Here is a 112,625-nt window from a genome sequence, read left to right on the forward strand (position 1 = left end):
AGGTCCCTTCTTTTGGGGGGGCGGTGCCGCCCCCTAATAATTGCCGCCCTAGGCAAATGCCTTGTTTGCCTTGAATACACTGCTGTCCACAAGGTAGATATGTGCTCTTACAGGGAGCCAAAGATACCATCCTAAGCTATTATGCCCCTAATATCAACAACCTACCCTTCCTTTTCTACCTTTTGAAATTACTTACCTTTCATAATAAAGGAACAATTTAAGGAGATTCTAACCCGGATGTTCTGGCTTCCTCCCAAGTGGTCAGTTTCTCATAGCAACCGGGACTGAACCCGCGATACAGAGACCCCAGCTGAGCCGCATGGTTACAGGAGAGAGTGGGAAGTATTGAAGAGCATGCATGAGGTCTGCGCAGGTGCTCGACATGACCCAGTTCTGTCACTGGGAGTGAGGTGGGAGAGATACGCTGGACCTGGAGATGGCTCGGAAGATGGATCAGAAGTGTTATTCCTAAATGCAACAGTTACAGCAAGGTGTGCAGTGTCATGGGCCACAGCATTTCACAGAGGAACTCTGTAAATTGCATTACTACACATAGTGTACACCTCATCTCTAAGTAGGGGGTTGATTTCACCTGAACACAGCCTCTGCCAAGTCCCAGGCATTGGTGAGTGTGTACACACACAGATGGTACCCAATGTGCAGGGCGAGTGACACCACCCACTGCCTGGCATTGCCCAAGAACCCCATGGGTTTACAACTAGTGAAACCAGCCCCAGCCCACATGTATAAAAAGTAGCATTGTCCCCCAAGGACAGGGCAACAGAACATTTCACACTTTCCTCTTCTCCATAATATAGGGTGCTGTTTAGTAGTCCAAAGAGAGCTGGGTGCATTTCCAACTAATAAAAGTTCAGCAAAGATAGAAAGCACAGGAACTTAGCTCACAAAGTTCCTGACAAGATCAAGGGGTATATCCAGGGCTGCTAATAGAAACTACATGGTCCCATACAGCCAACCTGACAGCCCCCCCTTAAAAAACACAGTTTACTATGCTTTATTTATGAATGAGCACAGTGAGTGATCAGTACCAATCACCTATTGTGTTTATTCAGGAAACAAAAGGAGCTGGTAAATGTGACATATTTACTGTGCCCTTCCTACACTCTCTATCCTTAAGGATCCTCTTGTGCGCTTGCAGCTGCAGTGGAAAGTAGAGGAGGGAAGGTGGTAGCACTGTGGGGGTGGAGGCACACAGGGGGGCCTGGGCAGCAGGGGGAAACGTATGGTGCACAGGGAGGGTGATGGGTGTGGAACAATTACTGGAACAGATCCCCTGTAGGGCTCTCTCTGCAGCAGCTGCCAGCAAGAGGGAGAGGAGAAGAAGCCAGTTTTCAGCTGCTGCAGAAGAGAGCCATACAGGGGATCGGTTCCAGTAATTGCCACCCCACCATGTCAATCACCCTCCCTGCCCACACCAGATTCACCCTGCTGCCTGGGCCCCCCTGCTAGTCTGGACCCCGTACAGGAGGACTGGTGGTACCCGCTTATCCACGGCCCTGGGTATATCTGGTTGCCTTGTAACTGCCTGAGGCAGTTCTCCTTTTAGATGTTTATTGTTAAGTGCAGTCATAATAGACGTGATAACTTAACCTATAGAACCACTACCTTAAAAGATGTCTGTAGACTGTAGTTCACCACTACTTGTTTGAAATTTCTGTGGAGGTCTTATGGAGATGCTCAAGGAAAAGCATGGTTATGTCTTTTCTATTTTTTATCATTTTCTTGCATTAATTAACATAATGATAAAGATAAAAGGGCCCAGCCACATGATTCTTTGGATGGCTGTTTTAATAAAACATTAAAAAAAATTAATTACAGCATGGATCCAGTTTTCATGTTAATTCAGCTTTGTAGTAAATATTCTTCGACAGTAATAAGTATTCTACAAAATGCATAATAATACATAAATTTAAATTTTCAACTGATTGGCATTATGCAGAATGACTTTAATGAATACTGTAGCTGACTTTCATTCTATATTCAGTGGATTCTTAACTTTCAGGTTGCCTTTAGAAAAATGGTACAGTTCCATTCCAGTTAATAGCTGCTCCTTCCCATTTGGTTCTGACAGTCATCTCCAGAGAGGGAAATCTTTTCTCTTGGTCACCCTCTTCTGCTTTATAGCGACCTTCCCATGGGTGTGAGTGGGTGTCTAAAAAAAAAAAGTGAGTAATTAAAAAAGGCCAAACATTTAAACATACAATTCCTTGAAAAAGTATTCATACCCCGTGAAATGTTTCACATTTTGTCATATTACAACCAAAAAAGTAAATGTATTTTATTGGGATTTGATGTGATAGACCAACACAAAGTGGCACATAATTGTGAAGTGGAAGGAAAATTATAAAAGGTTTTTACATTTTTTACAAATAAATATCTGAAAAGTGTGGCGTGCATTTGTATTCAGCCCCCTTGAGTCAGTACTTTGTAGAACCACCTTTTACTGCAATTACAGTGGCAAGTCTTTTTGGGGACGTCTCTACCAGCTTTCCACAACTAGAGAGTGACATTTTTTGCTCATTCTTCTTTGCAAAATAGCTCAAACTCTGTTAGATTGGATGGAGAGCGTCTGTTAACAGCAATTTTCGAGTCTTGCCACAGATTTTCAATTGGATTTAGGTCTGGACTTTGACTGGGCCATTCTAGCACATGAATATGCTTTGATCTAAAATATTCCATTGTAGCTCTGGCTGTATGTTTAGGGTCGTTGTCCTGCTGGAAGGTGAACCTCTGCCCCAGTCTCAAGTCTTTTGCAGACTCTAACAGCTTTTCTTCTAAGATTGCCTTGTATTTGGCTCCATCCATCTTTCTATCAACTCTGACCAGCTTCCCTGTCCCTGCTGAAGAAAAGCATCCCCACAACACAATGCTGTCACCACCATGTTTCATGGTGGGGATGATATGTTCAGGGTGATGTACAGTGTTAGCTTTCCACCACACATATGGGTTTCTTTACTAAAGCTGGTTCACTCAGAATCTTGTGCACCAGTGCATGGTAGCCAATCAGCTTCTAACCGCAGCTTGTTCAATTAAGCTTCAGCAATAACACCTGTAAGCTGATTGGTTTCTATGCAGAAGTGCACAAGATTCTGAGTGAACCAGATTTAGTAATTAAACCCCATAGTGTTTTGCTTTTCAGCCAAAGTTCAATTTTGGTCTCATCTGACCTGAATACCTTCTTCCACATGTTTGCTGTGTCCCTCACATGACTTATGGCTTTCTTTCAACAATGGCTTTCTTCTTGCCACTCTTCCATAAAGGCCAGATTTGTCGAGTGCATGCCTAGTAGTTGTCCTGTGGACAGAGTCTCCCACCTGAGCTGTGGATATCTGCAGCTCCTCCAGAGTTCCCATGGGCCTCTTGGCTGCTTCTCTGATTAATGCTCCCCTTGCCCGGCCTGTCAGTTTGGGAGGACAGCCATGTCTTGGTAGGTTTGCAGTGGTGCTATACTCTTTCCATTTTTGGATGATGGAGTGAATGGTGCTCCGTGAGATGTTCAAAGCTTGGGATATTTTTTATAACCTAACACTGCTTTAACCACTTCCAGTCCGGACACTTTTACCCCCTTCCTGACCAGGGCAATTTTCAGCTTTCAGCGCTATCACACTTTGAATGACAATTGCGCGGTCATGCAACACTGTACCCATATGAATTTTTTACCATTTTTTTGAGACAGATAAAACTTTATTTTGGTGGTATTTATTCACCGCTGGGATTTTAATTTTTTTTGCTATGTAAATAAAAATGTCCAAAAATTTTGAAAAAAAGTGTTTTTCTTATAAAATTTTGCAAATAAATAATATTTCATCATAAATCTTGGCCACAATTTATTCCGTTATCTTTTTAGTAAATAAAAAAATAAGCCAAATTAGTTTATAACCAACAATTATAATTTTTAAACTTCTTTTTTTTTACATTTTTATTTTTTTTATATTATTATTTTTATTTTTATTTTTTTTTACATACTGTCAACCTAGCAGTACAGTGTCACCATGGTTTTTTTTTTACACTGATTGCTTTTACACCCATATAGGATGTAAAAGCAATCATTTCTCTTTCTCTCTGTCTGCATTCTTGAAGCCATTGATAACTACTGAGTGAGCTGTGATTGGTCACAGCTTGTCACATGGTACAAGGCTGTTGTGAATAGCCTTGTACCATGTGACCTCTGTGATCATTCACAGATTTTACACGTAGTAAGCAATGATGTCACAAGTGACAATTTCAAGGGGTATGAATTCCTTTTCAAGGCACTGTAAAATTTCTCCATTATAGGCACAAGGTGCTGAGGTAAAAAAATTCCTCTGTAGAACTCTGATATTAACATTCATCTTGGCCAAAAGCTATGAAACCCAGCAAAGATGGCAGCATCAACAGGAATGCATAGTCTAACATATGGAAAAATCTTTGTGCACACAATCCTTAACCACTTTGCATCCAGCCACTGCACATAAACACTTGGGTGGGACACGCGCTGTTCTGGGAAGATAAGCCTACATGTGCTCCAGCTCTGTGGCTGTGCAACTGCATGCTCTTATGGTGCCTGTGTCCCCTAGACACAGCACATAGCTGAGCAGAAGATGGGCCCTCTGATTGGCGCTTCTGATCACATGATGGCTGTGTCCAATCACAGCCATCACGTAATGTAAACAAATCAGACTGTCAGTTGATTGTCTCTGCTTCTACTCACACAGAGACTGCAAGGAAGGAAAAGGAGAGCAGATTTGTGCCTAGCAGCTGGGATCAGTGAGTTTTACGCCATTTTACAGTGCATCAGTCCCTGACTGGGCCAAAAAATAGGCCTGGGCAATTGTACTGAGCAGCCCAAAGCCCAGGGACCCTTTCCTCTGAGCCCGGTGGTGGTGCCCAGGGCCAGGTCACAAAAGCAACCTTTGCAACCCTGATAGCTCTGCCACTAGTGTCAGTAGGTTTTTATTTAATTTTTTACAATTTTATGTTTTATTATTTTTTTTTACATTTTATTGTAGGAAGGAAAGAAGGGAAAGAAAGAAGAAGGGGGGAGAGAAGACATAAGGCTGGTTGGGAGTGTGGGCGGGGCAGACACAGGGGGAGAGGAAGAGGAGGAGGGGCAGCTTTCTCTCTCTTCTCCCATCTGTGGAGGGGGGGGACTGTCAGTACTGGGGACAGCATATGCTGACAGATCCCCGCAGTGCTCTGGGGGATGAGGGGGGGCCGCTGTGGGAAGAGCATACAGGAGCTCAGGTCATGCAGCCTACAGGAGATGGATAGGAGAGGCAGCCAGGTGGAACATAGAGGAACAGAGAAATGCATGGTCTTCTATGTGCCACCTTCCGCCTCTCCTATTTAGGTGGCCCCGGTGTGCCCTACGGCCTGTTCGGGCCTGCACTGCATACACACACTGATCACCCAGCCAGTGCACTATCTGTTCCCAGTACACATCAACATCTGTCACAATGTACTAGTGTGCATCAACATCTGTCACAATGTACTAGTGTGCATCAACATCTGTCACAATGTACTAGTGTGCATCAACATCTGTCACAATGTACTAGTGTGCATCAACATCTGTTGCAGTGTCACCAGTGCAGCATCAACATCTGTCATAGTATCAGCAGTGCAGCATCAACATCTGAACGCCATGTCTAAAAAATACTCCAGGCATTCCAGATACTGAGTATGACGGATAAGAGTAGCAGGGAACTCTCACTGTCGGACTCAGATTTTAAATATAAGCCAGTTGAAAGGAGTGGGTCAGTGACGGATTCTGAAGAGAAGGTCCCAACAAAGAGATTCAAGCGATTTGAGGAGGAGCAGGCAACCATCAGTAGCACTATAAATCCTAGTGAAGTGGCAAGCACAAGCAGTGCAGTACTTCCAGATGATAGGCCAGGTACTAGGAGCAGGGTGTCACATCCACTGCAAAGAAGTAGGGCCCATACTGGCCTCCCAGACGTTCTTTTAAATCCTGTATGGCTACCCTCTAATTTGGCAGAACCTACAATCCTCCCTTTTACAGTGCAGCCAGGCCCTCAGATAATTTTATTGTGAACCAGTGCAATCTTTATGCCAGACAATTTGTTGCCAGCAATCCAACTTTATCCTATGCTTGTCCACTTATGTGGAAACCTGTAACGGTGCAAGAATTTAAAGTTTTTCTTGGACTTGCATTGAATATGGGACTGACATAAAAAAATTAAGTTCATGCCTACTGATCCACTCACCCCATACATCACATGCCAGTCTACTCTTCTAATATGCCCAGATCATGCGATGAGATGACCATGAGATTTTTACACTTCAATGATAATTCCCTGTGCCCTCCTTGAAATCATCCTGCTTGTGACAAGCTGTTCAAAATTCGGCCACTCATCAATTTGTTTTTCCAAATAATTTTTCAGAATTGTTTACTACTGACAGAAATATTTGTGTCGATGTGTCCCTCGTGCATTTCACTGGAAGGCTGGGCACTAAACAGTACATCCCCAGTAAACAGGCCAAATATGGGGTGTAATGCACTCCAGGTTAGCCAGATAGCAGTTTGTTCCAGGCAGAGGCTGAGTAGCAGCCTGGAAGTGAGGTAGAGAGGTTACCTCAGGACAGGCTAGGGAGGTTCTGAAGGTCAGAGCTTCTGGAGCCCTCCCACCTCTCCAGGAACCTGAGAGCTTTCTGGAGGAGGGATAGAAGAGGGGAGGAAGCCCAAATCTGCATACTTGAGCCTGGTAATCAACCAGCAATTGTTTGTTTGATTTTCCATATGGAAGATGTTTAACGCTTGTTTTTAATGTAACAATTTTTATACTCATTAAAAACTACACTATACATCAGTGGTTCTCAACCTTTCTAACGCCGCGACCCCTTAATACAGTTCCTCATGTTGTGGTGACCCCCAAACCATAAAATTATTTTCGTTGCTACTTCAGAACTGTAATTTTGCAGTGGGAGGAATAGTGCCCCATCATTGGTATCAGTGGGAGGACTAGCACCCCATCATTGGTATCAGTGGGAGGAATAGTGTCCCATCGTTGGTATCAGTGGGAGGAATAGTGTCCCGCCATTGGTGTCAGTGGGAGGAATAGTGCCCCATCATTGGTATCAGTGGGAGGAATAGTGCCCCATCATTGGTATCAGTGGGAGGACTAGCGCCCCATCACTGATGTCAGTGGGAGGAATAGTGTCCCATCGTTGGTATCAGTGGGAGGAATAGTGCCCCATCGTTGGTGTCAGTGGGAGGAATAGTGCCCCATCATTGGTATCAGTGGGAGGAATAGTGCCCCATCATTGGTGTCAGTGGGAGGAATAGTGCCCCATCATTGGTGTCAGTGGGGGGAATAGTGCTCCATCATTGGTGTCAGTGGGAGGAATAGTGTCCCATCATTGGTGTCAGTGGGAGGAATAGTGTCCCATCATTGGTGTCAGTGGGAGGAATAGTGTCCCATCATTGGTGTCAGTGGGAGGAATAGTGCCCCATCATTGGTGTCAGTGGGAGGAATAGTGCCCCATCATTGGTGTCAGTGGGAGGAATAGTGCCCCATCATTGGTGTCAGTGGGAGGAATAGTGCCCCATCATTGGTATCAGTGGGAGGAATAGTGCCCCATCATTGGTGTCAGTGGGAGGAATAGTGCCCCATCATTGGTATCAGTGGAAGGAATAGTGCCTCATCATTGGTATCAGTGGGAGGAATAGTGCCCCATCATTGGTGTCAGTGGGAGGAATAGTGCCTATCATTGGGGTCAGTGGGGGGAGGAATAGTGCCCCATCGTTGGTGTCAGTGGGGGGAGGAATAGTGCCTATCATTGGTGTCAGTGGGGGGAGGAATAGTGCCCCATTGTTGGTGTCAGTGGGGGGAGGAATAGTGCCCCATCGTTGGTGTCAGTGGGGGGAGGAATAGTGCCCCATCGTTGGTGTCAGTGGGGGGAGGAATAGTGCCCCATCGTTGGTGTCAGTGGGGGGAGGAATAGTGCCCCATCGTTGGTGTCAGTGGGGAGAGGAATAGTGCCCCATCGTTGGTGTCAGTGGGGGGAGGAATAGTGCCCCATTGTTGGTGTCAGTGGGGGGAGGAATAGTGCCCCATCGTTGGTGTCAGTGAGGGGAGGAATAGTGCCTATCGTTGGTGTCAGTGGGGGGAGGAATAGTGCCTATCGTTGGTGTCAGTGGGGGGAGGAATAGTGCCTATCGTTGGTGTCAGTGGGGGGAGGAATAGTGCCCATCGTTGGTGTCAGTGGGGGGAGGAATAGTGCCTATCGTTGGTGTCAGTGGGGGGAGGAATAGTGCCCCATCGTTGGTGTCAGTGGGGGGAGGAATAGTGCCTATCATTGGTGTCAGTGGGGGGAGGAATAGTGCCCCATCGTTGGTGTCAGTGGGGGGAGGAATAGTGCCCCATCGTTGGTGTCAGTGGGGGGAGGAATAGTGCCCCATCGTTGGTGTCAGTGGGGGGAGGAATAGTGCCCCATCGTTGGTATTAGTGACACAAATGATGGGGCACTATTCCTCCCACTGACACCAATGATACTTACCTTGCTGACCCCTGCTCCAGCCTGGGCTCGCTCTCTCCCTCTCCCATCTACAGCCTGCAGAAGCAAAATTTGCACTTACCTGTCAGCTGTCTTCCTTCTCTGGCCTCTCTCCTCTTCACTCGGTCCTGCAGCTCCCTCGATCTTCTTCGATCTGCGCGCTCTGCCGCTCGGCTCCTCCTCTCCAAGCTCCACCTCCTCGCCGGTGATTGGCCGCCTGTGTGCCTCTCCTGAGCTACAGTTCCGGTGGCCAATCAGCGGCGAGGAGGCGGAGCTGTTGAGTGATCCAGGAGGTGTGGCCAGGTTACAGGGGCAGCATATCATCCCGCCCACAGATCGCGAGACAGAGCAGCGGTGTCTCGGTTCCTAAGACCATCGGAAATATGTTTTCCGATGGTCTTAGGCGACCCCTGGGAAATGGTCGTTCGACCCCCAAAGGGGTCGCGACCCCCAGGTTGAGAACCGCTGCTATACATGATCCTTTGGGCTCCGTGTGGTGAGCACTTCTCTTTAGGCTCCTGGTTGTATTATCAGCATTATGGAGGAGTGAGAGACAGAGGTTCCCTATTTGTTGTACTACAGGCTATTGATCAGCAGGCCTTCTGGTGAATGTCTGGTGGTGGAGGACCCTTTTGTATTAGCACTGTTTGGAATGATTTCACCATTATTTTTATTGGACTGTCACTAGAAGGACTTTTTGTTTTATCACTGCACGTGGTACTTTAATGAGCACAATTTGTATACTAATATTGATTTATAATATTTTATTTATTTATTGATTTGACATTTTTATGTATATTGTGGTTATATGTTTCATATGCTGCACTGTTTTGATTTACTTCTTCTACTTACTAGTACAAGCAGCTTCACTTCTCTAGCGCTCACCATTTATTTCTGATATCTTGTTAATCAACCATGTTTTTTTGCGTGCTGCCTGAGCTGATCTTTTGCCTTGCAACTGTAGTAATGGATAACATGGGGTCTCCAGAGTAGTTTTTCTGAGTGGAGAAGAGTGTTTTTTTTATTTTCTCCAGGTTTTGTAATTCCCGGATCAGGGTCTGGAGACCATGGAAGAGATTTGGGTGGGAAGAAGCCTCTACCCATTTGTCCAGGTCTAACCAGGCCCCAAGCCTGATGTTTCTGCCTGCTGCCATCTGACCCTGGCCTGTTAATCAACCATGCCTCTGCCTGCCAACTGAACTGACCACACCTCTGTACTGACACTGGCCTGTTTATGGACCATGTTCCTGCCTGCTGCCTGGAACAACACTTTGGCTGTGCTGACCATGTATCTGCCTGCTGCCTGTACTGACCCTGGACTGTTTATGGACCATGTTCCTGCCTGCTGCCTTGACCAATCCTTTGGATGTACTGACCATGCAAAACATCTGTTCCACTCATCCTCTGCTAACAACTACACTACTAAAACCACAGGTGGGTTTTTGCTTTCCAAAATGTGGTCATTTTGTGGGTGTTTCCATTGTCCTAGTGCTCCAGGGTCTTCAAAAATGTGATAGGTGGTCAGGAAATTAGATGTGTAATCTATGCCCTTAGAACGCCTTAAGGTGCTTCTTGGATGTTGGGCGTCTCTATATGGCTAAGCTGTGAAAAAGTCTCACATGTGGTATCCCCATACTCAAGAGGAGTAGTAGAATGTGTTTTGGGGTGTAATTGCAAGTATGCCTATGCCGTGTGGGAGAAAAACTTGTTAATATGACAATTTTGTAAAAAAATTGTTTAATTTTTTCATTTTCCATAGAATTGTGGGGAAAAATTACAACTTCAAATAACTCACCATACCTCTTTCTAAATACCTTTTACTTTCCTAAAATGAGTCATTTAGGGGTATGTGTACTGTCCTGGCATTTTAAGGCCTCAAGAAATGAGATAGGCAGTCAGTACATCAGGATTGATCAATTTTCAATGATATGTATCATAGCTTGTAGACTATACACCTTTTTACACAGACTAAATAATATAAACTGATTTGGGTTATTTTACCACCCAAAATGAAACAGGATAAATTTTGGCCAAAATGTATGAAGAAAAATTACTTATTTGCAAAATTTTACAATAGAAATTAAAGAAAACACAAGGTTTTTTTTTTCAAAATTTTCTGTCTTTTGTTTATTTAGCAAAAAATAAAAACCCGGTGGTGATTAAATACTACCAAAAAAAAGCGCTGTCTCAAAAATGGTAAAAAATGAATTTGGGTACAGTGTTGCATTACTGAGTAATTGGCATTCAAAGTGTGACAGCGCTGAAAGCTGAAAACTGGCCTGGGCAGGAAGTGGGGGTGAAAGTGTCCAGTATTGAGGTGGTTAAACTGTCTGTTCAGAGCAAAGTGACAGCATCTTTACAAAGCACATCCCCATGACCCAGGGATACTCACCTTGCCACCTCTCCCCTCTACTGCTCATGCCTCTCTTGTGTTGGCTGGTGTCAAATGCTGGGGATAGATGTGACAGTGCCTGGGCCTAGCAATTGGCTACTCGAACCCAGTGTTGTCAGATGGGAAGAGATCACTTCCTTCTATTTGCTCAGTGGGTATTTTTATCAGCTTGGGCAGTAGAAGTAGCAGCAAAGCTGTTGGCAAGTTGAATATTTGTGAGTTGCCATGATTGGGCAAGGTGACAGTAGGGGCGAGCTGACAACTCATGGGGCCATCGAGCAATAGGGGATCATGGGGCCCCTGTGTCTTTACCCAAACTCAAAAAAGCCTATGAAAAAAGGTACCAGGGGCATCTGATGGGGCCCCCTACTGACCCCGAGCCCTTGGGCAGTGCCCAAGTTTCCAAATGGTCAGTCCGCCCCTGTTGACAGTGTCTCTTTATTGTATCTTATTTGCATACATGCACCAAAAAATAATGCTTCTGCAGGCCCATTTACACTAATGCGACATCATAGTGCTCATAACTTTCATTACTGCCATTAATTGTGGTGCCATTATATTTAAACAGCACCCCAACTCAATAAGTCTATGTACCACAATGCATGGTATACGGTTTGCCAGATCAGTTAAAATTGAACAGAATGAAGCCTAGCTTTTTGAAAACAATTCACTCCCTATGTGACCAATATCTTACCAGAACAGTTGTACGCAAGACAGATAATTTCAGAGAAGCGCTGAGCTTCCATCTAGATGCAAATCTACAATTCTTACCACCATTAAAACCTATTTAAAAATGAGCTTGTAAACACGTCAAAGTCAGAGAAAAGTTACATTAAGGGTAAACACTGCAATGTTACCTAGTAAGTGCATGCCCCAAGATATATTTTCTGTTTCATTTCAATAAATGCTAGACTGTGAGGTTGATTTACTAAAAGAGGAGAGTGCAAAATCTGGTGCAACTCTGCATTGAAACCAAAACAGCTTCCAGTGTTTTCTGAAGCTGACTGGCTACCATGCACAATTTGCACCAGATTTTGCACTCTCCAGTTTTAGTAAATCAACCCCTGTATTTTGAATAGATTACGTTCTCACTTTTGCCACTTGTGTGTAGAATCCGACAAGGTGACACAGCTACTAAAACATCAGGACTGTCACAGGCTCATCTAAGGAAAACAAGGTTTTGGCTTGTTTATGCAGTGGAGCTTCCCCCATATCAAGGGTTAAATGCCTGTTTTTGGCCTAAAGTACAAGTAACAATTTTACTTATTGTAAGCAGGGGATAAGTAGCAGGTATAATGCTCCCTGGAGGGAGCAACCTTTCTAGACACAAATACCAGTACAATAATTGCGTTTAATTAAAAAAAAATCTACAATTTTTGTCCTTGGGGTTACCATCATCATTCACACTTGCAACTTTTGTCAGCTGTGATAAACTGTTGCTTTCCAATAACTTTAGATCATTTTTATTTCACTCTCTCCCAATAATCTCTAATCCTGCAAAGGTCTAATCATTAGTCCCTCTACATAATACTTTTTCACCTTGCCCTGTTTGTTTTTATCATTATCCCTCTTTTTTCATTACATTCCCTCTGTTTTCTCTCCCCCATGCCCATACACCTCATCCAGAAGTCTGCACAACCTGCCTGTCAATTTTATTCAAAACTTAACAAAATAGCTTTTTTTGGAATACACATATGTCCCCAATTCTCCCCTGTTGGTCCGCTGCCAAGATGAAATCTTTTACATAGAGTCTTGCTGAGCCCTTCAGTTCTCCCAGCCTATATAAAACCACCCCGTCCAAGGAGCCTTCACATTGGTTTGAAAAATAGGCTGACCTGCCTGTAAATATGTAACCACACCCACACACGACATCTACACTGTCGGCCATCTTGTGGTCTCCCAGTGCTCTTCAGATCTCCCACCCATATGCTCCAGTGACAGCTGAACCCCACTTGGTTCTCCTACATCTGGATGATTAATGGACGTCAGACCCACATGAGGCGAAAGACCTACGTTATACCTTTACCTCTGTGAGTTGCTATTTACATAGATTTATAAAGCGGATCCTCCTACGCTTAAATGGAGTCCTATCCCTAAAGCTGCTGACACTAACCTTATACCCAATAAGTGTATATAACAATGAATACCACAGTGTAGCGCTAGCACAATAAACTAAATGTGATGACACAATCAAAAAATATATATAAATAAATAGTAATTAAATTATAATTATGTGCACAACAATCAATCCCCCTAAAATCCCCACTAGAGGGATCCAAAATACATAAATAAATAAATATGTGCAACATGTGAATTCCCTCTCTTTGGGAACATAAACAGTGCAAATGGTGTTAGGTGTCATCCACACACACAAATAGGTGAAATGACACTAATAGGTGTATACCCTGCAAACATATATTAAATTAAAGTCCAAGAACAGCAACACATATGGTAGTGCTCCAACTTCACTCTCATGCAAATGGTGATGTGTGGGTGATCAGTAGGTGATAATCCTTCAGTGGCTAAAATGCCCCCTCACCTCCTTACATAGACCCCAAAGGGTCAGCTCGCTTTGGGGATCAACCGATCCTACAAGGACAGACTCCTCCCAGGCTTCCCCTCAGTGATGATATACGTCTCAAGCCTCCTCCCATAGTTCCCTATTGCTTCCAGGGGCAATTTCTCAATATCAGCAGAAGATATTGACACCTTTAATCTAGATCCTAGGACCCCTATAAGAATAAAAACATATGCTCAAGGAGCATCTGATTCACTTGTCCTTTAAAGAAATATGTGTGTTTGGGCCTGCTCTTGAGACTTTAATTCCTAATGCCACTTGTGGATTGAATATACACCTGCAGGTGATCTGTGGATGTGGTGGAGGGACCCCCAACTTTACTCTACTACTGTAGTGGTACTTTATAGGTGACCACAGTCTGTCACTCAAGCTGCAGATTTCCAATTTGTAGGTCCTCTATCCCCTCTGCTCAGCTGTCTGCATGAAGGTGCCCCCCCAACTTTTGAAAGTGTGTGTTTGTGTGTGTGTGTGTGGGGGGGTCTTTGTTCATCCTGCTTTGGTAGTTTACCTCCTTGCAGTTTGGATGCTCAGACTCTGGACCATTTGGAAACTTGGGCACTGCTCGAGGGCCCGGGGTCAGTAGGGGGCCCCATGAGATGCCCCTGGTACCTTTTTCATAGGCTTTTTTGAGTTTGGGCAAGGACACAGGGGCCCCATGATCCCCTATTGCCTGGGGGCCCCATGAGTTGTCAGTCCGCCCCTGCTCTGTACCTGTTCCTCCACATAAATCTGAATAGTCAGTGAGTGAAGATGTAAGCAGCCAACATTTTGGTTGGTTTTAGTTATGTTAGTGTTAGTAAGTTAGGTGGACAATGGTAGTATCTGCATGTGGAAAATACGTACAGCATTAATATTTCTCAATTAATAAGTGTACAATATTGATTTAAAACAAAGGTGAGGTTGTCATTAATGGTATACCTCTTGTTGCCATGGCAACCAATTAGGACCTAATAAACAAGACCACATCTTCTAAGATTTTTTTTTTGACAATAATAAGCACTGATACAACTTAAAAATTAGATTAACACTCACCAACTGTCAAATGCACAGTTTTGGTCTGAGAAAGCTGCCCATTGTAGAAATAAAGGTCAAATATGTGTTCCATTTTCCAGTCACATAAGAGAGATGCATTTGTCCCAAACAGGACACTGTATGTTCCATTTATATTACACAGCCAAATAGGATATTTTGGAGTCTTCAGCATGCTTCCCACCTGAAAGTAAATGATAGAAAAAGGCCACTGTGACTTGGCACCATGTTCTTGTTGCACAACGTAATTAAATACAAAATTCAGCCCTCATATACTGTACTCCATCTAAAACAGTGATGTGTTTGCTTAAATCAGCTGTCCATTTTCCCTTTTATACACTCTACCAACCTCAATTTGCACAATTTAATATGAGGGAACATGTAATTTATAAACTACTCAATTTGGCTGCCATATTCTCCTAGGTCTTTCTATCATGTCTTGATCTCTGCCTCATGTAAAGCTATTAACAGCCTAGCAGGCCTGTTGTAGTTTGTATAAGCTGTAAGTGCCCAATGCTACTATTGTTTTCAAACTAAATAAAAAAAAAAGAAGCTAACTTGTGTAAAGTGTATCTAAGCCAGAGGTCTCCAAACTTTTTAAACAAAGGGACAGTTTACGGTCTTTTAGACTCTCTGGTGGCTGGAATTTGGCTAGTGTGCTAGAAAATGCTTTGGCATCAATGGGAGTATACAATGCTTCATGATTGGCATTAGTGGGAGGAATAGTGCCAATTGTTGATATCAGGGGAAGGAATAGTACCCTAACATTGGTGTCAGTGGGTGGAATGGTGCTCCATTGTTGGTGTCAGTCTCAGGAATAGTCCCTTTATTAGGTGGCGGCATAGTACCAATTGTTTGGATCAGGGGAAGGAATCGAGTGATTTTCTTTCCTGCAACGCGTGGTTGCAGAAATAAAAATTGCATCACCTATGGCCTGCCTAACAGTGTGCACCCAGCTTTAAGGTGGCAATTCACGAAATTGGTGAAGGTATAGATAAGTAATTGAAGACTGTTTAAGCACATTTTGAACTAGGCACGTTATTTTGTGGGACACGATTTTGGAAGATGGCCTTTTTCAGCCAGGGTGCCATTTGTGTCCTTTGGGGGTACCTTGGTGAAATGCCTACAAATTGCCCCAAATTGCTCAGAATATATTAAAAATCAGTGGCTAGATCAAGCTTGCTTTATTTAGTTAAACAAAGCCACAGTTTTTTGTTGTTGTGCAGCAACAAAACCTTGGGCACCATGCAACCAGCTGTTGATGTACTAACAACTGATGACATTGGTCGATAAGGAGGATGTCAGCCACCTGCACAACACCTTGTTTTCCCCTGCTGCTACCCCTCTCCACCAGCACTAGGGTAACATTAGCTGAGTCAGAAAGAGAACCCTGGAAAGGGCCAGTATACACAGTATTTTGTATACTGACACCTGTATTTGCTTTGTAAGAATAAAGCATCTCTAATGTTGGGTGTTTTAAGTGTATGGATGCTGCTGCAACAAAAAAACTATTAATTGAATTAGTTAATTATTTTACATTTACATTACAGCTGCAATGACACTACCCATCTATGGTTTGCCTTTTATGCGCACCCCCTTCTATGACTCCCTTCAGAGCTTTTTTTCCACTGGGGAGCTTCCACTCTGCATGTCGCTATCTTGAATTTCTTTGATAGCCCTATTACTATTTAGGTGTTCTCTCATCACTCTACTCCTGAGGAAGTAATAACACGAAACATGTTGAGTGAAACCGGATTTACCAAGTGACCAGCTTCCATGCTTGTTTGTTCTATGCACACTGATTTTTAGATATAATTGTTATGAAAATGTTTGTACTCTGGCCCTTGGTATAGCCTCTTTAGGGGAGAAATTAACCTTGATATTTGGGATTATTTTAACCATGCATTAAAGATTTTATTTATTTATATGCATCAATAAAAGAAGATGGGTTTAATATTGCTTTTTTTATTGCTTGTCTGATTCACTGAGGGGTCACACCTTAAAAGCCTTGATTTTTCATATAGAATATTTATTCTCATGATATGACTTGTTAATCTCCAGTCTCCAGTATGACTTTTTTTTCCTTAACTTGGAAATATTTTTCTTTATCTAATCAAATTGTAATTGTTCAGGTATGCTCATATGACCATAATATGGCTGAACCCATGTTCCTTAATAAAAAAATGTCAAGGCAATATTGTGAAGAACAAAATGATTAGAGATGAGCGAATCGAAGTATCCGAAGTGGAATTCGAGTCGAATATTGGAAAAATTTCGATTCGTGCCGAATCCGAAAAACAGCCTAATTCGGACGCGCGAATCGAAATTTTTCCGAAAATGGCGGCTGACATGTGCGGCGACGGAGCGGGGATGTCGGGGAAGGCGCGCAGACAAGGCGCGCTGCCTCATAATGCATTCCTCAACGACATGTGATCGCATCAGCCAATCAGCAGCCAGCCAGCCAGCACTGTGTAATGGTCGAGGTATATATAGCGGCCATTTTGGAAATCTTAATTTGCCTGCAGTCATTGAACAGAGGCAGACCGCTCTGTACTAGGGACAGGGACAGAGTTAGGGCCACAGAAACGAAAATTGGGGACAGAGAGAAGTTACTTAGGGACAGAGAACCATTACTCAGGGACACAGACTTGTTAATGAGGGCCACAGAATCGTTATTTAGGGACAAAGAAACGCTAGTTAGGGCCACAGAATTCATACTCAGGGACAGACAGAATTTTCACTCAGTGCCAGAGAATTGTTACTTAGGGCCACAGAAACGTTATTAGGGCCACAGAATTTTTACTCAGGGACAGACAGAATTGTTACTGAGTGCCAGAGAATTGTTACTCAGGGACAGACAGAATTGTTACTGAGTGCCAGAGAATTCTTACTCAGGGCCACAGAATTCATACTCAGGGACAGACAGAATTGTTACTCAGGGACAGACAGAATTGTTACTGAGTGCCAGAGAATTGTTACTCAGGGACAGACAGAATTGTTACTGAGTGCCAGAGAATTGTTACTCAGGGACAGACAGAATTGTTACTGAGTGCCAGAGAATTGTTACTCAGGGACAGACAGAATTGTTACTGAGTGCCAGAGAATTGTTACTCGCACAGACACAAAATTGTTACTTGCACAGACACAGAATTGTTACTCGCACAGACAGAATTGTTACTCAGGGCCACAGAATTCATACTCAGGGACAGACAGAATTGTTACTGAGTGCCAGAGAATTGTTACTCAGGGACAGACAGAATTGTTACTGAGTGCCAGAGAATTGTTACTCAGGGACAGACAGAATTGTTACTGAGTGCCAGAGAATTGTTACTCAGGGACAGACAGAATTGTTACTGAGTGCCAGAGAATTGTTACTCGCACAGACACAAAATTGTTACTTGCACAGACACAGAATTGTTACTCGCACAGACACAGAATTGTTACTCAGGGCCACAGAATTCATACTCAGGGACAGACAGAATTGTTACTGAGTGCCAGAGAATTGTTACTCAGGGACAGACAGAATTGTTACTGAGTGCCAGAGAATTGTTACTCAGGGACAGACAGAATTGTTACTGAGTGCCAGAGAATTGTTACTCGCACAGACACAAAATTGTTACTTGCACAGACACAGAATTGTTACTCGCACAGACACAGAATTGTTACTCAGGGCCACAGAATTCATACTCAGGGACAGACAGAATTGTTACTGAGTGCCAGAGAATTGTTACTCAGGGACAGACAGAATTGTTACTGAGTGCCAGAGAATTGTTACTCAGGGACAGACAGAATTGTTACTGAGTGCCAGAGAATTGTTACTCGCACAGACACAAAATTGTTACTTGCACAGACACAGAATTGTTACTCGCACAGACACAGAATTGTTACTGAGTGCCAGAGAATTGTTACTCAGGGACAGACAGAATTGTTACTGAGTGCCAGAGAATTGTTACTCAGGGACAGACAGAATTGTTACTGAGTGCCAGAGAATTGTTACTCGCACAGACACAAAATTGTTACTTGCACAGACACAGAATTGTTACTCGCACAGACACAGAATTGTTACTCAGGGCCACAGAATTCATACTCAGGGACAGACAGAATTGTTACTGAGTGCCAGAGAATTGTTACTCAGGGACAGACAGAATTGTTACTGAGTGCCAGAGAATTGTTACTCAGGGACAGACAGAATTGTTACTGAGTGCCAGAGAATTGTTACTCGCACAGACACAAAATTGTTACTTGCACAGACACAGAATTGTTACTCGCACAGACACAGAATTGTTACTCAGGGCCACAGAATTCATACTCAGGGACAGACAGAATTGTTACTGAGTGCCAGAGAATTGTTACTTAGGGACAGACAGAATTGTTACTGAGTGCCAGAGAATTGTTACTCAGGGACAGACAGAATTGTTACTGAGTGCCAGAGAATTGTTACTCGCACAGACACAAAATTGTTACTTGCACAGACACAGAATTGTTACTCGCACAGACACAGAATTGTTACTCAGGGCCACAGAATTCATACTCAGGGACAGACAGAATTGTTACTGAGTGCCAGAGAATTGTTACTCAGGGACAGACAGAATTGTTACTGAGTGCCAGAGAATTGTTACTCAGGGACAGACAGAATTGTTACTGAGTGCCAGAGAATTGTTACTCGCACAGACACAAAATTGTTACTTGCACAGACACAGAATTGTTACTCGCACAGACACAGAATTGTTACTCAGGGCCACAGAATTCATACTCAGGGACAGACAGAATTGTTACTGAGTGCCAGAGAATTGTTACTCAGGGACAGACAGAATTGTTACTGAGTGCCAGAGAATTGTTACTCAGGGACAGACAGAATTGTTACTGAGTGCCAGAGAATTGTTACTCAGGGACAGACAGAATTGTTACTGAGTGCCAGAGAATTGTTACTCAGGGACAGACAGAATTGTTACTGAGTGCCAGAGAATTGTTACTCGCACAGACACAAAATTGTTACTTGCACAGACACAGAATTGTTACTCGCACAGACACAGAATTGTTACTCAGGGCCACAGAATTCATACTCAGGGACAGACAGAATTGTTACTGAGTGCCAGAGAATTGTTACTCAGGGACAGACAGAATTGTTACTGAGTGCCAGAGAATTGTTACTCGCACAGACACAAAATTGTTACTTGCACAGACACAGAATTGTTACTCGCACAGACACAGAATTGTTACTCAGGGCCACAGAATTCATACTCAGGGACAGACAGAATTGTTACTGAGTGCCAGAGAATTGTTACTCAGGGACAGACAGAATTGTTACTGAGTGCCAGAGAATTGTTACTCAGGGACAGACAGAATTGTTACTGAGTGCCAGAGAATTGTTACTCGCACAGACACAAAATTGTTACTTGCACAGACACAGAATTGTTACTCGCACAGACACAGAATTGTTACTCGCACAGACACAGAATTGTTACTCAGGGCCACAGAATTCATACTCAGGGACAGACAGAATTGTTACTGAGTGCCAGAGAATTGTTACTCAGGGACACCTAATCGTTGAATTAAATAGTATGTCAGACAACATGCAGAGGAGTGGCAGAGGAGGCAATGTTTTAGGAGCGAGCAGACGTGGCAGCAGAGGAAGGGGTCGAGGCAGCAGTATTCGCAGCCAGAGGCCAGTGCTCCCAGTGTCATCCAGCGGTCGTGTCTCCACCGACAACCCTGCCGTCATTGATTGGTTGGCTCGGTCGTCTTCCTCTTCCCAGGTCACCTCTGACACCTACAGCCAACGGTCGGTGGGTACGTCAGACACAACCGTTAGTTGGCATGGCCCGGGAGCAAGCCCACTGAAATCACGTGTCCTCTACCTGCCCCTGTCCTTTGCTGTTCCCTCACCAAGCGAAGTATCGCATGCTGTGGGCTCAGCCCCACTGTACAGTGAGGAAGAGCTAACAGAGGGCGGTCAGGAACGGGGGGAGACATCGGCCTTTTCAGCAGCCAAGCGAACAAGTACTGGCGAGGAGAGTGGCTCGGTAGCCGGTCTAGAGACAGGTCTGTCTCCTGACCCAGACGCAGCCGAGGGGGCTAGTAGTGAGGAAGAGACCCTACTTGATGATGAGGAGGTTGATCGCACTTGGCAGCCTCGTCGTCATCAGGCAATTTCTTCCGCATCATCAGGAGAAGAGGGTGGCAGCTTGGCAGCGAGCAAAACAGTCGGTGGGTTGCCCAGGAGACAGCAGCAGGGTCGCATCAGTGTCAGTGGAGCCAAACGTCCACGGAGTAGAGCACCAGCTCCACTGCAGCCTACCACCACGGCCAGTAGTGGTGCCGGTGCGCACGGAGGAAGTAGCAGTCAGCCAGTGAAGAGTAGCGGGGGCAAAGTTTCCTACTCGGTGGTGTGGCAATTTTTCCTCAAGCCGCCCGAGGAAGTAAACGTAGCCGTATGTCGACTATGTGGCCAGAAATGCAAGCGTGGCCAGGGGGCCCATGTTGGGACTACAGCGTTGCGTCAGCATATGCAGCGTCACCATTCGGTGGCCTGGGAAAACCGTGATAAACATACGGCGGTTCTGCCTGCCCCAGCCCCCGCTCCATCACCCGCTCCGTTACTTGCTCCGTCACCCGACGTCGTCAATCGCCCTCTATCAGCCAGTCAAGGCTCCAACACCTCTGCTGAGGGGAGTTGTCGCTCGTTGGCATCTTCCGCTCGTTCAGATGCTCCTTCTCCTGCTACTCCTCTTCTCGGATTCCGTCAACAGTCTTTCTTGGAATCCGTATCCAAGAGACAACAGTTTGCGAGCACGCACCCGACGGTGCAAAAGCTGAACGTCCTCCTGTCCAAGTTGCTGGTGCTGCAGTCCCTCCCTTTCCAACTGGTGGACTCAGCACCTTTCCGAGAAATGATGGCTTGTGCCGCGCCGCGGTGGAGAGTGCCAAGCCGTCATTTCTTTGCCCAAAAGGCAGTGCCAGCCCTGCATTCACATGTAGAAGAGATGGTGGGCCAGTCTTTGAGCATGTCGGTCTCTGCCAAAGTGCACGGCAGCGCCGACGTGTGGAGCTGTAACTACGGTCAGGGACAGTACATGTCATTTACGGCCCACTGGGTGAACGTGGTGCCGGCACAGCCGCACCAGCAACTTGGACAGGTCACGACGCTTTTGCCTCCACGTTTGCACGTCCTTGGTCCAGCAAGCATGTCCGCCTCTACCACCTCTTTTTCCGCCGTGTCCTCAGCCGCCACCCCCGTGCCAAGTCCCATTACCCGACCGGCATATCACATGTGCAGGGCGCAACGGTGTCACGCTGTGCTGCACCTGGTATGCCTTGGCGAACGTAGTCACACAGGGGAGGAACTGCTGAGTGTAATGAACAGAGAAATCGACAGATGGCTGTCTCCGCGCAAACTAAAAATCGGAACCATGTTGACTGACAACGGAAAGAACATGGTGTCTGCTCTGCGTCAAGGAAGGTTGTGCCATGCGCCATGCATGGCTCACGTGTTCAATCTGGTTGTCAAGCGGTTCCTAAAATCCACCATCCCACTGCAAGACATCCTTAAAATGTCACGTAAACTGTGCATGCATTTCAGCCATTCCTACACCGCAAAGAACACCCTCATTGAGCTGCAGCGGCAGAACGGAATTCCACAGCATCGCCTGATCTGCGACGTTGCAACAAGGTGGAATTCAACCCTACACATGTTAGACCGCCTTTACGAGCAGCGAAAGGCCATCACCGATTTCCTGATGTTACAAGCGGATAAAGGTACTCCCCTGTGTAACTTAGATGTCAGCCATTGGCAGCTCATGCGTGACACCTGCCGCTTGCTCAGGCCCTTTGAGGAGGCCACGCTATTCGTGAGTCGGCAGGACTATGGGATGAACGACGTCATTCCTCTGTTGCACGTCCTGGAACAAATGCTGTTAACAATGGCTGGTCAGGGTGCGGTAGACGTGGCGCACAGATCTCAACGCCACATGACCCCTGTGGGGGCAGGACAGGAAGAAGAGGAGGAGGTAGAGGAGGACATTTGTGCTCAGGAATTATTGAGTGAAATGGGTGGTTTTTCCACTCAGCGGACAGGAGTGGAGGAGCAGGAGCATCTGGTAGAGGAAGAGGAGGAGGAGACAGAGGACCCAGACGCACCGTGGCAGTATGCTGTGGAGATGGAGGCAGGGAGTCCCTCGCATTCCTTGGCACAAATGGCCCATAGCATGCTCGGTTGCTTGCGTAGCGACAGCCGAATAATAACCATCAGACAGAGGGATGACTTTTGGCTGTCCACCTTGTTGGACCCTCGCTACCGGTCCAAAATGGTGGCCTTTTTCACACCTGCTGAGAGGGAGGCCAAAATTACGTACTATAAAAACCACCTATGTAGTCAGTTGGTCTCTGCCTTTGTGCGCCAACGTCCATCCTCAGACACTGTGGGCCCTGTGCGCTCGCGTTCCGCTGGCATGGCAGCAGGGGAGGGGTGGGGTGGTAGGAGCAGTGGCAGCTCCACCAGCAGCGGCTGCCTCAGTCTGCAGTCGATGATGAGTAGCTTTCTTCACCAGCGCAGTGAGGAAACTACTAACCAGCCGCAGCAGCAGCAGCAGCATCAGGTGGACCTGGAGCAGGAGCTCAAACAACAGGCTTGGGCCTACTTGGACAGCACCCTGCCAACCGAGGTAGACAATCCCCTTGACTACTGGGCAACGAAACTTGACCTTTGGCCCCAACTAGCTGAATTTGCCCTTGAAAGGCTGTCATGCCCGGCCAGTAGCGTGGCATCGGAGCGCGTGTTTAGTGCGGCAGGAGGTATTGTAACTCCGCGGAGGACACGACTGTCCACCCAAAGTGTGGAGAGACTCACGTTTGTGAAAATGAATCAGGCGTGGATTAGTCTGGATTTCAAACCACCAGTTCCTGACACAACTGACTAAATCCGCCATGAATCATGCCTCAAACATGTGCCACTTTCAGGTCTCCTCACACTGCTGGTGTGTTTAATTTTTTGACATAGGGTGCAGGCAGATTACGGGCCTCACATAGCTGCTGCCAGGCCCCTAATCTGCCATGGGCCCCTATATACCGCCTCCTCATGCTGCTGCCAAGTCCAGAGTCTCTCATGGGTCCCTGTACGGCCTCCCATTGCTGCTGTCTCCATCGCCACACTCTGCTGCCATGTGCCACTTTCAGGTCTCTTCACACTGCTGGTGTGTTTAATTTTTTGACATAGGGTGCAGGCAGATTACGGGCCTCACATAGCTGCTGCCAGGCCCCTAATCTGCCATGGGCCCCTATATACCGCCTCCTCATGCTGCTGCCAAGTCCAGAGTCTCTCATGGGTCCCTGTACGGCCTCCCATTGCTGCTGTCTCCATCGCCACACTCTGCTGCCATGTGCCACTTTCAGGTCTCTTCACACTGCTGGTGTGTTTAATTTTTTGACATAGGGTGCAGGCAGATTACGGGCCTCACATAGCTGCTGCCAGGCCCCTAATCTGCCATGGGCCCCTATATACCGCCTCCTCATGCTGCTGCCAAGTCCAGAGTCTCTCATGGGTCCCTGTACGGCCTCCCATTGCTGCTGTCTCCATCGCCACACTCTGCTGCCATGTGCCACTTTCAGGTCTCTTCACACTGCTGGTGTGTTTAATTTTTTGACATAGGGTGCAGGCAGATTACGGGCCTCACATAGCTGCTGCCAGGCCCCTAATCTGCCATGGGCCCCTATATACCGCCTCCTCATGCTGCTGCCAAGTCCAGAGTCTCTCATGGGTCCCTGTACGGCCTCCCATTGCTGCTGTCTCCATCGCCACACTCTGCTGCCATGTGCCACTTTCAGGTCTCTTCACACTGCTGGTGTGTTTAATTTTTTGACATAGGGTGCAGGCAGATTACGGGCCTCACATAGCTGCTGCCAGGCCCCTAATCTGCCATGGGCCCCTATATACCGCCTCCTCATGCTGCTGCCAAGTCCAGAGTCTCTCATGGGTCCCTGTACGGCCTCCCATTGCTGCTGTCTCCATCGCCACACTCTGCTGCCATGTGCCACTTTCAGGTCTCTTCACACTGCTGGTGTGTTTAATTTTTTGACATAGGGTGCAGGCAGATTACGGGCCTCACATAGCTGCTGCCAGGCCCCTAATCTGCCATGGGCCCCTATATACCGCCTCCTCATGCTGCTGCCAAGTCCAGAGTCTCTCATGGGTCCCTGTACGGCCTCCCATTGCTGCTGTCTCCATCGCCACACTCTGCTGCCATGTGCCACTTTCAGGTCTCTTCACACTGCTGGTGTGTTTAATTTTTTGACATAGGGTGCAGGCAGATTACGGGCCTCACATAGCTGCTGCCAGGCCCCTAATCTGCCATGGGCCCCTATATACCGCCTCCTCATGCTGCTGCCAAGTCCAGAGTCTCTCATGGGTCCCTGTACGGCCTCCCATTGCTGCTGTCTCCATCGCCACACTCTGCTGCCATGTGCCACTTTCAGGTCTCTTCACACTGCTGGTGTGTTTAATTTTTTGACATAGGGTGCAGGCAGATTACGGGCCTCACATAGCTGCTGCCAGGCCCCTAATCTGCCATGGGCCCCTATATACCGCCTCCTCATGCTGCTGCCAAGTCTAGAGTCTCTCATGGGTCCCTGTACGGCCTCCCATTGCTGCTGTCTCCATCGCCACACTCTGCTGCCATGTGCCACTTTCAGGTCTCTTCACACTGCTGGTGTGTTTAATTTTTTGACATAGGGTGCAGGCAGATTACGGGCCTCACATAGCTGCTGCCAGGCCCCTAATCTGCCATGGGCCCCTATATACCGCCTCCTCATGCTGCTGCCAAGTCCAGAGTCTCTCATGGGTCCCTGTACGGCCTCCCATTGCTGCTGTCTCCATCGCCACACTCTGCTGCCATGTGCCACTTTCAGGTCTCTTCACACTGCTGGTGTGTTTAATTTTTTGACATAGGGTGCAGGCAGATTACGGGCCTCACATAGCTGCTGCCAGGCCCCTAATCTGCCATGGGCCCCTATATACCGCCTCCTCATGCTGCTGCCAAGTCCAGAGTCTCTCATGGGTCCCTGTACGGCCTCCCATTGCTGCTGTCTCCATCGCCACACTCTGCTGCCATGTGCCACTTTCAGGTCTCTTCACACTGCTGGTGTGTTTAATTTTTTGACATAGGGTGCAGGCAGATTACGGGCCTCACATAGCTGCTGCCAGGCCCCTAATCTGCCATGGGCCCCTATATACCGCCTCCTCATGCTGCTGCCAAGTCCAGAGTCTCTCATGGGTCCCTGTACGGCCTCCCATTGCTGCTGTCTCCATCGCCACACTCTGCTGCCATGTGCCACTTTCAGGTCTCTTCACACTGCTGGTGTGTTTAATTTTTTGACATAGGGTGCAGGCAGATTACGGGCCTCACATAGCTGCTGCCAGGCCCCTAATCTGCCATGGGCCCCTATATACCGCCTCCTCATGCTGCTGCCAAGTCTAGAGTCTCTCATGGGTCCCTGTACGGCCTCCCATTGCTGCTGTCTCCATCGCCACACTCTGCTGCCATGTGCCACTTTCAGGTCTCTTCACACTGCTGGTGTGTTTAATTTTTTGACATAGGGTGCAGGCAGATTACGGGCCTCACATAGCTGCTGCCAGGCCCCTAATCTGCCATGGGCCCCTATATACCGCCTCCTCATGCTGCTGCCAAGTCTAGAGTCTCTCATGGGTCCCTGTACGGCCTCCCATTGCTGCTGTCTCCATCGCCACACTCTGCTGCCATGTGCCACTTTCAGGTCTCTTCACACTGCTGGTGTGTTTAATTTTTTGACATAGGGTGCAGGCAGATTACGGGCCTCACATAGCTGCTGCCAGGCCCCTAATCTGCCATGGGCCCCTATATACCGCCTCCTCATGCTGCTGCCAAGTCCAGAGTCTCTCATGGGTCCCTGTACGGCCTCCCATTGCTGCTGTCTCCATCGCCACACTCTGCTGCCATGTGCCACTTTCAGGTCTCTTCACACTGCTGGTGTGTTTAATTTTTTGACATAGGGTGCAGGCAGATTACGGGCCTCACATAGCTGCTGCCAGGCCCCTAATCTGCCATGGGCCCCTATATACCGCCTCCTCATGCTGCTGCCAAGTCCAGAGTCTCTCATGGGTCCCTGTACGGCCTCCCATTGCTGCTGTCTCCATCGCCACACTCTGCTGCCATGTGCCACTTTCAGGTCTCTTCACACTGCTGGTGTGTTTAATTTTTTGACATAGGGTGCAGGCAGATTAGGGGCCTCACATAGCTGCTGCCAGGCCCCTAATCTGCCATGGGCCCCTATATACCGCCTCCTCATGCTGCTGCCAAGTCCAGAGTCTCTCATGGGTCCCTGTACGGCCTCCCATTGCTGCTGTCTCCATCGCCACACTCTGCTGCCATGTGCCACTTTCAGGTCTCTTCACACTGCTGGTGTGTTTAATTTTTTGACATAGGGTGCAGGCAGATTACGGGCCTCACATAGCTGCTGCCAGGCCCCTAATCTGCCATGGGCCCCTATATACCGCCTCCTCATGCTGCTGCCAAGTCTAGAGTCTCTCATGGGTCCCTGTACGGCCTCCCATTGCTGCTGTCTCCATCGCCACACTCTGCTGCCATGTGCCACTTTCAGGTCTCTTCACACTGCTGGTGTGTTTAATTTTTTGACATAGGGTGCAGGCAGATTACGGGCCTCACATAGCTGCTGCCAGGCCCCTAATCTGCCATGGGCCCCTATATACCGCCTCCTCATGCTGCTGCCAAGTCCAGAGTCTCTCATGGGTCCCTGTACGGCCTCCCATTGCTGCTGTCTCCATCGCCACACTCTGCTGCCATGTGCCACTTTCAGGTCTCTTCACACTGCTGGTGTGTTTAATTTTTTGACATAGGGTGCAGGCAGATTACGGGCCTCACATAGCTGCTGCCAGGCCCCTAATCTGCCATGGGCCCCTATATACCGCCTCCTCATGCTGCTGCCAAGTCTAGAGTCTCTCATGGGTCCCTGTACGGCCTCCCATTGCTGCTGTCTCCATCGCCACACTCTGCTGCCATGTGCCACTTTCAGGTCTCTTCACACTGCTGGTGTGTTTAATTTTTTGACATAGGGTGCAGGCAGATTACGGGCCTCACATAGCTGCTGCCAGGCCCCTAATCTGCCATGGGCCCCTATATACCGCCTCCTCATGCTGCTGCCAAGTCCAGAGTCTCTCATGGGTCCCTGTACGGCCTCCCATTGCTGCTGTCTCCATCGCCACACTCTGCTGCCATGTGCCACTTTCAGGTCTCTTCACACTGCTGGTGTGTTTAATTTTTTGACATAGGGTGCAGGCAGATTACGGGCCTCACATAGCTGCTGCCAGGCCCCTAATCTGCCATGGGCCCCTATATACCGCCTCCTCATGCTGCTGCCAAGTCTAGAGTCTCTCATGGGTCCCTGTACGGCCTCCCATTGCTGCTGTCTCCATCGCCACACTCTGCTGCCATGTGCCACTTTCAGGTCTCTTCACACTGCTGGTGTGTTTAATTTTTTGACATAGGGTGCAGGCAGATTACGGGCCTCACATAGCTGCTGCCAGGCCCCTAATCTGCCATGGGCCCCTATATACCGCCTCCTCATGCTGCTGCCAAGTCCAGAGTCTCTCATGGGTCCCTGTACGGCCTCCCATTGCTGCTGTCTCCATCGCCACACTCTGCTGCCATGTGCCACTTTCAGGTCTCTTCACACTGCTGGTGTGTTTAATTTTTTGACATAGGGTGCTGGCAGATTACGGGCCTCCCATTGCTGCTGCCAGACATGTAATCTGCCATGGGCCCCCGTACCGACTCCTCATGCTGTGACGTTGCAACAAGGTGTAATTCAACCCTACATATGTTAGACCGCCTTTACGAACAGCTAAAGGCCATCACAGATTTCCTGATGTTAAAAGCGGATAAAGGTACTCCCTGTGTAACTTAGATGTCAGCCATTGTCAGCTCATGTGTGACACCTGCGCTTGCTCAGGCCCTTTGAGGAGGCCACGCTATTCGTGAGTCGGCAGGACTATGGGATGAATGAGGTCAAATCGGCCATGGGCCCCCGTACCGCCTGTTCACGCTGATGCTGGTCCCACAGTGTGACCTGGGTCCCTGTACGGCCTCCCATTGCTTCCACTCTGCCATGTACCTCTTTGAAATCTCCTCACACTCCTGCGGTTGTCCATTTTGTCATAGGTTGCTGGCAGATTAGCGGCCTTCCATAGGTGCCGCCAGGCCCCATATCGACCATGGGCCCCCGTACCTCCTGGTCACGCTGCTGCTGAGCCCACAGTGTGACCTGGGTCCCTGTACGGCCTCCCATTGCTTCCACTCTGCCATGTGCCACTTTGAAATCTCCTCACACTCCTGCGGTTGTCCATTTTGTCATAGGTTGCTGGCAGATTACAGGCCTTCCATAGGTGCCACCAAGCCCCATATCGGCCATGGGCCCCCGTACCGCCTGGTCACGCTGCTGCTGGGCCCACAGTGTGACCTGGGTCCCTGTACCGCCTCCCATTGCTCCCACTCTGCCATGTGCCACTTTCAGGTCTCCTCACGCTCCTGCTGGTTTCCATTTTGTCATAGGTTGCTGTATGGCCTCCCATTGCTGCTGCCTCCACCGCCACACTGTGGCTCCAAACACTGGTTTTGGCCCCGTGACTGGCCAAAGGAGTGAAGTGTGCAGTGATTCTAAGATCGACGGCACTCATCTGCATGTCATACTGACAGACAGTATTATTTCTCTTCCCCAGCAGACTCCAAGGGCATTTAAATTAAAGGTACAGTGTTCTGCACTAATATTAAGTCTCTCTGAAGCCTAGAAACACCCTTTTTTAAGTTAAATTCACAGCGAATTTATTCGACTCGAATCGAATATTGTCCACGAATTCGCCGAATCAGTCGAATCGAATTTTTCATTTCTTCGCTCATCTCTAAAAATGATCACTGAAAATTACACTAAAAGTTACATTTGACCTGATACAAAAATAACATAGTATAGCTTAGGCTGGGTGTCAAACATAGTGATCAGGACTAGTTTTCTAACCAGCTAAGTAGGCGCTGTCTCCCAGTGGGAATATGATTGTCCCCATGGATGTGAGGTCATCAATCAGTCAGGCCAAACACAGATGGATTGGCTAACTGTTCTCTTATGGCCAGCTGAAGAACATCGGAGCCTTCAGGTTAATAGTTGTATATGACAAATGAGGAATAGACATAGTGACCAATCGGTACTGTGAGAAGATGCACTGAATACCCCTTTCCTCTGGCTATGCATGCATTCTGTGTCTGGCAACATGATTGTCCCCATGGATGTGAGGTCATCAGTCAGGCCAAAAACAAATGGATTGGCCAACTGTTCTCTTATGGCCAGCTGAAGAACAGGGGAGCCTACAGGTCAATAGTTGTATATGACCAGGGGCGGACTGACAACTCATGGGGCCCCCGGGCAATAGGGGATCATGGGGCCCCTGTGACCTTGCCCAAACTCAACAAAGCCTATGAAAAAGGTACCAGGGGCATCTCATGGGGCCCCCTACTGACCCCGGGCCCTCGGGCAGTGCACGAGTTTCCAAATGGTCAGTCCGCCCCGTATATGACATATGAGGAATAGACAGTGACCAATCAGTTCTGTGAGAAGATGCACTGAATACCCCTTTCCTCTGGCTATACATGCATTCTGTGTTTGGCAGCTGTACAGTGCAAGCTGGTACAATGCATTATGTTCTGCCTCCAGCAGCGAAAGTTCAGCCTGCAATAGTAAATTCAGCCACTAGATAGAGCTGCTAATAGAAACTAGAGACTGTTTAGAGAGGGTTAAGAGTTAATAAAAAGTACCCATAATTCTGAAAGAAAGGGAAGAGATGCTTCTTGGGAATTCAGAGTCCATCTGGGGGATGGGAAGAGAAGGAGCCAGCTGTCCGAGTACATGTTGAACTGGAACTTGAATCCCCTAACAGGAGCATCGCTGGTGAGAATCACTTATCACCATATATAGCCTAACTATTCAGTTTCTGTACATTCTTACATTGATTGTATGTATTTCTCATTTGCTTTTTCCTAATAGCTTCATCCACCCTGTTTGGTTAATAAAGCTTGAAGATTACATTCAGTCTGGCTTATTGCAGAATAGGAGAGTTTAGCTACATGTTGAGCTACACACAAGGAAACGTGTAGTGAAGACAGAACACATTATATAAAATTAGAAGAGGACAACTTTCTGTTTCTTTCTTGGCTACTATGCTTTACAGATTTGTTCTTAGTACTATTGACATGGATTGTTAGGTACAATCACAAATAATAAACTGGAAACCTTGATAGTACAGCCTGTACTATGCTTCACCTGGGGAAGTTTGTGCTGTTCCATTTCATCCCTGCTCCAGTGTAAGTAGCCTACATCACTGCGTGTTAGGACTCCATGAAGTTCCTGCTCCAGCTTCTGTTCCTCCAGGACTTGGTCCCCATTAAAGACATGAGGGCTTGCTCTCCCTGTTAAAATCAGGTTTAACACAGCCTATAGAAACCAGTTAGTGGGGAAAATTAGCAAAGTTGAATTTATTTCCTAAAGGAAAAAACATTTGTTTTTTCAGTTTGTAAATTTCCAATAGTCATAAGAATCTTCCTATTTTGTTGAATAATGTAAGCAATTGACCAAACCAGGTTTATAAACTTTGTTCTCAGTATTGTGTCACACATGCTGTTCACATAATGCCACATTACACTAGTATTATTTGCTAATTCTTAGGCGTTATTATTATTATGAGTTTTTGTTTGTATATGTAAGTCTGAGGTGTGTAGAGTGCATTTATGATGCATTTGGAAAGATTTAGCAACCTTTAAGCAGCTTTATTGAAGTCCTTAAAGCACCCTTCAGCTGCACCTGGAATTGTTAAACACAGATCTTAAAGGGAGTCTTAGCTATCATTTTAAGAAAGCTGCTGTAGGCTTTTGCAAATTTCAACACTTTTCAAAGTTTGCTGAAGCCTGCTAAGGCTGTCACAACTGGGTGTCCATAGATGCCGGCACCGTGGAAAGATGATGGAGAGAAGGGACGATTCAAGTGAGCACATTGCTGGATCCTGGGACAGGTGAGTGTCTGTTTATTAAAAGTTAAAAGTTGCAGTTTTTGAAGCTGCTGACTTTTAATAAAACACAAAAATGGCTGGAGCTCTGCTTTAATATGCATTTAAGCATGCTGCATTAGGCAGTGCATCTTAAAGTGGTTGTAAAGGCTGAAGGGTTTTTACCTTTGTGAATTCTATGCATGAAGGTAAAAAAACTTTCTGTGTACTGCTCCCTCCTAGTAATTACGTGAGTCCGATCTTGATCAAGCACTGCGCATGGGAGCCTTAGCTCTCCCGGGTCTCTCTCATTGGCTGAGACACAGCAGTGGGAGCCATTGGATCCAACTGCTGTCAATCAGAGCAAGTGATGAGCGAGTGTGTGTGTGTGTGTGTGTGGGTCATTCCTGAGCCAGACTCTGTATGTATTATAAATACACAGAGCAGGCCTCAGGAGTGAGCATGCATGAGTGCCCCCAGAGCATGCAACTTTCTCTGGGGGCATTCAGCAGGGAGGAGGGGACAGGAGCATCGGCGGAGCATCCAAGTAGAAGAGGATTGCAGCTGCTCTGTGCAATACCATTAAGTAAAACAGGTAAGTATGACTTTTTTCTGTTTTTTTATACACTAAAGCCTTTTATACCATTTTAACCCCTTAACAAAGAACACAACCACAGTGCACTGTGACACATGGCATTTGCTTTAGTGAATTGCCCACTTCTGCAGTCTTGGGGTGTCATTCAAAATGAATGTACAATTCAAGAATTAATTCAAAATGAATGTACAATTGCAGTTTTTTTTCTATCCTGACGTGAGTAAATTTAAAGCCAAAAATGCTACAAAGAAAAAAATCCCAACCCCCCCCCCAAAAAAAAAAAAACGGGGAAGGGAATTGAAGGCAAGGTAAGGCGGATCACAGGCATTAAAGCAGTATTAAACCCCAAACCAAAAATATATTATATTATAGCTTACCAGTCATAAGATGTACTGGTTGTGTCAGTTTTCCTTTCTTTGGCTTTTTTTTACCTCTGTTTTCACCTTTTGATCTGGCCAGTAAGGCCCGTTTCCACAGGGGCAGACCTGTCAGCGGATCCACTTGCACAGCAGGGGATCTGTCTGCTGATCCCCACTGAGCAAGCAGATGACAAGTCCGGACCACCTGTCCGTTTCCATTAGACTGCCATCCGATATGACAGATAGAAGAGGATCCCCATCCATCTCTTTTTGGTGGATCGGATTGGTTAAGGGCGGATGTAAATGGACACATGTCCATTTATGCCCACTGCTTCATAGAGGAGAATAGAGGCTCAGATCGGGTCCTGTTTCTCCAATCAGAACGTCCATATGAAAGGGGCCAAACACACCTCCTAGAGTGGCACCACTCTAGCTGAATGAGCAGGAGGAACAGAAGACAACAGCATTGTCAGTCTGGGGGGTAGGGGAGTGTTAAATGTATTAGCAGATTTTAATACAATAACAAATTGAAACCAAACTTACTCTTTATAATCAGTCACAGCAAACTGTGTTTTCCTTTTGGGATAAAGGTTTTACATTAATAAATAAAAGTTGATCATTTTAATCACCCTTGCCAATGTTAAATGGATTGTCTCATCAAAGTAAACTGATACATTCTGCTGGAGAGCTTGTGCTTTTGAAAAACAAAAGATTTGCTGGCAGGATCACCAAATGAAAACAGAGAAAGAAAGCTTAAAAAAGAAAATGACTGCAGCTGTCACATCTAAGAATTGGTTGGCTGCAATATAACAGATGTTTTCTTTTGGGTTTAATACTGCATTAATAATTACCTGAACAAATTTACAAGTCTTCCATTGACTATTAAAATAATGATAAAAGAAAAAGTTTGGGATTTAATCTGCTCACCTGTCTGACTGTGTAATTCCCCAGACAAAAATGCAAGAGATGAGTAGTTGTGTGGTCTGAGTCATGGTTAACCCTAAATATAAGCAAAACAAATAATATTATACCCAACTGGAAAACCAATAATGTATAGTATTTTTATAGTATTGTGTGTGTGTGTGTGTGTGTGTATAGATATATATATATATATATACACACACACACATACATACATACACATATACACAGTTTGCAGTATAATTTTGCTATACGATACATACAGTAGATAGTACTATCGGTCTGAATTGTAGGTTATTTAGGAATGTGTCCCTATGTATTTCAAAAGATTGGAGGAGAACTACCCAGGAGGCATTGCAGTATCAGGAGCATAAAAAGAACTCTACATAGATGTACCAAGCAGGCTTAAAATGGGTTATCTTATGCAGTCTTACCTTAAAATTGTTCGGGAGAAAAGCACACTGTATAGAAATAATATTACTCCATGACTTCCTTCATCTTTGAACTAGCAAAGACATGCAAACATCAGAAATGTAAGACACTGATACAAATCTACATTTGTTGCAATCTCATTGTATATTCAATTCTACTGGGGAAAAAAAGTACAATTTGTAAACACATATAAACAGCATAAGACCCTGGTCGCACTGGGTGCTACTTGGCATGCGATTTGCATGCCATGCAACTTGCAAATCGTATACCAAGTCACACTCTATTGTCTGCAATTACAGCGGTCATACTGGTGCGGTTCCGACTTGGTCGGAGCCGCACTGATTTCTGAAGTAGTACACGCACTACTTTTGGTCAGATGGCTTGCAAATCACACCTGAAATTGGCATGTCCCCCGACTTTGAAATTGGCATGTCCCACGACTTCACAGTAAGTCGCTCGATTTCAAAGTCAGGCTTGGCGTGACCGGGGTATAACTGGGCATTGGTAAGTTGTTATATTTTTCTACACAATGTTCGCTTTAATGGTCCATGCATATGTAAGACCATTACAATGTGTAAATTGCAATCCTTTTAATACTGATTGTATAAAATTTTATATATATATATATATATATATATATATATTAATTACACTTAACATGTATCATTATATAAAGCACATATTAAGTTATGCTTAGTGCAGTGAGTACACATGTGCAGAATGAAAAAATGTGTTTAGTTTCTGATGGATTTGTTAAGTTATCTGTGTTGTTTTGTTGCATTTGTTTATTCATTTTTGAATGGATTAGAATTTTTGGAAGTATTCGAATCAAAAAAAAATCTATTTAATTTGAATCAAGTATCCGAAATGTAGTTAGGTATATACCATTTACATATTTGTAATTTTAAAGAAGTTTTCTTAACAAGAATGCTTCCATTATGGGCCCCACAGAATATGTTACATGAAATTATAGGTAAGCTATCATCATTATAACATTGTAATTGTAGAACTGCAGGAGTATCAACATGTCCTGGACCCCAAACACCTAGATGCTATTCATAAAATACCACTAAATTCTTCTATAGGAAATTATGGTGGCAACTTTATGCTATGTATAAAAATGTAATTTCTAGTCTATTACTAACATGTGCCTAATGTGATCAAAGACACTATCTTTCTGTATACCATAAGACACACATGCATATCAATTATGTTGAGTATAGTCATTAAAAGCATGATATGCCTTCACTTGTGCACACTACCCACTGCCATCAGTTTAGGGTTGGGGGGAGATCAATCGATTTGGGTACAACCAGCATGTTGGATTTTTTATTTGATTTTTGCCAGTGGCTATACTGTAGTTGCTAACAATAATCACTGAGTATTCTCCCAACAGGGATTGCTCCCCGTGCCCCCCCACCGGAAGAACACAATAGTTCTGCAGGAGGGAGTCTCCCATCACTGACTGTGTTGATGGGGGAATCAAGCTATTTTTTTTCCTACAGCTCTTGGTTGCAGAAAAGAAAACCACTCCATCTATGGCTAAAATCTTTATTAAAAGTATTAAAAGTAACATAAAAGTAATTGGAGAATCCTAGGTTATAAGGCATATATATTGATCTGGACACAAATGATGCTAATATTTCATTCACCAGAAAAATTGACCATTTGATTTTGTACACGTTAATCTTCTTTGTATTAATAATAAGGTTTATTCAGAATATGTGAACTGTTTTAAGTTATAAAAGAAAGATGACTTTTTGATGTCTATGTACATTACTGTGCAAGAGTTTTAGGCATGTGTTTTCAAATATATATATATATATATATTTTTTTTATCAAAAGTGAACAAAGAAAAGAAAAATCTAAATCAAATCAATATTTAAATACTCTTTGACTTTGAAACACATTAGTTTGTTTAGATACACCAATACATAGGGGAGGGATTTACTAAAACCAGTGAATCTGGTGCAATTCAGAAATCAGCTTCTAACGGCAGCTTGTTAAATTAAAATTTGGCAATAAAACCTGGAAGCAGATTGGTTTCTATACACAATTTCACTAGATTTTGCACTCTCCTGTCTTAATAAATAACCCCCTTAGTCTTTGAAGGAAATCAGCAATAGTGAGCAATATGTTTACTTTTTAAATTAGTTTTTGATTCAATTCAAATTTAGATAATTTGTTACTTCGGACCAAATTTTGTTTTGTTATTTTGGAATCGTTTAAATTAGTTACTATTGTAATCCAGAAATTTGGATACATCCAAATCTCCGGACAAAACTTTTGTCCAAATTTCAGTTTGGAACAAAACAAACTACACATGTCTAACACTGAGTCTGCAGCAAAGTTTGATAAAATGTACATTTACCTACAGGGGATTGCTTTATATATATATATATATATATAAATATATACACATACACACACACGCGCACACACTTTTATAAATTTTCTTACGTTCTTTTGTCCTAGAGTACTGTGATTAAAAAGTCATATATTTTGTTTAAACTGCATAGATCAGAGATAACAAGAAATTGTTGTCTGAAATAACCCCAATATTAAAAAAAAAAAAAAAAAATCTTCCTATAACGTGCGACTACGATAACATTGTTTTTATTGGGTGTTCAAAGCTTCCATTGGGTGGTGCTGCTGATCAAAGTTCTAAAATGATCAGCTAGGATATGTGACAGACTAGCACATAAGGCATCTTTGAACCATGTTTGACATGAGCATACTCAAATGAAACTTTTATATAGATATCAACTTCTTTACATGCATTAGCATGGAAAAATAATATATCTAAGATTATCAAAAAAAAAGTTGTCATTCTCAACTGCATATAAATTGTTGCACGTTTTGGAAAAGGGTTATTGTTTCATTTTTGTGATGATATGGTACTTTACAAATATGTTTTTTAAATAATTATTAATAATGCTACTTAAAATAGATCCATTCTAGCTCTTCTCATGGAACCTAAAATTTCAAGCTAGTCAGAAGATGTTTACTGGTTTTCAGTGCTGGGAGCCTGACACCATGGTTTTTGACTAGTACTTTCACCACTGACACCAAACTGAAAAGATCCACAAAATGTCAGAATGCTGCACACTATACCCAAATTACAGGCTACCCCTTAAAGCGATAGTAAACCTCTGCTTAACAATAAATAAATAAAAAATGGTCCACCTGCGGGGTAAATTCCTAATGTACTATTATACACTGCATACCAGCAAATTATGATGGAGTTACCTGTGAAGGGGATCCTTCCAGCGACACCCTGTCACCACTGACAGGGAATCCATCTTGGCCCGGTTTTCCTTCTGGGTTTGCTGATTGAGGCCGCTTGAATGGCTGAGCTGCAATGACATCACTCCCTCACATGTGTGCAGGAGTCACTGTTTACAGCACAGGGCTCTGAAGGAATGGCACAGGTATGCCGATCCTTCAGAGCGCATTCGCCAGTTACACCACTGGCACCTACATAGGTAAATATCTCATAAACGGAGAATGTTTAGGAGATATTTGTGGTACCTACAAGTAAGCCTTATTATAGGCTTTCCTGTAGGTACAAAAAAAGAGCATTTACTCCCACTTCAACAGCTGACCACCCTCCCAGCACTGATTTATAGCTCCCAGCAGGCCCTTATTTGTAGGGACTGCCTCTCTTCTTGAATTGAATACCTCTGACCCTATCCTCCTCTGTTTCTCAGTACAGACTTCTATATATATTATACTATTAAAGATGTGTTACACTGCACTAAACATTCATCTAGCTTCTAAATGTTTGCATGTGCTAATTTGAGAAAAAAAACAGTATAAAAGAAAAGTAATGAAAAGTAAAATGTTTGCCCAATTTTTGCATAACAATTGTTAATGGTCTGGGAACATTGTGGGGTGCATGCTTTCCCTTTATACTTTGTGCTAAAAGATGTATCCCAGTTTTCCATCACAGAGAGTTGGAAGGTATGCAAACTGCCTTAAGGTGTCAGTATAGCCATTCTTCTAACCTTATGAATAGATTAGTAAAGGATTGGACCAGGTTTTTTTTTCTTTCTTTTTTTTTGCTGTCTATGTACTATTTGGGAAGTTTTCCTTCACTTCCTGTTCTAGAGACACAACAGCAGGTTAGAGGAAATCTCTACAAATTAGGAGGAATTCCTCTCTTAAACATTTGTCCCCAGAACAGGTGTCACCACTAGAAAATGTACCCCCATTCCTTGTTCTGCTGACAGCCTGCATGGATGGTCTAATCTCCTATTTATTTCTAACTGCCAGTGGCACCTAATTTTATGCAACTGCTGTTGAGCAGAAAAAATACTGTTTGCTGTAACTGATTATAAAGTATTCAGTTTTGATTTGTTAGTGTTTTTAAATCTGCTAGTACATCTAACACTCCCTCTTTCCTACCCCATCTGACAATGCTGCTGTTCAAAGGTGCCCCTGTGCTCATTTATTCAGAGCAGGGGCACTCTAATACAGGAAGTGTGCTACTGGCAAGATCATCAGGTGAAAATGGAGAAAAAAATTGAAAAAGTAATGCCACTACATCTAAAGTAATGTGTTTTGGGTTTAATACCGCTTTATTAAGCATGCCCAATACCTGCAGTAAATAATTCTTACTCATGCTATAAACCTTTTGGTGAATTGGAAAAATTGTTTATTGAAATGTGAATATTTAATGGGGTTGATTTAATAAAGGTAAATATACTGTGCACTGCAAGTGCAGTTGCTTTATATCCGAGGGGAAGCTCTGAAATGAGGCAAAGCCCTGTTGATTTCTTTCATCCAATCATGTAAGAGCAAAAATGCTGTTCTTCTTTTCCTTACATGTTCCCCTTAGATCAAGAGCAACTGCACTTTCAGTGCACTTGCAGTGCACAGCCTATTTGCCTTTAGTAAATCAACCCCAATGAGTTGTTTCTATGGCAATGAAAAGCTATAAACATTTTAAGATCAGCAGATAATATAATCTTCATACAACGGAGTTCCCACTGGGACTTGTGAGAACCCATTTAAGTAGCATTCTACTGTGAAGCCAAACTGCATGACGATGTAATCTCAGGGGGGGTACCTGTGATGACCTGGGCTCCCAGCAAGTGATTGAATGCCACTGGATCTTATTCAACCCAGAAGGGAAGTGATGTCAAGCAGTGGAAGTGGACACTGGACAAGTGGACAATAACTTGGACGGTAAACATGTATGTACTCCAACTATATATAATTATTGGTTTTATTACAATAATAATTTATGCAGCGCTTTACATATCGTAAATTCTCATTTGTTTCCGGCTTCAATTAACTTAAGGTCCCTTTCTCATATTCATACATATACAAGGGCTAATTTACACAGAAGCCAAATAAACTACCACGTCTTTGGAGTGTGGGAGAAAACCCATGCAACCACAGGGAGGACATGCATAATTTTGCAGATAGTATCCTGGGTGGGACATGACTGAGGACCCCAAGGCATAAGTGCTAACCACTAAGTGTTTGCTTGGAGTTCCACATGAGTCAAATGACATGCTTCCTCCAGTAGCAATTTTGGTTTGGTAATTATCATATACAAGCGGGTAAAATAAGTATTGAACATGTCACCATTTTTCTCAGTAAATATATTTCTAAAGGTGCTATTGCCATGAAATTTTCACCATACAGTGCTCACTGGAATATTCAGAAGTTTACAAATCCTTCTGTAACCAATGCCATCAATGTGTTTTGCAACAATAAGGTTTATCCATCATGAGATGTTTCTTGTGTGACACCTTGGAAATAAGACACCTTTTTATAGGCCATCAGTTGAGACTGAACCAGCTGATATTAATTTAGACTGACAAGGGCAAGATTGATTTCTAATTAATGATAGATTTCAGCTGGTGTCTTGGCTTTCCATGCCTTTTTTTGCAACTCTTTTTCTTCATGTGTTCAATACTTTCTCACTGTGTCATTCCATTTTATTGCACATAACTTCATTTCTGAACTTATTTGTTTTGGTTTCTTTGTATGTATGGATTGCATGGGTTGTTACCGACATGTGGTGAACATTTCATGTCAATAGCACCTTTAGAAATATATTTAGTGTGAAACATGGTGACGTGCTCAATACTTATTATACCTACTGAAAAATGGAACTAAAGAGTTGGTGCCTGTGGGATAGGCCATTATCATTCATGCGTGCTCTATGTGACATGACCTGTTAATACAGCCCTGGGATGATTAAACAACATTTTCAGTAGAAAACATTCAGATTATAACACAGTAAAACTGTTAACGTGTCATGGAGACTTACACAATGTATGTGTGCACAAAGGAATTCCTCCATCTTGTCTTTTTCCACAAATTCAAATAAATGGAGCTGTCAACAAAAGCATACTTTTGTTATTATGCCACAAGAGTCTCAACAAAGATACAACAGTACTCCATATGATATTTTTAAGAGCTGAAATAAAATGTACATCAAGGATTGAGATATAAAGGGAATCTGCCAGAAAAGAGATATGAAGAATGTCATAGCCCTGTGCTATTACTTGTGTCCTTGCCTCAATATTAATTGACTAGCTGACTTGGATCAAACATGTGCATATCAGGTGTCCTCAGCAGTCACAGCTCCCATGACTGGCTCCTTTTAAAGTGCTGAGTAATGTACCTGAAATAATTGAGGCCTTTATAAATTACTAAGAATATGTAGCATGCTCTTTTTCAGTCGCTGTTTTCTGTAAGGCATTTTGAATGGAGGATGCATATGTTACTCAGCACATGGAGGACTGCTTGGAGGAGAGCAGTAACTAATACTATTACTACACCGATCAGCCATAGCATTATGGTCTCTGACAGGTATAGTGAAAAACATTGATTCTTTTGTTACAATGGCATCTGACAGTGGGTGGGATATCTTATGCACCCAATGAACATGTCCTTGAAGTTGATGTTTTGGAAGCAGAAAAAAATGGGCAAGCATAAAGATTTGTGTGACTGTGACAATGGCTGAATTGCAATGACTGGATGACTGGTTCAGAGCAACTGCAGCTCTTGTGGGATGTCCCCACTCTGCAGTGGTCAGGATCAAAGTGGTCAAAGAAAGAAAACCAGCAAACCGGCGACAGGGTCATGGGTGGCCAAGGATTGATACAGGCCCATGTAGTCCGATAAAATAGAAAAGCTACTGTAGCTCAAATTGCTGAAAAAGTTCATGCTGGTTCTGATAGAAAGGTGTCAGAATACACAGTGCACTGCAGTTTGTTGCGCATCAAGCTGCGTAGCCACAGATTATTATTATACAGGATTTATATAGCACCGGTTTGCACAGTGCTTTACAAAATCAGTTAGGGTGTCCATGCTGACTTGTGTCCACAGCCAAAAGTGTCTACAATAGAATGAGCATCAGAAGTGGTCCATGGGGCAATGGAAGAAAGAGGCCTGGTCTGATGAATCGCATTTTCTTTTACATCATGTGAATGGGTGTGTGTGTGTCACTTACCAGGGGAAGAGATGGCACTTGGATGCACTATGGGAAGGAGGTAAGTGTCAGGAAACCCTGGGTACTGTCACTCATGTAGATGTTACTTTGGAGTCCATGCCTCAACGGGTCTGGGTTGTTTTGGTGGCAAAAGTGGGGCGCACCTAATATTAGTTTGGAGGTCATAACATTACAGCCAGTCAGAAAATGTTGGAGCTACTGCCTGTCTTATGAAACTGCAAAAGCTTTGAATTTCTCTCCATTACCTTCTACAAAGGACATGCTGGCCTGCACATTAGCCCTCTGCTTCAGTAGGCTTCTGATGATGCAGGAGCTGATGTATGAAGAGTGTACAAAAAGCTACAATTCTTGTGGCTTGTAGCAGCCAATAAAACTACTTGATTATTTTTCAATACTGGACTGTGAAAACTGTAGTTGAATTCTGCTTCAGTTAAATTGTTTACCACTAGCTTGCACTGGATGAATGGGGGTAGAACCAGAGACTTGTGGGAAATCCTGTCAGGAATGGACTTGCCAGTAATGGTGGGACTCACCTGCCTTGTGGGCTGCAGTACCAGGGCTGGCCAGTGGGTGCTCCCAGCAATCAGAGACTCAACCCTGCAGCCAGCCAAACACCTGAAGCTGATTATGCAGGTGTATTTAAGGGATGGCCAGACCTGCAGTCTGGGCCTTGGTGTGTGTTTTTCCTGGGCCCCTGTATCTTGTTACCTGCATCCCTGTTCCTGTTCCTGTTCCTGTCCCTGTCTGACTGATTCGTTGCTGACCCTGCCTGATCCGGACCTCTGCTGACTTCTCCTGTTTGATCCCTGGCTTGTGACCCCAACCATTCTCTGCCTGACCCCCTGTACCTACCTGCCCGTTAGTTGCTGTACCCGGCTCGTGACCTGACTACTCTCTGCCTGCTCCTCCTGTTCCTACCTGCCCGATTGTTATTGACCCGGCCTGCCTGACGACGCTTGCATTGTATGTATTGTTATCTGTGGGTGGTTTGGTTCGTTTGCACTGTGTTATGTTTTAGTATTGCACTGCGTTTATGTATTGTTAGTGTTAATAAATCGTATTGTTTATAACATATCTGAAGCCTGCGTTTCCCTGCGTCAGTTCACATACCTCTGGTCATACCCTGGAGCCCTGACATTACACCAAGGCCAATCCTGACCAGAAGTGGCTGCACAGGGAAGCCATCTTGGCTTGTTGCTGGGAAGGATGGATCTTGATGAGGTGGTGTATTTGTCGCTGCTGGTTTTTGATGACAGAGAATATGCTTATCAGGCTCTGAGGGAGTATACCCGGGATCAACTGCTAGAATGTATACGGATCGCTCATGTTCTAGTAGATCAGGGCACAGAGTTCTCTGAGGTGCAACCTTTGATTCAGGTTTGTGTAGATTTGGCTTCATCTGGTACCCCTGAAAGCAGGAATGACTTTTTGCCACCATTTAGTGCAGACCAGGTAGAGTCCCTGGTATGGTTATTAGAGGATGATGTGGATTGCTTCTTGGAGCATTATGCTGCATGTTCACCACAGGTATTAAGGGATTGTATAAACGCAGTGCAGTCTTTGACCAGACAGGCTTTGTGTAAGCTGAGCTTTGTTCAACCCATACTGCAGACATGGTCAGACTTGTTACACCCAGCCTCAGTCAGCTTACAAAAACCCAGTCCTGCTTCTAATCTATTTCCTCAAAGCTCTATTCCTGCATTCCCAACAGCACCCCCAGTTACAGCCCAGTATACCCTGCTATCTACCGCATGTCAGTACCCTGTTCCCACTCGCTGCACCTATCCTGCCTTTAACCCTGTAAAGAAGCCCTCTGTAGCAACTGTTCCCTCCCCTGTTCCATCCTCCAGCTCTTCTCTGTCTCCAGCTGCTCCATCCGCTTACAAACCTGCGCTTACTTACAGTACTCCGGTAACTAAAACCAGGAAAAGGCGAAAGTTCTTTCCAACCAATACCATCCTGCCAGTATCCAAACCGGTCAGCCTCCCATCTGAGAACCTGCCTTCCGTGGTGCAGCCTGGTGCCTCGGCGCCCACAATTCAGCCTGATGCCTCCACCCAGCCTGATGCCTCCACCCAGCCTGATGCCTCTATCCAGCCTGATGCCTCCATTCAGCCTGATGCCTCCATTCAGCCTGATGTCTCTACCCAGCATGATGAACTGATCCAGCCTGATGATCCTATTATGCCAGTTGACTCGATGCCCGCTGTCGATCCAGACAATCCGGTACCTGATGACCCAGTGCCCGCTGTCATGCCTGGTGACCCGATGCCCGCTGTCGAGCCAGACGATCCAACGCCAGATGACCCGGTGCCCGCTGTCGATCCAGACGATCCGGTACCTGATGACCCGGTGCCTGCTGTCATACCTGGTGACCCGATGCCCGCTGTCGAGCCAGACAATCCAATGCCTGATGACCCAGTGCCCGCTGTCATGCATGGTGACCCGATGCCCGCTGTCGAGCCAGACGATCCAATGCTTGATGACCCAGTGCCCGCTGTCATGCCTGGTGACCCGATCCCCGCTGTCAGGCCAGACGATCCAATGTCTGACCCAGTGCCCACGGTCATGCCAGTTGACTCGGAGCCCACTGTCGTGCCTGGTGACTCGGTGCCCACTGCCTTGCCAGATGACGCGGTGCCCGCTGGCGAGCCAAATGACCTGATGCCTTGTGACCCAGTGCCCGCTGTCATACCTGGTGACCCGATGCCCGCTGTCGAGCCAGACAATCCCATGCCTGATGACCCAGTGCCCGCTGTCATGCCTTGTGACCCGATGCCCGCTGTCGGGCCAGACGATCCAATGTCTGACCCAGTGCCCGTGGTCATGCCAGTTGACTCGGAACCCACTGTTGTGCCTGGTGACTCGGTGCCCACTGCCTTGCCAGATGACGCGGCGCCCGCCGCTCCGCCTGGGGGCCCGGAGCCCGCCGCTCCGCCTGGGGGCCCAGCGCCCGCTGCCCCGCCTGGGGGCCCGATGCCTGTCGCTACGCCTGGGGGCCCGGCGCCCGCTGCTCCGCCTGGGGGCCGGCGCCCTGCCTGGGGGCCCGATGCCTGTCGCTCCGCCTGGGGGCCCGATGCCCGCCGCTCCGCCTGGGGGCCCGGCGCCCGCCGCTCCGCCTGGGGGCCCGGCGCCCGCCGCTCCGCTTGGGGGCCCGACGCCCGCTGCCCGCCTGGGGGCCCGATGCCTGTCGCTCCGCCTGGGGGCCCGACGCCTGTCGCCCCTCCTGGGGGCCCGGTGCCCGCCGCTCCGCCTGGGGGCCCGCCACCCCGCCTGGGGGCCCGATGCCTGTCGCTCTACCTGGTGGCGTGGTGCCTGCTGCTCCGCCCGGGGAGCCCGGCGCCCGCCGCTCCGCCTGGTGGCCCGGTGCCTGCTGCTCCGCCTGGTGGCCCGGGGCCTGCTGCTCCGCCTGGTGCCCCGGGGCCTGCTGCTCCGCCTGGTGATCCGGTGTCCAGCCCGATGTGCCTCTGCCCGGAGTCCAGCTCGATGTGCCTCTGCCCGGAGTCCTGCCCGATGTGCCTCTGCCCGGAGTCCTGCCCGATATGCCTCTGCCCGGAGTCCTGCCCGATGTGCCGCTGCCCGGAGTCCTGCCCGATGTGCCGCTGCCCGGAATCCTGCCCGATGTGACGCTGCCCGGAGTCCTGCCCGATGTGCCGCTGCCCGGAGTCCTGCCCGATGTGCCGCTGCCCGGAGTCCTGCCCGATGTGCCGCTGCCCGGAGTCCTGCCCGATGTGCCAGTCTTTGATATCCCGCCAGTTACCAGACCGGGGCGGTGGAACATTTTGCCCAGCTAGGACTGTTTGGAGCGTCCTGAGGCCGCTCCTTGAGGGGGGGTACTGTCAGGAATGGACTTGCCAGTAATGGTGGGACTCACCTGCCTTGTGGGCTGCAGTACCAGGGCTGGCCAGCGGGTGCTCCCAGCAATCAGAGACTCAACCCTGCAGCCAGCCAAACACCTGAAGCTGATTATGCAAGTGTATTTAAGGGATGGCCAGACCTGCAGTCTGGGCCTTGGTGTGTGTTTTTCCTGGGCCCCTGTTTCTTGTTACCTGCATCCCTGTTCCTGTTCCTGTCCCTGTCTGACTGATTCGTTGCTGACCCTGCCTGATCCGGACCTCTGCTGACTTCTCCTGTTTGATCCCTGGCTTGTGACCCCAACCATTCTCTGCCTGACCCCCTGTACCTACCTGCCCGTTAGTTGCTGTACCCGGCTCGTGACCTGACTACTCTCTGCCTGCTCCTCCTGTTCCTACCTGCCCGATTGTTATTGACCCGGCCTGCCTGACGACGCTTGCATTGTATGTATTGTTATCTGTGGGTGGTTTGGTTCGTTTGCACTGTGTTATGTTTTAGTATTGCACTGCGTTTATGTATTGTTAGTGTTAATAAATTGTATTGTTTATAACATATCTGAAGCCTGCGTTTCCCTGCGTCAGTTCACATACCTCTGGTCATACCCTGGAGCTCTGACACATCCTCTATGATGGCTCATTCAGACAGGCACTGAGACCTGTCCCTTTGGCTGCATGTGCATCCATCTTGGAGTGACTGAAGGCAGCCCAAAGAAGTGGATGCTGATGCAGAGGCTGCACGGGTCCAGTCGTATGTCAAAATTTGACATGCGGGCAGGAGCAAGTTCGCAAATCTGAATGCAGACACTGTGCATTCATATCTATATACCCACTATGTCTGCATCCACTTCTTTTAGCTCTCTGCATGCAACTCCAAGGTGGAAGAACATGCAACCCAACACGTAGGTTGAGTCTCAGTGCCTCTTTGAATGAGCCCTAAGCCAGCTGATTGCTCGTTTTATCTTCCTGTTCAACACATCTACTCTAGCAGTGGGACAGGGTTTTTTAAAGGCATCATAGACTAGAGACTCTAAAAACAACTGTTTCTGCTACAGGACGTTTTTACTGATCTTTTTCTAAACCATAACATTACCAGGCAGTTTGCACACCACTCAATGCATGAAATGGAAGTTGAACTCCATAGCAATTGTCATCAAAAGTATTGTGCACATGCCATGTATACTTTGAGGACATAAAGGGAACCCCTGTGTATTGCGTACACAATCAGCTTACTCAAAACATGGAAACATGTATAGAGACTCATAAAGGGCATTAAAGCAAATGGCATTACAAGCATGACATATTAAGGTTATCTGGCATCCTGGCACACTTTAACAAAAGCTACAATTCTGCATGGGTGAAAGGTCTACCACTGGTACAAATGTATTACTTAATTGGCCTGTACTGTGGGGTTGGTGAAATGTGTGATGCAATTGGCCAGAATTTACTACTATTTAACAAGTACATAAAATGTAACATTCATAAACCTTGAGTGGACATTCATGTTTTATAAGTATGAAGGAGCAGTAGGGAGCACTAGCTATCTCTTGGTCATCAGTGGTTTGTACAGGCTTTCTAACCAGTAGTCTGGCCTGGGTTGGAGGCCTCCCACAGACAAGAGATTACCATCCAGTCTGACTGGAAGTGTTACAACCTGATTTCATCTTTTGTCTTTTGGTAGTTTTATTCTGGAATGGCTGGAAAGCCTCAACAGAGGAAGTGGACAGTTTATTCTTAGTAAGCATAGAACAGTGCATGCTACTTTTATTTTCTGTGTACTAAAAGCTTGCTTTGTTTGAAGATTTTTAAAGAATACAAGACAGCCTGAGCAATGAAGTTTCCACAGCAGTCAAAATATAAATCTGAATGTTTTGTATCTTGATGCTCAACTGTGTCACTGCTTTTGATGCCAAACTGATTATTTTTGTATTTACATACCTTTTCAGTAAAATTGTCAGTTTTGTAGTTTGGACTTTCTGAGAAATAGGATTCACTAGTGATGAGGCAGACTATAGCTTTCTTCATGGCTCCTGTAGTCCAAAGGATTTCAGCAAGAGATGCTGCCAGGGCCCTTTCTTGTTGTTTTTGGCTTATTTCAGATAAACTAAAAAGAAAGAAAACATTAGTAACAAAAATAATATTTATTTTTATAAATCTTTTAAGTGCAACAAATTTTATATATTTAAACATGAATTCTAGGTATCAATATTTTTGGATAGTAACAGTGATCTAGTTTAGACCAATGTAACTATGCATATACTGTATCTGGCCAATCCTACTGGAGGCTGGGAATCTCTGTAGTACGCACCACTACTACAGTGATCTCCACTAGCTTCTTCGCTAGCTTTTGATTCTTTGATTGCATGAGGTGGTGCGGTGACATCACAATCTCCATTATTATCCAATCAAAGAGCACTTTGCATTCATTGGGAAATTGCAAAGCATTCTCTTACTGGCACCCGTGTCAAGCAGGCAACATCGTAATGCAGCAGGACAGCCACTCAGCACAGGAAACAAAAACTTGCGGAGATCACTGTAGTAGTGTTGCCTATTACAGTGATTTCCAGCTTCCACAAGGATCCCAGAGGTATGGTATATGCATAGTTACATTGGTCGAAGCTGGGAAAGGAAATTGCTCAATGTATGGCTAGCCTTAGTAACCATTCTTAGGATGGCAATGCATGAGTTTTTTTTTTTCATTCAAACAACGGGTTGAAAGAAAGAAATCGACTCAATTCCCCCATCCCCACTTTGAATGTGGATGGGGAAATCCCCCGCTGTGCTATTGTATTCTGACAGTGGGGAGAGTTCCCCACTGTCAGAATAGACTGCTCAACACCATCAGCTATAGCCAGTATCACTGACTGAGAGAGATTTGTCCTTCAGGCTGATGTCTCCCTAAAGTCAGTTATACAAAGACTGAAATTCAGCAGGTCCGTGCTGAAATTGCTGAATTTCAATCCATGTATGGCCAGCTTTAGGGAAACTTCAGTAAAGTTCTGGCTTTAGAATTGATTCAACATGGGACTGCCCCGTTTTTACTTGCTTTATAGATTTACCTCTTGAAGGAGCTGTGTTCTTGACCATTCTTTGTAAACAGCAAGTGCTTAATGATGTGTGCTTGCACCACCATCTGAAGGGCCCGTGTTCCACCCTTTGAAATGCAAAATAAATATGTTTGAATGTTAGATATCTACAGCAGTATGGAATGGTTACTATACCAATATTGTTTTCTCCTCAATTTTACTGCTTCCGCTAAATAAATGGTAGAGAGAAACCTACGATTCTTGCCCTAGCTCTTCCTTTTTACATAAGCCTCTTGAAGGATGGTGGCCTTTAAGTTGTCTGGAATTTCCTTTTTTTTACCTCACATATGGCACACCTCTTACTGTGTGTTCTTAACTATTAATGAAATAGATCTTAAAATCTGTGTTATATAACAATAGAAAAATATCATAGGTCTACTGCTCACTATCAGTAAACACTTCCCACTCCAATTTCTGCTGCTCCCTATTGTGTTATCATTGCACAACAGAATACATACTGTATATTATTACTGGCTCGGTGGCACATGTGCTGTAGTAAGCCAGTCTTTGCAGTGGTCATGTATTAAAAAAGGCACAGTCAAACTAAAGCTTTCAGCTCTGCGCGTTGGTCCTGGCTGCAGTTGCCTATTTAGATTACTTAAATCCTGGCTTACATGAATTTAACCACTTTACTCCATCCTATAGCAGAAGCGCTGCTACAAGGTGACAGGGCTGCGCGGCTAGGGATGCCAGTCACCAGGACCCAGCCGGCACTCGGCAATCATCAGGTACAACTGAGTAAACAACACAGGTCTCTCTCCTGTCAGCATGGACCTGCTACTTTGTATCTCTCTGCATAGCACAGCAGAGAGATACAAAACAGCATGTCTCCCTAGTAAAACACAGTACACAGTAAAACACACACAAAATACAGTTAACCTTTGATCGCCCCCGAAGTTAACTCCTTCCTGCCCAGTGTCATTAGTACAGTGTCAGTGCTTTTTTTTAGCACTGATCACTGTATTAGTGTCACTGGGAATGTCAGTGGCAGTTAGTCAGTTCCCACCCAGTGCCAGAATGCCTGCTGCAGTCCCAATATAAGTCAGTGATCACCACCTTTACTAGTATAAAAAAAAAATTCCAGTGTATATACCGCCATTTGTAGATACTGTAACTTTCACGTAAACCTATTTATTGACACGTATTGGGATTTTTTTTTTTTTAGCAAAGACGTGTAGCAGAATACATTTTGTCCTACATTTATGAAGAAATTTGTTTTTTACATTTTTTTATTGGATATGTTTTATTGCAAAAAGTAAAAAATGTTGATTTTTTTTCCAAAATTGTCGGTCTTTTTTCTTGTCTATAGTGCAAAAATTAAAAAGCGCACAGGTGATCAAAAGAAAGCTCTGTTTGTGGGAAAAAAATTACATAAATTTCATTTATGTATAGTGTTGCATGCCCACGCAATTGTCAGTTAACCACTTGCCCTCCAGAGGATTTACCCCCCTTCCTGACCAAGACATTTTTTGCGATACGGCGCTGCATTACTTTAACTGACAATTGCGTCGTCACTCGATGCTGCACCCAAATGACACTGTATTAATGGCACTGGGCAGGAAGGGGTTAACATCTGGGGCCATCAAAGGATTAACTGTGTGCTGTTTTACTGTGTGCTGTGTGTGTGCTTTACACTGTAAGCACACTGCTTTGTATGGCTCTGCTAAGCAAAAGCAAAGCACAGTGCCGGAGCTGACAGGGGATTGATCTGTATTGGTTACATATAGGTTTCTCCCCCATCCATGATACACGGTGATCGCTGGGTGCCAGTGGGGAATCACTGGCCAGGACCCGGTGATCGACAGATGAGGCCGACAATGGCGGCAGGGGTACGGTGAGCACGCAGCTCGTGTACCCCCTACCCGGAAATGAAAAATCACACACACATATATATATATATATATATATATATATATATATATATATATATATATATATGTGCTTTTGCGCACCACTGCCGCCCTGTAGCGGTATTTCTGCTATAGGGCGGTGGGAAAAAGGTTTAAGTAACACAGCGCCGTATCACAAAAAATGGCCTGGTCAGGAAGGGGGTAAATCCTCTGAAGGGCAAGTGGAATATGTGATTACAGCATACACTTTAATTTTATTATATCAGCCTTGTAATAGTAATATAAACAACAGTTATTTTTGACAGTCCAATATAAGTTTACTTGAAAAATCTCCTTTCATATTGTGAGTGCTGCCTGTTTGCTGACCATCTCTTTCCACAACTTCCTGGACTCCCTGCATGCTTTGAGGATGCCCTTCTGATGGTTACTTTCAATTTTATAAGGACTACATATCCCATGGTACCTTGCTGCCTGCAAGCTGTGATTCCTGTACTGACTCCACCTCCTGAAATGTGGTTCAGAAGGCAGGTCCTGTGAAATGTGTGACACAGCAGTGCCGACTCACATGACATAGGTGTCCTTTTATGAAACAGAGATCAGCAGTGATCCTGAGGATCGTTGCTGATCTCAGATCATTAGTGGTTTAGGAAACAGAGATGTTCTTTACTGATGATCTCAGCACACAGATGGCCAGTGTATGAAGGAGCGATGTCAGCCCTTCACTGGAGATCTGTGTTCTCCCTCCAGATTCTCCAGCCCAGAGCTGGATAATTGGGGGAACCGCAAAGGAAGCAGCAATAATTTACCTCTGCTTAGTAAACGGTGTTTCTCCCTTCATACGGAGATCTACACCGCTTCATAAATAGGCATTCAGAGGAGAACTCTCTCCTCTGAGAGTGCTGGAGAGCTGAGCAGCGGTCATTTACCACTGCATGATAAAAGGACACCGTAGTAAATACGTATTACAGAATTCAAGGAAGTAAATGTGTGGAGATCTTTACAGAGTACACAAACTTCAAGATCATTCTGATTAATAGCAGTAGGCTAGAAATGCGTGGAAACACAATGGGGAAATTAATATGTGATTTTACATTTTGACCATTGATACACTTTCATTTTGACACAAGTTTATTTGAAATTAAATAGATTGATAACAAAGCAAGCAATATATACTTGCAATGGTTTTATATTATTATTATTATTATATATCACTTTCCACTTCCCTTTAATACAAATGTCTAGTAACACACTTCTTTTGATAATGTCAGGCTTTTTTAATTTGAAACTCAGGGCTTTTTTCGCAACCATGTCCCCCCCAAAACAGGCTCCTCTCCCCTACAAGCACACCCCCCAAGCGGCATCTAATAGTAGATGTGACCAAATTTCACTAAGAGTGGGAGGGTCTTAAAGGGCATTAAATACCAGGAGTGCATTATGTCCAGTGTGCAGAATTCAGGGGTGCATTACACACAGAGTACAGAGTTCAGGAGTGTGATACATACAGAGTGCAGAGTTCAGTGTTGTGCTACACACAGAGTGCAGACTTCAAGGGTACAAATGTCTCGTAACACACTTCTTTTGGTAATGTCAGGCTTATTTCAAGTAATACTCAGGACTTTTTTTCTCAGAGAATAGGTGAAGGAACTCAATCATGTCCCCCCAAAACAGCCCCCTTCCCCCAACACCTACCAAGCAGCAATATTACTAACAGTGAGAGGGTCTTAAAGGGGCATTATAAACCAGGAGTGCATTACGTCCAGAGTGCAGAATTCAGGAGTGCGCTAAGCATAGAGTTCAGGGGTGTGCTAGGTAAATAATGCAGCGTTCAGGGTTGCATTACACACCCAGTGCAGAGTTCAGAGGTGCACTATGTAAAGAATGTAAAGTTCAGGGGTACACTATGTAAAGAATGGAGAGTTCAGGGGTGCACTACATACAGAGTGCAGAGTTCAGCCTTCTTCCACAGCTGCTTACCTCTGCATCCATAGTTACATAGTTATTCTGGCTGAAAAAAAGACAAAAGTCCATCCAGTTCAACCATTAAAAAAAAAAAAATTATAATCCTATACACACAGTTGATCCAGAGGAAGGCAACCCCCCCCCAGCAAAGCATGATCTAATTTGCTCCTGCAGGGAAAAAAAATTCCTTCCTGATCCCCCATTGACAGCTCACTTTCACCTCTCTTCAGCTCTAACCTCTGCACAGAGCCTCCCCTCCACTACCTTCATCTTTCCCCCACTCCACTTAAAAGCTTCACCATTGTCCACATATTTTACTTTTGTTGCCATATTAAGCTGAAGCACCCAGTCAGCTTTAGCTGCGCCTTTCACTCTTGCAGGGAGATCATCCACTGGGGGCATCCTCATCTGGGCACCAGGGAAAACAAATGAGCTCACAGAAGGTACAGCCTACCATGCATCCCCTCCTGCCCATGACTGCACTGCAACCCTGGCACGTGCATTTCCCTTGTTCCTATCCTGCAGTCAGTGGGATCTGCTCAGGTGATCCGATCTGTAGGAGCCACTGGGAGAAAAGCTATCACCTGTAAACACAGAAGCTGGATTTCTGTGTTTACAGGTAATAATTGTGAACAGGGAGTAGAGGGCCTGAGCCAGGGGTGGCAGAATTGGGTTCCACCAAGTTCCAGCTTAAAAAAATCCTGGGTGATACTTAACTCTATTTTTTAAGTTTAATTCAAGGAAGTCCAGATTTATAAGTTGTGTGTAGTCTGCTTCTGTGAAAATCTGTAATTTCTTTCCTGGCCTGGTCCCAGAACCACTGCTCCCTCTTCTTGTTTACATATGTCTTTTTTTAACTAGCCACTTCTAATAGAGACATCTGAGTGTGAACTCTCCTGGCCAGGGCTTTGTGCATCTATTGAAACACACATTGTTCAGCAAGCCATGCATCTGCTCTCTCCTGCAAGCTTCTAACCGACAGCGGCAATCCCCTACCCTCACCTTCCCTCTGGCAAAAGAAAGTTTAGGGGAATGGTGCAGATTGTGGAGGACCTGGTGGCAGGGACTGGAACAGCAGATGATTGTAGACAAGAGGGGATGTGAAGGTACTGGGTAGACAAGAGGAAATGTGAAGGTACTGGGTAGACAAGAGGAAATGTGAAGGTACTGGGTAGACAAGAGGGGATGTGAAGGTAATGGGCATTTTGTAAATGTAAATACTGCAAATATATTAAGGTAAAAAATATTTAGCCTTTAGCACTACTTAAACTTCTAACATTAACTCAGTGATCTAATAATTATAGTTATGTTGTAAAATGTTGGCACTATAAAAATCCTGTATAATAATATTACTTGTGAACTGATTTTCTTTCTTGGTAAGAAACAATTCATATTCTAAATGATCTCATATGTTATTACAGCTCTTAGTGCTTTCATGCTGAATTCGCCACAGTCTTGCAGGCATGCTTTTTATTTTACTTCCAGTGCAATAGGCCATGACAGACTCAGATGATACTGCTGTGAGGCAATGTAGATGTGTGCAGCTCATCAGCTATCCGCTACTGAACTATGGTGATCAACCAGGAATTCTTTATTAACCCAGAGAGATATCAGTGTGCTTGGGGCTGCACATCAAAGCAAAGGGAAACACAATATGTAATGGGGGGGTTATGAAATCCCTGAGTTTTCTGCACCAGAGTAGACACTGCCCAAGTTTTCTCAAGTGTAAATAAGACTAAATAAAGAAGAAAACTAAAAAAAAAACCTGAAGCTCCACTTCAAGTATATGGAGCCATAACAAAATTTAAAGTTACACATCAATGATTTGTATTGTTATCTGTAAACTTGTAACTCCTCTGAAAGGCAGCGTGAGATTGATTACTGCTCCCTAAGGTTTTTTCTTATTAACAAAGCAGAGTTTCATTGGAATGTTGCTGCTTGGTAGCAGCTGACTTACAACTTGGATAGCAGCTCGAGATGGAACAGAATGGTTGTGTTTTGTGATGTCTACCCACTGGCATCTGGGAAAAACACAAACAGGCTTACCTAGCAAGATTTTTCTACGTTTGATCAACATGTGTTAAAGGGCCTAATTCACCAAATAAAAGCTGTCTTACTAAAAGGGCAGGGCTGACAGATATCCATTAGGGGACCTTTGGTTTAACTTTGGTTATAAATCTTCTGAAACTCACTCTTAAAGCCCAGGACTCTGTTTTCCTAACTAGGTAAAGCAGGGCTGTAGATAATTCTTATTTCTGGGGGGGGATTCAGCTCACGGAAAAGTTGTGTTTTTAGTGCCAGGTTATCTAGACACCCTTCTGAAGGATTCATCAACCTTACAGCTCTCAATAAATGTCCATAAGACAATTCAGCTGCTTCACACCATTGACTGGGTGATCAGTTTCACCAAATCTGTTCCCTAGCCCTTCCTGCATCTAAAATACATGGATATGGTCCTGGATACATCCCAGGCATAGGTTCTTCATCCAGAAATTAAAGCTGTCTCTCAGAGCTCATGTTCAACAATTGAGATCCAAAAGAAATCCTACAGTGAGATTTGCCATGAGCATTCTGGGCCTGCTGGTGGCCTCATTCGAGGTAGTACCTTTCACCGAATTCTATTCAAGAACTCTCCAGCTAAAAATTCTCTCAGCTTGGAAAAAGCAGACTTTTCCTTGGCTCTACCCATGCTCCTAATAGTCCAAGCAGGTGAGTCCTTGTACTGGTGGATCACCACTCCAACTTTTACAGTGGGAAAATCTGTCAGGTTGTTCCTCCAGCATTGGACCTCCCTTCTAAAGGGATACCCAATTTGGGTGCAGTCAGACAATTCCACCGCAGTAGCATATATTAATCATCAGGGGGGCACAGTGATTCATACCTTGCTCAAAGCAAGAAAAGCTAATTTAATCAAATTCTAGGAAGATTCAGACCTAGAAATTCTGTTTTGTGTGATGAGAATGTAGTCAATTCAGTGCCAGAGATTATTCTGTGCCTCACATTATAGCCTTTCTACAAAGCACCCTGAAAGGGCAGGTATTGGCCTTATTGTTGATGGAGAGAGGAGAGCTGTATTGAGGGGAAAGTTGTACTGATGAGGGAATCTGCACCAGTGGAAGATCGACACTGGATGGGTGGGTGGGTGGTGTGGTTTTGGCTTGAAAAAAGAGGTCATTTTCTGTGAATTATGCTCTCCTGACCCCTCCACTCTGTGCATTACACACTGCTGATCATTTCACTACATCCAGAGCTTATATATTGAGTGCTCTACAAATAAGTGTTGGTTGGAGTAAAATACATTAGACCTCTTAAAAATCAGTTGTAACAATCTGTTCATCAAACAATGCTGCACTTGGAAAATATCCTGCTATAGCAGCGGTTCTCAACCTGGGGGTCGCGACCCCTTTGGGGGTCGAACGACGCTTCCACAGGGGTCGCCTAAGACCATCGGAAAACACATATTTCCGATGGTCTTAGGAACCGAGACACCGCTCCTCGCCGCCGCCGCCGCCACCGCCGTCTCCAGGTGTGGGCGGGATGACATGCCGCCCCTGTCATCTGGACACACCTCGAGATCAATCCTCGCCTGTGATTGGCCGCCGGCACTGTAGCTCAGGAGAGGCACACAGGCGGCCAATCACCGGCAAGGAGGTGGAGCTTGGAGAGGAGGAGCCGAGCGGCACCGCGAAGATCGAGCGAGTGAAGAGGAGGAGAGTGGCCGGAGAAGGAAGACATCTGACAGGTAAGTGTCGGTACCATGGGAGAGGGAGGGAGCGAGCGAGCCCAGGCTGGAGCAGGGGTCTGCAAGGTAAGTATCATTGGTGTCAGTGGGAATAGTGCCCCATCATTGGTGTCACTAATACCAATGATGGGGCACTATTCCTCCCACTGACACCAACGATGGGACACTATTCCTCCCACTGACACCAATGATGGGGAACTATTCCTCCCACTGACACCAACGATGGGGCACTATTCCTCCCCCAAATAACACCAACGATGGGGCACTATTCCTCCCCCACTGACACCAAGGATGGGGCACGATTCCTCCCCCCACTGACACCAACGATGGGGCACAATTCCTCCCCCCACTGACACCAAGGATGGGGCACTATTCCTCCCCCCACTGACACCAAGGATGGGGCACTATTCCTCCCCCCACTGACACCAAGGATGGGGCACTATTCCTCCCCCCACTGACACCAAGGATGGGGCACTATTCCTCCCCCCACTGACACCAAGGATGGGGCACTATTCCTCCCCCCACTAACACCTATGATGGGGCACTATTCCCCCCACTGACACCTATGATGGGGCACTCTTCCCCCCACTGACACCAATGATGGGGCACTATTCCCCCCACTGACACCTATGATGGGGCACTATTCCTCCCCCCACTGACACCAATGATGGGGCACTATTCCTCCTCCCACTGACACCAATGATGGGGCACTATTCCTCCCACTGACAGCAATGATGGGGCACTATTCCTCCCACTGATACCAATGATGGGGCACTATTCCTCCCACTGATACCAATGATGAGGCACTATTCCTCCCACTGACACCGATGATGGGGCACTATTCCTCCCACTGACACCGATGATGGGGCACTATTCCTCCCACTGATACCGATGAAGGGGCACTATTCCTCCCCCCACTAACACCTATGATGGGGCACTATTCCCCCCACTGACACCTATGATGGGGCACTATTCCCTCCACTGACACCAATGATGGGGCACTATTCCCCCCACTGACACCTATGATGGGGCACTATTCCTCCCCCCACTGACACCAATGATGGGGCACTATTCCTCCTCCCACTGACACCAATGATGGGGCACTATTCCTCCCACTGACAGCAATGATGGGGCACTATTCCTCCCACTGATACCAATGATGGGGCACTATTCCTCCCACTGATACCAATGATGAGGCACTATTCCTCCCACTGACACCGATGATGGGACACTATTCCTCTCACTGACACCGATGATGGGGCACTATTCCTCCCACTGATACCGATGAAGGGGCACTATTCCTCCCACTGATACCGATGATGGGGCACTATTCCTCCCACTGACACCGATGATGGGGCACTATTCCTCCCACTGATACCGATGACGGGGCACTATTCCTCCCACTGACACCAATGATGGGGCACTATTCCTCCCACTGATACCGATGACGAGGCACTATTCCTCCCACTGACACCGATGACGAGGCACTATTCCTTCCACTGACACCAATGACGGGACACTATTCCTCCCACTGATACCAATGACGGGGCACTATTCCTCCCACTGATACCAATGACGGGGCACTATTCCTCCTCCCACTGATACCAATGACGGGGCACTATTCCTCCCACTGACACCAATGATGGGGCACTATTCCTCCCACTGACACCAATGATGGGGCACTATTCCTCCCACTGATACCAATGATGGGGCACTATTCCTCCCACTGATACCAATGATGAGGCACTATTCCTCCCACTGACACCTATGATGGGGCACTATTCCCCCCACTGACACCAATGATGGGGCACTATTCCTCCCCCCACTGACACCAATGATGGGGCACTATTCCTCCTCCCACTGACACCTATGATGGGGCACTATTCCTCCTCCCACTGACACCTATGATGGGGCACTATTCCTCCCACTGATACCGATGATGGGACACTATTCCTCCCACTGATACCGATGATGAGGCACTATTCCTCCCACTGACACTGATGATGGGGCACTATTCCTCCCACTGACACCGATGATGGGGCACTATTCCTCCCACTGACACCGATGATGGAGCACTATTCCTCCCACTGACACCAATGACGGGGCACTATTCCTCCCACTGACACCAATGACGGGGCACGATTCCTCCCACTGACACCAATGAAGGGGGCACTATTCCTCCCACTGACACCAATGACGGGGCACTATTCCTCCCACTGATACCAATGATGGGGCACTATTCCTCCCAATGACACCAATGACGTGGCACTATTCCTCCTACTGCAAAATTACAGTTATGAAGTAGCAACGAAAATAATTTTATGGTTGGGGGTCACCACAACATGAGGAACTGTATTAAGAGGTCGCGGCGCTAGAAAGGTTGAGAACCACTGTGCTATAGCAAAATATTTATTTTCTACAAGTAATGTAATGTATAAATACAATGTAACCTGTATATTTTGTCCTAATTGTTACCTTTTCTGCTTCCAGTGCATATGCCAGGTTTGAAAATGCTTCTCTGAATTTGAAAAATGATTTTTTCCATTCATAGTTAAATGTTTGAAATGTGTTTCCAAACAGAATCTTTCTCAGCTCCTGAAAAGAAAAATGATTGCAAAGGTACTATAATACATAGTTGTGCTAACTATACCTAATATACAACTGATGTAATGATTAAAATAAAATCATATTCCATAAAGTTCTTTAGAAAGACATGCCTTATGGATCAAAAGAGTCCTATGAAGTCCAAAATGTGTTAGGGCATTTAATCAGGACAGGTTGTCAAAAGAAATATGACAAATGTGCTATAAATCATTACCGTCTCACACAATCTCCAGATCGTACATTTAACATTCACACATTCTTTTGTTGCCCTCCAAGAAAACCAGTGATCAATTAGCTTTACCTATTAGGCATACAATGGGCCTAAATTTGTACCTTTATTAACCAGTCTGGTTCAAATATTTGATATTACCTATTAGGCATTCCCGCTCAGTAGTATATGGTATGCTCCTGATAGGAGAAGTGTGAACAACTCATTGCTTAAGTTACACACAGATATGAATTGTACAGGCACATGGTTGGGCAATGGGCTGGCTTATATCAGAAATGTTATATTATGGTCACTTTAAATTGGATCTGTGCAAGTATTTTTTATTTAATAACTTATTTTAAGTTAAACAGGGCGTTTTATCCAACACGTGCATTCAGTCTTTTCAAATAACATAGACAAATTGGGTGAAGGCTTTCAACTTAGCGGGATTCCTTGATTAAAGAATAATGCTGGAATCAGAATTTATTTGCTATAACTTTATTTCCTAATAGTTTAATTTTATTTACTATAGTTGTTTGCAGTGTATACTTATTTTACAACTGATTTACAAGAATCTTGTAAACCAAGTGGAAAAATATATTCATGTATCCTAAGGCCCCTATTTCTTGGAATGTTATTTTAAAGATTGCAAATGGTAATGGATATATTATTATTATTATTATTATTATTACTACGAGTTTATATAGCGCCAAAGGGTTTGCTCAGCGCTGTACAATAGGGGGGGACAATACATGGCACAGTACAACAAAGACAGACATATATATATATATATATATATATATTTATATACTGTAAATGTGTTGACTGTGACTAGGCAGAACATATATATAAAGGACAAAAATAGCACGGAAAAAGGGAAGTCATTTGCAGCAACCAGCCAGTAATCTGATTTCAGCAAACTGATTGCTTGATGTGGTCTGTTGCACCTTGTACATCTTCATTGCTCTTTCTGCTACTCTATTAAATAACACATCATACATTTTCATGTCTTAATTACAACTACTTTCTATGTTGGAAAACAATTGGTGTGCTAATATAATATCATCAGAAAATAATGTTTTTTTTTTCCATAATGAAACATCCTCCCGTCACTCCGGCATTTAATAACACTCTGCTCCTTAGATCACACAAGATAGGATTCCCTAGGCCTTTTGTTGAATATGGATTAGGTTTCGTGTGTTGTTTTATTGACAAGCTTTGCTTACCATTGCCATTTCAATTGTGATAGGCCGGCCACCAAGGTCTGAAGAAATTATTAGCTCTCTTGGGATAGAATATAACACACTGCCAGGAGAAGTGCCATGCTTCTTGCTTCTTGAGGTCTTAGACCTGTCTTCATTTTCTTCACCTCCTGTATAGTTATCCTGAATAGTCTTAATGATCACATATGGTTAGATGTTACGGAATTATATTTATAATTTCAAAGAAGCAAAACTGCAAGGGATTTTGATGCATAGGAATGGACTACATACCGGTAATCTGAAGTCGACTTACCCCTATCACTGATACCACCATAAGAATTAAAGTGGAACAGAACTGCTTCCAGCTGACCAGGTCAGTAATTCTTATGGCACCTGCATTCTCCCTTTTGGTACAAGATCATCGTTGCTTTTAATAAAACAGTTCCCCGACTTCACAGATTAAATGGATGGCCCCCTCTATTCAAAATATAACCCCCCCCTCGCCTTTACCGCCAACACACAACATTATGGCTCTGCTGACTTGCTCTGTGCCCTCCCTGTCAGCAATTCTCCCTGCTGCGTGGCTACATTCTGCTCTCCTCCATGTCCTCTCTGGTCCCCAATGATTGCTGATGCTCTCCCTACTCCTGTGTCCACAGAGACAATGGGTTTTAGAGGGGACAAGGCAGGTTGTGGCTACACTGCCAGAGGATCACTGACAGACAGGGGCACACAGTAAGAGTACCACAACACGTGGGGGTTGATTTACTAAAACTGGAGAGTGCAAACTTTGGTGCAAATGTTCATGGTAGCCAATCAGCTTCGAAGTTCAGCTTGTTTAATTAGGCTTTCACAGTAAAACCTGGGAGCTGATTGGTTTCCATGCAGAGCTATACTAGATTTAGCACTCTCCAGTTTTAATAAACCAACCCCATAGGTGTGAAGCCAACCTCTAGATTTTTGGCGTAAGTTGCTTATTTACTATTTTGCATACCTTAAATTTTCACTGTTCTGCAAAATGGCAAAATTTAAAATGTACAAATATTTATACAGTTTTTTCTTTTAGATTTAATTTTAGTAAGTATTGTTTAAGTTATGTTGTGTTTGAGTGCACTAATGATGACTTTAGTGTACTATTACGTAAAGGGGAAGTGTGAGATAGCAAAATAACAAACATACATACTCACTTGCTTGGGAGCAATAGCATTGCACAGAGCAGGTAAGTATACCTAGGGCCGGCACTAATACTAGACAAATTAGGCAGCTGTCTAGGGCGCACTGCCACCTAGGGTGCAGCTATGGCCAGGGCCACCGATAGGGCAGTACTTACGTTAGTTACATTTTCCCTGGGCCCCTATCAGTTCACTAGAAGGGCTCAGGAGGCGAGGAGCAGAGAGGGACTCTTTTTTTCAATTTTGGGTGCAGGTGGCTAAAGCCACACTGCATTTTGCAATGCTGATCAGTGCCGGCCAGGGGCAACTACTCACAGCCTTTTGCTGGCGCAGTGATTATCCCTTCCTCTGCTGAGGAGGGCGGAAGGCAAGGCTGTAGCCCAGCGGCAGAGAGGTGTTCAAGGGCACAGGAAACCCAGTGCACAGGCAAGCTCACAATTTCTGTTTTCTGAGGCACAGACAGAGATACAGCCATTGGCTGTGCACTGCTGATCATGTGTCTCATTGACAGGATTGGTGTTAGTGAGACATTGAGTAATAGTATCAGCACAGCACAGTGCACCTTCCCCCAGTTCCCAGCCTGAAACTCCGGCAGTGACAGGGAGATGCTGCTGTACTGCTTACAAACTATGGATTACTCTGTGTGCACTGTATGATAGGGCATAGTGTGGCTAGCACACATGATGATGTGTCACTGGTCCTGGGGGGGGGGGGGGGCACTGAAATCTGGGGGGAGGAAGCCCCCAGCATCCCCATAGATACATCCCTGGTGCAAGTAGCTGGTCTTGCCTAGGGCACAAAATAGTGTAGCACCAGCCCCGAGTATACCATATGTATTATTGTAGATAAATGATCCTGCAGATTCTTGCAGCGGGAATCTGCCGGCTACGTGTAACCGGCTGTGCAAAGGAGCCTTTAGATTTACATTTAACTATTTAGTTCAAGGGGCTGCTTGATTTGAACTAATTGGTTGTTTAAGTCTGTGCTTATAATACATAGTGTTGTTAATTCTGAAGAAGATTGTTCAGAGATTTTAAAATCAGATTATATAGTGTATGGCCAGATTAAGCCTTTGGTCATCAGAAGATCACAACAGAAAAGCTGCAGAAACACAAGATTTGTGAAAGGAATTAGTCAGCATACCATATGACCAGTGCCAGAGTATTAAATGTGTAGTCATGCAAAAATGAAATTTATTTTTTTGTAGCACATAAAAAAATAAAAATTTATTTTTCAGTCCTAAACATGTCTAATGACATTTTCGTACAGTATATAAATACCGTATTTTACATATATATAATAACATATTGGTGAAATGATAGATTTTCACCAAAAAGGTCTTACGGAAATGAGAGCCTTGGGTTTAGACAAAGATATGGAGAAAGTAAATTAATCATTAATTGCATTTGTGGATGGAGCTGTTGGTGGATGTGTACAGATAGCCCTGCAGAATTGTAATATATTATCTGTAGAAAATCTGATTATACCATCCATTCAGTATATACAATCAATAAGTGCAGCACTCTATGAATACAAGCTATATCTCTACATACACAAAATATGACATAATGGTGAACAAACTGTGAATACTAATGAAAATAAATATTAAAACGGTGCAACATCACAATATAGTGCTTGAAGTGAAAATGACTGATAATAAGCCCCCTACTGCAGGGGATATACCTTATAACACAAGTGCTCAGTGTCAACACACTCTATTCATTACTATAAATAACTACTGAAATCATATATATACAATAAGTGAACACATCACTCAAAACCATATCTAGATAAACAAAACGTGCCACCGGTGTCCACAGCATCAAATGAAAACATGCAGGTGAATCTTGCGTGTTTGTAGGCTCTGGTGATGACTCCACACACAGCTAGATTGGCCCCTCACCTCCTTGCTGTGACCCTAAAAGGGCCTAAATGCCTTATGGATCACTCCTGGATCCTCCTGGGTTAAAGCCTATCCTCAAGAAATATCCTAACTGGCTCTTATCCAAACATATCAGCTCCCACATGGTCCACAAAGAAAAAAGCCTCCATAGTGCATTATCATTCATTAATACAGTAATAAAATCTCATACTCAGGACACTCACATTTTTCCTCTTCTTGTACAAAGCATATAGAACCTCATGTATGGGTGTACTTGCTGGGTTCTTTAGGGAGTCCAAATATGGCGTCCACGCCGGAAATTACGTCACCTACGCGTTGCGTCACCACTCACGTGACTTCCTCGTGGCTTCTTTGTGCATGCACAGGAATTATGTAATTGCGGCTTGGCCATTCAGAGCTGAGTCACACATGTGTGGTGCGGATTGAAGCTCAGGTTTCACAGCTAATTGATACAGTAGTTGTTCACCAGTTCATGTCAGGTTTGCATCAGGTTCAGGATAGGATTAGATCTCATATACGGTTCAGAAAAGGTTCCTATAGTCAATAGCCTGTAATCCGCACCTGAACCTGACTGCACTGCTCAGAAATCAGACATGACTCTTTTTTAATCCACACTGCCAGTGCACATGTCATGCAGACTGGATGCGGTTCAAACTGCATCCAATCCGCATATATGTGATCCAGCACTCAAATGGCCGGAGCCTTCGAACCCAGAAGACTGGGTGAAGATGGAAGCCCTATTAGCGGTGACAGCACACTGTTGGAGTGCTTTGTTTTAAGGTAAGTTTTTCATAGCGTGCTAGTATGCAGTGTCATTGACTTGAGGGATTTTTAAAAATTTTTTTTACACTCTTTACTACTGATTTAACAAGGAAAGCCAACAATAGCTTTGCACTCATTGACTACCCCTACAGACAAATAAAAGCAGAAGAAATAAGTGTGCCTCCTCTGAGTCATTCAGCTCTTTGTGCACATTTAAAGTGATATTAAAGGTTCAGCTTACAAAAAAAAAATAACATGTTCTACTTACCTGCTCTGTGTAATGGTTTTACACAGAGCAGCCCCAATCCTCTTCTTCTCAGGTCCCTAGCTGCCGCTTTTGGCTCCTCCCCCTTGCTGAGTGCCCCCCAATAGCAAATCACATGCTATGGAGGCACTGGTGCGTTTTCACTCCAAAGCCCCGCTCTATGCGTTCATAAGACACAAAGGTGGCTCGACCCCACCCTCACTCTCTCCTCATAGGCTCACTGGCTGTGATTGACAACAGTGGAAGCCAATGGTTACCGCTGCTGTCTCAACCAATGAGGAAGACCCGGGACAGCAAAGGCTCTCGATCATATTGCTGGATCGAGAGGGGATTCAGGTGAGTATTGGGGGGGCTGTGGGGGGGGGGGAACAGCACACACATAGAACGCATGAAGGTAAAAAAACCTTCAGCCTTCACAACCACTTTAAATCAACTCTCCCAAAAACTGAAACATAGACCGAACAATAGATGTCTGTGCAAAGAATATAATAAATACTCACCTCTACAGCTGTGCACACCACTGATCACTGGAATCAGAAAAGAACATTTCTGATCTCTTGGGTCCCCTGCTACACTCAGTGGTTACTCCAACTGACCTCTACATTCTTACAGAATACAGTAGATTCAGTCTTCTGCATAAGCAGCACATAACTGAATTGCATTTTCTGTCTTTCATTTATATAATATAAAAAGAAAGCTCTATTTGTGTTAAAAAATTATATAAATTTAATTTGGGTACAGTGTTGCATGACTGTGAAATTACCACTTAAAGCAGCACACTGAACAGCAAAAAATTCCCTGGTCATGAAGGGGTTAAAAATCTTACAGTGGATGGGGAAAACCTCCCCGCTGTGTCGTTGTATTTTGACAGTGGGTATAATATTCTAGAGCTCATAAAAGGCACCAATTAACCTTACCAGCTAAAGCATAGAATTAAGAAAGTGTGTGGGCTCCTAAATGAGTTACTATTATTTTATACACAGCTTTAATAGTATTACACTTATATTTTCCAGAACCCAAGCCACATGTTTTGTTTGTTGTATTTTTTATGATATACTTATTGCATAATTAGATTTGTTTAGAAGTTGCTGTGATGACTAGCATTATCATATGGTTTTACAATAGCTAGGATCAATATTGATATATATTTTGCATATATATATGTATATACACATTTGTTATATAAATTAATCTGAATGCTATCAAAGTGCTAATTTGTTGTGTAACATGTATAAAATCCAGTGTGTATCATCAGTAGATTATTATTGTTACCTATGTTAGTATAGGTGTACATGAACAGTCTGTGTATTATATGGCATTGACACTCACCTTCTCCTGACTGATAAGCATTAGAAGGCTCCTATAGCTGAGTTTGAAACCCTTGGATCAGAGCACAACACAGAAAACTGGGTGCCACTTACTATTGATTTCTTCCTGATATCTTCTTGGAGTAACCCAATGTAGCTGAGCTTTGAGGTGTCTCCATTCAGAAGTGCGTTTGGGCAAATATTCATAGTAACAATGTAACAGAAGATGACACAGATGAAGGCACTTGTGATGAGTGATAAGGAAGGTGCAGCCTCTCTACTAGAGTCTGCCAAGATACCGCCTCTCCCTCCTCTCAGTAACCAGATAACAAAATGCTTTTACCATTGCCGGATGGATATTTTAAGTGCATACATTCGTGAACATACATTTTCCAGAACATAGAATATAGCCAAACCGCTAAAGCTTTGCTTGGCATGCATTATGGCATACATGAACATGCCTTGTGTTAATGGGCTGCTTAATGTACCAAAAAAGGTGCATTCACTTATTTTCGTAGTTTGTTGGACTGCAATAACACTTGAGCTGAGCTGACAACTCATGGGGCCCCCGGGCAATAGGGGATCATGGGGCCCCTGTGTCCTTGCCCAAACTCAAAAAAGCCTATGAAAAAGGTACCAGGGGCATCTCATGGGGCTCCCTACTGACCCCAGGCCCTTAGGCAGTGCCAGAGTTTCCAAATGGTCAGTCCGCCCCTGGCTAGGTGCGTGTAGCGCTTGAGCGCTAATTAATTTCAACAGCAGAATAAATTATTATTCTGGCCAATAAAATGAACACATCTAAATGCTTGTAAAAGCGCTAGACACATTTATAAACATCAGGCATTTCTTTCTGAAAAAATGCAGCTTCCAGGAAGAAAAGCTTTTAGGAGAGTTTTCAAAACGCATGTGAGCATGAGGCCTTTCAGGCACTTTTGTGCATTTTTGCGGTGTTTTGCTTAAACATTTTATAAAAGTATTTTGACCAGTGGAAAGCTAGTTACTCAGGGAAAAAACATGCACTTTTCTTGCATATTTTGCTATTGAAGTCTGTTGGAGCTCATAGCTTGTAGTTCAAAAGATGTACTTCAGGTACTTTTTTGATCTACAACCTTCAAGCTTCAAGTGACACTAAGCTCGGGTGTGGACAGACACAACTGAAATCCATGTGATTGTGGATGTTGAGTATTTTGGATGTTTGAGTGACAAAACGTTCAGCTGTGAATGAGTATTCTGGCGTGCTGCAATGCATGTCGGTTGGCAAGATGGGGTGCCATTAAGCATGAGTGGCACTGCAGCACACCACCATGAAATGTACACATTTTACTGTTACTGCAGCCATGTGAACCCATACTAATGGAGTATATGGGAAATTGTGGTTTAATAAGGTTTCACAGCAGTGCATTTGAACACAGACCTTGTATTTGAAAAGCAATGGACAAAATACAGAAAATACAGCCAATGTTATTCTTTAATTATTTAAAATATTTATGTTGGCAAGAGCTTCCTGGGAAAGGGTAACACTAGTGTGTATGAACCCTTTTCCTATTAAAGTGGTAGTAAAGTCCTTTTTTTAAAACTTGTACCTACAGGTAATAAGGCTTACCTGTAGGTACAGTGAATAGCTTCTAAACTTGCACTATTTAGGAGATATTCACATGGAATTCAGCTGGTGAATGCCCCCTGAAGTAACGGCATACTTGTGCCATACCTTCCAAGCTCCCTGCTACAGCCGTGACGTGGCATCATCATGGAGCCTGCGAACCCCAATGCAAGACCGGGTGAAGATGGAAGCCATGTCTGCGGTGACAGCAGTGCGGTTTGCCATGCAAAAATCTCAGCAGAGTCATATCACATTTGGGAAGGATAATTGCACCCAAATACACGCAGCTCAATGTACTGCGTTTGCCACACGATTTGGGATTGCAGGCAGAATAGCAGCAATTCTACCCACAATTGTGAACAGTGCCTAAAGGAGAAGCAGGTCCAAAACTCTTTTGGCCCTACTTCTCTTGTGGGTCACAGGAGTGCACTTTGTTGTGCAGTCCTGTGACCTGTATTCAGCCAAAGGCGGATGTTAATGCCATATTATTATTATTATACAGGATTTATATAGCGCCAACAGTTTGCTCAGCACTTTACAATATAAAGGGAGACAATACAGCAACAATACTGTTTAATACAAGAGGGTTAGGAGGGCCCTGCTCCTTGGAGCTTACAATCTAAGATGTCATATAATACTAATAAACTGTTCATATACCTCTTTACTGACATAGGCAACAATAACATGGTACAGGATTTTATACATGTTACACAACAAATTAGCAGTTTGACAGTATTCATATTATTTATATAACAAACATGCATGTAAATATATATATATATATATATATATGAATATTTAACTGCAAAATATATTATATTTTTCATCTTAGCTATTGTAAAATTATGTGATAATAGTAAGCTTCATAACAACTTCAGAATCAAAGTGATAATAAAGGCAGATTAAAAAAATAAAATACAATAACAAACATGTCATACTTACCTGCTCTGTGCAGTGATTTGGCACAGAGCAGGCCCTTTGTGAGAGCATACTTGAGTCCCCTGTCGGGGCTCCTGGCCCCTCCCTCGCAGCCCTGTGTGTCCAGCCACAAATGGAGCTTGGCTTGGCCCCCACTCTCTCCTCATTGGTTGTGATTGACAGTAGCATGAGCTCCTGCTGCTGTCTTAGAAAAGGAGGAGGAAGAGTCCCCAGAAAGCCATTGCTCGTGCACATTGCTGGATCGAGATGGGGCTCAGGTAAGTATTGGGGGGGCACTGCACACAGAAGGTTTTTTTTAATGCATTCAATTTATGAAGGTAAAACACCTAGAGCCTTTACAACCACCTGTTGGTTACTTGAAGTGGATCTGCATCCAACCCCCCCCCCTTTTTTTTCAGCCCTGCTCACTTTAAGATGGTATCTTCAGATTTCAGATACCTATCTATCTTGTGGATCCAGCATTGTCCTGCCGGGATCCTCTCATGCCCGGCCACAGCACTGTCCCATGCTACTATGTTCTTTCTGATGTCATCGAGGCCCGCAGGCTCTTCTTGGTTCAGAGGGCGGGCCTCGCGATGATGGGCCTATAGGCCTGCCCCGTCCTCCTTTCCTCTATGGAAGGCTATGTCTCCTGGGATATGTGACGTGCATATCCCAGAAGGCACATCGGGCAGTGTGCACGTCATTCACTTAAGGCAAATGACGTGAATGGGGAGGTAGGGCTGGACATTTTTACTAAAAAAGTCAACATACCTATAGAGCATGGAAGGAGGGGTTGAGTGGAGGGAAGTTGTGAAGGAGGGTGAAGGTTCACTTTGCAGCAGAAAAAAGCCAAGTCTCCCACCCTTCTAAACAGCTGTGCTGTATGACAGAGCTGTATAAATCTCAAGAATGAGTGAACAGCAGTATAAATCCTTTAGCAGGTAAAACATCTTCCATATATGTATTTCATCTGTGTATTTAGTAGTTTTCCTGAAGTTCATAAAAGAACGGGGAACTGCAGCACAAAGCACAATGAGCAAGCTAGCATGTAATGCTGGTCACAGATGGGCTTACCTAAGAATATAATAATTTTTAAAATAATTATATATTATATATGAATATATAGCTATACCTTCTGGACATAGGTTCTATTTAGAGTAATGTTAATATATGTACACACGGAATTGCTTGCTGTAGAACCTTGCCTCTTAATACGGTATAGTAAACATACAAAGATACTTTTAGTAACAAAAAGTAGAATATGTAAGAAGAGTACACGCTGCTCATAGCATCCTGACAAGCCCCTTGCTCGAAATGCTAATCTTTAGAAAAGCTTTAGATTGTAAATAGAGTTCTTTGACTCTTTTTATAAAAATGTTTTGCTTACTCAGCTTTTATGACTCCTTAATATGGGTAAACCTTAGTTTTGCTAGTGTCTTGTCCATAATTCTGAAACATCTTTGCATCAGCTTGGAATACTTAGAGCGGAACAATCTCAGTACATCTTCCAGCTACAAATACATAGTATCTGCTGTGATTACTTTCCCAAACATTTCTGGATAAGGCTGAACTCCCTGGTTTATCTTTTCAACTTTAATTTCTGTGTGAAGCAGACATTTGTTTTGCTAAGCAATACTTCCCTACATTATACTGCAGTGTGAACAAGGTCTATACAGATTCCCAGTTAGAAGCAGTTCAGCAGTGGAAAGTCTGTTCTCATTTGCTATTTAAGACAATGATTTATTTTTATTCCAGTATGGCAATAATCAAATTAAAGTGGTTGTAAAGGCTAAAGGTTTTATTTTACCATAATGCATTCTCTGCAGCACCCCTCCTGCCCCTCCAAATACTTACCTGATCCAAATCTCGATCCAGTGATGTGCCTGAGCGTAACGGCACTGCTTTCTCTCTCCCTCCTCATTGGACACTCTCTCCTCACCCTACCATTGGCTCCTGCCAATCAAATCCAGGGACGAAGGAGTGGGAGGCAGGACTGTCACGCACTGTGTGTCAATCGATACATAGAGCGTGGCTCGGGATTGAGCTCATATGTGTGCCACCATAGGAAGCTTGCTATGGTGGCATCCCAGAGCTCAGGCGGGGGACCCCAGGAAAGGAGGATAAGGTTTGCTTTGTGCAAAACCATCGCAGAGAGCAGGTAAGTATGACATGTTTGTTATTTGAAAAAAACAAACAAATTTTGCAATCACTTTAATGGAAGTAAGAAAGCAATCTATGCCATGGCAAGAAAGTGCATTTTATAAATGAGTTCTATAGATCAGTTTGTAATCATTCAATAAATATTTTAATGCTGAACTCCAGAAAAAATGTTTTGGCTATACAGCACTAGTGAAATAATATATCTATATATCTATGAAGAGTATCCTATGTCTTGGCTTCTCTGGTTACTGTTTACTGTACAAACCTTCCCTTCAATGAAGCATCATACTACACACAGTGGTGATCTTCCGGGATGAGAGGCAGTGGCTGCAATAGTGAATGATCCTGTCATTCTCCCTTCTTTTCTTCTCCCCTTGTCAGTTCACTAAAGTCTTGTATTCTTCAGAATGCATACTGTTATGGACAAGGGTTGATCCTGATTTTCGTCTATCCCTGCTCTTCCTTCTTCCATTCACAGAACATCTTGCAATCTGTGAATAGACTACATGGGTATTTATGAATGGAGAGGAAAGTGAGGGCAAATGACAGCATTCTTCACTGTCTCAGCCATTGCTTCTCATCCCCACAGTGCTAGAAGATCACCAGCCAGTCAGATATAAGGATCTCTTCATTAGAAGTAAATTATTTGACTGTGTCCATTATACAAAAGTGTGGTGCTGCAACCTATGAAATACAGACACCGAGGGGTTTATTTACTAAACCTGGTTGACTCAGAATCTTGGGCACGTGTGCATGGTAGCCAATCAGCTTCTAACCTCAGCATGTTCAGTTAAGCTTCAGCAATAAAACCTGGAAGCTGATTGGTTTTTATGCAGAAGTGGACAAGATTCTGAGTCAACCAGGTTTAGTAAATAAACCCCCGAATGTCTGGCTGCCGACCTTTCTCTAGTTGGATGTAAATTATTTGATTGGTACTGTAAAAAGTTAGCTTTGATTTTCATTTACCCAAACTATTCTGTGATCCCATTAAAGTAAATATGTGTTTTGTCTACTGCATTTAGTGCAAAACAGCAGGTTCACTGTTCACTGTATTGCAGACCTCCACATATGCCTGTACTTACCTCCTGCTGCTGTGGACCCCCTTGTGACAGTGCTGCTTCGCCCAGCACTGCACATGCAGTGAGTCGCATGCTTCCCCATACCAAGAAGTACCATGTGTTTCTTTCAGCACCCGGTGCTGAACAAAGCAGCAGGGGAGTGAGGGAAACGTAAGTATATATTGCTGGGGAGGTCTATTGCAAATCTGTTGTGTTGCCTTGTAGAGTCAAAGCACTGGTAACTTTGAAAAAAAAATTTAGTGTCTCAGTAACTAGCAAAAGAACAGGGGCACCATACAACTGCTACCCTAAGGTACCTGCTCCTCCATTAACATAACTGCCGCCCTACTGGTCTGCTGCCGAAGCTCTAATGAAGAACCTGAACTTCCAATTAGTGAACACCCCCTTCAGCCTTCCACAATCCAGTACTAGGTGACTGAGCTGCCTTTTACCAGATTCAAGCAGTGGCATGTGAGTTGGTCTAGCCCTACGCAAATAGTGACTTTGAAAAAATGGTATGCTGAGGAGCACATGAACCAACAATCCCTTGTATTATGCCAATCATCCTTGTTTGTAAGGCATAGCATATACAGTACATTCAATGATTATCACTAGGACACAATCCTCAAGAGGTCTCTTTAGGATTACATTTTCATTGTATAGTGCATATCTTAACAGTTTATTTAAACTGTGAGCATCTGTACATGACTTCCAACCTGCACAATCTTTTCTTTGACATACACAGAATTTTTGTTGATAATTTTTACCACATAAATATCAAGTTAATAACATGCCTGGTGCAGGGGCGGACTGAAAACTCATGGGGCCCCCGGGCAATAGGGGATCATGGGGCCCCTGTGTCCTTGCCCAAACTCATAAAAGCCTATGAAAAAAGTACCAGGGGCATCTCATGGGGCCCCTTACTGACCCCGGGCCCTCGGGCAGTGCCCGAGTTTCCAAATGCTCAGTCTGCCCCTGGCCTGGTGTAGCATGGGTAACTACACTCCCCAGCCACTTTATTAGGTACACCAGTTTAACTGCTTGATAACACAAATTGCTAATCAGCCAATCACATGGCAGCAACTCAATGTATTTAGGCATCTTGACGTGGTAAAGATAACTTGCTGAAGTTCAAACCGAGCATCAGAATGGGGAAGAAAGGGGATTTAAGTGACTTTAAACGTGGCATGGTTGTTGGTACCAGACAGGCTGGTCTGAGTATTTCAAAAACTGCAAATCTACTGGGATTTTCATGCAAAACCATCTCTAGGGTTTACAGAGAATGGTCTGAAAAAGAGAAAATATCCAGTGAGTGTCAGTTGTATGGATGAAAATGCCTTGTTGATGTCAGAGGTCAGAAGAGAATGGGCAGACTGGTTTGAGATGATAGAAAGACAACAGTAACTCATGTCAATATGGACCAAAATCTCTGAGGAGTGTTTCCAACACCTTGTTGAATCTATGTCCCAAAGAATGAAGGCAGTTCTGAAGGCAAAAGGGGGTCCAACCCGGTACTAGCATGGTGTAACTAATAAAATGGTTGGTGAGTGTAGGCATGTATTAACAATATGATACATTAGGAATGAACAAGTTGTACGAAGAAACAAGTTATACCTTCAAATACATCACTGTTTATGCAGTAGTTGCAGAGGTTGACCATTGTCATTGCTACTATTAGATGCACAGTGATTGCCACAGTTTATTTATGTCTGGTAAGATTTTTGCTAGGTATATTAAGTGACTGTACATAAAACACAGGGTGGTCTTATATTAAATATAGGAGGATAGTTTTATGCTTAAGCCAAGACCAGATATACTGTATGCTTCGTCTAGTTTATAATTTGTTTTTTTTAGCCTTTGAAGATGTCACGTTTTATTAATATCCATTTTCAGTAACAATTACAATGTTATTTTTACATCTCCTGTATCATGTATAGAAGCCAAATTCCGCAAATTACCTTTCTATCCGGTCTGCTGATCTTCAGCCTACAAGCAATAAAGAAAAATATTAGATAACTGTAACCGAGTCCCATTTTTTAGTGCTACAATATTTTGCTACCGTATGCCTTAGGTTTCCAAAATGTATTGGTGCATCTTACCCTTGGGAACCGAATATTGCTCTCCACTTATCGAGTGCAGAAATTTTGCTGGTGATATCTTCTAATTCCATTTCTTTGAAGCTGGGTGCTTTCTGGGTTCTGTCTGCAGGTTGCTTTTCCATCAGAAGCTGGAGGAGGCATGGAAACACATAATAATTGGCTCCTTCTTTTTATAAGCCACATCCAAGGTAGACATTGCATTCCTAACAATGCCCAGGTTGAAACTTACTGACAAAGTGTCACTAGTCTGAGTGGGCTGTAAGCTCACACCAACACATCATGATTAATCTTTTATCAGAGCTCAACAAACTTCTCTGTGCTTTTTTTGTATTCTTTCCTTTTTATTCTGGCTGTATAAATATAGTTCACCTCACCTTTTCACAAAATCATGGTTGAGATTTGGCCTAGTATTACATATCTAATTCCCTGTGGCTTGAATAATTTAGATGTGCGAATTATACTCATTGAACGGAATAAACGTTGTCACCATTTATTTTAGGTCCTGTTATGGACGGAGATTGAGGGTTTTGATAACACCTTCACCTTCTTACCCTAGGCTAAAGCTGGCCATACATGGATCAAAATTTGGTCAGTTCAGCAAGGACTGGCAGAATTTGGATCCATGTGTTCTCACTGTGGTTGAACAGAAGTCAGTCGACCCTGTCTGTATATTTTTGCTCGATCAGTGCTGCAGGCAATACACAGCTGTGCTGATCTGTGTATTCTGACAGCGGGGAGTCTCCTCACTCTCAGAATACAATGACACAGCAGGAAGGATTCCCACATCCACATTAAAGGTGTGGATGGGGAAATTGAACAAAAAAAATGAACCCATGTATGGTCAGCTTAACTGTCATGACTCATCTGAAAAAAAAAAATCTGAAAAATAAGGATAGTGATATTACAGTAAATAGAAAAAAATCTGTGAAGATCTCACCCTGGGCTCATGGGTTCAGGTGGCCAAATCATGACTGCTCCTCCACATTATCACAGGCTTTGTATTCACATTGCTTTACTTACAAAATCTACATTTCCCCCTTTATTTGTTCTGTTATCTGTTTCAAACCATAATATAAATGGACCTTCCAGTTGTAGTTTTTTACAAACAAGAAGCAAGAGGACATCCCCAATGGGAAAACAGATAGGAATAAAAAGCGTAACTAAACTCAGCAACAAAATGTAACATATTACATCTTACTAGTCCTTAGATGTAGTGGCTGCATTCAATTTCTCTTTAAGTACATTTTCTGAAAGTTTAAAAGATACATTTATTGATCCTGTCAGAAATTTTGTGTCCTTTTAACATTATGTGTATTTAACTGAAATCTCAAACAATGATATTAGCTTTCTCAGCTAAATTCTATAAACTACAAAACAACTCCCCTCCATGTAATGGGGATGAGGTGAGAGGGAGGTGTCTGTAGTCTAAATCAGGAGCAGCCAAGAGTGCCAACACTGCTCCTCCTTCTAACTGCACCCTCTTCATAGATTGAGAATGCTAGGGTAGCTCCATTGCTCCTACATAGAGTGGAGAAACTCTAAGACCAGAAGTGTTTTACTGGCCAGATCACCAGGTAAAAAGAGAGGAAAAATGCCTAAAAAAGAAATGTAATGCAGCCACAACTTTTAAGGATTCGTAAGCTGTAATATTTTCAAATTTTGTTTTTGGGTTTACCCTTGGGTTTACACTAGCCCACAGTCTGAGGGCTGGTTGTGGGTGCAGGAATTGCACCTGTTTCCGCACCGCAACCACCGGCAGCCAAATTGTGCTGCTGTTGCGAAATACACAGGGCTGACATTTATTGGGGTGGGATAGCTGGGATGAGTGGTTGGGGGATGGGATAGGTAGACAGTGCTGGAAGCTAATGTGACTGCAGTGGAAAAGGGGGGGGAGCTGAGAAGGTTGGAAAGTTGCTAGGTGGCAGAAGAGGACACTTATACTGTACAGTGAGGTAGCAAACAGCGAAGGGAGGTGGAATGTGAATAAACTAGGAGTAAGATAGATAGTAATGAGAGCGGATAGGAGAGTGGGATAATGACAAGTTGGCCATTGAAATGTTTGACAGTTGTGGATTGGAGGTTGAAAAATGGGAAGGGGGAAAGGGGGAATAAACTAAATGAGCAAGGAGTGGTGACACTAAGATTAGAGCAGGGCAGCCATCAGAAATAGCCATCAGAAATTTTGGGGTCCCTTGCACAGCTTTAGGCCTGGGTCCACCCAGGCCTGACCACCAACATTCCCTAGGTCCCATCCACTGGCCGTCCTAGAATATGCCTACTGGCCATCCCACCATGTCCTCCTCCTCCATCCCATCTTGATCATACCATGTCCTCCTCCTTCTCCATCCCATGTCCTCCTCCTCCTCCAGTCCCATCTCCTCCATCCCATGTCTTCTTCCATCCCATGCCCTTCTCCAGTCCCATCTTCCCCATCACATGTCCTATACTTCCAGTATCATTTCCCACATCCCATGTCCTGCTCCTCTTCCAATCCCATCTCCTCCAGCCTAAGCCCTCCTGCTCCTCCATTCCATGTTTTCCTCCTCAAGTCCCATTTCCTCCATGCCATGTCCTCCTCATTCTCCATCCCATGTTCTCCTCCTCCAGTCCTATCTCCTCCATCTCATGTCCTCCTCCTCGACCAGTCCCATCTCCGCCATCCCAGGAAAATACAGGCGAACGGTTCTAATAAATGCCGCCCCTCATGTTCTGGTGTGTCAGGGAGGCTGCACGGGTCCCCTGAAGCTGCACCCACAGTCCTGTCTGAATAATGTGTCTGGGTTTCAGGTGGACTGAAACCTGCACACGTGATTCAAAACCTGGACTGTCTGGGTGAATCCCAGACAGGTGGCAACCCTAGTGTCACCCCATAAACTGATAGCAGCCAGTGTGGCCCCCAGACAATGTGTAGAAGAGCAACACAGTGTTGGGCCCCAAAACACAATGCAGTAGAGCAGCAGAATGAGTCCCCTGGGTGCTCCAGAATACAGTGTAGGAAAGCAGCAGAATGTGGCCCCAGGGTCCCAAAACACAGAATATAAGTGCAGCACAGTATGGTCCCTGGGGTCCCAGCATACTATCAAGGAGGGAGACATTAGAATGTAGCTCCCCTACACAATATAGAAGAGCAGAACGGTGTGCCCCCCCCTAAACCATATTGTAACACATACAGCCTGTCCCTGTGTGGCCTCCAGGTCCCCTCCTCACACATTCCAGCAAAACCCCATGTCAGCCTCACCTGGATGAACTTCCTGACCCCGCCTCCTACCACCACCACCAGCTGGTACTTTTTCTGCTTGGTGCCCTCCCATCGGACATTCCGTGGTCCACACCAGAGCCTCACCAACTGAGCAGAGCCGTTCTGGAGGTGGGGCCTCACTGCAGGCTGGAGAACAGGGGAGGGTGAGGCCTACAGCTGTGTGTGAATGTGAGTGACGGACAGGACTACCCAAATAGTGGGAAGGAAGGAGGTGGGAGGCAGATGCGGGAAGTCATCGGGCAGCCGTGACCAACAAAGGAGAAGGGAATGACAAGCCAGCTGGATTGACAGCGGTGGATAACAGGTGGGAGTGGTTAGGGGGTTTTAGTCATCAGATGTCAAGGACGCTGTGGCCAGCTCCTTAACAACCGATAATTGCCAGCATTTTTTTGTTTACATTTCAGCTGTCAGAGGGGAATCCAGCTGACAGTTGAAATAACCAAGCCTGAAGGTATTAGTTTTTAGTATCGGTGCATTTGCATGAGTACCGATATTCATGCAAATGCCTAATGTCGGCACCAATACCGGTATCGGTGCAGCCCTGCGTTGTTTTCAAAGTGAACCTGTGCCCAGAGTATGCACACTATCGCATGGAAAAATTCTTAGCAAACAATAAAAGTACTTTGAAACAAAACACCATTCATCTTTATAGCTATAGACATTGTGGAGAAATTAATTTCCAAAATTCACACCACAGGCAATAAACTTCTTTCTATGGGAGCAGAATTTTGCCCTCTATTGTGTACACTTAGTACTAAACAATGTTATCGTCTTTGTGACCTTTGTGAATAACATCACATTGAAAATCGGCTAGTGATTGATATGTAAGTTGTTTACTGTCCATAATTTGAGCACAGGTGCACTCATGGAACAAGCAGATTCTCTTTTAGGTTTTATTGTCTGCATCCTTGTGGGGTGTCCTTTCTCAGGTACAGTGGTCCCCAAAATATCCAGTGTGAGGTAATTTCCATAACAGGGAGGCAGTAAAACTTGACAGGTTCTAAGCCTTCCCCTTCAATCTAATACTATTCAATTAAAACATCTTGGTAAGTAACAAAGATTACCAGAAAAGCTTTGCTTCCTGGCTGCCAAATCTTTAATAAATACCCATGGCCTAGCTTTTGTTCGAATCTGTCATAGCTGTGCTAATAGCAGCTAAGCACAAAAACATATTAACAATGTTCTCCACACTAATGACTTCTCATATTGCACTTCCTATTCACTGTTATCATTCAGCAAGTTCTATGTAATGAAATCATCTAAATGTGTGGTAATATGAAACCCAAACAATTTCAACAGTACCATGACTCTTCTTATTTGCCTGGACTGTAAAGTGTCATATACAGTAGAAAAATATACAGTGCCTTGAAAAAGTATTCATACCTTTCTCTACATTTTATCATGTTACAACCAAAAACATAAATGAATTTTATTGGGATTTTATGTGATAGACCAACACATAATTGCAAGGTGGAAGAAAATGATAAATGGTTTTCAAAATTTTTAAAATTTTTTTTCAAATAAATATCTGGAAAGTGTGGCATGCATTTGTATTCATCCTCCCTGAGCCAATACTTTGTAGAACCACCTTTCACTGCAATTACAGCTGCAAGTCTTTTTGGGGATGTCTCTACCAGCTTTGCACATCTAGAAAATGACATTTTTGCCCATTCTTCTTTGCAAAATAGCTCAAGCTCTGTCAGACTGGATGGAGAGCATCTGTTAACAGCAATTTTCAAGTCTTGCCACAGATTCTCAACTGGATTTAGGTCTGGACTTTGACTGGGCCATTCTAACACATGAATATGCTTTGATCTAAACCATTCCATTGTAGCTCTGACTATATGTTTAGAGTTGTTGTCCTGCTGGAAGGTGAACCCCCGCCCTAGTCTCAAGTCTTTTGCAGACTCTAACAGGTTTTCTTCTAATATTGCCCTGTATTTGGCTACATCCATCTTCCCATAAACTCTGGCCAGCTTCCCTGTCCCTGCTGAAGAAAAGCATCCCTACAATATGATGCTGCCACCACCATGTTTCCTGGTGGGGATGGTGTGTACAGGGTGATGTGTAGTGTTAGTTTTCCGCTACACAAAGCATTTTGCTTTTAGACCAAAAAGTTAAATTTTGGTCTCATCTGACCAGAGCATCTTCTTCCACATGTTTGCTGTGTCCCCCACATGGCTTCTCGCAAACTGCAAACGGGACTTCTTACAGCTTTCTTTCAACAATGGCTTTCTTTTTGACACTCTTCCATAAAGGACAGAAATTAAAAAAAAAAAAAAACATTTATCATTTTCCTTCCACTTCACAATTATATGCCACTTTGTGTTGGTCTATCATGTAAAATCCCAATAAAATACACTTACATTTTTGGTTGTAACATGACAAAATGTGGAAAATTTCAAGGGGTATGAATACTTTTTCAAGGCACTGTCAACAATGTAAAAATGAAAAATAAATTGGGATAGTGAAGCAAACCCAGAATAACAACCTAACAAACGCTACATACAAAATGGAGGGAGCTCACATGAGCAAAGCAGAATTAGGGCTGGGACAGCAAACAAGGGGAGCGGAGCAGGATGCAGGGTACTGGATACAGGAAACAGGATACTGCATGCTGGGTACAGGGTACTGGAAGCAGGTCACAGGATACAAGGCACAGGATCAGGCAGGGACATGACTCACAGGTAGAACACCGAAGCACTGATCTTCATCAAGGAAGGGATAAAATACCTTCCCAGCAGCCAGTATCAGGGGGAGCCTAATTACTAAAATAGGCTGGCTGCTGGGAGACACCCTCTGGTGGCCACTGAAATTGCACCCTTTGGCTCAGTGCCACCAGCAGGTGGCCCTGGTTCTGACACGTCCTGACCGGCTGGCAGAAAGGAACTCAGTGAGGAACCACTCCCAGAAGTTTTCTGGATGATAAAGATTCTTCAGTAAGCTTTCCTCCTCAAAGCATCAACATTTGTCAGCATGGCCAGTGAAACATGTACAAGTAAGTAAACCTTTTTGAATTAACAGCAGAGTTACTTTAATGAGCAAAGCAGTATGAGGGCACCTTTCCTTTCATTGCAGAAGTAGAAGTAATGTTTTTTTTGGTGCCACTTGCCTTCACACAGCACAGGGGTATAACGAAAAAGGACAGCAGGATGAATAGAAGACCTTGACAAAATAAAATATATTTGAAAAGTTCTGTGCATGAAGCCAAGTAAATATGATCTTTAAAGCTCAACTGAACTTTCCATTTAGGACTTGTTTACACCAGCAAGCCACGCTGACCACACTTTATTGAAATGTTACAAATGACTGTTCTATAAAACTAAACTCCTGGAATGATCTGTATTGCATGCTTATATTGGTAAAGCTTGGCACAATGGAAATATGTATAACTCTATACCATAGACCACTATGGAGTTTGAAATTCACTATAGTAGTCAGTGCTACTGCAGTAATAACCATGATCTATGCAAACAGGTGCCCCACACTGACCACAGATAGCCACTTGCCCAGCACTCTCGCCATTCAGAGAATTCCTAGTTTTCCATGAATTTGTCTGACTGGAAGAGGAGGAGAGGAGGGGCAGCGATGTCACAATCTCCACCTAGTTCAATCACAGAACACCTTGTTAGTGTCCAAACTGTGCTGAAAATAATCCCTGCCCTACTGCCCTGATAAGAAACAGGACTTTTGCCTTGTTTTAGATTTGCACTGTGCTGGGCAGGGTTGACCAGCACAATCTTAGAGAACCTGGTGTGAACGAGCATTTATATCAACTAAATAAGTTCCAAACAACAAATTTAAAACAAAAAATTGCGAAGTTATACAGTTTGTTTTTTTAGTAAGCAGCCACAGCCTAAATAGAAAATCCTAAGCCTAGCCAGCATGCTGTAGAGAAGAATCCTTGCTCTATGTGGTTCATTAATCTCTCCAGTCATTCAGTAACTGCCTGCCCATACGAGATACGGGCAGACAGGTATTCTGACAGTGTGCAGGAGCCTCAGATTGCACCCAAAGTCCAGCTACTACTTTATAAGCAGTTACAGCAAACATTATTTTTCTTTTTGGGGTAAAGATTTTACACAAATAAATAAAAACATGTAAGCATCCCTGCCAATGTTAAATGGTTTATCCCATCATTGTAACTGATACCTTCTGCTGTAAAATGTATTCTGTTGAAAAAAAAAACAGATCACCAGATGAATTTAGAACAAAGAAAGCCTAAAGAAAGTGAATGCAGCCATCACACCTAAAAATGGTAAGCGCAATACAATAAATGTTTGCTTTTGGGCTTAATACCACTTGAAGTCTGCATTCATCTAGTCTAGATAAAAAGCTGCACTCACCATTTTAATCTAATATAAATTTCACATAAGAATGTGTCAATGCATGTCAATGGAGCATGCCATGTGTGAGAGTGAACCATACATAAAATATGGTTATGTACAAAATAGAAGTACACATTGTTCCCTTAAAAGTGTCTAGAAGCATGGGCTGGCTTAAGATTGTTAAAGGTCAGCATAGGTAACTAACAATCAAATTCTAAGAGTTCACAGTTTCTTCCACCATGAAGACGTTTTCATGCTTATTTGCTCATATCAGATCACTGCATCAGCAGTAAACAGATAGAAAGTTTTGGATTTCAACAAAGATTTCAGTTACTAGAAAACAAAGAAGCAAGTAACAAAGTATCCAGCTAGCTAACAGACACAAGCCATTGTATTAAATTATTAACGTCTAATTAATGCGTCATGTTGCTAAACGACATGCTGATGAACGCCATAGACAAATGTTAGGATGGTCATTTGGACATTTTATGCTAACGTTTAGGTTTATTTCATATATTTCCAAGTTATTAAGCTATACAGTTGTGCTCACAAGTTTACATACCCTGGCAGAAATTGTGAAATTGTGGCATTGATATTGCAAATAAGACTGATCATACCATAAAATGCTCTTTTATTGAAGGATGATGATCATATGAAGCCATTTATTATCAAATAGTTGTTTGGCTCCTTTTTAAATCATAATGATAACAGAAATCACCCAAATGGCCCGGATCAAAGTTTACATATCCTGGAATGTTTGGCCTTGGTACAGACACACAAGGTGACACACATGGGTTAAAATGTCAATTAGAGGTTAATGTCCCACATCTGTGGCTTTTTAACCATTAGCCGCCCGGCCAATGGCCGTTTGGCGGCTTCAAAAGTGCTTCTGCACTCCGGGTGCACGCCATTTGGCGTGCTCCCGCACATGCGCAGTTTGCGCTAATGCAGAGCGGCGCAGTGGCGGGATCTGTCACCGGCCGTGTACCTCGGACACGGCCGATGACAGATCTGAGTACCGGCCCCCGTTGCAGGTACCATGTGACCTGCTGTGACCAATCACAGCAGGTCACATGACAGTTGTATACAATGGATGGCTTCATTCATGATGCCATCCATTGTATACTAGTGCCTAGCTGTGAATGGTCACAGCTAATCACATGCACATGTCATGTGATTAGCTGTGACCAAATCACAGCTAAGCACAAAAAAAAAGCTGAATGAATCCATTTCATTCAGGTAAATGCTTGCTTATAGCAAAGTATTTCTTTGCTATAAGCAAATTGTGTAAAAAAAAATAAATAAATACTGATCACTTCCCTAAAGTAGTACAATGTTACTATGGTAACATTGTACTACTTTGGTCATAGTAAAATATGAAAAAAAAATCTTAAAAAAAATTTAAAAAGTAATAAAAAATTAAAAATAATAAAAAATAAATAAATAAATAAATAAATAAATATATATATATTTTTTTTTCATACTGTCACCAGTCAGTGTCCCTGTTCACTGCCATGCCAGTTATATGATGATGCTGTACTGCACTGGTGACAGTATGTAAAAAGAAAATAGTGAAAATAATTTTTTTAATTTTTTCATTTTCCGAAAAATTATGACAAAAAAAATACAACTTCAAAAAACTCGCCATGCCTCTTATGAAATACGTCGGACTGTCTACTCTGCAAAAATGGGTCATTTGGGGGATATCTGTACTATTCTGACATTCTTAGACCTCAAGAAATTAGATTGGCTGTCAGTACTTCAGGATTGATCAATAATCAGATCTATACCATAGTTTGTGAACTCTATAACTTCCCTACAAACTAAATAATACATCCTAATTTGGGTTATTTTCACCAAAGACATGTAGCAGAATACATCTCGGCCTAAATTTATGAAGAACAATTATTTATTTGTAAACTTTTATAACAGAAACAAAGAAAAACGTGTTTTTATTTCAACATTTTTGGTCTTTTTTTGTTAATTTAGCAAAAAATAAAAACCCCAGTTGTGATTAAATACCACCAAAAGAAAGCTCTAGTTGTGTGAAGAAAATGATAAAATTTTAGTTTGGGTACAATGTTGTATGACTGCGCAATTGTCATTCAAAGTGTGAGAGCACTGAAACGTGAAAAATGGCCTGGGCAGGAAGGTGTAAAATTGCACGGTATTGAAATGGTTAAATTGCAATTAGTGTCAGTGTATAAATAGTCAATGAGTTTGTTAGCTCTTAGGTGGAAGCACTGACTAGGCTAGATACTGAGCCATGGGGATCAGAAAAGAACTGTCAAAAGTCCTGCGTAACAAGGTAATGGAACTTTAGAAAGATGGAAAAGGACTAGTATAAAACAGAAAATGGTGATAAAAAACGCACAGTGAAACCAAATGAATGTATTACTGTGCACTGTAAAATACAATAACACAATGAAGAAAAAAATAACATGTGACTAAAAATATCGTAGTCACAAAAATATCGTAAATATGACATAAAGTCCATGTGCAAAAACGTCCAACAAAAACACGTAAAAAAAACCCCAAACACAACGTGGATAAGTAAATGATTGTTGAATCCCACACCAGCTAAATTGCCTCCTCACCTCCACGCCCAGACCCCAAGGGGCCAAAAGGCTTTCAGGACACTCACTGCAGGGGCCCTTGAAGTGGAATCCCAAACGGTGATGTAGGGATGATATCTCCCTCACTGGTGGACCATACTGTTCAGCTGTGGTAATACTTCTTTCACCTTTGGACATGGAAATCCGCCAGCGTACAGAACTCCTGTGAGGAGGCAATTTAGCTGGTGTGGGATTCAACAATCATTTACTTATCCACGTTGTGTTGTATTTTTTTTATGCGTTTTTGTTCAATGTTTTTGCACATGGACTTTATGTTGTATTTACGATTTTTTTAGTCATGTTATTTATTTCTTCATTGTGTTATTGTATTTTACGGTGCACAGTAATACATTCATTTGGTTTTATTGTGCGTTTATATCACCATTTTCTGTTTTATACTAGTTGCACTCTATATATGTTTGCCACATTTATTTATGGTATTTATATGGTCACTTATTAGTCGTTTTATGTCACATGGCCTTTTGATGCACATTGTGGTATGACTTTTTAGTAGCATGGTCACAATTGTTGGCTTCACTGTGCGTTGTTATTATCATTCTTCTGTGATAAGTGGTTTGTCCACTTTTAATATTAAGCACTTCATTTTGTATTTTTCACATTTTTGCTCCACTTTCTCATCAGTTGTATTCACGTTATTTCATTTATGTTATGACGGTCTCATATGTCCCACTATTACTGTGATTTAGTTAATATTTTATTTCTCCCTGATCATTTTTGTGCGTTTTGCCCACGGTCACGATTTATTGTCTGTTACACCTTTTGGTCCTCATTTTGGACCTTTATTATTTCACCTTTTCCTTCACTCCCGTATTCCTTCTATTTACTGATCATGTTATGGTGTATTATCTATTGTCTTCTCATCTCGCTATTTGTTTTGGAATGTCTGTGGCATTATTGTGATTAGCGCAAAATCAATTTTCTGTTTGTTGTTTTTTGCTAGTGGTATAGCCAGGTGTGTGCTGCTGTCCCAATAGTCCCATCTTTTCTAGTAGCAGTTCAAAAAGCTTTTTACATATTTTAACATATTGGAAAGGCCTCATGCACAATGGACATTTTTAATGCTGTTCTTAGGGGCATCTGGCATATTGTTTTCTGTCTCTAAACAACCTGCAAGTTAGCCTATGTGTCCATGCATACATACAGTAGGTGTTTAGAGGCAGAAAAAAATCCCACTGCCAGCGTTTTCAGGAGCAGCGGCACTTTGGCAGAAAAAATGTTCGCCGTTTGTAAACGCATGTTAACACATCTAAATGTGCGTTAACACCAGCTCCATTTAGTGCTTGCGTGTTTATTCAATTCAGTGGCCAGAAAAAACTATTATTCTGGCCACTGAAATGACTTACCACCCAAGAGCTTGATGTGTCTAAATGTGTTACACTCCTTTACTGGTGTCAAGCATTTTATCTGCCAAAACACCAGGAGAAAAGGCATCAATGAGAGATCGGAAAAACATCCAATGTGCATAATGTCTTAAACTTCAGAACTATGATCTCTCACGTGTTGATAATGGAGTTGTGCCGTGTATAATTAGGACAAATTTAAAGTGAACATGTGGAGATAGAAATAATTGAGCCACTATTGCCAAACTGGTATGTAAAAGTATGAACTTTCTGGCTGTTTTATGATTACGACTTAGGGGTCTAGCTATTAAAAAATTGTTGTGTGAATGCCTCAGTGATCCAGCACTGTCTTGTATAGTAAGAATCTCCTGGGCTACCCTTGGGAGTGCTATTAGTACGGGGATAACCATACCATGGCTAACCTGTTATATGGATCATAATATGATCATATACACTCACCGGACACTTTATTAGGTACACCTTGCTAGTGCCAAAAAATATCCCCCACACCATTACACCACCACCAGCCGGAACCATTGATACAAGGCAGGATGGATCCATGCTTTCATGGTGTTTACGCCAAATTCTGACTCCGCCATCTGAATGTCACAGCAACCAGTCTGCCCATTCTCCTCTGACCTCTGACATCAACAAATCATTTTTGTCCACACAACTGCTGCTCACTGGATAGTTTCTCTCTTTCGGACCATTCTCTGTAAACCCTAGAGTTGGTTATGCATGAAAATCCATGTAGATCTGCAGTTTTTTAAATACTTAGACCAGCCCATCTGGCACCAACAACCATGCCACATTCCTAAGTCACTTAAATCCCTTTTCTTTCCCATTCTGCTGCTCGGATTGAACTTTAGCAAGTCTTCACCACATATAGATGCCTAAATGCATTGAGTTTCTGCCATGTGATTGGCTGATTAGCAATTTGTGTTACTAAGCAATTGAACAGGTGTACCTAATAAAGTGGCCGGAGATTGTATAATAAAATATTTAAATGATCTGTCATCACCTATGAATTGCTCTGGTGAGACCTGTTGACTATTGAATTCAATCACAAAAAGTGTAATCAAAAGAAAATATGTTTTACTTTAAATCACAAACATTTACAGCTAGACTAGGAGAAGCATGATGTGACAATTCAGAAGGAAAAAATAACTCTTGGTGTTTATCTCTTGACTTGCTGTCCTCCAATGTGCAGTGTACAGATGACATGACCATACTAGAAGAATGTGCTAGTAGTTATTCTGTCTGATGGAACACATAGCAGATATCTGTCCATTTGCTACGTGTAGGAACATTTGTCAATTATACTCCAATCAAGCCCCTTTTAAAGTGCACTTACTTTAATATCTGTTGCCCTATAGTGACAAGGAGCTTACAATCCAAGGTCCTTAAGTCATATTCATACATACAAGGGCCAATTTAGACAGGAGCCAATTAAACTACCAGCATGTATTTGGAGTGTGGGAGGAAACTGGAGTACCTGGAGGAATCCAAAACAGGCACAGGGAGAAACTGCAAACTCCATGCTGATAGTGTCATGGCTGCGATTCGATCCAACAGCAACCCAGCCCCTCCTCCAACACATAGGGGTTGATTTACTAAAACTGGAGAGTGCAAAATCTGGTGTAGCTGTGCATTGTAGCCAATGAGCTTCTAACTTCAACTTGTTCAATTAAACTTTGACAATAAAACCTAGAAGGTGATTGGTATCTATGCAGAGTTGCACCAGATTTTACACACTCTATTTCAGTAAATAAACCCCAATGTCATCACAAGCATTGCATTGCACTACAGCAATGTTTTTCTTATTTCAGTTTCTACATGGAAGTGTGTGTGTGGTGTATCTGGTGATTTCCACTATAACATAGAAATAATATCTATAATGATAAGAATAATAAATAATAATAATAAAGGTCCTGGATTTAGTATTGTGGTCTTTAGAACAGAAGCAATGTGAATGCTGTAACTTTAAAAGCCAAGAAGAGCCCTTTAAGAGTGTCTGTGTCCTCAGTACCTGTTGTAGTCGATTCAGACATCCCCGGTTCCTAAACTGACAATACACTATACAGTCTGATTGTACAATTTCCTTTGACTCTACCTACAACTATGTAGTGTAAGGGTTTGTGTGATTGGATAGAAATAGATTTGGTTTTATAGGTTTGTCCTCATTTTAAATGAGATTGTGCTGTGTATGGCCCTCTTTACATGGATATTGGTATCTTGTGCGTCTGTATAGAACTGAAAGTTGAGTTAGCACAATGTGGTGTGTACAATGTTGCAGCAGTAAAAGCAGAGTGCAATTAAGGACAAGTATGTTGTGAACTCACACTGTTTCCCGGGTCTGCTGTGGACAGTGTCTTTCATCACCAGCTACGCTCCAGATTTGCTCTTAGTTAGCTTGCTTAGCTTTGTAATGTCCTTCCATATGATAAGAGACCTTGAATTGTTTAACAACGCAGTACAGAGATGTCTCTGCATAGCCTGCATATGTTTAGAGAGTGACAAAGAAATGACCTCCCTCCATCACTATGGAGACAAATACTTCAGCTATTATTTGCCTCTGTTTGCTAGTGTAAATCACTGAGCATGCCAAAATACAGCTCAACTAGTTCAAGGATGACTGGTCAACTTCTTTTGTAAGGATTACTGGTTTAAATTTTCAAACAACCGATTCTATTGAAATATATGAGAGATAGAGCCAAAAACGTAAATGCATTTTATTGGGACATAATTGTGAAGTGGAAGGGAAATAATAAATGGGTTTCAAAAAGTTTTAAAAATAAATATGTGAAAAGTGTGGCGTGTATTTATATTCATCCCCCCTGAGCCAATAGTTTGTAGAACCACCTTTTGCTGCAATTACAGCTGCAAGTCTTTTTGGATATGTCTCTACCAGCTTTGCACATGTAGAGAGTGACATTTGTGCCCATTCTTCTTTGAAAAATAGCTCAAGCTCTGTCAGGTTGGACGGAGAATGTCTGTGAACAGCTATTTTCAAGTCTTGCCACAGATTCTCAATTGGATTTAGGTCTGGACTTTGACTGGGCCATTCTAATGCATAAAGATGCTTTGATCTAAACCATTTCATTGTAGCTCTGGCTGTATGTTTAGAGTCATTGTACTGCTGGAAGGTGAACCTCCGCCCAAGTCTCAAGTCTTTTGCAGGCTCTAACAGGTTTTCTTCTAAGATTGCCTTGTATTTGGCTCCATTCATCTTCCCATCGACTCTGACCAGCTTCCCTGAAGAAAAGCATCCCCACAACATGATGCTGCCACCATCATGTTCCATGGTGGGGATGGTGTGTTCAGGGTGATGTACAGTGTTAGGTTTCAGCCACACATAGAGTTTTGCTTTTAGGCCAAAAAGTTCAATTTTGGTCTCATCTGACCAGAGCACCTTCTTAACATGTTTGCTGTGTCCCCCACATGGCTTCTCACAAACTGCAAATGGGACTTCTTATGGCTTTCTTTCAACAATGGCTTTCTTCTTGACACTCTTCCATAAAGGACAGAAAAAAAAAATTTGAAAAGCGTTTATCATTTTCCTTCCACTTCACAATTATGTGCCACTTTATATTGGTCTATCACATAAAATCGCAATAAAATATATTTACATTTTTGGTTGTAACATGATAAAATGTGGAAAATTTTAAGGGGTATGAATACTTTTTCAAGGCACTGTCAACAATGTAAAAGTGAAAAATAAATTGGGATAGTGAAGCAAGCCCAGAATAACAACCTAACTAACAAATACTACATACAAAATGGAGGGAGCTCACATGAACGAAGCAGAATTATGGCTGAGACTGGAAACAAGGGGAGCGGAGCAGGATGCAGGGTACTGGATACAGGATACTGCATGCTGGGTACAGGGTACTAGAAGCAGGTCACAGGATACAAGGCACAGGATCGGGCAAGGACATGGCTCACAGGTAGAACACTGAAGCACTGATCTTCATCAAGGGAAGGATTAAATACCTTCCCAGCAGCCAGTATCAGGGGGAGCCTAATTACTAAAATAGGCTGGCTGCTGGGAGACACCCTCTGCTGGCCACTGGAATTATGCCCTTTGGCTCAGTGCCCCCGGCAGATGGCCCAGGTTCTGACATGAGTCCTGACAGGCTGGCAGAAAGGAACTCAGCGAGAAACCACTCCCAGAAGTTTTCTGGATGAAGAAGATTCTTCAGTAAGCTTTCCTCCTCAAAGCATGAACATTTGGCAGCATGGCCAGTGAAACATATACAAGTAAGTAAACCTTTTTGAATTAACAGCAGAGTTACTTTAATGAGAAAAGCAGTATGAGAGCACCTTTCCTTTCATTGCAGAAGTAGAAGTAATGTTTTTTTTTTGTATCACTTGCCTTCAGACAGCACAGGGGTATAACAAAAAAGGACAGAAGGATGAATAGAAGATCTTTACAATGGCTTTCTTCTTGCCACTTTTCCATAAAGGCCAGATTTGTGAAGTACATGACTAATAGTTGTCCTGTGGACAGATTCTCCCAACTGAGCTGTGGATCTCTGCTGCTCCTCCAGAGTTACCATGGGCCTCTTGGCTGCTTCTCTGAGTAATGCTCCCCTTGCCCGGCCTGTCAGTTTAGGTGGATGGCCATTTCTTGGTAGGTTTGCAGTTGTGCCATACACTTTCCATTTTTGGATTATGGATTGAACAGTGCTCTGGGAGATGTTTAAAGCTTGGGATATTTTTTATAACCTAACCCTGCTTTAAACGTCTCCACAACCTTATCCCTGACCTGTCTGGTGTGTTCCTTGACCTTCATGATGCTGTTTGTTCACTAATGTTCTCTAATAAACTTCTGAGGGCTTCACAGAACAGCTGCATTTATCCTGAGATTAAATTACACACAGGCAGACTCTATTTACTAATTACGGTAGGTGGCTTCTGAAGGCAATTGGTTCCACTAAATTTTAGTTAGGGGTATCAGAGTAAAGGGGGCTGAATACAAATGCATGCCACACTTTCAGACATTTATTTGGAAAAGATTTTGAAAACCATTTATCATTTTCCTTCTATTTCACAATTATGTGCCACTTTGTGTTAGTCTATCACATAAAATCCCAATAAAATACATTTACATTTTTCGTTGTAACATGATAAAATGTGGAAAATTGCAAGGGATAGGAATACTTATCAAGGCACTGCATATAATACATATATATATAGTATAATTGTCTTCAGTTTTTAGCAGAAGCACAGCAATTTGGTTTGCTTTGTTTGATTAAAACCTTAGACCAGGGGTTGAGCCTTGTGATGTGGCCTGCGACCTCAAACCAAGGAGGCACATGTCCAGGGTCAGCAACACATTGCTCATGATCTTGGCTTGCTAACCCTCCATCCCAGAGCATCAGAATGCATTGAGCTGGCTGTAGAGGAAGCAGTCGGCCGCGGAGGGGCCTCCCTCATCCCTCATTCTGCCTTTTGTGTTGTTTAGTCTTTGATCTATGCCATGTTTTCCTATTGTTTAAAATCTATTTTATTGAAAGTACTAATAAATATACTGTATGTTTAATTCTATCAACTATTTATACTTTAATTCTTGAGAGTAGTTGAGGGCCAGGCTGGTAGGGGCCCCAGTACATTACTTTCCCTAGAGACCTATGATGCTGTTACGGCAGCCCTTGGGTATCACAGATACATGCCTTGATGCATTTCACACCAGCAGATACCTAATCATAAGGTTGGGAGCCCAATTTTTGTATGAGGATTATGTGCAAACCTAGGCAAAGCTTAGGTCAGCAATGAGCATTGCATGTGGATGTTACCTAGGTCTCTTGCGTTATCAGTATTGTTTGTCTGCATGTGAGATAAGGAATGGTTCACTCTGACTTGCGTGTGTAAACTTCAGCTTAAAATAATGGTTAACCTTTACATTTTTCTGTAAATGTGACTTAAAGCTGTCCATACATGGATCGAAATTTGTACATACATTTTATATTTTAAAGTACCTGCATTATATCTAAACCCTGTTAGGCCATGAAGAGAGGGGGTAGTGTCTGAGCTGTAAAGCCAGTTCCTTGACCTAAAGAGGATTAACCTGGTCCACAATTTTTTTAAGGACAGAATTATCACATTAGTCCCAAAGGTGCCAAAGCACAGAAATTTTTCGAGTTCAACTTCTTAGGCCATTGGCCTAGATAGTTGTACTCCAATCTTTACACTGCAAAGAGCACTATTGACTTCATGGTTACAGGTTCAATTTCTTAATAATCACAACTCACACCTTGATCAAGTAAGAAACAACCTGAAGTGTACTCAAGGAACCTTCCTGGTAACTGCCAATGGCTGTCCTATCATAGCTGAACACCACTACTCCTATCCCAATCCACCGCCATAAAGGATTTCCCCAGGTATTTCAATCTCAGGCTGTCTCAATCTCTTCATTATACTTTGGAATATTGAAAGCCCCCCTGGAATCTGACTGCCTGCAGTTGTATTGCATACATACCCACTTTACATGCCATTACTTTCAAAAAACAATGAATGGAGGCAACATATTTTTTCTTTAACTGTTTACTGAATAATTATCAGTGCCATGAATATTTTCATACAGAGTGCCAACAAGTCCCAGTGAGTTCAGTCCATACATGCACGTACCAGCTAATAGTTACATAGGAACTGATTTACTAAAGGCAATTAGACTGTGCATATAATCATATAATATAACCTTTTTGTGATATATTACAATACAATTAGACCATAAAGTGTCATATAAAATCTCAAAAATCCCAAAAAGTGTCCAAAAAAAGTCCAGTGTTCAAAAAGGTCCCAGATTTCCAAACTTTTTCATCCAATAAGAAGGATTGACTCCTATTTCATCCAGTAAGAACCTCAAAATAAAGAAATAAATACTCTAGTGCATTACCTTTATATAAAGGAATAATCACTCAGTGCAAAACTCAAACCACTTAAAAAAATGTGCCAAAAACCTTTTATAATAAAATAAATTAATTTTTTTATATAGTGCACATATGTACTACAAATTAAACTGTGAGCCTCTGTGATCACTACAACACTGTGCATACACCAAAACCAGCACCAATAGTGCACTCTGCAAGGGCATTTGCTCCAAAGCTTAGTAAATGTGGGGAAGCTCTGCTGACTTCTATCATCCAATCAAGGAGAAGCTAAAATGCTGTCAATGACGAAGGGTGCTGTGGTGCTCTTAGTAGAACCATGCTACTACTGCTGCTGACCTCGAGGGCTTCCTCCAAGAAGGCAAACATTGTCTCCTCCACAATGCACATCTTCGGATCGGCCATGACTTCCTCCTCTCTCCTACCAAATAGGCTAATCAAGTCCCTCCTGCCAAATAGGCAGAACGACTCAGAAGTCCCAGCTCCTTTATACAAGTATAGCAAAGAACAATCTGCAAATCCCAGCAGTCAATTACATTTCAGATGAAAGTTAAATTAGAAAAAATAATTACTGATTAGTTGCTTTATTTTGCACTTCTCACTGCTCTATTCACTTATTGAATATGCCTGTGTGTGTACATAGGTTTGGTTTTTCCTTAGGTAAGAAAAACACAACTTTAACTTCATTGACATTCTTTCAATGGCAATCTGCTCATGCCTCCACAAGACAGTAGATATTACATAATAACATAGTGATGGTGACTGAAAACAGACACACGTCTTCATATGTGCTCCTCTTAATCACCAATTCTTCTTGAAATCACTTTAAAAATATATATTGGACCTTTTGTCCAATTGCCCTCCACCTTTTGTTCCTCCCCTCCTTCAATCCTTACTGATCCTCTGGCAACATGTTACTCTTACAATATGGGTAAGTTTATCCGCTGTATCCACCTTTCCTATATACAGGATAACATAGAGACTGTTTTAATCCTTGAAGTCACAATTCTGAACTATTGTTGTAGATACTAACTCAGGAGAAGGCATCAATACTTCAATTATTGTGGATCTTGGGAGCCTTATAGGATCTGTAGACCCATAAAATGTACAATATGTTTGCTGTATGATCTTTCATCTCATCACCTTTGTCTTGATTTTCTGTAACTTATATTGCTTTCCCTACAGCTGGAATGCCTATTTATTTAATTTAAAAAATGTGTAAAAGAAATCTCTTTAAAGATAATTGCTATGTTTAGACCATACAGCTATGACACAGAGTAGCAGGACAAGTCAGGGTGACACCCAGCTGCCCACCTTTGCCCTGCAATAGCAAATTCTTCCGTATAATTAAAAAAGGTTCCTGACTGCTACTCTGGCTGACAATGCCATTTGACCTGTATGTTTTAATTGGTAAAATATTGTACTGGATATTATTACTAATAGTGTACTGGTTATAGATACAGTCAGGACTTAGATCATATTGAGTGTTAAAGAGGAGTTCCACTCACCTGTCAAAAAATAAAAGTCAGCAGCTACAAAAAGTGTAGCTGCTGACTTTTAAAAAACAGCCACTTACCTGTCCCTCGGTCCCGCGGTGTGTCTCCCACAGCCTGTTTTACCGGCCTCCCTGTATTCCAGGAGGTCGGCATCTTCAGTGTGGGCACCCGGCTGTGATATCTTGTGGCTTCACAGCCAGGTACCCACTGCGCATGTGCGAGTAGCTGAATGGATGGAGTAGCGAGTGGATGAATGGTCCTGTAGTCTTCTGGGACCTGTCATGTGTCCCAAAAGACTACAGGGAGGGAGGACTCCTTCCACTTCCAATCGCCTAGGCGATCGGACTGGACGTGGGAGCGGGTACCTGTCAAATTCGGGTACTTGCTCCCCCCCGCCCCCCAAAGGTGCCAATCCTTAATGGGGAGCAGTCCTTAAAGAGGACCTTCGCCTTTTGGGTGGAGCTCCGCTTTAATGAAATTGCAGCATCTGCTTCCCACACTGGGAACCACACTGCACTTGCGGTTTCCATGCGGGCTGTGATTTCAAAAATAAAGCAGAGACCCTTTTTCTGCATTTTCAGGAGGCACAGCAACCAATTCAAATGAATGAGCTGCCATGCCCATTCAGAAGTATGAACTAGGCCTTATATGGACTTGGCTAACAAAGTAAAGCCAATCTCCAGCTAACACTTTTTAAACAATTACAGCAGCTTTCTTTTTCCTTGTGGGATAAATATTTTGCATAAATCAATAGAAGCTGACCATTATAAGAACCCTTTTCATTGTTAAATGGTTTGTCTGAACCCTCTAAATGACACATTGTCTTGACAGATTGAACTGGTAAAGGAAGTTGAAAAATAGCAGAATAACTGGTAGGATCACTAGGTGAAAATAAAGTAAAAAAAAAAGAACTAAAAATGAATGCAGCCATCACATCTTAGAATTGGTAACATGCAATATAAAAACATTTTTTGGGGGTTTATTCTTGCTGTTAGGGTTTAATCATTTGAACTCTGGAAGGCTTTATCCCCTTTCTGACCAGGGCATTTTTTTGGAATGTAGACACCCCAAGGAATTTAATAAGAGGCATGGGGAGTATTATGCAGATATAATTTTTTGTCACAAGGTTTTGAAATACAATAAAAAAAAGATACATTTTTTATTTCTTTCTTCATTTTCCAAAAACTTGTGGCACCAAAGAGATTTTCAAGATGCTCACCATGCCTCTTAGCAAATAACTTTGAGTGTCTACTTTCCAAAAAGGGGTCATTTGGGGTTTTTTTCTGTACTATCCTGGCATTTAACCACTTCAAGTCCAGACACTTTCACCCCCTTCCTGTCCAGGCCAATTTTCAGCTTTCAGTGCTATCACACTTTGAATGACAATTGCGCGGTCATGCAACACTGTACCCATATGAATTTTTTAGCAGTTTTTTCAGACAGATAAAACTTTATTTTGGTGGTATTTATTCACCACTGGGATTTTTATTTTTTTGCTATATAAATGAAAAAGTCCAAACATTTTGAAAAATATTTTTCTTATAAAATTTTTCAAATAAATACTCTTTCTTCATAAAGCTTGGCCAAAATGTATTCAGCTATCTTTTTAGTAAACAAAAAAAAAAATCAAAATTAGTTTGTAACCAAAAATTATAATTTTTCAAATTTTTTTTACATTTTTATTTTATTTTTTTATATTATTGTTTATGGGTTTTTTTTAAACATACTGTCACCCTAACAGTACAGTGTCACCATAGTGACACTGTACTACATGTGGGGGGTGATGAAGAGTTTTTCTTTTTTTTACACTGATTGCTTTTACACCCACAAAGGCTGTAAAAGCAATTATTTCTCCTGCTCTCTGGCTGCATTCTTGCAGCCATCGAGAAATATTGTGAGAGCTGTGATTGGTTACAGCTTGTCACATGGTATAAGGCTGTTGTGAATAGCCTTGTACCATGTTACCTTTGTGGTCATTCACAGATTTTACTAGTAGTAAACAATGATGCCAGGAAGTGACACCTTGCTTACTACTATTCATGTGATCACTGATTGGCCAATCAGTGATCACATGATCGGGACCTTCACACAGAGGTCCCGTACAGTGATTGGTGTTTCACTGTGTCCGGTGCGTGCGCTCCCAGGGAGCGAGCACAGGCAGGGAATGCGGGAGGATGTTTGTAAATGGCCACCCGCTCCTGCACTGCTCCCGTCGGACGTTTATATACAAGGGCTGGATGGGAAGTGGTTAAGGGCTGTGATAGGTAGTGTACTGAGGAAATAATGCCCTTTAAAAGCCTGAAGGTGCTTACTGGATTTTGGGGTCCTGTATGTCTCTACACTGCCAAAAAGTCTCACACTTATGGTATCCCCATACTCGGGAGAAGTAGCAGAATGTGTTTTGGGGTGTAATTTCACATATACCCATGGCATGCGTGAGAAATATTTTATCACAATGACAACTTTGAGTAAAAAAAAAGTTTTTGTCATTTTCCAAAAACCTGTGGCAAAAAATAAAATCTTCCATGCACTCAACATGCCTCTCAGCAAATACCTTGGGGTGTCTACTTTTAAAAAGGGGGTCATGTGGCAGGTGTTTCAACTGTTGAAAACATAAGCTTCTAATGTTGGCCCTGAAAAGCCAGGATAGTAGAAGTACCCCCTCCCCAAATTACCCATTTTTGGAAAGTAGACACTCCAAAGGGCATGGTAAGTATTTTGCAGATCTCATTTGTTGCCACAAGTTTTTGGAAAATGAAGAAAGAAAACAAAAATGTATTTTTTCTTTTTCAAAACCCTGTGACAAAAATGATATCTGCAAAATACTCACCATGCCCGTATCAAATTATATGGATTGTCTACTTTCCAAAAAGGGGTCATTTGGCGAGGTGTTTGTACTTTGCTGGCATTTTAGGGCCTTTGAAACTGTGATAGGTAGTGAGGAAGTGATATGAGGAAATATGCACTTTGAAAGCCTGAAAATGGTCATTGGATTTTGGGGGCCTGTATGTGGATAGCCTGCCAAAAAGTCTCTTACATGTGGTGTCCCCATACTGAGCAGAATTAGCAGAATATGTTTTGGGGTGTTATTCCACATAGCCATGGCATACGTGAGCAATATATCATTTAAGTTACAACTTTGTGTAAAAAAAAAATAGTCATTTTTCAAAATGTTGTGGCAAAAAAATAAAATCTTCCATGGACTCAACACGCCTCTCAGCAAATTTCTTGGGGTGTCAACTTTCCACAAAATAGGTAATTTGGGGGGTCCTTATACTACCCTGGCATTTCAGCATGACTTTTAGCAAGAAGTGTCATAGGCAGTCAGAAAGTAAAAGCTGCATAAATTGCAGTATCTCTACCATATTTTGTAGATGCTATAACTTTCGCACAAACCAATTAATATACACGTTTTGGGATTTTTTTTTACCAAGGATAAGTAGCAGAATACATTTTGGCCTAAATTTATGACTAATTTTGAGTTTATTGGATATTTTTTGTAACCAAAAGTAGAAAATATATTTTTTTTTCCAAAATTTTTGGTTATACAAATAAAAAACTCAGTGGTGATCAAAATCTACCAAAACATAAGTCTATCTGTGTGAAAAGGACATACATTTCATTTGGGTGCAGCATTGCTTGACCTCACAATTACCAGGTGAAATAACGTAGAAAATGGCCTGGTCAGAAAGGGGGTAAATCTTCCAGAAGGCAAGTGGTTAATCAATTAAAAGTAGCGTGAATTCAAAATATGTTTCTGCACTACTTTTTTCTGATTTCATTGCAACTTGCATTGACTTCTGTTAACAATATACAGGTGAAACTCGAAAAATTTGAATATCGTGCAAAAGTTCATTTATTTCAGTAATGCAACTTAAAAGGTGAAACTAATATGTATGAGAGACTCATTACATGCAAAGCAAGATAGTTCAAGCCGTGATTTGTCATAATTGTGATGATTATGGCTTACAGCTCATGAAAACCCCAAATCCACAATCTCAGAAAATTAGAATATTACATGCAATCAATAAAACAAGGATTGTACATAGAACAATATCAGACCTCTGAAAAGTATAAGCATGCATATGTACTCAGTACTTGGTTTGGGCCCCTTTTGCAGCAATTACTGCCTCAATGCAGCATGGCATAGAAGCTATCAGCCTGTGGCACTGCTGAGGTGTTATGGAAGACCAGGATGCTTCAATAGCGCCCTTCAGCTCTTCTGCATTGTTCGGTCTCATGTCTCTCATCTTGCTGGCCAATCAAGCACAGTAATCCCACGGTCATTGAACCAGGTTTTGGTGCTTTTGGCAGTGTGGGCAGGTGCCAAGTCCTGCTGGAAAATGAAGTCAGCATCCCCATAAAGCTCGTCTGCGGAAGGAAGCATGAAGTGCTCCAAAATCTCCTGGTAGACGGCTGCGTTGACCCTGGACTTAATGAAGCACAGTGGACCAACATCAGCAGATGACATGGCTCCCCAAATCAACACAGACTGTGGAAACTTCACACTGGACTTCAAGCATCTTGCAGTGTGTGCCTCTCCATTCTTCCTCCATACTCTGGGTCCTTGGTTTCCAAATGAGATGCAAAAGTTGATCTCATCAGAAAAGAGGACTTTGGACCACTGAGCAACAGACCAGGTCTGTTTTTCTTTAGCCCAGGTAAGACACTTCTGAGTTGTTTGTTGTTCAGGAGCGGCTTGACAAGAGGAATACGACATTTGAAGCCCATGTCCAGCCTCAGTCCACTCCCCAACACTTTTGAAAGTCCCCAACACTTTTGAATGGCCTTTTCCTGACAATCCTCTCCAGGCTGCAGTCATCTCTGCTGCTTTTGCACCTTTTTCTTCCACACTTTTCCCTTCCACATAACTTTCTATTAATGTGCTTTGATACAGCACTTTGAAAACATCCAACTTCTTTTGCAATTACCTTTTGAGGCTTTCCCTCCTTATGGAGGGTGTCAATGATGGTTTTCTGCACAACTGTCAGGTCAGCAGTCTTTTCCATGATTGTGATTCCTACTGAACCAGACTAAGAGACCATTTAAAGGCTCAGGAACCCTTTGCAGGTGTTATGGCTTAATTAGCTGATTAGAGTGGGACACTTTGAGCCGAGAATATTGCACCTTTTCACAATATTCTAATTTTCTGAGATTGTGGATTTGGGGTTTTCATGAGCTGTAAGCCATAATCATCACAATTATGACAAATCACAGCTTGGACTATCTTGCTTTGCATGTAATGAGTCTATCTCATATATTAGTTTCACCTTTTAAGTTGCATTACTGAAATAAATGTACTTTTGCACAATATTCTAATTTTTCGAGTTTCACCTGTATAATATCTAGACAGCCCAGCAAAAGTAGTTTCCTTTCCAGCTTGGCCCTGTGTAGCTGAAACTTTGTACTGAGCCATCTGGTGTAAGTTGAATCATTGCTGAATCATCAACTGCCGCATATACATTTCACCTTGAGCTTATTGTTCTATATAAACAACTGGCTGTTTTCAGCTGGTGGTTTGGGTGAGAGCAAATAGCCCACTTGCTGGCTGGATAAGAAAAAAAACTACCGTATTTTTCGCTCCATAAGACGCACCTGACCATAAGACGCGCCTAGGTTTTAGAGGAGAAAAACAAGAAAAAAAATATTCTGAACCAATGGACTGCAGTCACAGTACAGGAGATGACCAGAGACTGCGGACACAGTACAGGGGATGACCAGAGACTGCGGACACAGTACAGGAGATGGCCAGAGACTGCGGACATAGTACAGGAGATGACCAGAGACTGCGGACACAGTACAGGAGATGGCCAGAGACTGCGGACATAGTACAGGAGATGACCAGAGACTGTGGACACAGTACAGGAGATGAACAGAGACTGCGGACATAGTACAGGAGATGACCAGAGACTGCGGACATAGTACAGGGAATGACCAGAGACTGCGGACACAGTACAGGAGATGACCAGAGACTGTGGACATAGTACATATGACCAGAGACTGCGGACACAGTACAGGAGATGACCAGAGACTGCGGACATAGTACAGATGACCAGAGACTGTGGACACAGTACAGGAGATGACCAGAGACTGCGGACATAGTACAGGGAATGACCAGAGACTGCGGACATAGTACATATGACCAGAGACTGCGGACACAGTACAGGAGATGACCAGAGACTGCGGACATAGTACAGATGACCAGAGACTGTGGACACAGTACAGGAGATGACCAGAGACTGCGGACATAGTACAGGGAATGACCAGAGACTGCAGACATAGTACAGGGAATGACCAGAGACTGCGGACACAGTACAGGAGATGACCAGAGACTGTGGACATAGTACAGGGAATGACCAGAGACTGTGGACATAGTACAGGGAATGACCAGACACTGCGGACACAGTACAGGAGATGACCAGAGACTGCGGACACAGTACAGGGAATGACCAGAGACTGTGGACATAGTACAGGAGATGACCAGAGACTGCAGACATAGTACAGATGACCAGAGACTGCGGACATAGTACAGGGAATGACCAGAGACTGTGGACATAGTACAGGAGATGACCAGAGACTGCGGACATAGTACAGATGACCAGAGACTGCGGACATAGTACAGGGAATGACCAGAGACTGTGGACATAGTACAGGAGATGACCAGAGACTGCGGACATAGTACAGATGACCAGAGACTGCGGACATAGTACAGGGAATGACCAGAGACTATGAACATAGTACAGATGACCAGAGACTGCAGACAGTAAAGGAGATTACCAGAGACTACGGACCTTTGGGGAGGGAGGGAGAACAGGTACCTGAATTTGATAGGTACCCGCTCCCACTTCCGCGGAATTGTCCTTCCTTCTTTATCCCGCGGCGGCTTCTGTGACAGCCGGGTGCCCACTGCACATGCGCGAGAAGCGCTGTGCTTTGTGAATGACCCAGAGCCTTCTGGGACCTGTCATGTGTCCCAGAAGACACCGGACTATTCACAAAGCGCAGCGCTTCTCACGCATGCGCAGTGGGCACCCAGCTGTCACAGAAGCCGCCGCGGGAAGACTGCAGCGCTGAAGCGAGGAACAGGTAAGGTCCTGCAGGAGAGAAGAGCTGAGCAGCCGGCCCGATATTCTGACATAGTGGCGGCAGAAATACTGGACCGGCTGCTTTACATTCACTCCATACGACGCATTGATATTTTCTCCCCTTTTTTGGGAGGAAAAAAGTGCGTCTTATGGAGCAAAAAATACGGTACATAATATTCATAGGTTACAGCAAAACAGAAAACATATTTTTTTAAAAATGTGTTTTGTTACTATAAAGAAAAAAAATTGCAAATACATACAAAAGCATTATACATTCTGAGAAAGTAGCTAAGCCTTCTGTGCCATTATAGTGGTGCAAGAAACTGTCACAAGTGGAGTGTGCCATATTAACAGAGCAAATAGACCTGTTTTAGGTCTCTCCGTGCCACCTGTGTTAGTTTATATATAGGAGTGAGGTAGAAACAAAAACCCGTCTGCGCCTGATTAATGGAGAGAATATGGCAGTTTTCCAAATATATGCCAAGTGCAACCTTGTAGGATGTGAGCTGTCAACAGACAGTCAGCAAACAAATAAAAAACTATATAACTATTTAAAAAAATAAAAAGTTCTTCACCCTGCAAAACTGCATGTTTGTTCATTATTTGTGATGCAAAATTGAACATTGCTATTCTATTTTCTCTCTTGAACAGATTTTCTTCAGTCATAAAAATAGCATAAATCAGGAAAATACTGCATTATGGCCAAGAGATGGAGCTGACGATCATAGTAAATAAGTATTTATTTACTGTGAGCATAAGCTCCACCTAGGGGCCAGTCTGGTGTTTTCCTGATTAACACTATTCTTCTGAATGTCGAACATTCATCCTTGAGAGAAAAAACACAGTAACATTCACTTTTGCCAGCATCTGCACAGAACAAACATACATGCAGTTTTTCAGGACACATAGTTCTGTGAATTATTTTTACAAATATACCCCTATGTGATCTGAGGACCTATCTAAACCATCCTTTCAATTTGTTTCAGATCAGGCACACCCTTGCACTACATAGTTGCTAGAAAATCTAAAGGAGTTTTATGGGCAGCACTGTGGCTAAATGGTTAGTGTGACGATCGTGGCGTCAGACCCCCAGCCCTTCTCACCAACTTGTGACCGAAGGACTAGCCAATCTAAAACCACGCTGTCATGTGCGTAACAATGCCACGCTCAGCTGAACCCAGCACAAAGATTTTACAGCTAATGGACCACAATCTATGTACCTGCAGCCTGAGAGCGATTGTTTACTGAGTCAGGTTAATTACGCAATTAACCCTTCCAACTGCCACCACCACCTTTTTGTAGAGAAAAGGAGGAAACACGGCAATATTAGCAATAACACTATGATGTTTGAATGATCGTCTGTATACCACTGTCACCACAGGCAGAGATATATAGAGGTTTAAAACACACAGTAGCGCTCTTCAGAGACAGGGGTTCTTAGTTTGCATTTAAGAGCTTTAGAAACAGTTCAACACTTTTCAGATAATAGGATTTTGTCAGGGCTCCCGGGTATGACCAGAGGTGTGTGACTGACGCAGGGAAACGCAGACTTCAGATATGTTATAAACAATATAACTTATTAACACTAACAATACAAACATAAACGCAGTGCAATACTAAAACATAACACAGTGCAAACAAACCAAACCAACCACCCACAGATGACAGTACATACAATGCAAGCGTCGTCAGGCAGGCTGGGTCAATATCAATCGGGCAGGTAGGTACAGGGGGAGCAAGCGGAGAATGGTCGGGGTCACAAGCCAGGTTCAGCAGGTAGCGGGCAGCGTGGTACAGAGGGTCAGGCAGAGGAGAATGGTCAGACAAGCCAGGGATCAGGAGCAGGAGAATGGTCAGACAAAGCCAGGGATCAGAGCAGGGTCAGCAACGAATCAGACAGGAACAGGGAGCAGGAACAGGATACAGGGCCCAGGAGAAACATACACCAAGGCAGAGTCTGCAGGTCTGGCCATCCCTTAAATACACCAGTATAATCAGTTCCAGGTGTTTGACTGGCTGCAAGGTTGAGTCTCTGATTGCTGGGAGCACCCGCTGGCCAGCCCTGGTACTGCAGCTCATAAGGCAGGTGAGTCCCACCATTGCTGGCCAGTCCATTCCTGACAGATTTATTACTAAAAAGGTCAAAAGGGTGCAATAAAAATATTTACAGAAAAAGATGTAGCCAACATATATATATATAAATACAGAGAATAATAACACAGCAAAGAGATAACAGAAAGAAATTTAGAGAGGTAGGGTACTTGCCAAAAGTCCTGGGTTAAGCAGATTCAAGGGTCCTGAGCAAAAGGGTGCCTTTTCTCCCAAAGTTGGTTCCAATGTTAAAAGGGAGAATTATTCAACTCTAACTGCTCCAAGCATAACAGCCTTTTTTCTAGGAACTCAGCAGGGTGTCTCCTTAAAGCAGAGAACCAATCGCCTCATTTGGGGAGGGGTGTTGTAGGCGGGGGACTCAGGCTAGAACCAAAATCCCTCACAAGTTATACCAGGGCAATAACCTTCCCTAGGTACATGTAACATTCTATACACTGGTAGATTAATATGCAGAATCATCTGCTGAATGTCTAGATATCAAACATGCCATAATTTACTATTCCAGCTAGAACTATATGGCTTTCTGCTCTCCTATAGACTTCCACGAGGGGTGTAAGATATCAGACGACTCGCATTAAACTGAGCTATCCAAATATATGCTTTATGTTTATGTGATTATTTCCTACCTTAAGATATAAAATTATATGGAAAAGTGGGTTTTAAATGTGAAGTCTGTTTTACGGCTAGCTGGAATGTCTTTGAAGCCCAGTGAAGGACTGGGTTATGGTTTTACGATTATCTCAGATTGAGAAGCTAACAGACACCCGGGCACCAGCTAATTTGGGATTCATAACCATGAAGCTCTCCAGCTGGGGCCTGATGCCTTTTGAACTCAGCATACACAGACCACATTCCTGAGGAGGGGGATTGGAGGGAGAGAGAGATACAAGATGGAGGGTCTTGAGCAAGATGGACGAACGTGTCCATGTCTGTACATACGATTGCTACAGTTAGCACTTCTGCGTGGCAGTACTAGGGTTGTTGGTTCAAATCCTAACCATGCCACCACCTGTCTGGAGTTTGCATGTTCTCCCAGTGCCTGCATGGGTTTCCTCTTGGTACATTGGCTCCTGTCTAAATTGGCCCTAGTATGTGTAAGTACGAATGTGAGCTATGGACCTTAGATTGTACACCCCTTAAGGGTTAGGGACTGATGTGAATGTACAATATATATGTACAGTGCTGCGTAAATTGACAGCGCTATATAAGTACCTGAAATAAATAAATAAATAAATACAGTTTGTATGGTTAGATTAAAACAGATTTCACAGAAGCTGTGTGGCCAGTTTTCTGCAAAGGGAAATATGCTGTAATTTATTAAGTGTTAAAAAAACACACATACACAACATCTTGAAATTAAATAGTAATTTTATTTATTATCCTAATGTTTGATTTAAACAATAATTACAATACACAAATGTTTTTTTTTTTATTCTTACAAGAATGTTTGGCACGTTCATTATTGCTGGGTGCCTGATATTTTAAAACTTAATTTTTAATTAGTAATTTAATGAATCAAGTCAGCTATATTAAAATGATTTGCATTAATAAGCATGTGCCTTAACATTTCAAGTGGTTGTCAAAACTTACATATACCCAGTGAAGTGAGTGACTTCATGTAATACACAGAGATGAACACAAATCCTCCTACATAAGTTGTACCTGTTTATCTGCAGTCTACATCCCTGCAAAGTCCAGAATTTACACATGGCTCTGAAAAGCAGGGAGATAAAGTTACACACTCTGCAGATCTCAGTGAGGAGAGCTGATTGGAGGGAAGGGACACACCCCCTTCACACACAACACAGGAACAGAGCTGAGCTGTCAATATTTTGGAGGTCTGTTCCTGTTACCTTTTTACTCTTGCTGTCAAAAGATAAATGACACTTAGTGGTCTAGAATGAGACAAGTACACACTATAGAGGGATATGCTTTGTTCATATTTCATCTCTGAGGTTTGACAACCACTTTAAAATGGTTGTCTTGCCCCTTTACTCCTTTACTCTCCCCTCCATTTTTCAGGCTAGAGCAGCACACAGCTAAAATACCTGGTTGTCTTTTTATATTGCCTGTCTATTTGCATCCAGTAATGATTTCCCAATCCTGTCAAATGACTAGGCAAAAAGTAAACAGGGATGTGATAGCTACAAAGGGAACAGTAAGGGCTAATTCACATCATCTACTGTGTTACAACGCAAGCTGGTGTGCGTTGTGGTCTGGACAGATCAGTGCAGTCCTGCTGCGCTGATCTCAGTGCTTTGCACTGTTCACTTTCTTTTTTAAACAAACTTTATTGAAATGTCACACAGACATTTCATAAAGTTCAGTTGACCGCCGTGCAATGCGAGGCAGTGGATCTCCTGTTTATTGTTGTCAGTCTTGCTATATTATGTATGTCCACAAGTGTTTGAAATAGATTGGATACTGCTGTAGGCTCTCACTTGGTGACTTGCTGCTAAGATACAATGTTGCAGTCTGATCACTGAGTAAGAAGACACCAAAGAAACCATTTCTCCTACCTGCAGCAAACTGATAACAGCATCTCAGTTTCTAGCAAAATCAGTAAGGCTACATTCACACCGAGCTGAGTGTATTTCAGGCCTTTTTCAAATGTTTTTTTTTCAATTGTTTTTGAGTGTTTTTGAGCAGACTGGCAAATGTTATAGGTGGGTTTTCAGGTGTTTTTTATGTAGGTGTTTTTGCGCTTCAACGCTTGAAAAAAACTCTTGAAAAAATGCTCATTCCAATTGTTCAGGCGTTTTCCATTCAAGCTTACGGGGACAAAATGCTCAGATTTTCCTGAAAAGTAATGCAACTACTTTCTTGAGCAACAGGCTTTTTGGTATAGGCGACGGAATGCTCAAGTGTGAACAGGGGCCATTGGAAATAATGGGAATTTACTTGTTGAGCAATTCTGAGTGTCGAGCTTTGAGCCGAAAAATGCTCAAGTGTGAACATGATCTTACTGGAGCTCAAAAAATGATTTTTAAAGTATATGTATAGCCCAAACATTTTTAGTTTTAGATAGCGAGACAGGGGATTAGAATCCCTGTCAGGATTTTGTTACTGGCTGTGTTCTCTCTAGGTAGAATAACCCTGTTTTTGTCCTGGTGACCATTGTGACTGGGAGAGAAAGTGATGGGAAATGCCGTATTTTAGAGCTGTCACCAGAACAGGAGGTTGGGGGTAAATCTTTCAATGGCGGCACCTTTCTAAAAAAGGAATTCTCATCACTTTCTAGAGATTTCACTAATTTCTTGTTTCATCTCTTTGACAGGAAGTATAGGGAAATCTCCCGAACAGGACAGAAAAAAATAAACCTACTCTGTTTTACTGTGTAAAAAAAAAACATTTTTGGAATTCCATTCAATTTAATGATGGAAAGAACAGGTTTGATACTTTTGTTCATTGGACTATGCAGTATACAGTCATGGCCGAAATTGTTGGCACCCTTGATATTTTTCCTGAAAATCAAGTATTTCACACAAAAAAGGTATTGCATTAACACATGTTTTGCTATACACATGTTTATTCCCTTTGTATGTATTGGAACAAATATAAAACAGAGGCAGAAAAGCAAATATGACATAATGTCACACAAAACCCCAAAAATGGGCTGGACAAAAGTATTGGCACCCTTAACTTAATATTTGGTTGCACACCCTTTGGAAAACATAACTGAAATCAGTCGCTTCCTATAACCATCAATAAGCTTCTGACACCTCTCACCCGGAATTTTGGACCACTCTTCCTTTGCAAACAGCTCCAGGTCTCTCTTATTGGAAGGACACCTTTTCCCAACAGCAATTTTAAGATCTCTCCACAGGTGTTCAATGGGATTTAGATCTGGGCTCATTGCTGGCCACTTCAGAACTCTCCAGCGCTTCTTTGCCATCCATTTCTGAGTGCTTTTTGACGTATGTTTGGGGTCATTGTCCTGCTGGAAGACCCAGGATCTTGGACGCAAACCCAGCTTTCTGACACTGGGCCCTACAGTGCGACCCAAAATCCTTTGGTAATCCTCAGATTTCATGATGCCTTGCACACAGTCAAGGCACCCAGTGCCAGAGGCAGCAAAACAACCCCAAAACATCATTGAACCTCCACCATATTTTACCGTAGGTACTGTGTTTTGTTCTTTGTAGGCCTCATTCCGTTTTCGGTAAACAGTAGAATGATGTGCTTTACCGAAAAGCTCTATCTTGGTCTCATCTGTCCACAAGACGTTTTCCCAGAAGGCTTTTGGCTTACTCAAGTACATTTTGGCAAACTGTAGTCTTGCTTTTTTATGTCTCTGTGTCAGCAGTGGGGTCCTCCTGGGTCTCCTGCCATAGCGTTTCATTTCATTTAAATGTCGACGGATAGTTCGCGCTGACACTGATGCTCCCTGAGCCTGCAGGACAGCTTGAATGTCTTTGGAACATGTTTGGGGCTGCTTATCCACCATCCGGACTATTCTGCGTTGCAATCTTTCATCAATTTTCCTCATCCGTCCACGACCAGGGAGATTAGCTACAGTGCCATGGGTTGCAAACTTCTTGATAATGTTGCGCACTGTGGACAAAGGCAAATCTAGTTCTCTGGAGATGGACTTGTAACCTTGAGATTGTTGATATTTTGCCACAATTTTGGTTCTCAGGTCCTCAGACAGTTCTCGTCTCCTCTTTCTGTTGTCCATGCTTAGTGTGGCACAGACAGACACACAATGCAAAGGTTAAGTGAACGTCTCTCCTTTTTATCTGCTTTCAGGTGTGATTTCTATATTGCCCACACCTGTTACTTGCCCCAGGTGAGTTTACAGGAGCATCACATGCTTGTAACATTCTTATTTATCCGCAGTTGTGAAAGGGTGCCAATACTTTTGTCCAGCCCATTTTTGGAGGTTTGTGTGACATTATGTCGAATTTGCTTTCTTTCCTCCCTTTTTTTGTTTTGTCCCAATACACACAAAGGGAATAAACATGTGTATAGCAAAACATGTGTTAATGCAATACGTTTCGTGAGAAATACATGATTTCCTGGAGAAATATCAAGGGTGCCAACAATTTCGGCCATGACTGTATATACTTTATTTGATGAGTTCTGATAAAGCAGGGACTGCAGTGGCTGACACACACTGCCCATCAGTCATTCCACAGAATTTACTGAAATAACGCATAACCCAACTACTTATAGGTCATGCTGCAGTAACAATTTTGTAGCATTTTTTTGCAGAATCTAAATATTTTTTCCCAGGGTATGTGTTCTAGAAAAATAAAATTGTAGTAATGCCCCTTTCACATGGACACCCTCCATTCTGTATCAGCAGGGAATCCTAGACTGATCTTCAGCTAAGTCAGATTAGAATGGAAACAGATGTGAGATACTCCACATTTTTCTCCATTTTGTGAGGAAGGAAAAATAACCCCATGTAATCCCTATGGCCAAATGAATGTAAGTGGACATGCATCCATCTATTTCTGTCCACATACAGTCAGGTACGCAAACATTTTGTATTCAGTCTGATGAATCTGAGCAGACCCGGATGTAAATGGAAGCACATCTCTCTACATATGGCTGCCTATAGGGATACACTGCAACCTGTTTTGATCCATCTAATCGCAAAAGACTGGCAGAACATCGGAACCTAAATGAAGCAGCTGTGTTATAGCAATTCCAGCAGCCAACCATTCCACCAACTGTCTTTCAGCAATATTTGAGGTTAGCTGCAAGTTAGCTGCAGAATTTCCAACTTCTGTGGCTATTCATGTCATTATTGGGACTACCAATAACTATGGCGCACTAGCAATTTGAAGCAATTTCATTTAGTGGGAAAACATCAAGTATTGTGGGCTTTGTGATGTGCATTATGTGCATGAGGTGACTACACAGAGACAACAATGCAGGGACTGTTAATTATAGTAACCAATTAGATTTTAGCATTAAACATTTTAGGACTTACTCATATGGATGATTATGAGTTTTACTTTACCTTATAAATGTAATATGATTTTTAGTTGTCCAGTTGCGTGACTAGAATCTCATACATCTGATTGTTTTATTTGCATCATATTAGCTTTTATAAGACCTGTTACACAAGGTGTTTGCAGTCACATGGTTGAGTGATGAATCTCCCATGACTGCACAAATCAACAATGTATTCTTATTGTAGAAAGTATTAGCGAATAGTCTCTTCTCTTACATAGACTTGAATAGAGAGATTATCACTCATCAATTGCCCAGCTATAACAATCTTTCCTCATTTTATGTGTCCTGCTGACAGATTAATTTCACGACACTAACCTCTGCCCAAAAATCTGCAATAATCAACACAGCAACCTTTTTTCTAGAATGTAGTCATATTTTACACAGTGGAGCAGCCAGAGATTATACAGTAATGATTCTGAATAGGAGCTGCTGTATTTTTAAACTTGGTTTGGCAAGAATTGTAATGGACAGGTTGGCAGCTCAATGGAGCTCTGAATAGCATGCAGTGTCATTGTTCTGTACAGTATTCCATAGTATGGTATTTCATAATGCATTGTACTGTATATACTGTTCCTAAGTATTATACAGAGGTGAGGATAAGCCCCTTTTATATGCAGATTAAGGATTATTTCTGATAGGTTGTTGTACGCTATTGGCTGTTGTAAATGACCTGTCATAATAAATGCAGCCATGGCAAGGGCAAATGTTAACCCAGTGAATGATGTTCATGAATACTGTAGGACAATCTAGTTCCATACATTTCCAAGGATGAACTGTGGACTGTGTCATCACTCAATTTTCCACTCTGTGGAATAAAATGTAATGCCCTACACAATAAATGGTAGTAGTTATCTCATTTATTACACTCTATACTGACTGAGTTCCAATTGTTTAAAGTCAGGCCACACAAAAATGATGCTTCAGGCATAGGCACAGTCTTGTCCACCTGGCAATGGTGATGGAAATCAGTAGTCTGATTCAGCATTGGTTGAGCAGGAAACAGGGTGCCCTTTACAAGGAACTACATGTGGAACAAAGAGGAACTCAATAACAATGTCTCAATTGAGGTAAAAATAAAATACCACTTTAGGTAAAAAGAAGGCTTTAGTCTCAAGACCACCTTGTTCTTACAAAATAAGAAAATGTTCTTTACAAAAAGAGCTGCCAATTCAGAAACATGCCTAACAGACCTAATGGCCACCAGGAAGGCAACCTTACATGTGAGGTCTTCCACAGGAATGTCTCTAATCAGTTCAAATGGGGGGGGGGGGGGCGGGACAGAGAGAGCACAATATTAAGATCCCAAGGTGACACAGGAGGTCAACTTGGGGGATTTATATAAGCAACTCCCTGAAAAAAGTCTTCAGTCATTAGGGATTAAGGCACAATGTTTACAGAAAAGAATGAATAAGGCAGAAACCTGTTCCTTAAAAGTACCAGACACTGATTGAGACCAGACTGAAGAAAGGTCAAATATGAGTAATAAGAGTTTTCCCTGGAGTTCAGCAAACTGTCCTTGCACTAGGCAAAGTAGGCCTTCTGTTTGTGGTGTTAAATCTTGCGGGTGTTGGATCTTCTTGCTCTGAGTAAGGTGGGAAAAACATAGTCAGAAACTCCTATCTTTTGGGACTTGGGTTTCAACAGCCATGCTGTTAAAGCCAGCAGCTGAGAAGCAGGATGGAATAGGGGGTCTTTGGCCAGTAAGTTTGGTTTGTTTGGAAGAGACAAAGGCTTATTTGCCAGAAGTCTGAGTATGTCTGTGTACCACATCTTTCTTGGCCAATTTGGTGTGTTGAGAATCACCTGAGCCTTTTCCTTCTCTTGTGCAGTGGATGAGTGAGAAGAAGGAAGGCAGTAACCAGTATGACTACCCCTTGGAAATGACCTTTTGGAGGAAACGCATCGGGGGCAGAACCTGTGCTGATGTTATCAAGCCTGCTGGAGGTGATGGCAGTGGTGGCTTTATTACATGTGTTTGCTTTAAATCTCTATGTGAGTAGATACACAGTATATATATCAAATAAAAGCTACAGGTTGCACTATGGGATGTCTGTGTATTTCATTTATGGGATGACATGCATGAAGGAGGTGACGTGCTGGTAGTGAATCCCTAATAATGTGTCCTGTGGTTCTCAAATGCCTTTGGAAAATCTGGCTGCTGTGATCCTCATTGACGGTCTCTGATCCCTGGATGGGGATGATGGTGAAATTGCCACTCATCACAAGTGGAGGAAACACAGTTTGCATCTGTGGATTGGTGTTGGAACTCTTCTGAATTCAACAGTCTTTTCTGTTTTGGACTTTCATTGATTTATGTCAGTAGTGGTGGTGGAACTCACTGTTTATGTATTCTTTGATGTTATGTTTATTGCACTATTGAAATAGTGGTGTTACTGGGTTATACAAACTGTTTTAACCTGATATTCGGTTTAATAGCTAGAGTGGTGACACTTGTAAGTATAATTAACTTTTAAAAACACAGCTCAACATTTTCCAGTCTGAATACAGACCAAGGAATCACTACCTGGGCACCTACTGTCAAGGCCCCAGGACCCTGCAGGAGGAGAATTTCAGTACTGTAGAGTCAATTTGATGGCTGTTTCAACTCCTGGGGAACCAGGTTCCCTGGACGGTTAAGGAGCTTTAAACTCTACCCCAGTCAGATTAGGCCCAGGACATTTCGGATCCATACTGGTGCAAACACCAACAGATGTCCTCACACTCCGATGAGTGGGGGTGCTTCTACATTGTGAGGAGGGCTTCTGGTTGAGCCTGGTCAACTTAAAAGTCTAGGGTTTTCAACAAAAGGAAGTGCCAAGCCTTGATTTTTAGGTTGATGCTTGAGGAGGGCAAGAAGGCCTTCTTCTTCTTGGAAGAAGCAGCAACCGTAGCTGTAGGAGACTTATGCTTTTCTTGGGTAGGGGTACCATTTCCCCAGTAACTTGAAGAATTTATCAAGGGAATCACCAAACAAGTGTTTACCATAAAAAAGGCATGCATAGATATTGCTTCTTACAAGCATGTTTAGCATACCAAACTTTTAGCCATAAAATCCTGCTCATATGCACAGAGTTGGGTTGCCACCTCATCCCTTTAAAACTGAACACATATTTATGACACAGGTTCTGAGGCTAACCTAATGCAGATAAGGCACTAAGTGATTTTAATTACCACTTTGATCAGCCACAGAATCTGTGTATTTAATATGTGTTAGATTTTAAAGGAATGAGGTGGCAATCCTAACACAGAGTTAAGAAAGACTTGGTCAATTACATTTTCTAGAGCACAGGTGTCAAACAGAAGGCTTGAGGGCCAAATCTGGCCCTCAGACCTCTCCTGCAGCTGTGGCGCTCCCTGGTTTGCACCATGTCTCAGCAGTCAACAGAAGAGAGGAGTACAGATCTCCTCTGCCAGATCCTGCTCTTCTCTATGCAGCCACAGAGTTTCTCATTTCTGCAACCCCCCACCATTGGTTGCAGCAATTGGCAGCAGAGAGGAGTACAGAACTCCTCCTACAGATCCTGCACTTCTCTGTGCAACACCCCCTTTTCTTTACCTCCTCTCCGGACTTCAGCAGCTGACTCCAGCCCTCCTTTGGTCCTCCTCTAGACCCTGCACCTTCTGCTTCCCAGCTCCACCTCCAGCTTCTTCCCAGCAGCAGCACAAGGTATGGGGGCTGCTCTGTGATGTAAGAGAGGGTGGGGTGCTCTGAACATCTAGTCTTACAGATACAACCGGCCCTTTGAGGGCAACCATAATGCTGATGTGGCCCACCATGAAATTGAGTTTGATACCCCTGCTTTAGAGCAACAATACACAACAATAAGGCTGAGGGCATCAGTCACACTTGTTCTAAGAGAGCAGAGTCATCAAAAGATGGGTTCCTGTTCATTTGTCTTGTCCATTTAGCAATAGTCTGGCAAATAGACATGGCAGCAATTGCTAACTGTAGGCTTTTAAGAGGGTTTCCAAACGCCTGTAAACAGAATCCTCAAGAGAGGGCACATTCTTAATAGGCACTGTAAGGTGCTTATTGAGAAATAAAATGGCAGGAAAAACTACAGCAATAGCCAATTTTTGCTTAAAAATGCTACTCATTTGAAACATCTCAGCAGTGAGCTTTGGAGAAATGAATACCCTCCCAGAATTGGTCCAGTCCTCATAAAGTACACAACCAAACTGTGCTCGTATTAAAAAAAATTCTTGACCTAGCCAGAATCAGGTGCTGCTAGGCAACAGCTAGTTTGCACCATGTCAACTAGTGAAGTCACAGTAAAGAGAATTTGGTGCAAAGTTGTAACTTGTGGTTCATAAAATACAGGGGAAAGAAAATACTTTTCTCTGCAACAAATTCAAGGTCCTCAATACTTTCCTCCAAAATATCCTAAAAAAAGGAGGTTC

The 112,625-nt window shown here is 43.3% G+C and overlaps 1 protein-coding gene across 1 annotated transcript; it reads right to left on the reverse strand.

The window, feature by feature from the left end:
* Window positions 1-1,791: 1,791 nt before the first annotated feature.
* Window positions 1,792-87,155, reverse strand: MINDY4B (MINDY family member 4B). Its single transcript, XM_089672605.1, has 13 exons — window positions 87,017-87,155; window positions 73,112-73,239; window positions 72,971-72,998; window positions 59,889-60,056; window positions 58,326-58,445; window positions 48,273-48,367; window positions 47,152-47,317; window positions 40,175-40,240; window positions 33,891-33,961; window positions 33,463-33,535; window positions 30,864-31,034; window positions 14,517-14,697; window positions 1,792-2,173 (listed from the first exon to the last, which is right to left on the reverse strand). Exons 2-13 carry the CDS (start codon window positions 73,231-73,233, stop codon window positions 2,031-2,033), a joined length of 1,404 nt encoding a protein of 467 aa, XP_089528731.1. The 5' UTR covers window positions 73,234-73,239; window positions 87,017-87,155; the 3' UTR covers window positions 1,792-2,030.
* Between the last annotated feature and the right edge of the window lie 25,470 nt (window positions 87,156-112,625).

This window comes from Staurois parvus, unplaced genomic scaffold (genome assembly GCF_062004578.1).
Source record: "Staurois parvus isolate SC_StPar_1 unplaced genomic scaffold, SC_StPar_1.0 ptg000131l, whole genome shotgun sequence".
NCBI lineage: Eukaryota > Metazoa > Chordata > Amphibia > Anura > Ranidae > Staurois > Staurois parvus.

What these genes read in the sequence shown, in the direction of transcription:
- MINDY4B (XM_089672605.1), bottom strand. Translation starts at nt 73,233, where the DNA reads ATGGAAAAGCAACCTGCAGACAGAACCCAGAAAGCACCCAGCTTCAAA. An exon ending in GAACACAGCTCCTTCAAGAG is followed by an intron (nt 47,318 to 48,272) that starts GTAAATCTATAA and finishes CTTTCTTTTTAG; the next exon opens with TTTATCTGAAATAAGCCAAA. An exon ending in CTGACAATTTTACTGAAAAG is followed by an intron (nt 40,241 to 47,151) that starts GTATGTAAATAC and finishes TTTTGTTGACAG; the next exon opens with CTCCATTTATTTGAATTTGT.